The following is a 144179-nucleotide window of genomic DNA, read 5'->3' on the forward strand; positions in this document are numbered from 1 at the left end:
GCAATGCAGAAGCAAGCACCAGGTGGCTGGAATGGTAAACAGGATGTGGATGTTATTGGATTGTACCGTGGGAACCAGGGACAGTCTATTCACTGCTCTGAGCGCCGGATGTTAGCTCAGAGTGACACATGACCCTGTACTGGAAGTACATGGGTGGAGTTTATTCTCTCTCTGCAGTTGGGAATCAGAGTGTGCAGACATGTTTCTCTGTACTGCTGAAAGACAGAAATAAAGACATGTAGATACATTTCTGTCTGTCTCTTTCCCCCTCCCTGGGAGAGGAGTGGGAGGAGTGGTGTGTTCTTCTTCACGTTGAGGAGAATCGCCGATTGGAGACCTCCCTTGATCTTGCCGGGAGACGCAGACAGGAGGTCATAAGGATTCAAGCCGGGCACCTGGAGGGTGGCCAAATTCCTCTGGACTAAGAGCTAAGCTGGAGGCTCTGCTCGCTTGAATTTCGACAGGTTCCTCATCCCTGTGTTACAGTTCAAGACAGACAGAGACACCAGCTGACTGCCCCAAAGTGGAACAGGATCAATACCTGCTGGATGTCATCAGCCCAATGAGCACTTCCTAGTCAATAATTGTTAGTACCTTCTTACCAAACAGGGTGTAATACAGGCATGATTCTGGGCCTTTAAGGCCATGTCCCCACCCAGTCTCTGCATTGTCTTTGCTTCCTCAAGCTGCTCAACTAACCAGAAAAGGAGCTGACAGGACTGAGGTATATAAAGCCATGCTGCTTGAGGCCAAATTTGTGGAAGAAAGGATTACTGCTAGCAAGGCTAGGTATTTACAGGATCCCTCCTGGGGAGTCTTGGAAATATATCCATGTCAGTACATTATGGAGCAAAGTTTGAAGATTGCCTGCTGGGCCTGTTTTTCTAGAGTGAAATATATAAATCGTATTCCACTCTAAGCAGAAATTTAGATCTTGCCACTACTCTCCCCTTTTGACCTCACCTCAGCATTCTGGCTCATTGTAACACAATGATGAACCATGTAATATTGCTTTTAGTGATGTATTGCAGGATGGGGTGTTAGAATCATTGATTCCAGCTTCTACATGTTTTATTGTGAACATCCATATATACACTAGGGCTGCAAATGCATGCAATCTATCCATTGTCAGTGAAAACTGACACAGTTAAGTGTCTAATGAAGCCTCAGTCCGAACCCTAATTACCTGGGAGCAAGCACTGTTGAACCCAATAGGAATGGTTAGGATTGTGCTGTAAGATTTCTTTGACAGCTCTAATGCACAGCACTGCAAACTGAAAATCACTTCCCCAAATATATACAGAGAGAGAGAGAGAGGTTGAGCTTGCTACTTTCTGATTTAGGAGACCCTCTGCTCAATCCCAGATTACCATGGGTTGGTTGGCTGCATTGGTTTAGCTGCAATTATTGGACTTCTCTACCCTCTGTGTTGTGGTGTTGAAGGATTAACCGTCAGGAATTTAGGGTGGTGCTGTCATTGTTATTCATTTAATTTTATGTTTATCTCTATTTGCTTAAGCTAGGGAACTTTTTCAGTTTGATGGCTGCATCCCCAAATAGGCAACTTCCAGGTGGAGAGAGAAACAGCACATACAATTGGTGGGCGAGGCTAGATGCACAAAGAAGGTGGAGCTACAGAGATGTCCCTTAACTTTGTGCAGTAGGCTACATTCCAGTCACACACAAATTAGTGGTTTCTACACACACTGGCGTGCTCTGGTCCATGGGGTCACAAAGAGTCGGACATGACTAAATGACTAAACAACTAAACAACAACACACACATACCTTCATCCAGGCAAGCAAGAGTCATAAATCACATCCTCCTTGTGCATTTGAAGCACAATGAAAGCACATGGCTTCCCATGCAAAAAAAAGTCTGGGTACACAGTGGTTCAACCAGACAGACACTTCCGAGTACCATTTCCCTTCTTCTTCCCTTCTTTTCCAGAGAAGCCATGCACTTTAAATATGTGCTACCAGTGCTTTAAATGTATGGTATATGGATATTACCTGAATCAGAGATCAAGAACACATTCCATCCAGGCAAAAGCAGAGCTAATATGAGATGTGTGGCCTGGAAAGAAAGGAAGTAGCTTGAAAAGAACCATAAGGGCTGGACAGGGAGGCCTGGAGACTTCGATTTGGCCCTAATGCCTGAGGCTCCCTTCACGGCACACACAGAGGACCCTGGTTATGGAGCAAAGTACAATGAATTAATGACATGCTCAGGTGGACCATTGCCTTCGTTATTATTCCACATGTTCCAGGATGAAGGCTAAACACATATTTCAGGGCTGAACCTTGGTTCATTCTTGCTCTGATGGTCACAGAAGATCTACAGAGCAAGGGAAATGAGAGCATAAGAAAAGCTGTTGGATCAGGCCAATGCAGGTGGAAGAGGGCAATCCAGGCTACCACTTGAGTTTTGTAATCAGCTTTAAATATAGCTAAGCTAACAAAGCACGGAAAAACCCCATTAGATTCTATTGGATGTTAATGATTAGAACAAGGGGACATCAGTCTGATGCCTTTAATTTCAAAGCTTTACTTGTGTGGCTCTTTGTTGACTTCTCACCAGTTGAATGCCTTGAGTCTGCCCAATATAGAGCTGACCAAAAACACCAGGACTTGCTTACGGGAAGTCACTTAGAGCTCCCAAGCACCACAAACAGGAAAGTAAAGCAGAAACAGAAATTTAGGAACATTTCCATATATAATTTCAATTCTCCCCCCGCCTCTGTTGACATTCTTTTTAGCATCACTCTGTCCCTGGCTTTGGACTGAGTGGACAATCAGTCTGCTTTCTATGTTTCTAACCAATGTTCTTTGAACAAATCTGGATGCAATTATGCCTGGCAAAATTCAGGCAGTCTGTAGGGAGAATGTGCATAGGTACGTTCATGATACTCCCATGCCCATCACTCTCCATGTCTTCAATGAAGAGCACCAAAAAAGTAAAGACTCATGTGTGTTTCGGAACCTTGATTTCCCAGAACTGCAAATTGGGACGTGGGGGAAATCCAACAGAAATGGAAATAGGAGTGGAGATTGCCAACGTTTGCTAATTTGCCCATGTCGGGAACAGGAATTAATCCAGCAAATATGACTGGTATTCTATGTTGTTGTTTTTTCAGTTCACAAACAATACACAATTAATGGCCCACCCACCCCAATGCACATTTTATTTCCTTTACAATGATATGAATCATGGTAAAGGTGAAATAATGCTAATGGTAGAATAATGGTAATCATAATATAATTACATACTTTCTACCACAAGGGACAGCAAAATTAATCATATGGTTTTTTGTTGGAAACCAAACATTAATGGAATGGAAACAGGACTGCATGTGATGAACATGGGTCAGAATGGAAATCATTGACTTCCTACATCCCTAGTTGCAAAACACACAAATTGTTTTTCTGTGTTTCTCCATCCTAAAGCTTCCCCCTCACTTTAGCCAAATCCATATTCTTGATATTGACCATATCCTATCTAAGTTCCTCCCCAGCTATTATCCCTGCTGTTTTTGCATTTCCCCTTAAGGTCTGATGATTATTCTGTCTCTCTTGCAGGTGCCCAAGCATAAATGCTACATTGCAGATGGTTGGCCACCGTCTTTGCCAGGTGGTTTTCAACATGCATCATGAGTCTCAGGTACTCAGAATTTCATTAACAAACAAAATCAAAATGTAATTTATCTTTATCTGTGGTGCATCTTGTCAAGAAAGGAGGAGAAGCCATACCTCTGCAGCTGTGAAATTTGGGATTTGTTTAATCCTGAAATCCTAGCTTTCCAGAAAGGTGCTAGAACCAATTACAGTGGTACCTCAGGTTACAGACGCTTCAGGTTACATACGCTTCAGGTTACAGACTCCGCTAACCCAGAAATAGTACCTTGGGTTAAGAACTTTGCTTCAGGATGAGAACAGAAATTGTGTGGTGGCGGCACGGCAGCAGCAGGAGGCCCCATTAGCTAAAGTGGTACCTCAGGTTAAGAACAGTTTCAGGTTAAGAACGGACCTCCAGAACGAATTAAGTTCTTAGCCCGAGGTACCACTGTAGTTGCTTTTTTATTTTGTAAAATGCCAAATACAGAAGAGTTTGTGAATTACACAGCCGCTAAAATTCTTTCTTCTACACAACTATTACAGGTTCTAGAGCCTGGTCCTCCATTCTATTTGGGTCACCATACAATTATGGGTTGGGTTACAGTGGTGTCTATTTATTGCTTTTGTTCTTTTGAGTAACATTCTCAGTACAGTATTTCACAGGTGGGAATATGGATGCTGAAGCACAGCATCTTAGGCTAAGAATCATTTCCTGCACTTCTTCCTTTTCCCAGTTTCAGATGACTAGACGCTCTTCTATGCTGGCTTTATTGTGTTTCCATTTACGTTGCAACACCCTAGAATGTACTAATTAAGCCCCTGTTTCCAAGACATATGTGGGAATATGAATGCACAGACTGGCTAGAGCAGCAAAAAAAAAACCCTGTTTGCTGAACCCCTCTCTCTTCCACCCAGGATGGCAAGCTGGAGAAAAAACATGGGGCTTCTGTACCTCTAACAGCTGTGCAGAAGAGGAGATCTCAGCAGATGACAAACTGCTGAAATTCCCTCCTTTCTACAGCTATTAAATGTGCTGGGGCCCTGTCTTCTGTTGTATCTGGCCACCCTATGTTCCCTAAGCTGCAGACAATGTCTCCATTTGTATCATTTGTGTAGATGTGAGCCCCACGTGAACAGGAACTCTTAAAATGGCCCCGTTCTTGCCTCTTTCCACCTGGCTTAGGGTGGGGCTGTTGGGGTCAATGACGTCCAGGGGTCCGGCACACTTCTCTTGCGCAGCTCTGGTCTTCCCCCCTGGGACCTTTGACTCAGCAGAGCTTGTAAAACACAGCGGAACAGAAGCTTGAACGTTCTTCGTGTGAAGGCAATAACTCAGGCTGACACGCAGCAGTCTCCTTATCTTAAAGTCTTTATTCCTTAGCAAAACACAACATCTATAAATCTCCTGGCGACAGAGCGGACATGTCGCTTGCTCTCTCAGCGGAGCTAACACGCACACTGTGTGTGTCTTTCTCTCTCTCTCTCAGAGATACTGACCACTCCCACTTCCGTGTTCTAAACACACCTCTCGGAATGTGAAGCGTCATCACTCAGAACTCCTTAACCCTGTAAGTTCTGACTCTCTCAACACCCCCTCTCGTATCACATTCTGAGAGGGCTTGTGAGCACACCTTTACAGACCTCTGTGTGTCCCACACCTTCCCACCTGCCTGTTGAGTCTCCTCACAAATCTCTGGTTCGCACTGTGCGAAACCAATCCACGCATTTGTGACCTGAAACCTCTCAGGTGGAATTCCCTTTGTAGCCCGCGAAGACCGCCTGGGCACAGACTGGGGTGCTCCTTTTGACCCACTGGGGCCAGCATGTGCGTCTTCCTCATCAGAAGACTCCCCCTCTGACTTGACATGTCTGTGAGCTTTCTCCATTATGCGCACAGGAGATGAGGGCTCACTCTTGGACACTCCCTTAACAACCTGTGGAGACGCCCTACTCTGTTCAGGGACCTGGTCTCCACCAGCAGGTTCAGGCTCTGGCTCTCCTTCCTCCTCAGAGTCAGACAGACAATCTGAGTGAACGTCAGAGCGCACTTTGCGCTTTGCCCAACCATCCTGCTCAAAGAACTCAGCCTGTTTACTGACCAGAAGCTTGGTCTGATCACCTTCTGGGTATGCGAATCTCCACCCTTTTGTCGCAGGCTCATATCCACAGAAGATCATTTCCTGGTACCTTGGACCACCCTCCTGCTGCAGAAACTTTGGTACAGGCACCATGGCTCTGCTACCAAAAGTGCGAAAGAAATGCACAAGCGGCTTCTGCCGATGAAGCAGGAAATACGGGGTGTCACCTACCACTGCATTGTAGCACCTGTTCATCGTGAAATTGGCCGTTTTTACTGCCTCCCCCCCAAAACTGTGAGGCAAACCAGAGTCATCCAGTAGAATTTCGGATGCTCGAACCAGAGCTTTACTCCTAAGCTCTGCCACGCCACTCTCCTGAGGAGAAGTCACCTTGTGACGTATCCCCCTCTGGCGAAAGAAACGCTTTAGAGCAGACCCAGTGACCTCTGAACCACGGTCAAACTGGAAACCTTGCACCTTGGTGGAGAACCTCAGTTCCACCTCAGCAACCCAAGCTTTGATCAGTTGCGCTGCTTCCTCCTGCGTTGTCAGAGAAAAAGCCCAGGAGTTCCTAGTAAAATCATCGATCAAAATCAGCAGATGCCTGGCTTTGCCCAGACTTGGCTGAGGCATAGGCCCAAACAGGTCTGCGTGCACAAGCTCAAAAGGCTTTGTGGTTACCCTCTCCACTCTGGGATGACTTCATCCCTTGCTCTTGGCTTTACTACAAGCCCTGCAATTTAGGGTTGCACCACATTCTCTTACCTTGCACCCTTTGGTGCATTCTGATAACATCTGCAAGTCTTCACAAGACCCATGTGCAATCCTCTTGTGCCACACGCATGCACATGAAACATGAGTGTTCCCCACTCCCTTTTCCTCCAGTGGAGTTTCCAGAACAAAGAGGTTGTTCTGATTTTTCTCAACACGTACCAGTTGCTTCCCCCCTCTGGAAATTGTACAGACATTGTTTTCAAAACTCACAGAATATCCCTCCTGTAAAAGACACGGTACAGATAGCAGGCAATGTTTTATCTCAGGGAGAACATAAACCTTCAATTCAGCCTGTAAGAAAGAGACAAACATGTTAGAAACATGGGTTACACGTCCCTGTGAACCTGTAGCAAATTTAACTGTTTTCTCAGTTGAAACAGCCTTGCAGTTCCACATTTGTCCATCAGGTGGCGCTGTTACCAGATGGGCATTCGCAGCCGAGTGAACAACCCAACGTAGGACTCTCCCCCCTCCGGAGTTGTCCTTCTTTGTTGCCTTAGCAACCGACTTCCTGCTGCCCCCGACCTTGGGGCTCTCGCTGCAGGTGTTCTCCAAAACAGCCATCGACGCAGTCAGCTGATAAGCGTTCCCACGCCTGCTCCCTCTGTTGCCATGGAAACCCGGCTGGTTCCCATGGGAAGCGACCTTGGAAACATCCTGCCCTGGCTCCCTTGCTCTCTGTGGGCAGTTGCGACGCAGGTGTTCAGCCGAGGCACAAACAAAACATCTCCTAGTGGAAAACTTTGCAAACTTGCCTTTGGTCTTCTCTGCCCCCCCAACCTTTCCAGCAGCACTCCTCCTTGAGGCTTTCCTGCCGTTGGGAAAATGGCCTTTGGCTTCTGCTGTGGTTTCTCTGCAAACCCCCTCCAGCTCCTGCCAAACAGCCTGGGCACTCTCAAGACCCTTGGAATGGCCTGCAACCCCATTCTCTGGTGCAAAGCTCTTCTCTTCTCTCAGCTGTTCTCCAGCACGCAGCTCACGTATTGGGGCATTCCGGCAGCCCTCCAACACAGTTCCAGCCCCCTCTGGGCTTGGTGCCTCCTCAGAGCAATTCTCAGCCCCCTCTGGCCTGGCTCCCACTGTCTTCTTCAGTGCCTGCCTTCTCCCGGCCCAGGGCTTGCTCCCGTCCACCTTATCAAAAGGAATTGACGTCTTCTGGCTGTCTGCCATCTCTCCCCCGGGGCCCGGCCTACTTACGATACAGTAGCACCTCCCGGTCCGGCAGATCAGATCCTCCCAGCGAACTCCTGGCTGGCACCAGCTACTCCTTAGCTGGCCTTTGGCTGCTGGCCTCTCACACGCACGAACGTTGCTTATCTTTATTGCTGACCTCCATAACCTGTTGGGGTCAATGACGTCCAGGGGTCCGACACACTTCTCTTGCGCAGCTCTGGTCTTCCCCCCTGGGACCTTTGACTCAGCAGAGCTTGTAAAACACAGCGGAACAGAAGCTTGAACGTTCTTCGTGTGAAGGCAATAACTCAGGCTGACACGCAGCAGTCTCCTTATCTTAAAGTCTTTATTCCTTAGCAAAACACAACATCTATAAATCTCCTAGCGACAGAGCGGACATGTCGCTTGCTCTCTCAGCGGAGCTAACACGCACACTGTGTGTGTCTTTCTCTCTCTCTCTCAGAGATACTGACCACTCCCACTTCCGTGTTCTAAACACACCTCTCGGAATGTGAAGCGTCATCACTCAGAACTCCTTAACCCTGTAAGTTCTGACTCTCTCAACAGGGGCCTGACAGGCTTCATAAGAACTGCTGCTGCTGCCCAGCAAGGACTGGGGTTTGGGGCATAGCTGTCAACGTTTCCCTTTTTAAAAGGGAAATTGCCTTATTCTGAATAGGATTCCTCGCAAGAAAAGGGAAAAGTTGACAGCTATGGTTGGGGGGGGGTACTCTTTTCATATTGCAAGCCACCTTGAGCATTGTTTTAACTGTGGAAAGGCAGCATACAAATAACAGGAGGAGGAGGAGGAGGAGGAGTTGCGTATACAGTATCTGTTCCCAGCTTTGGGCGATCATAAAGATAGGGAGGAGATGGACCTAGAGGACAGTCATTCTTCACTCCTTCCCCATCTATATGTTCATATACCCACTCAGTCAGGGGGGGGGCTGTCCCTGTGGGGAAAACCCTACATGTGTAGAAATGGCCTCCTTCACGTTGATGCCCATCACACATCAGCTGGAGATCATGGCCAGAGTGCCCATCAGTGTTGAGGAGCTATATACATTCCAGCTGGCAGTACAGGATGTGTGCAGTATCCGTGGGTGCAAAAGCCTGACTTGCATCCCACACAAAAGAATTTAAGACTGAGCATGCTCATTTTCTCACATAATCTGCACTCTGTTACAGCTCTCAAAACTTACTGAGATATTCACGTACTGGATGAAGTTCAAGGAAGAAACTTGACTCTTGTTATAGCGCTTGAGAGTGATCTGTGTATTAGCAATACCCCAAGTCTGTACATTCAATTCTCCTAGCACTAGTATCCATAGCAACACAAATGAAGTGCTTGACTACCTGACCAATTAGTTGTGTCTGCCATGGCATCCTCACCAAGATGCCAGGTTTTAAGAACAAAAATAATTAGTTCTCACATAGCATATGTATGAAACTGTGCTACCTTGCCTCCTTCAGAGATGGTTGCTGTTAGCCATGAACAGCAAGGCAAAGCCATGTAAAGTCTGTGCTATTTTCAGTACATTCTCCTTTCTTTATTGATGTCTTGCCTGTTTTACACAATGAGGTGTTTGGAAGGGATTGTCTTCATTTCTCGTTTAATTTGCACTTCTGCCATGGCAACCCCTCAGCAGAGGGTGAAGTAGGGATGGGGAACTTCAGGCCCATCAGAGCAAAAGTCGCCCAGTTGAAATGTGTTTGTGAGCTCTGATAATGCTTCTGGATGAAGGATAGAGAGGATGTGTGTCTATGAAGAAACAAGCTTACTGTAAGAAGGTAAAATTCCCATTTCATGCTCTGCCTGATTTTGTTTCTTGTGCCACTCATCATTGCCATGTAGCCATATGCTGGTTAAATTCAACATCCAAGCAGTCAAACTCTCTGTTTCACAGAGGCCAGCCAGAAAATCTTCCTGTTTCTGGTACAAAGATACCACATTGCAAGCATCCCAGTATTCTTGTTCTGGTATGAAGAATTTGAGCCAGGCTTATAGGACTTACCAAGGTTGATAATTTGTTATTCTATTTACAGGATATAATTACCTTAACATTCACCCTAGCTCTTTCTCACGCAAAAAGATACCTAAAATAACATGATGTAATTAGAGATGTGTCTTTGATGGGAGCTTTTATACTGCTATTGAACATTTTATTGTTAAGAGCTTCAATTATGGCACACTTATTAAAACTTGTAGATGGACTTTTTATTGATTAAGAAGGCCTTTGCATGAAATACGACAATAATAGGGATGAGAAAAATCATTTTAGATAAAGGAAACATTGATCTGAGTCTTTGCCTGAAGCTTGAAGCACATACCAAATGAAATGCTGGCATGTTCAAGTGATCCCCTTTTCACATTAATCTCTGGTTTTGCTTTATTAGTTGACCAGAATCAATCTCTTGAAGTATGTGGCAAATTCATATTGATTGCAGTAGGTTCAGTTTGCACCTTATCACAATACTTCTCTTCTTATAATTTCCAAAGGCTTAGATGTGTTAGTCTCTTGCAGACAAAACAACATGAGGGTCTTGTAGTGCCTTAAAGACTAATACATTTGTTACTGCATAAACTTTTGTGGATTACAATCCACTTCATCAGATGCATGATGCTGTATCCTTAGTTACAAGTTTATATATGGTTGGCCTGAAGCAAAACTGTAAACAGTGGTTTTTCAATTCCTCCCGACCTCAATGTTCACAATCCTGAAAACCCCAAACCAAGTGTATATATTACTGTAACTGAGGAAAACACTTCATGCATCTAATGAAGCAGACTATAGTCCACAAAAGCTTGTGCCACAATAAATTTACTAGTCTTTAAGGTGTCACTTTAAGGTGTTGTTTTCTTGTAGTGTGTCATTCTTGTTGAGGGAAATCATATGCACCATTACATAGGAAACAAGTGTAATCTGCCACAAGAATGTATATTGGAGAAATACTCAATGCAGCTATTTCCCCAAGAATATTTAGGACAATACACATGTTAATATATTTGTCATACATACATTATTCGCTTAGGCTTCTTTTAAAATTTATATTCCACTTTCCTTACACAGGCAATCCATGGCAGCTAACAATAACTAATAAGAGGAGTAGTAAGGGGGGGGGGGACCAAAGAAGATTTTAATTAAAATCTTTTAATTAAAGTCTTTGTTTCCTAATAGCAGACAAAATTAAGAGGATGAGAGAAGCAGGAGCAGCAGGACATGTTGAGAAGCCCACAGCCAACCATCAGACTACACAGGACATTTCCAGACTGTCACTATTTTCAGGTGGGGTTCAATTATATTCTGGTAAGTTCGGGTTGCATAATTATGCTTGATTGAGAGGTCCTGTGAAACAAACCCACTTCCCCAAAAGAGCCTCCCCCCCCCTTTTTTGCAATAATGAAAGCTACATGAAAATGAAAGCGATAATGCACTGGGAAATGGGGGGTAACATATGCTTTGATCTAACCTTCCTGCAAACAAATCAGAAAAATGTTCTTTAAATAGCCAATGTCATATAATCTAGATCTTCTTTGTAAGGGCATTCTAAATGGGCAAGGAGAATCATAAGGAAGGAGGTGGTCCGTTATTTTAATGCGCCTGCCAAACTGCACATAGCCAACCAGCTGCCAGCAAACACAGGATATATATTTAGGTCCCAGTGGCCCACCAGAGTAGTGAAATATGTTTGACTTATTAGCTCACAAAACTATACACACTTCATATGAACAGTTCACATCTGTAGTAGTGGGGTTTGAAAACCTGACCCCACCTAGCAATGCTATTGCTAGAAACTCACATAAGTTCTTTGTTTATTAAAATGTTTTTAATTCGCTCCATTAATATAAAGGTTATTTGTCATCACTAACCCCATCTTACTGCAGCTAACATGTTAAGGTAGAGAAAATCAGTGTTCCAATCCCCTGGATGAACATGGGCCTCATCAAATGGGGAAATGTTCTATCCACCAATCTCTCATATTATAAGGTTACCAGACTTTTTTCAATGAATCTGGGGACACTTTTCAACTTCAATGGATTTTGTATGGGGGCTGATTCATAAATCTGGGGACTGTCCCCAGGAAACGAGGACATCTGGTAACCTTATCATATTACGTATTCTCATTACACATGGAATTACACATGGTCAAAAATATTTTTTAAAATTCCATATCAGGTGCTGACATCTGGTGGCTGAAATGACCCCAGCAACAAGAGGGCCACACTCTCATTAGGTGTAAATCATCAGGCATCTTCTGAATCAAACAGCATTTTTCACTTTAATTGTGTATTATCAGCAGTGCAGATCTGTAGATCTGTGGGAGCCACAGTCAACCTAAAACATGATGATGGGTTCTTGGTTCAGCTGGTGTCCATTATTTCTGGTCTGGTCTTACAGAAAAGGCAGGTCCTACACTGCTGCAGGCAAGAAAGAATGCTGGAGGAAATACCAATAAGTTATTTAAACCATAACTTTTGGTACATTTCACTTATCTTCATCAGGGAAATTTGTCCAAAAGAGGAACACTGCCTCCAAACATCAGAAAAAATACCATTACCTGTATCTTATCAGATGGAGATGCAATATGCATCTCATGACTGTGGTGCAAATTCTCATGAACATCAGCAAAACACATTGGGGATATTTATCAAATAACTTCTGCACTTTATTGGCTTCACCTGACCCCATTAATTGATTTCTACCAGAAATTAATCTGAAGTTGCGGTATCAGCAGCAGGCAAGGCAGACTCAGATGCACCTCTTGGGCTCATTACTAAAATAAGCTAAGAAGTCCTTCAAAGTTCATTGTAAAAGTAACTGATGCAATTAATAAAAATGCCAAGTTAATTGGTACATAACTCTACTTAATATCAACACTGTAGACATTCTGGTAATTGTAGGATTTTTAGACAGGACTTCTCCCTTCCCCCCCACCATGTCAAATTTCACCAAGAATGTTATTTGTACTGTAATCTTATAGTGTAGCGCTGTTACCCTTATGCTGTAAGTCACTCTGGGTACAATATTAGAAGATAACAAATCAATAAGTAAACTTGAAGGATCACCTTACGCCATATGTGCCCACTTGGCCGCTTCGGTCTACGGAACTGGCACTCCTGCAAGTGCCACAGAATGCGCATTTTGCATTTGCGAGGAATCAATCCTTCTGTGTGGCAGCACTTAGTCTTTCGAATTCCCTGCCCATTAATATTAAGCAGGAAACTTCATTGTATTGCTTGTAGCACCTGCTAAATAGGCAAACCCTGTCTGGAGATGTAATTTCTACAAGCAATTTGACACGTAATGTTATTTGTTACCTTTATTTCAAAGCTGCTGCTTTTAAAAAATATTTTGATAATACCAATTGTTGTACAAAGCCCATTAAGTTGCAGCAAAAGAGTTGTGCGAATGATCGTGGCTTTGGCTTTGCTGTTGAATGGGAGAAGGGTTTTGTCAATATGGAACAACTGCCCAAAATGGCAGGTTTGAATATGATGCATGGGGAGTGTTGTTAATAGAGGGCTTCTCAGTGTCAAAGAGCAATTTACGCAGTAGACATGCTTACTGCATGTACAAGAGCCTGCAAAGGATGCCCTAAAGTTTGATTGGAAAATACATCTTGGCAAATGAAATGTTGTCCCATACCAGGGAAGCATGGGCAGTTTCTACTGCTCACCATGTGCCAAATGATTTATCAAAATGCATTTTCCTTTCACCATTACAAGGCATACAGCAGGGGTGGCCAACATGGTGCTCTCTGGATGTCATTGGACGGCAGTTTTCAGCAGACCCCAACCAACATGGTAAATGATGTGGAAGGATGGGAGTTGCAGTCAAACAATGTGTGGAGACTGTTGGAATAAGCAACACTCCATGATCCATACCCATTGTACAGAGAAGAAAAATCCACTAGGAAAAGAAAGTGAGTTGTGAGCTTGGTTTCTCGTTCATGTTTGTTCCCTTGCTTTTGCTCTAACCAGCAATGGCTGAGGTTGTTAAATGAAAGATCCAATTTAAACTTTTCAGGTGTGTCTGTTTTCCTTGTGGTGAGACAAAAAACCTACTCTGCAACTGAGTATATCTCACTGATTACTACTGGCACAGAGAGTGAGATACAGCATACAGTGGAGATATAGCCTCTGCCCATGAAGTTCTCAAGATTGGCCCTCAGAAGGTATGAACTCTGAAGTTACACGTTTTGAAATCCACTGGTCTAAAGTATGAAGGTCTAAAGTATGTAAGGAGCAGAACTATTTTCAGTTTATGTGTGGGTTTTTCAAGCCTATCAAAAGTTGTTTTGGTTTGTTTTGTTTTGTTTAATGACCCATGTGACCTTGTTCCACCTTGTAACTATTTCAGTGGGAAAACAAGAATTGTTAAAGCAGAGAGAAGCTGAAATGACAGTGCCCTGAGAACCAAATGCAAAAGAAAGAGAAAAAATTCTTGCAGTTTCACTGAGACAAGAAGGGATTAATGTTCTGAAAAATTCAAAAGGAGAAATAATGGTCTCCCGCTGGATACATTGCACCGTGGCTATGGAATGCATTCTGCTCCATACCTGATCATTTATTCTCCTGATTTATGCATTCATTCATAAAAGGGAGGTCATTTGCCCTTTATATTTTCTTTCTGTCACTTCCCACTTAAACACTGGCAGATGAACTTAGACTTTTTTATTTAAATAAACTAGCTGTGGTGGAGTTTGAGTGTTTTTCATTGCTACATATTTCCAGTATGCAAACTGATTTTGTTGAAGATAAAAGTGGTGTAAAGTATCAGAATTCAAACATGTCATGAACTCATTTAATTTTTTTCATTAAAAAACAACAACTTTATATCTGACTTCCATGCCAGTCTTGAGCAAGTCTTTGATTGTTGCCCTCTCCCACTCTTTTTAGTTGCACCTACTTTGTTTTTCTTATTTGAAATGTATTGCATTATCTCTTCCATATCCCCCCCCCCCTTTTAGAGCTCTTCTGGCCCATTGAGATTGGTCTCGGTTTTACGAGCATCGTTCAACATGTCTTGATCTTCCAAGCCAAACACAGCACGGATCATCCTTTGATTACAAAATGTATCATGTTTTGAAATTTGAGACTATGTGGCATCTTTTTCTAATCTGTTAGATTATTAGCTGTGCATTATGAAATCAGTTAAGTATTTTCCAATGGGGAATGGATTCAGTGCCTCTTGGCACTGAAATGTATCGCCTTCTCATGTTCTTCTTGAGAGGTTAGGGGGACATAGAGGACTGCAGTTAGGATGAATTAGGTCAATTAGGTCAAAATGGAGTGCCTTGCCTTGCCTTGCCTTGCGCTATTCCCATCCCCCTTTAAAATTTAATTTTAGCACTTGCAGGAGCATGCACATAATTCGACTGAAGCCTATCTCCTTTTGTGCATTACTGGTATAAATAGACATCATTAAAGAAGCTATGGGTTTAAAGGGGCTATGGGAATATGCCTGTCCCTGAAAATGTATGGCTTCTCCACACCCTCATTAGTATGGATGTCTAAGGTGGGGAAGTCTATTTGTGTAAAGCTATTGCAGAGTTGTAGTTCAGAGTGTTGATCTGGGAGACCAGGTTTGAATTCTCTCTCACTCATGAAGCTCACTGGAAGACCAGTCCCTGACTCTCATGGGATTGTTATGAGAACAGAGAACTGTATATGCTGCCATGAGTACCTTGGAGGAAAAGTGGGACAGAAATGTAATAATCACAATAAATAAAACTTGTTGCAAGAAAAAAAATGCACAGCATGCTAGCCATGCATGCTCACCAGCTTGACAAACCACATGATTTGGTACCAATCCTGATGCTCTAACCACTATACCACATTGCTGGCCAAATATCTCAAGCTGTGCAGCTCTAATGTACAAAGTTTGTTTTCTATTCGATTCTGTGAAGTCTGCTTTGAACTATATTCAACATTACTGAGGGAGGAATTTTAACAATTCGCTCAATTGTTTCCCTGAATAATTTCATTGCATGCCTGCTCTGTATAGACTTTGCCTCCAGCTGAAGTGATTAGCAGAGAGTTAGAATGAAACTTATAATCTTCTGAAGGGGTATTATACCAGGTGGAATTCTTTTTAACCATGGACAGTTGACACCTAAACTTATTTCATGTCCTTTGGTTGAATCCCTCCCCACAATTCCTCTAACAACTCTCTAAAAATAAAACAAATCCCAACAGAGGGATAAATGACACTTTGGCTCCACAGAATATTTGATATTTCTGCTTACCCTTCGGGACCACATCATACAGCATTATAGAAAAAGGAGATTGAGATCCAACATATTTTCATATGCGTTAGCAATGTGAGAAATCAACTGCAATGCTACGTTTCTAAACCAAAATCTGACCAGTTATCTATGTAAAGCAGCCATAACTTGGGAACTTCATCTTAAAAAGCAACTGCTTCAAGTCCCACATGTCCCAAAAGGAGCCAACTCCATGTTCTTCCCTTTACAAAGCAAACTAGTTCAGTTCATGTTCAGTTTACATGTTAGTTCTCTGGCAATTTCCCCCCAACATTCAGAATGGTACAAGCTGCTGTGCTGAGGTACAAAACATACTTAAGGGAGGGGTGTGTGTGTGTTAAAACATATAAACAGTGGAATGTGGGTTGTTTATTTATCCCAACAATTAGAATATTTAAGTTTAAAAGCCCCAAGAGATTTAATAATAATAAAAGCATAAGAGAATGAACTTGAACTTGAACTAGAATTTATTCTAAGGTCTCTCAAAATGAACTTAATTCACATTCAGTGATGGTACATACATCCAGGTATAGATTTTTGAACAAATTCGGGGAACTTTGTTAACCTGAATTAATTCATTCTAAGCCCTGAAAATGGTCCAGTAAATAAAACAACATTAAAGTATGTTTCTTTAAAACCTAGTGTGACATCCCTTGCTGTACTAGTTTTTTTCCTAAAAGGAAAGCAAGAGCTGAAGGTTGAGTCCTTATTTTGGAAAATTGATTCTTTTGATTTTGAATGTCAGCAAAATGGAGGCAATTATAAAATGACGCTTGCACAATCCAGGTGGTCCTGCTAAGTGTGCAATCCTTGAGAATTGTAAATAACACTGTGTGGGAGACAGTAAATTTCTACCACGTCAGAGGCAATCTTCAATAAAAAGGAAAAATAAATGATTTCTAGCCCTAGAGTGTATTGAGTAAGTAATCATACAGCAGGCAGAAGAAAATAGGTTGATGAGTCACGCTGGCTTGGTGTGTCATCGCTCAGTGACTCGCACCTGAGCATGTGAGTTTTGTCCATTTTTAAATTACTGTGTTTGAGGTGCTGGCAAGTGAAATAAAAGCTCCGTCTGGGATGCTTGATTTTTTTGTTTAACCAGATTATCACTCAGTGCTTTAGTGTTATCACCTCTCATCCTGACAGGAACTTCAGTATCTCTTTAACATCGCCCTGAGAAATTTCACAGAGGTGGACTTCCTTAGCCAGAAATGAGAAAGAAGTGGCATCTCTTGGGGTTTTTTTCAGCATGGTGTGGCTGTTAATGTCAGGGACTGGCTGGATGACAAGGAGTGGTGGGAGGCACCAACCGGCAAACCCCCTGGGGAAGCCTCAGAGGAGGAAGGTTCAGAGCCCGATGACTCTGATAGTCAGATAGTTGTTTATTTCTTTGACATCTGATGGGAGGGCATTCCACAGGGTGGGCGCCACTACCGAGAAGGCCCTCTGTCTGGTTCCCTGTAACTTCGCTTCTCGCAGTGAGGGAACGACCAGAAAGCCCTCGGAGCTGGATCCTCAGTGAATTATGGGGGTGGAGATGCTCCTTCAGATATACTGGGCCGAGGCCGTTTAGGGCTTTAAAGGTCAGCACCAACACTTTGAATTGTGCTTGGAAATGTACTGGGAGCCCATGTAGGTCTTTCAGGATCAGTGTTATATGATCTCGGTGACCACTCCCAGTCACCAGTCTTGCTACCGCATTCTCGATTAGTTGTAGTTTCCTGGTCACCTTCAAAGGTAGCCCCACGTAGGGTGAATTGCAGTAGTTCAATTAAACTTCCTGCTGGTCTCTGTATTTGAGTGCTGACCTTTTCTGAACTATCTCTGACAGTTAAGGGCACAAACATCTGTACAGGGAACAGAGGTGGCAGTACATCACATTAAGTGATGGGTAGCCAACATGGTAAGGGACGCGGGTGGCGCTGTGGGTAAAACCTCAGTGCCTAGGACTTGCCGATCGTATGGTCGGCGGTTCGAATCCCCGCAGCAGGGTGAGCTCCCGTCGTTCGGTCCCAGCTCCTGCCCACCTAGCAGTTCGAAAGCACCCCTAAGTGCAAGTAGATAAATAGGTACCGCTTTATAGTGGGAAGGTAAACGGCGTTTCCGTGTGCTGCACTGGTGCTGGCTCGCCAGAGCAGCTTCGTCACGCTGGCCACGTGACCCGGAAGTGTCTGCGGACAGCGCTGGCTCCCGGCCTCTTAAGCGAGATGAGCACGCAACCCCAGAGTCGGTCACGACTGGCCCGTACGGGCAGGGGTACCTTTACCTTTACCTTTACCTTTAGCCAACATGGTACTCTCCAAATGTTGCAGACTACAACTTCCAGCATGGCCAATAGCCAGGAGTGATGGGGGTTGTACCCAAAGCATGCCTGCATTGTTATTGATGCACATAAGCTCATTCTAAGGAACCAGGTTTTGCCAAAAATCCCAGTACTGGTGTTTTTGGTTTAAATATGCAACATTGTTATACTGTACAACTCTCTGGAACTGTACTTACACGACAAATGTAATCTGTAAGGTTCTCCTCAGATACAACCATCGTCACCTAGAAGTGGTTCCCATGATCATGGCAGCTGAAACATTTAATGCCACAATCATGGAAATCTCTGTTTAAAAAGTATGTCTTTCTCTGCAGATGTTTCAGTTCACAGACTGCATTACCCACATAGTTGCTCCTGAAGAAAACCAGGGCTCATCACATGAAGGTTTTTGCCAAGCTCTCTACAACAATCTTTGTATGGAGTTCCAGAGAGTGTAGCAGAGAAAGTTAATTTGTATTCAGGGCCCCAACTCTAATGAAGTGAGTCAATATGAATAGGGAACAAAAACTCTTAAAATGTAAAAGAATTATCATATCTTCATACTGAATTGGATTCTGGAGAGCAGATTTTTTATTATTAGAGGAAAAGATAACATAAGTCTCAGGCAAATGTCTCTGTCAGGAATGTGTAAGAATGACTGCAATGGTTTTTTTCCAGATCAATAAGAATGCATTTTATCAAACTTTTATTATACTTGTGGACACATCTGTTTCAGCTTAGATAATAACACTGTTGTCTGAAACAAGATCTTATCTACAGACAGTTGTTTAGACTTCCTGGTTGTGCAAATCAGTAATCCTCAGGATACCCTGTGGACAATTCCCTGCCCCCTGTTATGTTCACCTAAAATAACAAACATGAAAGGTCCTTTGCTGTCATCCTTCACCTGGCCTGCCAGAGGGATCTTTAGATAACATGAAATACTTAGGTTGAATCAATCAATAACGTCATCTGTTTAGAAACTATATTCTTCCTGTCCACCCTAAAGTTCCCAATTGCCTGTCTGAATAATATATGTTGGCAAGCAAATACAATGATGAGCTTTATATAACAGACTGTACTGAAACAGTATGTGCTATCATTACTGTTGTTTCTCTCATACTGCAGTGTACTGGAAGAGAGCTTCTTCACAACTTGTGTGTTGTATTTGGCCAAATGACTCTTCAACATAATACCTAGGACAGCTAAGGTCTTGCAGATAATTCTGACGATTGGAAACATGATAGCGATCTGTGCATAAATGATTGATCTTTTGGGGAAACTTAAGACCAGGCTAAAGCAACAAAGAGTCTTGTGGTATCTGAAAGATTTAACACTTTCTTATAGCATAAGCTTTCATGAACTAGAGTCTACTTTATCAGACGCGTGAAGTGTTTTCCTTAGTTGGCAAGCACACACCCATGGGTAGAGGAAAAAATGGGCAATGAACTGTAAGACATACACGTAACTATTCACAACAGAGATTGCTATATTAATTAACACTTTGTCTTGATTCAAGCTTAAATCGATAGAATCAAACTGCTTGATTAGTTTTCATGCAGCAATGTCATTCTGGATCTTCTCAGGCTAACCTTTATTTTTGTGTTTTCTAAAACAGACTCTTACTGCAATTTCAAAAAGGGTGGGTCACAGATTATCCTGCCTATTTAGAATGCTCCAGCTGGTGACAATGTACATACCTGCTCAGAATAAATTACAGGCCACAATGTCTGGAAACTTTCATTTAGAGCAGGACTAGGAGACCTGTGGCTCCTACAAATGTTGCTGGACTATAACTCCCACCATGCCTGACCAATGACCATGCTGTACACCCACAATAACTGGAGGACCACAGGTTCCCCACTTCTGATCTAGAGGCAAAGCCATCTAAGCTGTATAACCCTGCTAGCTGTTCCTATATAAATTGGTGACAAAGTTTGAACTTAGTCATTAACAACAGCCATGTCTTGATAGGAACTTATAAGTGCTATGAAGAACTTATGTGTTGTTTGTGTGTCAGAGAGAGAGAGAGAGAGAGAGAGAGAGGGAGGGAGGGAGGGAGGGAGAAATCTTACTTCAAATATCAGGGTCCTCTTCCATGTTGGTTGTGTATTTTAATAGAGTGAGTGATTATTGGGCTAGTGCGTGGATATGGATGAATGAAATGATGTTTAGCTTACTTTTAACGGTTGTTTTCTTAATATTTTTTATTGATTGATTTATCGTGTTTTTAATATTCTCTTGGGAGCTGCCCAGAGTGGCTGGGGAAACCCAGTCAGATGGGTGGGGTATAAAAATATATTATTATTATTATTATTATTATTATTATTATTATTATTATTATTAACAACTGTTCTATTTTTTATTTAATTGTAATTGTGATGTAACTGTGACTTTCTGGTATGTTGCTGTTGTTGTTTTGAAGCTACTTTGGAATGCATAGGAATGCAATCTATTAATCAATCAGATACCCCCCGTTTTATTAAACTTATTATGTGCTATTTTTCACTGACAGTCTTCTGTGTTTGCCAACAGCAGCTATCTCAAGTGTCAATCTGAAACGCTTTTGCTTAGAAAGGATTATCTGAGATGGTCTTTAAAATACATCTGCTGAAAACACATTTATTCACCCAGGTGTTTGGACATTACTGATACATGTCTTCGAGAATTGTTATGGTTACTGAATTTATTATTATATTTTAATTTGTGTTTATTGTAATGTGTTCCTATTGGTTTTACATTTTGTGTACTGATATTCTTTTAAGGTTGTAAGCTACTTTGGTATTGGGTCTGGTCTGTATAAGAAAATAAAATAAAATAAAATAAAATAAAATAAAATAAAATAAAATAAAATAAAATAAAATAAAATATAATATAATATAATATAATATAATATAATATAATATAATATAATATAATATAATATAATAATATGACAAGAGCTTGGCTAACTGACAGTGATCACTAGTCTGGCACTGACAGTGATCACTAGTCTGGCACTAGTGATAAGTTGGCGGGATCCTTCCATGCTATTATGTTTTGATATTTGCTGTGCTGTGCTGTGGTTTTAGACGCTATGGATTACTAGTTCCCTCTCACAGAGAATACTGTTAGGAAAACTTGGGAGCATGTCTGCCTCAATATTTTCATTATTTTTCATCATATACATCCTGGAGCCACTGGGCTGAGCATTAAACTATGGGACTTTGAATTTTTAAGATGGCGATCATTCTCAAAGGGTGAACAAAGGCCTCCCATTGTACACTGCTGAGTATTCAAAATGATGTGACACAGTACAATAAGATTGGGAATGTCTCCTGAGTCAGAACATAGAACTGGTAGCTGGTAGATCACATTCAGTTTGATTACTCCCTAAAAAAATTAGGCGTGTGATGCCAATCAACTGGGTCTTTAAAACTGAAATGAAAGGTCACCTTATACATATTTGACCTGGCGTACTTTGCATAAGTGAAACTAAATAAATATTTCAAGAAGGGAATGTGGAGTTTTTTTACTGTCATGTGTGACCCATGTCTACCATTCCGATTTCTCTGAGTTTGCATTAGAGCTGTGCTATGGAAGAGCAATTTTTAATCTCACCTTGCTTTCGCAGAATTGGCTAAATGCCAAATTTACATAGCTTTGCTTTTCGTGTGAAACTGATCAAGCAGCTCTAATTAAAATCAGCTGAAGCTTTCAGCATTATTTAAAAGAGTTGCTCTTGTGAATACTCTTTTCTTTCTCCCCCGCCTTCCCTCAGCCCTTCTGAGGCATATTTGAAGAAGGAATTATCTTATCTGTTTATTAAAACTGAAGTTTCTGGGTTAACAAAATGGAAGCATAAGCAAAGTAACGTGCATATAGTGCAACAAATGCCCATTCAATGTATCCCTTAGTACTAATACCTCAACAACCTGCCTCTGGAAATATTTATGTTTTTCATATTTCTTTTGAAATCAGATGGACTATCCCAATAAGTATTTGGGGTTGAGGAACCTGAATTGAAATTCAAAGACTGGCATTCAAAGTCCTTTTCGATTTTATTTTATTTTTAATCCTGTTGACATCAGAGATAGATAGATGATAGATAGATATAGATAGATGATAGATGATAGATAGATGATGATAGATAGATAGATAGATAGATAGATAGATAGATGATAGGTAGGTAGACAGATGATAGATAGATAGATAGATAGATACATAGATAGATAGATAGATAGATAGATAGATGATAGATAGATAGATAGATAGATAGATGATAGATAGAATAATGTTTCTTGAAATCAATATCTAATTATATTTGTTCATGTATAACACATGTAATACACATTCACCCAGTGCTTTTCCCCCCTTAAAATGTTTAGGGGTACTCTCATTTTCCTACTCATATTGAAATACTGCCCCTCAATGAGGCCAAACTTAGATTCACAAAACGTTCAGGGGTATGCGTACCCCTGTGTCTCCCCAGAACAAAGCACTGCTAAGAACAAACCACAATTGCCCAAGTTTGAAGCTCTGATTAAATCTAAACTGAAAGTGAAAGCTTTCAATCTTTTCTTCATATGTACAAAGAACGACAGGAGGAGAGGAGAAGCACATTAGCTTGAGGCTTATGTAGTCTTGTTTCCACAGCACTAAATCAGGCCACAGACAATTGGAAGCAGAAACACGACTTACCTTCTTGAAGTTTCATGCATATTTCTTGATATAAGGCACAGGAGTCAATCTTACTAGTGGCATAGAATTATCTCATGCTATTTCTTCAATATTCTGTTCATGATAGATGAGCCTGAAAAGAATCAAGGTCATTCTAATACATTGTTGTTGATGATGTTGCAGTTTAGCAGCAGCAAAGCATAAGACACATTTATTTATTTATTTCACTGAAGCCAGATCTGGTACAAATGGAGGTGTATGGTTTTATAGTTCCACTGGGAGTAAAATAAAGAACAAAATCATTTGTCATTTTATATCACAAGCTGTGCCTACAGAGAGCATCATTCATGCCATAATATGATATCCTAAGTTTGAGGATTAAAATTGTTAGCAATAGAACATTCTAGAAATAAAATATTTCAGAGTCACCCACACACTGCAGCAGTGAGTTTATAGTGGAGTCTCTAAAACAGTTGGAAGGTGCTTTGTACTCCTCCTTCTGGCGACTCCTGCAGCCAAGCTGGTGCCAAATGTATCGCTCTGCTTTCCTTTGGACCACATCAGCGAGGGGGGTCCTGTCATCTGAACAGCCGAGGACCTTCATACACACTGCCCAGGCTTGCAGTGGGAAGCCACTGTGGTGTTACAAACACAATAGTACACTCCCAGAGACACACTCCATTGTCTCTTAGGACAGATGGTGCCAGCAACAAGACAACCATTAAACAAGGGCCTGCAGCCAGTAGCAGCCATTGAGGCAGCATGAGTGGGGCTCTGTTGCTCTCCTGACTTCCCAGCACAGTAGGTCGCTGCCACTGATCAAGAGGGGGAGGGTGGAGGTGCAGGAAATATGGTACATGGCAGTGGGGCCAATGAGATGTTCCTGTTGCCCCATACTCTCTGTCCCTCCCCCTCTCAGCAAGCAGCGGTGACCCACTATGTTGGGAAGCCGGGACAGCAACAGAGCCCCACCTGCCCCTCCCACCAACTGCTACTTCCTGTGGGTTTCTTACCAGAATCTTCCAGATTTTTAGACTGGTTTCCCCACCTGGTTCTGCACCATGTCATGCTCCACCAGAAGCATCCATTCCATTCCTACAGATGTTCCTGTCATCATCAGCAGCAGCAGCTGTTCATCCACCCAAGTCCCACATTCTGCCCTAGTATTGGTGCTATTTAAAACAAAATGTCCTCTTTTGGAAAATACTGCCACATGTATCTGCTACTGCTTGTTTCCCTAACAAGCTGTTTTCCTGGAACGGATTAATCCATTTTGCATTACTTTCCATGGGAAAGCATGTCTTGGTTTTGGAATGCTTTGGTTTTGGAACGGACTTCCGGAACGGATTAAGTTTGAGAACCAAGGTACCACTATACAAAAATAAAGAAACAAAGGCAAACTCTTTTTAAATCAGAGGTGAGAATTTCAAATGGATACACCTTTGCACAGACATCATGCAATGAGGTGGGATCACACTTGCCTATCATTCACCTTGTGACTGCAACATGTGAAACAGTTACTGCAGATGAAAACACAACAGGAAGAGTTTTCACACTATTTCCCCCCTATTTAGGGTAGTTCATATATTCAGCTATGACCCACTGCTGGAAAGGAGATCAGGAAATGCATCTGTCCACCAAGTGTAAAACAGTTGGGTAACCCACATATTATGCACATCATTCTGTATGACAATTCCCACCCCCATGTAGCATTTGCTGGGAGAGGAGAATTAAGACTTCTGGCTCGCAGCTCCTTTTGTCAGCATTAGATAAAGCAGTAGAAAAATATTTATGGCAATGATATTTTTTTAATGCTGGATATTTGTCACTAAGCACTGTCAGGTCATTCCCCGGGCATGAGAAAATATGAGATTATGAACCTTTGGAATTAATAGCAGTGAACAAGGTAGGTAGGATTACTTAGATGTCTTGCCATTAATAGCCAACCTTCAGGAGGAGAAATGCCCAGTTTCATTATAGGAACTGGCAACAGGAACAGGCATTCAGAGGTTTCTCGAGTATGTGCTTGAAGCTGCTTGCATGCCCAGTGTTGTCCTCATGGCACATCTGTCAAACAGCTTCAATTCCACACGTTTTCGCAATAAGTTTTTAAAAATGTGACTCCGAAACTACTTCACTTTACAGAATAGACAATTGCCTTCCCCTCCCCTGAGGATGGATCAAGCATCCATGTTTTTCTGGCCTCTTTCTATGCCCCTTTCTCCCCTTAACACTAGTTCTGTTCTGGCAGTAGTGGTCCCTGCTTTACTGTATTGATTTCTCCCACAACCATCTTCCTGTTTTGGAACTGGAAATCTCTGTCATTTCAGAATTTAACATAAAGTGTGCACGTGCAAGCTTGTCTTGCATTTCAAATTCTCAGGTGTGTGATATTGTGCAATTCTTAAGGGAGCGAGGAAGGTATTTTTTAAGGGTGCATGCACTGCTCAGCTAATTCCTGTACATATGGCCTGTTTGTGCAAAATGAACGCATTCAAATCGACAACTTGGAGGCAGAGACAAAGAGAAAAGAAAATGTCTGTTTGTTGTGGATGAGAAAAATCAGATTTAATTTTCAAGTTCGATGCAAAGGCAAGTGTGTGTGTGTGTGTGCGTGTGTGTGTGTGGACTGATGAGGCTGCCATACGTCTGGATTTACCTGGACCTTACCAGGACTTTGAAGGCAGAATTGATGTCAGAAGGAGAGGTGGCTTTAGGGTATGTCTAAAAAAAGCTCAAAACCTTTTGTGGTGTCCATGACTTTAGGGTTCTAAATGAGGTAAATTTGAAAAGAGAAAATATGGATTCCAAGCAAGATTCTTCTATTATTGCTTTGATGTTCCACAGGGCTTCCTTGGCCGTGCCTATAGTTGCTGCCTGGTGGTCAGTCTTTGTTGTTTGTTGGGGGCATGGCACAAACATCCCTGGCGTGTGTGGCTTCCTCTATGCTGGCGTAGGTGCTGCTGATGGGATGGTCTCACTGGTGGGTTGTAGTGATTTCCAAGCACACAGGGCAGGATATATCTGCCATTTTTACAGAAGTGGCTCACTTGATGGGGTGCAGCAACAATACTAGCTTTTCAGGTGTCTTTGCCACCTAGAGGGACAGGGACAGGTGAGAAGGCAGGGGAGTTGAAATCATTTTTCTTCATCAGTGTGCCCACACAGCCTCCACATCCCCTCTGCCTCACCCTTCCTTTCCCCTCCCCCCAACTGTTGGGAAGCTAGTGTTACTGCACCTTTATGCCATTTTTATGTTTTCTATTTCCACGTCTTTCCCCTTTTCAGCCACTGGAACAGTATCCATTCTGCCAGCATAATGCTAGAGTATTACAGGCACCAGCACAATGCAAATACATTCCTCTGCCCATCTCTAATGGAATTACATCTACTCCACACACAAGAAACTGGATGCATGCAGGTGGGAGCAGATATATTTGTATTAAAAAATCCCTCTGTCCCAACACAATCCTTTAAACCTCAATCCCTAGGTTCTTTGTTAGCCTTTCTGCTGTTTATATTAGAGCTTACCACTTTGAGGAGTTCCTCTCCAAACAATGAGCTCTGAGCATTTCTGATTACTTAGAGATAATAAAATAATTATTTCATTTTAATATTTGTTTTACACCTTCCTCTGTTCTCTTTTTTGCAGTTCCTTATCCTCTGAATACTCTCTAGTAAACTCCTCATTGTTACTCAATATTATTTACACATCATTCTGGCACCAAGCCAGATCAGAATACATATTTCAAGCAGGCCAGAAGATCACACTTCTTTGCTCAATTTCATATACAACATAGCAATGCTGTAGGGTTAAAGAAAGGCAACATCTCTGTTGGCTTGCTTGTCTGCCCAGCAGAGATTCTACCTTAATTCTCACCAACCAATACTTGACTGATAAAAGTTCAAAACTTTCTTACTTTCTTCATCTTCTCAGGAGTAGAATTAGGAGGCAACAGTACCTGAAGTGAATCAGTTTTCATTTGGTGTGTCAGTAATAAGACACATCAAATATGTAGCCATAGGTTATATACCATATTAATTATGCTGTGCTCAGAGTAGACCCACTGAGATGAATAGATATGACTTACTTGGGTCCATTCATTTCAATGGTTTTATTCCGAGTATAACTTAGTTGGCTACAAACCCATTTATTTTACTTACACTAAGCCATCGTAAGAGTTATCCTGTCCATGTTAATTAACAGAAATTACACCAATAAGGCAGAGGTTTTCCTAATGCGAATCAACAACCTTCCTGATAGAAAGATACTGTCACCTTCAGACAACAATACAGACCATCATGCACAGCATCAATAGGTGTAGAGGCAAAGACCGTCCAGAGAAAAGTCACACCGAGAACTACCATGTATGTTTTATGTTCAAAGCACGCATGTATATTCATTATTTATTTATTTTTCCAGCATTTAACCTGCTGCCTTTCACAGCTAAGTCTCCTAAGGCAGCTCACGCAACATATTAAAAACTCAAAAACTCATTAAAACACAAATTACCTTCTATCTGCCTCTTTGACACTGCTATGCAGCCCTAAAGATCTTCAGAACAAACAGGAAACATTTCATCAGTTAGCTCAATACAAGAATATTGTTACATGCCACCGCCATCTCTCAGCAGTGCAACATTCCAGGGGCACCAGGTATACTTGCCAGGGGCTGTGTTCCCTTTTGGACTATTAGCCACCGTGGAGTCTGTGGTGTCTTTAAATCAGGTTGGATGAGACACAGGTGCTATTCCCAACAACAACAGTTAGCCGATCCCTAACTTAAACCTCTACAGATTTGCTCATCCCACCTCATCATTTTACCAAGCTTTCCCCCTAGATTCATATAGCTTCAAAATTTTCCTATAAGGCAAGCAGTTTGACTGTGTTTCTCTACTCCTAAACATAAGTGAAATGGGCTCAGGTCTAAATCCAAAATGGTGAAAAGTATTACGAGGTTACCTGTACACAGACAACTCCCACAGAGCATGATTAACAATTGCGAAGATGCCTCTGATGATGACGATGATGGTGATAAATGATATTGAAAAATTGATCAGCTTTGTTTAGATAATCAATGCAGTGTTCTGCCTTGTGCTGACTAATTGGAGTTAGTGTGATGTAGCAGTTGGCATGTCAGATTAGGACTGGGGTCAATTCCCTACTTGGCCATGATGGTTTCTGAATAACTTTAGCTTTATCAACCTCACAGGGCTGTCATGAGGATTAAATGCTGTGGGAAATCACATACCACACCTGCTGCTTCTTGGAGAAAAGGTGGTATATAAATGTAATAAATAAACATGTGATATAACCTACAGCCCTTGAAAGTAAGTCTCATTGAACTTGGGGTAACTTCCTTTCATGTAAACAGGTGTAGGATTTGGCTGCAAGAATGAAAGCTCCTAACTTTATGTACCATATTTTTTGCTCTATAAGACTCACTTTTTCCCTCCTAAAAAGTAAGGGGAAATGTGTGTGCGTCTTATGGAGTGAATGCAGGCTGCGCAGCCACCATAGAAACCAGAACAGCAAGAGGGATTGCTGCTTTCACTGCGCAGCGATCCCTCTTGCTGTTCTGGCTTCTGATATTCAAAAAAAAATTTTTTTTTGTTTTCCTCCTCCAAAAACTAGGTGCGTCTTGTGGTCTGGTGCATCTTATAGAGCGAAAAATACGGTATTTGAAGTTCCCATGCCTACTCCTTGTGTTTTAATCCTTGTGTTTTTCTGATGGTGTTTCCTGCTTGGCAGGGGGTTGGACTCGATGGCCCTTGTGGTCTATTCCAACTCTATGATTCTATGATTAATCACTTCTTAAAATGCAGTACTGGAGTGGCTGGGATGCAGGTGGTGCGGTGGGTTAAACCACTGAGCCTAGGGCATGCCGATCAGAAGGTCGGCAGTGAGCTCCCGTTGTTCAGTCCCTGCTCCTGCCCACCTAGCAGTTCGAAAGCATGCAGTACAAGTAGATGAATAGGTACTGCTCTGGCGGGAAAGTAAACAGCGTTTCCGTGCACTGCTCTGGTTTTCCAGAAGCGGCTTGGTCATGCTGGCCACATGACCTGGAAACTGTACACCGGCTCCCTCGGCCAGTAAAAGTGAGATGAGTGCCTCAACCCCAGAGTCGTCCGTGACTGGACCTAATGGTCAGGGGTCCCTTTACCTTTACTGGAATTGCTATCCCCTCCCCTGCCTTATTTCCTCGCATACAATTCTCTATCCATTCATTTCAGTAAGTTTTATTCACAAACATTTAAGAAAGAAAGAAAGAAAGAAAGAAAGAAAGAAAGAAAGAAGCATGCTCGGCATTCGTTCCATCTCCTTTTCTAATTCTTTCATTGCAGAAATAAATATGCTTTCAACAACTGCGTGGTGGGGTTTTGAGCCTGCCCTTATGAGGCAACAGCCAGGTCAATTCGCTTATGGCTAACCAACCCGAGCTGGGAGCAATTAAAGGAGAAAGGTTGGCAGTTCCAGAGGCAGCCAGCATGTATAAGTCAGGTGATCAGTCAGTGATGGCTCATTAGGCATTTCGGCTGCCTCTTCTGGCCCAGTCAGAGAGTAGTTCATAGGGAAATTAGAGTTTAGAAACTGGGAGGAGAGGAAAAGCCTTCCCTGAGTGTCAGTGTTTTCAGGGCCACGAGGAAAGGTATAATGATGATGGATCAACATCTGAAGGGCCTGGAGAGCTAGCTCCAAAAGTTAGGCTTTTGTGCTAATGAAAGGGATAATCTGAAAGGAGCCATTATATGTTTTCAGCCACACTTCTGCACACACTTTCTTGTAAGGACCCTTGAATACAGGACTTAACTTGCTGGGGGTGGGGGATAGGATTTTGGCTGCTTCTCTGTTTTAGTTAGGTGAAGGGGGTGATCAAACTATCTCCAAGGAGTGTGTCTGAAATGATAAACTTTACTGAATGTGTAAGAAAAGCGGCACACACACATATACAAAACACGGGTTGTATTCATTGTTAGCTCTTCCTCATGTGCCTCCTCCTCAAGAGGTCTGGAGGGTGGCAAGATGACAGACCTTCTCTGCAGTGGCTCCCCATCTGTGGAATGCTCTCCCTGGGGAAGTTTGCCTAGCACCTTCATTATACACCTTTAGGCACCAGGAAAAAACATTCCTTTTTACCCAGGCCTTTGGTTGATTTGATTGACAGCCTATGGCCTTTTAAAATGTGGGGTTTTTTTGAGGGGGTGGCTATTGGGTTGTTGTTTTTATTTTATGTATTTTGTGGTTTTATATTTTGATTTTATTCTGTGAACCATATGATCTTTGGGTATAGGGCAGAATAAAATAATAATGATGATGATGATGATGATGATGATGCATTCTCATTGAAATCAATCAACATGACTAAGTTAAGTCCATTTAGTTTAAAGAGTCTCCTTCAGTTTTCTTCTATTAATGTAACTGTTTCTTGTTTAACAGCCATGGGCGGAAAACACAGACTTGAGAATTGGGCATGTGCAACCTAATTTTAAAAATATCTCAGTTATTGGTCTGATTTGGGTCACAGACAGTGTTAAGTTTAAATCTCTTCTCCAAATACTCAAATCTTACTTCCCTTTTTCTGTCTTATTTTCAAGATGATTTATAATGTATTTAGAACAGATTTGGAGAACTACAATTCCTATCACCTCTGGCCATGGGCTGTGCTGCTTGGGGCTGATGGGAGATGGAGTCCAAAAATATCTGGAAGGCCAAAGGTCCCCCCTCCAACCATTTTAGAGTTTTGGTGTCTGCAGCCTTTTCAGCTTACCTGAATGTTTTAATGTTGTATTTTAATCTTGCTTTTAAGTTGTATTCATTCAACTTGTTTTTATTATTGCTTGTTAGCCGCCCTGAGCCCGGCCTTGGCTGGGGAGGGAGGGGTATAAATAAAAATTATTATTATTATTATTACCTTACTGTTGTGAATTGGCCAAGGGCTTTAATTTACATGTGGGCACCCAGGAAGGCTACAGATTGTAGATCAGGTGCCTGAAAAGAGCTTGAAGAGTTTGGAGCAGATCTTTGAAAGCAGCCCCTAAAGATTTCTATACAGAATTTCCTTTCTAGCAGTCATCAGTAAGAATAAAACCCAGGCCTGAATAGCCCCACAGTATTCAGTTCCCATATCTCATGCCAGAAAGAGACAGGACTTTTATTTGTGCCTAACTTTCTCAATTTTCTAACTGGTGCTGCTCAACAGTAATTGGTTGCTTCTACACTACAGTGCTTTAGCAATGCTGAGACATTACTTTTCCACAATTAGCTGGCACCAGAATTGGATATATATTTTCTGGCATGGAGACGCAGGGGCAGGGAAAACATCCATTTATTTGTCTGCCACTTAGCTGATAAAGTCTAGCTTTGTGTTTCAATTTACTCTATTTATGGGCTTAAAGAATGGAATAATCCAAACACTGCAGTGTCCTGCATGCATCCCAGCTGTGAATCCCCTACCCTACTCCCACCTCTAACTCCATCTGCTGTTGCGTTCCTTCTTCTATGAGTCTCCAGATGGAATCCAATTTTGGGCTCTTCCAATCATTCCATCTGTGCAAGCATTGCAGATTGGCAGGTGGAAGGACCACCCCCTCGCTTCCCAACCCTCCCAGGGTCAATTTCAGAAGAGGGATGGGGGACAGAGGGGGAAAGCCCCATCACACAAGCGTAGGTCCTTGTGCAGGGCTTTCACCAACAGAGCTGGTTAATTGAATTGGACCCTCTGTTTTCTGCCCTAAATTGGCTCACTGTCAGGTCCTCGGGTCATGCTCCCACACACCTTTTGCTGCTTCTTCTTCTTCTTCTTCTTCTTCTTCTTCTTCTTCTTCTTCTTCTTCTTCTTCTTCTTCTTTACTTACCTTCTTCCTACAGGTACGGTCATTTGGAAAACATACATTGGTTTTAAAATGGTATAGGCTCCTGCAAATTGATCGTGATAAGAAGCCAAAGGGCAAATGAGCCAAGTGCTAGCTAGCCTGAAAATCGTGCAAAGTGTTTTATCCTCCCTCCTGCAAAAAATAAAAATAAAACCAATTCAATTGTAAGGCATTTTTCATTATGCAGAAGAATTACACTTAAGGTGTACCGAACAAGTTAAAGCTGGAAGAGCATGCTTAATATCAGAAATCCCAATCCCACAGATGTTTTCAGGAATAATCCAATGGGGCCTGAATTAACCTAAATGCATATAATGGCACTCCTGGAAAAAATGTGCCTCCTCTGTTCAGCTATAAATAGAAGTTAACACAAGTTGTTTTTCCCCTTCAGATTATTGCAACTTCAAGGCATTACCTGCATGTGTGAAAGTACACACAATGGATAGATGCTAATCTTTCCCTTTAAGCTCTGTCTTTGATAGAAGTGGGTTCAGTCAACAATAGCAGGTGATATTGCCATGCAGTCACAAGCTTCACTTACTGATTTCTATATATCAATATACTCTTAAATGCTCAGGAGTAGGAATAGCCTTTTTACTGATCAGCTGGCAACCTTAAAAACCAAGACAAAGCTTTCATGTCACTTCAAATAACCAAAGCTTTCCAACTAAAGCACTTATTATGTTTTACCACCGGTCATCAATTTTTAAGTGATGACTTACCAATCTATATCTATATCAGTATCATCTATATTTCTATATGTATATGACTAAGAGGACAGCAGAAGAAAACATCCTGCTAAATGCATGGAAGACTAAGTGCTTGTAGATATTCCATTTAAAATTTAATAGCAGAATTCAACAAAATGTCAATATTGAGTGAGAAGTTACGGGCTGCAAAGGCTTACTCGTTTTACTCAACGTTTCATCAGAATCAGTGGTCTGATGTTAAAATTTTGTTTTCCGGGGGGGATATCAAAACTGGAAGTTTATAGTTAACAGTCCTTCTGAAACTGATGAATGAGAGGAACCAATTTAAAACTTCACTCACTTCGATTGTTCCCTGAACATTGCTTTTGTTTTGAAAGCATGAAACAGAAAGACAAGCTAGAGATTACTTGCCTGTAACATTTGGTTAAGGAATGATTAAGGGGGAAATGAAATACCTTCTTGCAACAGACAGACATCTCTGGCTACTACCCTAGCTTTCCATTTCAACCCTCTCTTACCCTTGTTCGTAAAGCATTTCTTAATTTTGCCATAATGTGCTCTCAGATACCTTGCTTTCTTATTCCTTAAAGTTTGCCCTCTAGTAGTTATCATATAACATTTTCACCTCAGCTGCCATGTGTGCTATAAAACTGACATTTTAGATGCTCTGTATATGTTAAGAAACAAAGAGGGGAGGGAGCGTATCTCCTCAGTTTAATTTTAGATTGGTAATGTTACTGGGTAAAAGCATAATTTATATTTTCCAGTAACAATGATGCCACAACGATTAATGGCTGTAATACACATTTTTAAACAGTGTGCCAATTAATCAGATCTGGCCATCTGGACTCTCCTACAGTCACCTCTAGGAACCTGGCCAGATCTCCTCCTATTTTTTTCCAGTCCCTTAAAGACTGTGCTTAACCAAGTGCAGTACCTGCCTGAGATTGTTTATACAACATGACATGCATCTATGGCAAGCAAAGGGAAGGCAGGGGAGAGGGTAGCCAGATACAAAGGAGAACAGGGCTCTTGTACCTTTACATGGGGGCTCTAAACTGTGGCTCTCTCTTGGAGTGAATTAGGTTGGTTGAGTGAAGTTCACTAAACTAGTTCAAGTATCTCTGAATCGCACCTGGAAATAGTTCCAATAATTGCTGGGTGCACTAAAGGTGATATCACATGGCCCAGCCCCCTTCAATCACAGGGGCAAAGCGGTGCACATGCCCAGGGCAGGTGACAATAATTATACAACTATAACAAACCACAAAAATCAGTTAAAATAATAAGAACAAACAAATTCATTCCAACCATATCAAAACTGTGTACATTTAGCAGAAGGGATGGGCCCCGTAAAACAAAATATCCTCATTGTCAAAGACAAGGGTAAAGAGGTATTTCTTCAGCTACACATATAATACAAAGTAGCTGCTAGGCATCCCTCTGTCTTGATTGCTGAAGATGTAGCAAAGAGGGGCAAGTGGTTCATTAAGAGCATACTCTACATTCCATTACATATATGTGAATGTGCAATGAAATAGGCTAGCACTATAAGTCGCTGTCAGCAATCATGTAATGTATTATCAAAGGGATACCCCACTTCAGAGATACAAGGAATGAAGGGGGGGGAGCATTATATATCATCTCCTAGTACATGTTAAGTGCCTATGAGATGTGGTTTATTACTCTTTAAATCCGCCACAGCTGTTGTCATTGTCTCCCCACAACATTCCACATGTTCCGAGAAGGCTGGGTTCCCCACTTTTTTATTTATCGCAGCTTGTTTTATGATTCCAGAGACAACACTAGTATTCTGTTGGTGTTCTTTTCAGTGGTACTCTGGGCATCAGTCTGTGGAGGTCCCCCCCCCTCCCCGTTTCTCACAATTAGTATGCTGCTGCCTCTGCCTCACTCAAACATATCCTTTTGTTCTTCCCTAGCAAATTCCTTGTCTAACACTAATCTCCACTGCCCTTCCTTTGCTAGCTACTAGTCTCAGTAAATTAAAAAGTCATGTTTTTTCTGTATCCATTTGCTTCTAATTATTTATGGAACACCAAGTTTAGCTTCCTCTTACATAAAAAATAAAAAAGCCAGATTTTAAGCAGGAGCTTGGAGGATATACACTGAGGTGATTTGAAAAAGATGAACCTCTTCTCATAAGCACATGTTTTGGTTGAAAGGATTGGAGTCCTGACACATACATAAAGTGCAAACTCAGCAGCAGTTGCAATTCAGAGTCTATATACTTCATACTACATTTGCCTAGCCGTGAGAATGCTCCTTACTATATCTCTGCTGGAAATCTTTAAAAACCGACTGACAAATTCTGCACATGTGCCACGTTCAAATGACAATGTTACAGAAGTATTTTATTTCACAATAATGGTATTTACTGAGTTTGTAAGGATAACAGAAATACAAACCATCAGTTCTGAACCTGGAAAGCTCCCCATACCTCTGGAAGTGTGTCAGCATCTGAGCTTGAGTATCATTTTAAAGTAGCATCAAAATTAAAGTGCAGTATCCATTACTGGCTTTGTGCTTGAAGAAAGTTGGACGCTTTATGATTATCCCATAAAGATCCAGAAGGTTGCCTAACCTGCAGGAGCAGTTTTTCAGCAGATTCACAAAAATCAGATGTCCCAACTTTCACAAGCAGAAGTGCTTTGCATATTGAATACAAACCACAACCATACTTTTTAAGCTGACAGTGACAGCCCTATCATGCATGCACGCAGCAAACCACTGTGCTACTTTTGAATGCTAGTGGGATATGTGAATGCACCATGAAGTCAAAAACTCTCATTGTGTTGAAAGCAAGCAGCTTGTGCTACCCCTCCATGTGGAGGTGATGCTCCACTTGTGCTGAGGCAAACCTCTCACCAGGCATGCAACAGTGTGCCAAGGAGCATTGCGCCCACGCTCCCTGACCTTTTGCCTTCTTCGCTAGAAAACAGGGTTTTGCCTCTGACCGTTTGTCCTCTCACAGTTTTGGTTACTAGACATAACTCTTGGCTGGAGCATGATCGGGGACACAGATGTATTCAAGTATTAGGGAACATTTTAGGGAAACACCTGCTAACACGTGCATTTGCTAAATGTGCTTAGATGGAAATACGTCATGTTCAGAGTGGTTTCACTACTGTTTCCAATTGTTGACTTCTGCCAATAAAAAGAGGCTCCACAAAGCTTCTTTTTCATCTTGCTCCTGCACAGCTCACTTGCATCCAACCTCCTGTCATCCTTGTTATTCCTACATCTCCACATGCCTGGTTGTTTAAAACTATGCGTCGTACAAACAGGCATTTTCTCACTTGCGTATCAAAGTGTGTAGTCAAAGAAGGGCTGTGCCACTTGCTTCCTATGGATATTTGAAGGGTTAAGCCCTTAATTGCCAGTATTAAGCTGGTGCTATAGAACTGGAAGGGGAAAGGTATTAGGGTATTTCCTTTTATTTTGCTAAATGTGTGGTAAGTCAACTCACCGCAAATGCTCAGGATAAGCTGGGCAATTAAAGCTGATTTGGAGTTGTTGCGCAACTAGCCTGCTTCCCCAAAAGACTGGGCTTTTCGTGACAGTAAAATGTGGCAGTAAAATGGAAAGTGTGGGATGACGCTTGCTTTGACACAGCATCATCTAATCTCCCTATAAACAAATCTTTGAATGCTTATAAAATATTCAGCATTCCCTAATCTCTCTGCAACCAAATCAGGGTGAAAGCACAATAAGCAGGTCATCTGGAAGTATCCTGTCCCACTCTCACATCCGAAGCATGGAACACCTAATCTAAAGTTTTGTGTGCAATCTGAGACACATCAGCATCTACAATGGAAGGTTTCACCTTTCATCTCAATGGAAGGAGCAACTCCATGCTCACATTTGATTTTATGCATAGAACTGCCCCATTCAACAGAAGTGAACACACTGATATTCCTGGGCCCAGGAGGAATATCTGAATCAGGTCAAAAACATAGAATCCAAGTGAGTTAAATGAGACTTATTTTGAGATAAACATGCTTAGGATCTGAATTGTTAACTTCATTTCCCGCAGGGCTCTTGTGTTTTTAATGGCATGGTGGCAAGCAAAAAATCCATCATCACTCACATCTCCATAGCAGGAAGACATCTGCATATCTCCTGCTGCAAAGAACAGTCCAGAGAATTGTCTAGAGGCGCATGAATAAACTAAGATAGAAGGCACAAGAACCAGTTTAAGCACTTTGGAAATTTGTGGTTTGATGCTACCTGGTTGTGATACATTGTTGCTGTTCATTTCTCTATTATAACATTCCTTCTTTAAGTAATCCAGTCTAATTAAAATATCATTACTAGGTAAGAAAAGTGATGGAGCGTGTAGGGTTGAAAATTGGATGATTTAAAAGCAACGTGATAAGCTATTTGCATCTCTCAATGCAAGGCTGGCTGCAAATACTTAATTTAGTTTCCAATCCTTTGCCCATATATTTGGGAGTAAAACACAGCCCATAAGTGTGATTTGCTGCCTTCTGCAGATGCATTTTTTAAGCAGTGTACACACCCTGTGCCTTCATATTGCTGGTATACTGTTCCTTTGGTATTTTGTGGGTGCTTTTTGCTGGAACAGTTATAAGGTGCCTGACATTTTGCAGCGCATCTTGAACCAGCTCTGGACTCGTGCGGAAACTGAGGGTGCCTTCTCTAAGAACCTCCTTTGTGGAAGGGTCCTATCACATTATTTGGCTACACCTCTGTAGCCACTCCACACACACATCTGTGGAGGTTAACCTGAGCCATTTGATGTTCTGGACTACCTCAAAGATAATCAGGTTGTTTTTTCGTACTAATTTTCCACTATATAAGTATAGTGATATTTTAATATTTGAAGGGTGTCATAGGTTTCACTAATGTTTTGCTCTTGAAAAAGGTGGCCAGAAACAGCCTCCATTAAGTTTTTGCCCTCTTTAAAAGGACAGGTGAAAATAGTCCCATTTAACTCTTTCTCCTCTGTCTGTGAACACACTTGGAAATTTTGGCTGCCATAGCACTTTTTAAATTTTTATTTTAAGCAACCCCTCCAGTTTATTGACATCCTGAAGCTTGCTTATTTATTTATTTATTTATTTATTTATTTTATTTTATTTTAAATCCTGAAACTTTGACCAACTTAGCTTTGCAATCACAATGCACTTCTTCCCTCTAAGAACCACACCATCTGACTGCTTATATGGTGACAGTTTGACAGACTGGAGGCACTTTGCTAGCTGTTTATGTCGCCCTTTAAAAAACCACAATGTCTCCAGTGGAATTAACTGGCATTACAGGGAGAAGATAGATTGGAAGTCTGAAGTGCCTCCCTTATCTTTTGTGCTCCTCATTCAATAAGTCAAACAGTGGACTGTTGCCTGCATGCCTAGTGCAAGGAGACTCTGAGCATATAATACCACAAGCATGTTGCAATAAAAGGTGTGCTGCAATCAGTAATTAGCTGTGCCAGAACAGGCAACACCTGAGCATACTCAGAGTGCCCTGCCAAAAGAAAAGATGTCTCTAGTCACTAAGTTGCCTGCAGGGTACACGGGAAGGAAACCCCTGGATACAACACAGAGGGTTGTACCTAATATTAGTCATGCTCAGAGTAAAGCCACTGAAATTAATAGATGTGGCAAACTCAGGACCACATTAATTACAGTGGATCTACTCTGAATAGATGTTAGTTGGCCACAACCCAGAGTGATTCCTTCTCCCAGTGTAAACAAAATTGGGAGGTTGAAGCATGGACACAGCCTATGCCTCACTTTTTTCTGAGTAAATACGCAGAGGGTCACACTGTCACCCTTCCTTTGCAGTATCCTTGAGGCCCATGCAACATTAGTGGCTTAAAGTACAATGAGGTCATTCACTCCAGCTGCTTTTCAAGTCACATTTACACACCAGAGAAGGGGTAGGGATATCTTCAGCCAATGCACATTACCTATTTGGTTTCCCTGCACCTAAACTCATAGTCATGAAGCTGCTATCTGTGCATGTGCTGTCATCCACACATCCACACTGACTGTCTCAAGTGTATCTGGCTTATGTTTTCCTTTCAGCTGGAAGCTGGTTTGGGAGGAAACCACACAGCAGCATTTCTCAAGAAACAACAGCATAGATATGGACTGTGGCTAGCGTCATGTGCACACAGCTTTGGACTCCAGCAGTGGGGTTGCACCAGAGCCAGAATAAACAGTAATGCGTACACAGCCTTAGCCTTTCGTCTTATGTTTTCTGCATCAATGTCAGAGCGCTTTATATGTCCACCATTTCATGTGCAGGAAGAGTTCAAATGAGTTCGCCAACTCCTCTTTTCATTTGTTAAACAGGAGGGCTGCTGCTTCAAATGTATCATTTTTCTAAAAATAAATTTTGCCCTCAGCTAACTCCACTATGAGCAGCATTAGCTGTGTGTGTTTGGATAGCGGAGAGGGCACTCATAATAATAGTGAGGGATCTTTCAGCTCGTGACATGGATGTCATGACTGGACCAGGGCAGCACCTTAAGTGATAATTGTAAATGGCAGTGACTACAGAAAAAAGGAAATAAAAGGAAATGACCTTGGTGGCGTTCTTGCTTTTGTTTTGCTTTGTTTTCTTCCAGCAAGAGTGATAATGCAGCATGCCTCACTTCTTCTTTAAATGGAGCGTCGTAGCCTAAAATACATTCTCTGTCATATGAATATGCAATGTAAATGTTTTAAGCAGTTGTTGAGTATTGGAACAGAGCTGGTCACTGGGAAAAGACCAGCTTGAAGTGAAGGGGGTTGGAAAACATGACAAGTGCATCAGGAATTATACAACAGGAGGGGAAAGTGTCCACTGATTTTGTTTGGGGTCCTGGGAGCATCATAAATGAGCACACTTTCCTTTCCTTCAGCCATGCCATTTAGAGGAACAACTACTTTGGCTTTGAGTTCATGACCCTCCCGAACCAACAAACAGACTGATGAACAGATGGCTATGCTAAAAGGCACCCTACTTTCTGCATGGGCTGAGCTCACCGCTGGGATAACTCAGGCAGATTGGGGAGAAGGCTCAAAAGGCTGTTCTGCAGATGCTTCCAAGGGCTGCGCCTTTCCCTGTTCTTTCAGTATGCAAAGTGGCTTTTGTAAAGCTCTCTCTCTTTCTCTCTCACTTCCCATAATTCAGTTCCAGAGCTGTCCCTGCTGTTAGGCAGAGTGAGACCGCTGTCCCAGGTGCTGGCAGGGTGGGGGCAGGACCAACTGCTGTTCCTCATGAGTTGTTTCCTGTCTGTTTCCCTCTGCTGGAGAACAGATTTGTGTGTGGTCATGCAGCCTACCCAGTCCACCTTTAAAAAGCCTGGAGCCCTCAAATGTTGAAAATAATAGTCCGATCAAATTTTGGGATCACCTAGCTTTAGGCAAAAACAAACTAAGGGAAAGGTTATCTGAAGTAAAAAATGGGGCTGATGTGAGGCAGTTGTGACCATTTAAAATATCTCAGCAGGATATTTTTTTTCAAAGGGCCATCAAAAAATCTAGGTATCTGGAAGGAAATTTGACAACTTGAGGAAAATTTGACATTCTTTCCCTTTCATAGTGTTTTTCTCAAACTGCATTTACAGATCATAATTCATGCCATGTTGGATGGCATATGCAGACAGGCTGCTGTCACCCAACAGATTTGTGTCTGCAATTTGAATTGGAAGGGAAATGTCATTATGTACTGAAATGTCTGCTATACGATGCGCCAAGAGAAAAAAATGCTTGAGAAAGATTTTGTCTAGGTTAACAACTTATTCTGATAGAGAAATCCTCTGTTTTTTATCAGAAGATTTTCATCCTTTTGTAGCCGATGAAATAGTACTGTATGCTTCAGTTACAAGGAAACTCCACGTGAACAAAATGGAAAGAACCAGGGCATATAGGGGACTCCTTAGCAGATAACAGATCTTTTTAATTTGGTTTAAATGGAGATTATATTGGGCTGGTTAAAATAACAATAGTTATATTTTTATTTTTATTTGCTCTATAGTCATTTATGTAATGTAAATTTTATCTTGATTTTTTTATCTGGAAGTTGTCAAGGCCAAGGGCTACTGCAGCAAAGTTGAGTGCAGACAACAGCTGGTTTTGCAAGTGGAAAAGATAGGCACTTTTCTATGTCTGGGGCAACGAAATGTTGGACTGCTAGGTGTTTAGCTGAATGAAGTGGTAGAATCCTGAAGTGGTAGAATGAATCATATCACTTCAGGAAGATCAGGCTGCAGGTGCCATTCTGTCAAAAGTAAAGTAAGTTTAATGGCTGCCATTGGGGTGTGGCATAACACAAAATGGCTGCCATGAAGGCATGCCAGAAAGGCTGAGCCAGTGTAAACAGAAGTTGAGCAAGAAAACCAAACAGTCTCTCATGAATTGTGGTTTTTGGAGGGGATATTTGGTGAGTCCTTTTGCAGGTGCCATAGGAGGCACTAGACGCAGCGGTTCTCAACTTGTGGGTCCCCAGATGTTGTTGAACTACAACTCCCATCATCCCTGAGCTCTGGCCTTTCTAGCTAGGGGTGATGGGAGTTGTAGTTCAATAACATCTGGGGACCCACAGGTTGAGAAAGGCTGCACTAGAGGAAACAAGAGCACCCATGGGCACTGTGTTGACAACCCATGAAGACATTTTACAAACATATATGCATACATATATTCACCTGAGACTTTTATTTTCATCTGCAGCTTCAGACTGCAATATCCTTTTTGATAGAAAGATTTGTTTTTAACAGCTGTGTGACATAAATCAAATAGGTGCAGATTTTTCTGGCATGAAAATGTCATGATGGGAAATCTGCACTGTTGCTATGCATTTCATGAAACTGTTGAAGGTGTTGTGTGTCAATCAGGAAATAAATACACCCATGATACATCTGGTGTAAGAAATCTGATGGAACAGAAGTGTACTAAACAGCAGTGTTAAAACTTAGAATAAAAACAGTGGCAATCAACACAACCACAGTTGTTGGCACAAAGGAGTGAAAAAAAGATGTTACTGAGAGTTGCTCCTTAGCTCGGCAACTCCCTTTTTAGGGGTCCATCAAAATTTATATGCAGATCCTTAAAATGAATCACAATGCTAACTTTTCAGCAGGCATTAATGGCTAGAAATAGGAATGTGGTCTTAATGTAAGTAGTTTTAGTGTATATTGCCTGTCCTGAGCCTTAAAAAAGGGATCTTCTGGTACAGAAATCAGTGGTTGGCTTACTTTTTGAGTTTCATTGAGGTAGAGATCACAAGGCTTAGAGACATGTATTATTTGTAGACCATTTGAGCTAGGCATGAACTCACCTGAACCTTACTGCATTTCCTAAAATGGAACGCCACATTCAAAATCTACATGTTTGCTAAGAGCAGAATCTCTATTAATTTGCTCATTTGGCAAAGCTGTAAGTATAGGACCACAGGAACAGCTGACACATAATCTTCCTGAAAATATGCAAATGCATACTTTGTATCAAGCGGGGAAGCAAGCTGAAAGCCTGAAGCCTAGGTTAAACCACATTCTGGTTCTCCATGAACCCTTTTCAGGTGTCGGCCTAAAGATGTGTCAATGGAGGAGTAGGACTGTACATCCTAGCCCTGCCTCCAGTATCTCTTCCCCTGCCAGGTGTAGCCTCAGAACTTTGCCCATTGGGTAGAAGCACTGCACTTTCTTTGCATGTTCTACTGAATGCATTTAGAAGACTCTCCGTGACTGGGAATGCCAACCAGACTTAGATTCCTCCATATTTTCATACTCAATTGCAGAGAGCTTGGGAGTGGAACTGGTAGGGCTGGTGGATAGTGTGGGGTATGTGAGTGTGTATAAACTAGCCTCTTTACAAAGGTAAATATTTGCATTGGTTGTTCCACCCACTTTTGCTTCTGGCCCCACCCACCACTGTCAGGTGGTTCATTAAGGAATGTGGTCTTAAGGCTGAAGAGGGTACTCCACCCCTGTTCTACAGAATATTGTAACATTGATGATTGAGCACAAATGCTTATTATAAAATAAACATCAAAATTAGTTGTTATTATCTGTGAGAAATAATAGGCACATCCCTCTGAATCATTCCTGGATCATAAAATCCCTTTTAAATTGATGGGACTTTAAAACAGACAACTGTGTCTGATTGCAAACAAAGTAGCAGGTCCCTACAAGGACCAAATTCATTCGTACCAGGAATATTGTGTAAGGAACATTTTAATAGATTCATGTGCTCCCATTCCTAGATAATTATCTTCCAAAGTGAGTGACACAAAGAATGATTACTTTCTTTTCACCCTAAACCATAATGACCATGTATGCCAGCCCATGCCCAAAGCACCAGATAATTGGGAAATTAAATACAATTAGCAAACATACTTGAAAGAAAGAAATGCAGTGTGGAAATTGAAATGAACTTGAGGCTAGGATTAAAGGTGACCTAGAGAAATCTATTGCTCTTGTACAATTTCTCTTCCCCCCCCCTATGATTTATTCTCACTGTTGGCCCATTATCCCAGCTAAAGTATTTTGGCAGGGCTCCATCCAAGCCAAACAAACAAAATGGCAGCAAAGGATTTTCTTTTCTGTGTCTATAATATTAGGTAAAGGTAAAGGTACCCCTGCCCGTACGGGCCAGTCTTGACAGACTCTAGGGTTGTGCACCCATCTCACTCAAGAGGCCGGGGGCCAGCGCTGTCCGGAGACACTTCCGGGTCACGTGGCCAGCGTGACATTGCTGCTCTGGCGGGCCAGAGCCGCACACAGAAACGCCGTTTACCTTCCTGCTAGTAAGCGGTCCCTATTTATCTACTTGCACCCGAGAGTGCTTTCAAACTGCTAGGTTGGCAGGCGCTGGGACCGAACAACAGGAGCGCACCCCGCCGCGGGGATTCAAACCGCCGACCTTTCGATCGGCAAGCCCTAGGCGCTGAGGCTTTTACCCACAGCGCCACCCGCGTCCTAGTGTGTCTCTAATGTCACCATAACTTTTTACTAGCAAAGCACATCATAACTTTAAAAGTAAGAGACTAGATTCACTATTTTTAAAGTTCTGAAGTATGTAGCTTGCATACAACCTGCATTCTCACATGCAACTCTGATATTCCCTTTAGGATCTTTTTCACACTGAGGCTTGAATGCACTCCAAAATATGGCACCCCTAGGGTTAACAATGACAAGAAAGATAGGGTGTTTTTCTGTATATAAAAAGAAGTATTAGTTTATTAATTAAAGATGCTGAAACAAAGACAACTGGCACACCAACATGTGACTTCAGAGATTCTCATAAATAAGCCTAGTCACTTATTACCCAAAGATGTACAGTGGTACCTCGGGTTAAGAACTTAATTCGTTCTGGAGGTCCGTTCTTAACCTGAAACTGTTCTTAACCAGCTAATGGGGCCTCCCACTGCTGCCACGCCACCACCACACAATTTCTGTTCTTATCCTGAAGCAAAGTTCTTAACCCGAGGTACTATTTCTGGGTTAGCAGCGTCTGTAACCTGAAGCATCTGTAACCTGAAGCATCTGTAACCCGAGGTACCACTGTAGCCAGAACAAACACATGACATAATCAGAAATCCTGCATTTCAAAAGTATTTTGTAGGCTGCACCCTTCCTTGCCAGATGTCAAATGCAATGGGTATATAGGGGGTGGAGAGCAGATGGAATTAGTGCAACGTATTGCTGGCCTATATATTGGGTGCTAAGTTGGCCATTCTAATGTAAAAAGGAGCAGTGAAAGAAAATGTTGGCACACAAAATAGACTTGGAGGAATCACTGCAATGGCACTCAGTTAAATAGTAACAGTAATGGAAGAGATCATATTAAGGCAATGGTATTAATATGATGGCATTTCCTTGTAGGTGGCAGTGAAGGTAGCAGACATCTAGCCCTCCACAGGTCATCCTTCCCCAAAATTTATAATACTGATAACACCACAGGTTGGGCAGATTGTCTCCTTCATCTTAAACAGTGACTCTTTTTAGAATGAGGTATGGAGAACAGCATGCAGCACTTGTAAAAATCAGTCACCTCATTCAATGATTCTTGGGAATATCTCCACTACTGGTAGCATCCCTAATGCAATGCATTGTGCATTGTGTCCTAGTGTAAGGGAGTGGCAAAGAGATTACTCAAATTATTTAATCTTCTTTCCAGTTCTCTGGTGTGGTTCTGTTTCTTTCAGGCTTTAGAGTCTTGGGGAAAATATATTACCTTTCCCTAAGATAGCCTCTGATGAAAAGTGCCCACAGGGTAATTATATAGTTTAGCCTCTTGGTGACATGGGGCTTAGCTTTATTCTGAATACAGTAAAGTCTATGCAGTCAATTGTTACATTCCTAAGAGGGACAACGGCGTTCTCATGTGGTTTCCTTATAGGTGTGCCCGCTAAGCCTATAGGTGTGCCCGCTAAGCCTATGAAACAACATATATCTCTTTCTCCACACTCTCAAAGCTCTGAAGTTTCTCTTCTTGTCCAGCTGCATGGACTTCCTGAGTTAAGTCCTTATCAAATTCAATGAGTTTATTTACTGTTAAATCCAGAGTTGCAACATTTGTAGCCAAAACATCAATTTGGCCTTGTAACTTTCCAAAGAGAACAAAAACTCTGTCCAATTTAGCTTGTATTTTCCCTCCTTCAGCCATTCTTGTAATGTCCCAAAACCCCCTCTAGAGGGATTTTGGTTACTTAATATTCCTTCCAGTTCAAATCCAAAAGTCAAGTTAGTTTGTATCAGTTCTTCCTTGTTTTCAACAAATTATAACCAAATTGTAACAAATATAACCAGCAGAGACAACAGAAACAAAGTTCTCTTTTTCAGTCTTGACAGCTAATTTGACAGCTGTCAAACTCTTCAATACCTCTTCAACAGGCTCTCTCGCGGATCACTCCTGGGTCCGGGGGGGGGTGGCACTTCAGCTCCCAAAATTAGCTCTTATCCTCCAGTAAGATTTCTTATACTGCCAAATCGTGAAATTAATGTCTTTTACCCAATAAAAAAGAAAAGATTCTCTCGACCTTAGTTAGCAGGTCCTTGCTTTAGATTATTTACAAGACGGGGAGACAGACTTCCTGTTTGCGCCTTCCCCGATTGTGCCTAATTTTTTTAAAAAAATTCTTTGCAAATCCAATTTCCGTACTACTCACGGGTTGTTGCTTTAAAATCCAATTACTCACAAGAAGAAGTCAGCGCTCTCCGGCCATGGCAATGCGGCTTCACTCTGCAGGAGAAGCAGTCGACTCTCAGCACCGCGCCGCTCACCCCGTCCCCAGTTCCGAAGCCTTTAAAAAGGCTCCTTCGCAGGTCGGGGGCGCAAATGGTGCCCGCCGAGTCACCAGGTTCACAGGCTTCACCGCCTGTGATTTTTAAGGGTCCTCGCATCGCCGCAGCGGGAAGACCCAAATCCTGCGGAGCCAATTCCCTCCGGAGCTCGGAGGGAACCCGCCATTCGCCGATGGCGCTAACCCGGAAGTCCCTGCACTATAGCACTGCTGGAAAGCACAGAATCTGTGCTTGTTTGGGTTTAGCCAATGGAGACAGGTGTGGTCTGTCATTTGATAGTGATGGTGGTAATGAAAAAGCTATGCACTTTGAAGCGGATCTGCTTTATCGGTTCTATCTTATGCTTATGTACTTTATCTTTTTCTCTCTTTGGTACTCTCTCCCTCTCTCCCCCTTGCTTCTCCCCTTTGGTCACCTCATTTCCTTCTCCCTAAGGCTCCTAGATTGCAGTCACTCCATCTCCTGCTCTGACTCTTGAATAGCACAAAAAATTCTTAACTGCATCAATTATTTCTAAATTAACTTTGCATCTGTGCATAGAAGTTAGCATATGCATATACTGTGGTTGTCTTTGCCCTCTTTTGTCACCTGTTCTGTTTAATAATTTCTTCTTCCCTGGTGAGGCACAAGTGTCCTCTTACCTTGAGGGCTCCACTATGGGAGACCTTGGAAGACCTGAGCCTTCCTGGTTTCATTGCAGTCACAGATAACTAGAGAAGGGCAGGCCCCTTTAAGGGGAGCATCATCTTGCAGCACATATGGTGCTGATAGTTAGGGTGTGCCTGGTGCTTCTGCTATGAAAGGGTTCTATCTCAGCTTCTTCCTTGCTGGAACAACTTCACAGCTCTGTATTTCCTCAAAGCCTTGACCTGTATCTAGCCTGCCTTCTCTTGTGCCCAGGCTGAACTTCACCTTGATGTATACCCTGGCTGAGCATTAACACACCACAAAGCAGGAAAATGAACCTCCTTCAGAATGGATCGTCACACAAATAGGGTTTTTAACCATTCATCTTTTCAGGCATATTGTAAACAAATATTGAAAGAATGCAGTGATTTAGAATGCAATAGAGTAGTCTGTGATTTATCCTCTTCTGTATTATTAAAAGGGTGGCAATTATTATTGCTGATGAATGAAACAAGGGAAATAAAGCATCAGAGTATACAGAAATCCAGGAACTGAAGAAGAGACCTTTTGCCGAAGGTTCACACAGACCATCCCAGATGACCTTGTTCCTTGTTTCTTCCTCTATTTTAATATAGCATTTTACTTTGAAATAAAGCCAAAACTACATGTAAGGGGGAGACTTTTGCATAACTGTACTACAAGATTGCTAAGTGAAAGAAAAATGGAAAAATCAGACTGTTGCATGTTGCGTGCCGCTCAATTTCTGATCAGCGAAAGACTTCATGGGTTCCAGCACTTACCTTGGGTTTCGTTTCCTTGTGATGAAGACCATGGGAGACGGTGGCATCTTTATGATACAATGTTTTATTTACACCTCTGAGCATAAGATGGAAGGGCCAGCAGCATTAACACTCCAACAGATCTTGCTTCCCCATTAGATTCCCAGGGGAATCCTCAAAGCCATAGTTTTGGATACAGCACACAGAGCAAGCCATGCCTCTCAGTCTCCTGTAAGGATAAGATGGAGTTAGTTTGTTGTCACGATCTAGATCTTGCCATTCCTTTCCTTACATCTGATATCCATAACAATTAAAACTGGTCATCACATACCTATGAAATTATTACTATTCCGGTGCTTCAGAGAACCCCTTTGAGTAGGTGTCATCCAAAAATATTTTGCCCAATGGATGTCAATGTTAATTTAAACACTGCAGATGTTAACCTAGTGATGCTAGTGATACAGGGGTTATTTAGAAAACCCTAAAATTTCTACTTGAATCTTTTCACCATTTCCCATGTCGTAATGAGCAACATTCCAGTTATGTATTGTCAGCAGACCGCATCTGACTTCAACATTTATCCTAAAAAAAGGTTCCCTAATTAGTCACCGGGGTTTTTTTTGCTTCAGGACAGGTAAGTAATTGCAACACAATAATTTCTATCTTCCCGTTTTAATAATAAATGAAGAAACTTGGGTGAAAATTATAATTACATTAGCATTCCCATAAGTGATATCGCTCCACCTCAAACATTGAAAATGATTAAGGACTAGATCATATTGTCTGGCTTCTCTTCTCAGTTACATTATTAGCATCCTGTCCTTAGCAGTAGTTTTGTTTCAGCCACAATCTACTCTTTGGGTTAGCATGGACACATTACAATCTATCTTAAGTGAAAAGCAAAGCATATCTATATCTTTCTATTTGTAAATCTGCATACATGAAGTAAGTATATCAAATTAAAATGAGGGCAAAAATCATCATTACAGTTTACCTGTTATATACAAAGCATATCATAACCTCATTAACACCTCTTGGCTACTTTGGAAGAGCAATGAATGACCAAATTCAAGTACAGAGAATTCTTCCAACAAAGAAAGCTTTGCTAAGGTTGCTGACATTTCCCCATACTTTACATAAATAAATGACTTTCAAGTCTAATATTTCCTAAATCTGCATTGCAGCAATTCACAAAAATTGTCCACCTCTCAACAAATGTTGTGTTGTAAAGCACACCATTCCTCTTTAAGTTGTCTTGCTTTAAAGGACAAGCGGGCGCTGTTTCTTAAGTCCTATGGACCACACAGCCATGCTGCAGGGATAGCACCAGGAGGGAGGCCACATAATGAGGGGGTATCCATCTTCATGCCTTTTAAGAGTGTCTAGCGATCCTGCAAAAAGGGCAGAGCACAGGAGAGTTGGACTGGAAACAGATGCCCAAAAGAACACAGTCCCCCTTCAGGCCTAACTAAGAGCTACCTGTGGCACTGAACCACGAGCCTTCACTGCTGCCTTGTGGGCTCCATGTTGGGTCCAAGGCAGCCCAGTTCCCCATTCCTCCCCACTTTGAGAAAATGCCTCCTCTCATCCATGCCAGCTCAGGACAAGATGAATAGACAGCTTTGCGTCTTATTACAGAAGAAAGCTTCTAATGCCGTTTCCATCTCACTGCCTAAATGTAGCACTCTAATCAGCTAATGGGGACAGGCGCGCAATCATTTAATTATCATTAAGAATTAATATCTGCTCATAGATGTAGACTGTCAGTTCCCATGGCTTTGTATAAATCTGTGGTGCAACAGCATCTGAAATATTCTGGACACCTCTGGTCGGCCCATTTCAAAAAGTATGTTGAAGAGTTGTGCAGAAAAGAGCAAAGGAAATCTTGCCCATGAGTATAGCTTAGAGTGCTCTGGCTTTGTGAGTTTAGAAAAATAAGGATTTACAGGGTGGGAGAGTAAAGGGGTTTGCACAATTATGCATGATGTATGAAGAAAGGAGAGGAAGAGCCTTTTTCTTTGGCTCTCATCTCATAATACTAAAGCCAATGAAATTGATGATCACTAGCTTTGGGACAAACTACAGAAAGTGCATCTGTACACAATCTATAGATAACTTGTGGAATTCACTGCCACAAGATATACTGATGGCCAGTACACAGCTTTAAAGGATGGGTTTAAAAAGGGATTAGACAAATTATTGGAGGGGTTTGTCTGTCATCTGCTCTTAGCCATAATATACAGTGGTACCTCGGGTTACAAACACTTCGGATTACAGACTCCGCTAACCCAGAGGTAGTACCTTGGGCTAAGAACTTTGCCCCAGGATGAGAACAGAAATCGTGCAGTGGCAGCACGGCAGCAGCGGGAGGCCCCACTAGCCAAAGTGGCACCTCAGGTTAAAAACAGTTTCAGGTTAAGAACAAATTAAATTTTAACCAGAGGTACCACTGTACAGTGGTATCTGTACAGTGGTACCTCGGGTTAAGTACTTAATTCGTTCTGGAGGTCCGTTCTTAACCTGAAACTGTTCTTAACCTGAAGCACCACTTTAGCTAATGGGGCCTCCTGCTGCTGCCGCGTCACCGGAGCATGATTTCTGTTCTCATCCTGAAGCAAAGTTCTTAACCTGAGGTACTATTTCTGGGTTAGCGGAGTCAAATTGCCTTTCCCATGGAGTGAGTTTCACCAGCAATTCTTCCAGGGCTGGCAATCCCTTCTTCCTTTTGGCATGGATACACCCTGCCCCACCCCTGCCTCCTCATCCTCTGGTGAACCCTGTGGCTGATGTGGGTACACACACCCCACTGCTGCCGGGGGGGCAGGTACCCACAGGGCGGGAAAGCTTGTCCACAGTGCAGGCATGGCAAGGGTGTAGCATGTCTGAGTAGGAGATGTGGTGGAGAGCAATGCACTCCTTGGGCCCAGATCTGCTGCCTGAAGCGACCTCCTCATCTCGCCTCATGGGCAGGCCAGCCTTGGACTGTCTTAACTGTTTGGATAGTCTGTTGGAGCCCCCACCTTCAAAATTTTACAAAGTAAGCTAGTGGATAACATCAAATAACAGAAGCAGAAAGAGTGGCCAAAAACCAAGCATCCATTCCCTCCCCCACAATTACTATATTCTCATGTTTGGTATATTGCACACTTGCAGAACTTGTGAACTATATAGCAAGTGTAGCCCACAGGTCATGCATGCCTATCCACCAGGGCCACAATGAAGACCCTGTTTTGTTAGCTGCAAAATGCCCGTGCACGAAAGGTCGGTGGTTCGAATCCCCGTGGCGGGGTGCGCTCCCGTTGTTCGGTCCCAGCGCCTGCCAACCTAGCAGTTTGAAAGCACTCCCGGGTGCAAGTAGATAAATAGGGACCGCTTACTAGCGGGAAGGTAAACGGCGTTTCCGTGTGCGGCTCTGGCTCGCCAGAGCAGCGATGTCACGCTGGCCACGTGACCCAGAAGTGTCTCTGGACAGCGCTGGCCCCCGGCCTCTTGAGTGAGATGGGCGCACAACCCTAGAGTCTGTCAAGACTGGCCCATACGGGCAGGGGTACCTTTACCTTTACCTTTAAGCTATTTTTGGATTGGGGAGTCACACACTGTTATAATGCTTTTCCACTGATTTAGTATATTTTCTTTGTGGAATTTAATTTTGTTAGCTATCTTGAGAATGCTAATGCAAAGGCAGGATTTTGAAAACATGAATAAATCAGATGGCTTGCTCTGTTCCTATATAATTCTACACCATCAAACAAGCGTTCTACATCTGCGAAGAAATGAGTGATGCTATTTGCCAAATTGGTAATAGTTTACCCAAAACACCCTGAAACCATTACTGGTTCTAATGTAGAAGTGTAGGGACACTGGTCTCCTGTTTGATTTAATGACCAAACTCAGTTAATTTTTTCAAAGAATAACTTTTGGAAAACCTCTAAGCAAACACTTCATAATATATAAGGAAGGCTGACACCACTCCTCATCTCAGAAAGATGGATACTGGCAGATGATGCAGAGAAGGCTAAATAACTTGGTGCTTCTTTGGCACTATTATTTACAAGATAATATTTCAAATGCAGAAACTGCATTTGAAAATTCATGATACTGGAATGTTTCCAGGAAAATGGATAATAGTAAATATGGTGTTGTAGCAGAAATGGAGTGTGTATGTATAACTACAACCCAGTCCATTTCTCTGACAAGAGTCAAACCTAATAAAAAGTGCTTGTTGTTTATTTAAAAGTTTGTTTACAAGGTTTAAAAGTTTGTTTTACAAAAGACTCCTCCCATAATTTGGAGGCTGATAGTTAACATGCAACTTTAAACCTCCTTTCTCCATGAGTCTTCCCCCCATCCTCACTTTCCACTCAATGACATGCTAAATTCTGCATCTTGCATATTAAATCATTTTAGGACAGTTTGATGTTGTTTGGTTTTCTGTGCTTTAGGAGTCCACCTCACTCTCAACTCACAGCACATCAGAAGGGGAAAAATACTGGGACATCCAAGGAAATACTAGATCACAGGATCCTGATGCAATATGACCCGTGTTTCTCAGCCAGATCCCTCTACTATTACCTACAGTAGGAAGTGAAAGCTGCCTCTCCCAGGGATCACACAACTTGCTGATCTTTAGTACCGCCTCCCCCCCAAAAGCATACTTCTATGGCATGAACCTTACAGGTGATTTCAGAGAAGAGGCCAGGCCAAAATGGTTGCTGAATAGTGGAACAGCTTCATTGCACAAAGAACAGTCTAAACCGCAGCATGACTCACACAGTGCCACCTATAGCTGAAGTAGCAGCATAATGGTTAACTCTACATCATGGAACCCAAGCAACCTACTGGCATGAGAGAGATTACAGGAACCCTTGAGATTGGCAAGTGCACACACTCTTGACCCCCAGCAGCCAAGTTTTATGAAATTTTATTAAGAAGGAAGGTAAGAAGGCAAGGGCACAAAGCAGGTTTAAAATAACAGGAGTGCTGTAGATCTATCTATGCTGGCCTCAAAAGTTAAAAACAGGTTCTCAGTCGACTGATGAGTAACAGAATGTAGATGGTTAGCTCTTGAGGGATGATGAACCAAGATGGCAGGGTGGTGGTGGCACAGACCACTTTTAAGGATTCTATTCCCTGTATTGGATTGACAACTGCTGTTTAGTGACCAACTGGAACCCACACCTGGCTGGGACTTGGGAAAGATGTTAGATACCATCTGGGGTAGAGGAAAGTGCTGGTGAAAATTGTCACCCAGATCTTTCCATCTCCCTGCTAATCTATAACTTGTGGACTTGGAGACATTGCAGATATTACATCATTGGCTTGCTCAGTCTTAATGGAGGGAAGGACTTGCCTTGCTTAGGATTAACGGAGAGCAGAAGACCAGTGCTTTTTCATCCGATGATACCCATTAACTTTATAAAGGTCCATATAGCAGCAGTTTGAGCATCATACAGTTATGCTTGCCCCACTTCTCTGAGACGTGAGAAGTTCCAGGAACTCTGCTTTTACCTAGCCAAATGTTCAAAGGCCACCAGAAATTGTTGATATTTCCCATATTTGGCTTTATTTTCAAATATGCAGATTGAGCATACGGAAAGGCACAGCTTAAATGTCCACTGCTCCCACATCAATATCCTGGGAAAGACAGCAAGCACCCCAAAATTCTGTTCATTCTCTGACTCAAACTGCAGTCTTTCCGGGCAGACAGGCTCAGGTTATAAAAGCCCCAGCTGAGCGAATTGAAGAGAAAGGCATGTCCTCTTTCAGGTATGTCCTAACAATTAGTTCCTATGGAGATGCATCTCCTGCAATTTGTGTAAAAAGCATACTACTAGGCCATTTTACCAGGTTTCCAGCAGTAGTATTTCTGAGTGGATCCATTAGCCAAGTCCAGTACAAACCTGCAGTACACAAGAGCCTCATTAGAACAGTGTATGGACAGTGATTATAAAGCAAAGGGAGGTCAAATTGGCAAGAGGCAAGAGGCTCAGGTATGCAATAATTCTTTAAATGTGTGTACACAGAATATCTGAAGCTTCTTAACCTCCACACTGAATATCAAGGGAAATCAACAAATGGCAGCAATCTTTCTGCTGTTTAACCAAATTGAATGAAATATGCAGGCACATACAGTAGATTGAAACCTATCAAGTTTCAGACAAATAGATGCAGAGGTTTTTAATGTAAGCAAGCTTTACATTTTGAGGTGTTTTGTTTTTTTAAGGCTTGCCTATAATCTTTTGAATTTTTCAGCAGAATTCAAAGAAATTTGGAATGGGGGTGGAAGAAGGGGTTAGATATTTGTTCCTGCTCAGTTGATGCTAGCCAACCATTTCCTTCTACATTGCATTACTGAAAGCAGAGGGGAAAAGGAGTGTCCAGGTAAAATGATCCCTTGGTTGGAAGCAGAGCTGTCAACCATAAAATTATACCTTTCTCCCTCCTACTCTTTGGTGCTTTCCTTACATAGAGAGCCTGCAGAAAAATCTATCAATTTTCACACATTTGCTGCCTGTGTCTCTGTGCCCTTCCAAATCTCTGAATTGGTCTCAAATGGGTTTCTGAACAGCCCAATTTGGCTTGGATGACTCCTGAATCTCCTGAATCTTTCTGAGGCAGCTTGCTTCAGTTCTTGGATTCACCTAGACTGAATGCTCACCTCTGGCACATATCACACGCAGAGGCCATTGAAAAGAGGCATTATACTATTGGCTCATGTTCAGGTAATTCCTATATCCTCTTTCACCTTCTACTTCTGTGCCAGCATTTAGCCATTTAGTGATGGCATTTATACCATGCTCTGCAAAGTTCAGCTGCAGAGCAGAGCGGATGAGCTGCTCCCTGCAGTCTATGTCCATATGTTCTTCTTGTCTCCTCAATCTCCCCCCACGTTTTTGCATTTGACCCCTTCTTGTTGTAACACTGTAGAATCTAAGAGGAGCTATGGTAGGCCAGTCCAGATGTTCATCTGGTCTAGTAAGTTGTTTTTTATATTGTTTTTAGTATTGTGTTAATGTGTAACACATCCTGGGACCTGAGGGAGAGGAGCAGCAATCAATCATCATCATCATCATAGTATTCAGTTTCCAGCTGAATACTGGTAGGGTAAGAAAATAGCAATGCTATCCACATTCATGTCTAAGCATATGGTATTTTGAAATATACCTTATACTGTATTCAAATGTATTCTGCCTTTATTTTGTTGTTATTAGCCAATATATCAATTTTATTTTTTTGTGTCATTTCGATTTAGATTTGTTTTAAAAATCTGTGCTCCAAAGCACTTTGCAGTGCCACTCAATTCTGTCTCATTGCTGTTGTGTGTCTTACCTAGTCCTTAATTAGGATGAGGCAGAACACCAGAACCTGAGCGGAGCAGAGAGTTCAAGAAGTGCCACAGAGGAAACAAAGCAGATACTTTCCTCCCAGATATCATTCACTCTGTGCATCATAGGTGGTTCTTTTCAGCCAATTAGAGCAGCGAGAAACCAGTGTGGATTACAGCTTCCTATATGTATGAGCTGTAGGCATTCAGTGTTCAGAATTACACTTGATTGAAAAAGTATGGCTTAGGTAGCTGCTGACAGTCCAGTATCTGTTGTCGGCACCCGCTTGCCTAATTTCCATATATTTCCGTCCCCCCTTGGGCCTTGCACGTCAAAATACGTTTTGATAGGCTTAAACGTAAATTTACTTGATGGCACTATTTGTTAGTTTTAACAAATCCCTTGAGATGTCCTGTGCATTCCTGCAAAGCTCTGCATCGCAAACTTCTTCCTGATCCCAGTGTAAGGCTGTTTCTATTTTCAGAAGGTCTCCTTCTTGCGTCTGTTTGGCTGGCTAGAATTATAAGTGCTCAGAACAGAGCATCCTTTCTGTATCCCGAACTCCTTTCTTCCTTCCCAGCTAGACAAGAAAACAAATACTGAGAGCAGCACGTGCGCAAGCGTCGGGTGCTCCTGCTGGATCTGCCTTTACGCTCGGCTGCCCAGCTCGGACGTGCGCCCCCCGCCGTGTTTGGATGATACCTTTATTTGCAAAGGCGAAGAGGCAGATCCAGCCTTCCCACCCCACCCCCCTCTCCGATCTGAAACGGACATGTCTTTAGCCATCCGCTTTCCTCGCCTCCTCATTGTTGCACGCGCGTTACGTCGTTGCCAACAAAGGCGATGTGGCAAAACCACACACAAGGGAGATAAATGATCATAGCAGTGAGGAAGGAAAAGCCCGTCTTGCGATGTGTCACACATCCATGAGGGATGCTTCTGCCTGGCTTTTGCATAACCCTTTTGCATAGCCTCCTTTTTTAAAGGAGGAAGCGCTGGAGAACCGGGGGGCGCCGAGCGGGAAGGGAAGAAGACGCATAGCCGAGAGCGAGCGAGGGAGGGGGCGGCCGGGGGCTCTCGCTGCCCTTCTCCCACAGAACGACCTTCCCAGCGGAAGGAGCTGCTGTGGGTGCGCGGTGCCAAGAAGGGGCCGTGAGAAACCGAGGGGGTGGAGGCCCCTCACAAAAGGAGACCCCTCTGCCTGCGCGCTCCGTCAGCCTCGGCTCTCCTTCTCGCCCACCCCAGCCCTGCCGAGCGGCTCCGACTTCCTCGGCGAGCGGGTCGAAACCGCGAGGCTTCGCTGCAGGGGGGTGGGGGGGTGGGAGGCGAAGCGGGAAGACCGCGGCGACACCAGCCGGCGTCTTCCACAGCAGCAGCAGCAGCAGCAGCAGCAGCGACCCCGCGCGCGCCTCACATCGCCACCAGCAGCCCAGCCACCCTCTCCCCCCCCCGCTCGGTCGCGCGCCCGCCGGTCGCGCGCGTGCGCGAGCCCCAGGCTGAGTCCTTTCTCTCTCCGTGTCTCCCTCTCCTGCTTCTCTCTCTCTCTTTCTCCGAGCCTCCTCCATCCAGCACCGGCGCCGAGGATGGGCAGCGAGAGCGCGCGCAGGAGCAGCCCCGGCTCGGCCGCTCCCCCCTGCGCCCGCTCTTGCTCATGCTGCTCCTCTTGCCCCGCTGCCCCCAGGGCGGCGCCTCGGCTGCGCTCCCGCCTTTTCCCACCGAGGACGGGTGAGTGAAGGAGTGGCTCCTCCCTCGGAGCACCTGCTCTAGCCGGCGAAGGGGGTGGCGGCGGGGGGCGGGCGAGGGGTGCATTTTGGCGCGCTCTCGGTCTTCGGGGCAAGTGGCGGGCGGCTGCCTGAGGGGGACAAGTCAGTCAGTCAGCGGCATTCCTGCCCCGCAGAGAAAGGGAGCCGGCTCGCCTTTGGGCAGCCCCTCATAGCTGAGGAGACCGTCTGAGGGAAGGAGAGCGAGAAAGGGAGCCTGTTCTTGGGACGAGGATAGAAACAACAGCTTCCCAATCTCCTCGGCTCCAGCGCCCCAGAACCCTCCAGCGTGGTTTTCGAATAGCACGTGTCCCTCTTGGCCTCTGGGGTCACTGGGCACCCAGGAGGCATTTCCCTTCTTCCTCTCGCTCATCCTTTTTTTACCCCTTTTGAGTCCTCAGCGCAACCGAAGAGACCTTTCTCTGAGAGCTGCTCCTTTCAGAGCAGCTATTAACTTTTCCTGATTTTTGGGGTGGTTGTTTCGAAAGAGAGAAGTGGGTGAAGAGGAGCTGTGGAGGTTTCCCCCCCTCGACAGTCCCTTCATGCCCTTGCAGGCTTCTCTCCTTTCCCTCCTCCTCCTCCTCCTGCTCCTTGCCGTACAATGAAGTCTTTAAAAGAGATTCCTGCTTGCCCGCTAGCTGGCTGGGCTCGCGCCAGGAGTTCTCCACGGGAGCGCTGGACCATTCCTCGCGACTGAGCAAAGAATGCCATCTATGCAGAAGAAGAGGGCACCCTGCACACCTGGCTCCCCAGGGCTGCGGTGATGTGATTGGGGGTCATAGGTAAGCCGTTAGGATGCTCTCAGGGCGAAGGCAGGAAGGAGACGCCAAGAATGAATGGCCAAAGCACCCCACCCCTCTTCTTAGGTCTCCTTCCAGATGGGAGAATGGGGATGTTGCATTACTGAAATGCCTTTTTCCTCTTCCCCCTCCCTTTATATCGCTGTAGGCTGTGTAGTATTTTCAGACTATTTTCAGTATTTCAGTAGTGCTCTGTGGAAGGGTTGTTATGACAGCAGTTTCTCTCTCCACTCACCCCCCCAACACCCCATCATTACTTTATAGACAGCATCGCTGGCTACACTAGAAACATAGGTTTTTGAGCCTGTTGCTGAAGTAACTCTGCAATCTTGTAATCTTTGAAATATGAGCATACACACACACACCTGAGTCAGTGTTTATTGTAATAATGGTTCTGCTGAACTGAAGAAATTGGAGCATGTAGTAGTAATCCTACTATAATTCCTATTTGGGTTTTCGGTTTTCAGTGCATGTGTGTCTGTCCAATATGACAAAGGGACTTTTCTTCATTTATACTGCAGCAGCATAGATTTTGGATTATAGGACGGAATGCTTTAAAAGCACACACACACCACATTCACACACAGTAAGTTTCACAGGCACAGTGAAATGTCTTTTTGAATACTGGTATCTACCTAGAAACCAAGGTTGTAGCACTTGATTTGTGAACCTGTGCTTGATTTGTGAGCACTGACAGTAACTTTTGAGAGCTCCTGGATTGCTGAAAACTAGGTAGTAATTGCTAATAGTTGAAACGTTGTTGGTAGTTCAAAACTATCAGTTCCATGGGTTTTTATGGCAATGAGTCAGTCTGTCATTACTAGTAATGGTTATGTCATGGAGGGTTTGCTTTTCTATCACCATATTAAGCTGTAGCTCAAAAGCTATTGCTCTGATTTCTCTTCCCCAAAAAAATATTTTCAGAAAAAATATAGCATTTGTGGTTCATTGTTCTCTATTTTCACACGCGACACCATTGTATGCATATATATACAAATGCTACATTTGTGGTTCCTTGTTTCATCTTAACCTTCACCTTCCCCCGCCCTTTTAAGGTAAGCATTATTTCATTAGCCACATGTGAAGGGTTGTAACTTAAACATAGAATTCTACCTCCCCCTCGTTTTAAAGGCTTTTGCATTTGTACCACTTCAGCCTAGACCTATGAGAAGTTTACCTCCATATATTTAGAAACCTTTGTTCTATGGAGAATAGGAAAGGACTACAGTACAATAAAATAACTAGAGGAAGAAATAAAATGGAAAATGCAACACAGTGCCTTTGTTTGCAAAAATAAAATAAAATAAGTGTCTAATATGTTCACCATAATATAGGGAATGAAAAATTAAGTAGAATAATTGCTATGTACTAGTAATAAAGGGAATAAAATAAGAAATAATTGCATCTATAGACAAAGAAGAATTCTGCAGACTTGCCTTAGTACAAACACTGGTTAGATAAAGTAATTTATTAAGAAATTGGAATTAATTGGAACATTTGTTATTGGATTGTACATTACATTAAAGCAAATATCAGCTGGATCTTTTATCCCTTAAACTGAACCAACATCATGAACAGGCACCATGATCCATGTAGCAGCAGTTGCTTCAGATACCTTACAGTTTGACATAAGCCTGTTGCTGCTGGTTCAATAAAACTCTGATGACGGTGCTTAGTTAGGAAAACTCCAGGCACTGGACCCAATCTAGAGATCCTCTGTGTGTGACAGGTGGCTGCATGCCTGCATGCTGTTGTGCACGAGGGCTCTCCATTTGCACCCACCATACAGATAGTTAGCTCCATTGGAGACTAAGGCAGGACTAGGAGAAACAATTTTAATTCATTGATCCCACTTCTTCAAGCAAATGCCAGCCAACCTACTGTTAAGAGATTAACATACGCAGGCTTAATTCTGCAAAGATCACTGATATGACGAAACAGCCTTGGATGCTGAATAGAAAGGTTTAGCCCCCATCCACAAGCACATTTTAGGTATATGAGATGCACTCATTATGGTGACCTGCACCCAGATTGGTTTTGCCGAATCAGCATGAAATTCTAGTATGCCATCTATACCTGGGGAATATCTGCACCAGAATAATCACTGACGGGGTGAAGGTGAATTTTAGCATAGACTGAGTTTAGGATAATACTTCAACACAGGTATATGGAAGATGCTTGGGGCTTATTGACTTTTAAGAAGGATTGGGCTGGCAATTCATACTTCTGTGTGTGTTCTTTATTTATATACCTTGGATTTTGATTTATTAAAACAAAATGTCAAAGTTCAACAGTATATGCTTATCTCGCTTTGGCTTTGTAACATCTCTGTCAAGGTAAGAAGTTAAGTCGTCCAAGGCCAATGGCTGAGCATTATGGCTGAGTGGATGGCTGAAGTAGTGGGGTGGGTGCTCAATCATCTCACTGGTTTATAAATGTGTATGACTAAATTGGTTAATTTTACCTGCAAGGGGGTGGGGAGGAAGAAATATGCTGGATAAAAGAGATTTCCACTCCTAATGCTCTTAAATGATAGTTTCATATATCTGAAATATATGAATTATATTATTTCATGAAATAATATTTTAAGTACAGGGGGTTATATAGCAAAATGTATATTTAAAATAATACTATGAGAATTTACTGTGTTTTAAAAAAACTAGAATGCAGCTGAGTCCAGATGTTGATTTGGGGGGTGCGTTTTGGAAAATGCTACTGAATTCTCATCTGTGATTCTGTGTTAATCATATGCAATCAGTTGGTTGGAACAACTGAAGAAGATATTATATTGGAAACATTATTGAAAACATTAAAATGGTGTGATACAGGTAAAGATATAAACTTCTGTAATGAATTAGAGAACAGTGGCTGAAATTCTTCACTGAAAAAGAGGCAATGGAAAGAAAAAGTCCTTTCGAGGTTCCAAGGGCATGAAAAGTATTAATGTGATAACCAGAACAGACAACAATAAAGAATATAATGAAAATAACAATACTGTAATACTATATAATATTTGGAACTTTCAAGTGTTTAAGGGTCTTCTCAGGTTTTGTTTCAGCAACCCTTATCTCCAAAATGATTGCAGTTAGTACAAATTCTTGTTAAAGATTACATGAATTTTCACAAATTATTTGGCTGTGGGTTTTTTCTGCCTTTCTGTGTTTTTTCTCTCTGTACCCAGAGAGGATAACAACAAAGTTTTCTTTAAAACATGCATATATATTTTTTCTACTTAAATCATAAACCTTAAACATTTATATCACATTAATCATCTCTTTCAGAATAACCAATTTCAAATCACTTGGGATTTAATAGAATGGGTGACAGCCAACATTGTGCCCAATACAATTGGATTTTTCCTTCCTCTCTTGCTCCCTGCAGCCCCCCTGCACACTCCCCAAATCTGCTTGGGTGTGTTTGTGGGACCCCCTGAAACACATATGGGAGGGCACATGAGGGATTACAAGGAGGGGAAAGTGTAGGGGAAGTCATGTTGCACAAACAGAAATTAATTACACAATCAGGTGGACATCACTTACTTATAATGGAGCTAGTTTGGGGTTTTGTGGCCAATGATGTCCCTGTATATGCAAAGTGCATATATCCCCTGTTTGAGAGGCATTGATTCAACCTGTTAAATAAGGGAGACTTTGTAAGCTAAGACACTGAATCCCCCATGTTTCAGGACAGAATTTATGGGATATGGCAGTGGTGTCCAAACTTTTTTCAAAGAGGGCCACATTTGATGAAGTGAAGGTAGGATTGAAGTTGCTGAACTTTTTTAAGGATTTTATCCCAGGAAATAAACTACCACAGAGGCCGGATTAAACCGACCGGCAGGCCAGATTAAGCCCCCAAAACGGACTTTGGACATGCCTGGGATATGGAGACCCTCCATGGTCATGTGTTAAGAGTGCTTTGGAGTTCCATCTCTTTTCTTTGGGTGCTTAAGGAAGAAATGCAGATATAATGCTGTGGGGCATGGTCTCCCCTTCCCTGCTCAGTTCATTATCCCAAGCTTACAAATGTACCCTACATTTTCCATAAAGGTTGTTGTTGTTTAGTCGTGTCCGACTCTTCGTGACCCCATGGACCAGAGCACGCCAGGCCCTCCTGTCTTCCACTGCCTCCCGCAGTTTGGTCAGACTTATGTTTGTAGCTTCGAGAACACCGTCCACCTCCACCCTTCCTTTTCCCCTAAATATAAAACCGCAGAACAGTTGAGAAATCCTAAAACACTTGACAACACTTTTACAACTGTGCAATAAAAACTGCAACTAAAATAATAAAACTAAACAAATAAAGCAATGGAATAAAACTGGAAAATTCACCTATGATTCAGAAGAACAGATTCCTTCATATAACATAAGCCTGCAAATAGCTTGGAGCATGATGTCTGGTCCTTGCTTGGTAGCACTGACCATCGAGTGCTGGATTTGATGCAGCAGGAGTGGTGAGCAGGATGACATTGTCCCTTTCTATGAAGTTATCATCTTTGGGTCTTTCAGTGGTACTGAAACGTGGTTTGATGTGAGATACATTTCTTGTGACTTTGCAGATTCCTGTCCGTGCAGTTTCCATTGTGTTCATGTAGAGTAGCTTCTTTCACTAATGGCATTGGGCAGGCACCTTCAGTGTACTCCTTTCGACACTTGCTAAAAATGTTTTTGTTTTGGCAAGCCTATACAAACATATAGATTGTGGACATGTGTTTCAATCTGGTTTTTAGTTTATTGCTGATTGTAATTGTTTTTGAGTGTTTTACATAGTTCGATTTTTTTGCTACTAATTCTGTTATTTTATTCTATTTGTAAACTGTTTTGGGGTTTTACTACAATCACTTTGTATACAAAACTTGCTAAATAAATAAATAAATCCATAGCCAAGACCCACTTCCCAGGGTTCTAGACATGGTGTAGATCTGTGCTATCATAATTGAGCTGTTTTGCTTTGCTGGACTTATATACTCCTGGTATTTTGTCATGATTATTTGATTAGTTATTTGAAATCCTCTTTTCTCATGTAAACGAGAGCAAAGTGTTGAGAGCTGATGATGGAGACATTCACACTGGTTTCACCATTGGTTTCGGTGGGAGTGTTTTAATTTAGCCCAAATTTGCTGTTGGTTTGTCACATTACATTGTAATTGAGGAGAGTATAAGATCAAAAAGGTTTGGCATTTCCCTTGCCACTACTCCCCAACTCCAACCATTTTTGTTTCTTATTCTGGCAATGTACTATAAGCAATTACAGTGGCATTGCATAAAGCCTGCACAATGACAATGTTATGACAGTATTAATCGACTACATCATGCACAGACATAAGGGATCTAGTAGCAATATTATACATGTCCATTAGGAATTACTCATGAATACTATTGTCCTTGACTTATGCTTGATGATTTAATAATTCCATCCTGCAACACCTTCATTCTAAACAAACTTTTTTGAAAGTAAGTTGCCCTGAAATCACTGGGGATTATTTCAGCTGATTGTTAAATAAATGGATAATCTTACTACAGTGGGTAAATGAAGACACCATTGCAGCATTTTAAAATTATTATTATTGCATAGGCTAAGTAAGATGATGAGGCACATCATTAATTACATGAATTTGAAGAGGTCTTGGTGAAAATCACAAATTTGGTATGTACTCTTACCAAGGTCAGGGACGCAGGTGGCACTGTAGTCTAAACCACTGAGTCTCTTGGGCTTGCTGATCAGAAGGCCGGTGGTTTGAATCCCTGTGATGGGGTGAGCTCCTGTTGCTCGGTCCCAGCTCCTGCCCACCTAGCAGTTTGAAAGCATGCCAAAAAGTGCAAGTAGATAAATTGGCACTGCTCTGGTGGGAAGGTAAACGGTGTTTCTGTGCACCGCTCTGGTCTCGGTGTTCCATTGCTCCAGAAGCGACTTAGTCATGCTGGCCATATGACCCGGAAAAACTGTCTGTGGACAAACGCCAGCTCCCTTGGCCTGTAAAGTGAGATGAGCACCGCAACCCCAGAGTCATCTGTGACTGGACTTAACTATCAGGGGTCCTTTACTTTTACCTTACCAAGGTCAATATACTTTTGCTGTTTCCATTGCTTCTCCTTTTTTCCTCTTTGTATTTTTCATTTTGAATGTACTTTTACATAACCAGTTTTCACAGAGAATGATGAAATAAAAAATCAGTTCTTTGAAGCATGCATTGATAAGTTAAATAATTCAAAACCTGCATTTCGAGAGTTCTAAAATAGAATGTAACAAGTGGCACCTACAACAAAAACTTACACTGTGTGAATTCTTGTGCAAGGTTATGTGCAAGTGTGGCAGAACAACACTAGTGTTTCTTCCCTTATTTTCCCTAAAGACTACCACCCAAGTTGCAAGTGAGGTCTACTTCACACACTGCCGAGCAGCCTTAGAGAAATTCATGTGGATGTCATGAAAGCATTGATGCCTCCCTTAAGACAGCTTCTGTGTCTATACCTTCTGCATGGCAGACAGAAATTCAACAAGTGTACTGATGGGGACATGATCATCTGTGAATTCTGCCTGTTCAGCTGTTAAAGTCATGGGGAATAAAATATGGCAGCCCTGCAGACTGATGTAATGTTATGAGAATAAATGTACCAGTTATGCAGTGACAGTTTTATTATATAGGCATTAATTGGCTGTGTTCAGATATTCATTTCGATTTCATCTGCAGCCTGTGAACTAGTGCCATGGCTCCACACTCCTCCCTCCCCTCCTCTACTAGTACATCAGCTTCAGGATAGAGATCATTGCTTACATTAACCCCAAATTCTTCATTGCATCCAAACTTAGGAACTCTAGCTTAATGTTGATTAACAAACCCATGTAATAAACTAGGATCTGATCAGGGCTTATTATTCTGCCATGTTACCCAACATTAAAACAGGCTTCTTACGGAATTGTAATGGAAAGTTAGGAACAACTTTTGCAAACTGAGTTTTCTAATGTTTACAGATTCATTTCCAGTCCTTTCTAGTAACTTTCCCCAGAATTAGAATAAGTAAAAGTGCCACTTGCTTTAATAATGAACTCAGGTAGTGAGTGCCAACAGGATTGTAACCCAAATGGGGAAACAAGGGGAAGGTACCAGCTCGACCAGTGCAACCAATTTGTCCAAATTCCAAAGCAAATGAGCACTATTTTGCCCAGAACTTTAAGAGACCTTTGAAGACCCTAAAGTGCTTTGAATGGAGGTTCTGTAGGCTACCTGATACCACTGTGAGATCAGTGGGTGGGTGACTCCAGCCACCTGTCAGTCTTGGACTTCGAGGGGTGGGGAAGATAATAATGTGACCTACTGGCCCAGCCCAGTTCCTTACTCCAGTCATATAGTATCCTGGATGAATTCATGGTTGGCTAGCAGAAATCCTGAACAGGAGCATTCTTATTATGAGGGGGAAACTACTACAACATGTAGTTTCAAGACCCACCTATGCTAGATCTGGAATCTCCAAGGATTAAACCCTCATCCCATATGGTCCTGGCCACCAGAAGCCAGTTCTAATGAATATGTCTTGAACTGCTTCTGGAGGATGGCCAGGCAGCTCTGGCAAGATGCCTACTTAGATGTGTTAAGGATTTTCTACTGTCTCAGAAAATGTAGTTGCACCTAGGTTAGAATACACAGATAAAAGCAATTAAATTAAAATTTCAACAAGACAAGACAAGAAAATAATCAAATAAAAAAATACATCAAAAGAACGTGCCAATATAGTACAATCACAAAAGAAGAAGCAGCAAACTCCTCCCTCCCCTAATTTAAAACACTCACAGAAATAGTCGGGTAGAAAAGGTTTTCACTTGCTGTTGACTAGTACTACATAAGGATGCCAAGGTTCAACTAAGGAAGGACAAATCTGTGAATTTTGGTTTCTCTCACATTGTTGTATTTCCAATTTTAAGTCCGCTTTTCCACATTCCCACATCATTGTGATGTTTAAAAAAAGAAGTTCTCATTAAAATTCACCAGCATTTTAATGCAAATTTCTCCTGATACACATTTTTTTAACATTGCTTGTTCAAAGAGAAGCGTGATTTTCAAAGCATAGCTGCATTTCAGTTTGTGTGTTGTTGTTTTTCATATTAATTAAAGGGTTTTGCACTAAAATGTGAAGCAGACCAAATTTCTTCCTTATGCTGGTTCAACCCAAAAAGATTAAAGATTTGTCAGTGCAATTCAAGTTCATGGAGCAACCACCTTCTGTCCCTTTTCCCTGTCCCCATGGACCCAGAAACTTACTGGTGATAGTGTTGGAGGCAGCAGCAAATACTGACAGAGCATATTCTCATGCCAGGGATGGGACTGAGACCATCCTATTGGCATAATTTCTGCCAGAAAGAATGCCATCTGAAAAAAGCAGCATCCCCACCCACCCCAGATTTATGAGATTAGTGGCTCCAGTCCATCCCCAGTTGGAGATGACACCCCTAAGACCACCTTCTGTCTTTCCTGTTGCCATTGGTAAATTGGTATGCCTTAGGGGAATAAGAATGGTAGTTTGGAGGCAAGTAGAATTTTGGGTACCATTCTCAGCTTGGTATGACTCACAAGGCTGTGAATACTCACAGTATTCCTAATATGAGAGACGTCTAGCTACGTGTCCCTTGGGCACAAGGTGAGTATTATCCAAAAGCAGAGTTATATCATATGTTCTTTACTTGAAACATGATATGTTGTTGTTTAGTCGTTTAATCGTGTCCGACTCTTCGTGACCCCATGGACCAGAGCACGCCAGGCACTCCTGTCTTCCACTGCCTCCTGCAGTTTGGTCAAACTCATGCTGGTAGCATCGAGAACACTGTCCAACCAACTCGTCCTCTGTCGTCCCCTTCTCCTTGTGCCCTCCATCTTTCCCAACATCAGGGTCTTTTCCAGGGAGTCTTCTCTTCTCATGAGGTGGCCAAAGTATTGGAGCCTCAGCTTCACAATCTGTCCTTCCAGGGAGCACTCAGGGCTGATTTCCTTAAGAATGGATAGGTTTGATCTTCTTGCAGTCCGTGGGACTCTCAAGAGTCTCCTCCAGCACTATAATTCAAAAGCATCAATTCTTCGGCGATCAGCCTTCTTTATGGTCCAGCTCTCACTTCCATACATCACTAGAAACATGATATACATACTAGCATTGTCCAGCAGGAGGAGGAGACACAAATCAGAGGGTACAAGTTTTGCTTTTTCTCCCCTACAGCACAATAAAGAGAATTTTGGTGGGCATTGTATGTACTTTCCAGCTTTCTAGAGCATTCCTTCCCTCATTAGTGTTTTTAAGTGCTGTTGAAAGCATGCGAGTGAAGCTAGAGTTTTGCCTTCATCACCTTGAGCTTCAGGAGTTGAGACAGTTAAGGATAAGATAATTGGAGTAACTTTTTGCTCAGTTACAATTTTTGAACACATATCTATATACTTTGTTTCTTTAAAATGCTATTAAATGTTTTCAGTAGAGACATTAGCAACACAAATATAATAGTGTGATCTTCAATATTTGAATCAGGGAATTGCAATCTCTTAAATACTTATTAACATATTCATAGAAATTAGCAGTTGTTGGTTTTGTGTGTGTGTGTGTGTGTGTGTGTGTGTTGCATTACTTGTTACAGGAAGCCATACAAAATGCAAAACAGGAATTTATACTGATGAAATTGTTGTGATTTATGTTATAGTGAACGCTCAAAATGTTATGAATGTTGGCAGGCACATGTAAATACTGACAATACTGGTTGAATTTTGTGAATATCAAAATTTAGACATTGACTGCAGCATATGCATATTCAGATAAGAATGAACAGATTTCCCTATTTATATGCCTCTTTCTTTCTTTCTTTCTTTCTTGTTTTGGGGGTTTGTTCTGCTCTTATCTAATTTAATGTAGAAAATTCTTAAAATTAATTCCAAAATTGGCACGTGGACTATTGGCCACAGTTTAGTTCACATCATTTTTGGTATTGCACTGTTTAACATTATTCTATACAATAAGAGTATTTGGGGGGGTGGTAACTGTTATATTTTAAGAGCATTATTATTAATCAGTATAACATATCCATTGCTTGTCATGGACTAGTTGGATGCAGAGAGGTGGTGGAAGGAAAGATGGCTTAGAGTCCAAGTTGTCTTGGTGGGACAATGATGAGTGGGCAGAGGGAGAAGAGGGAGAAGAATTGGAAGAGGAGGTTTTGGAAGCTGAAGGGGTTACAGGGCTTAGTGAGCTGGGAATGTCTGTGGCAGAGAAGTCCAGAATCAGAGGGAAAAGCTGAAACAGGGTAGGAGGGAAGCCAAGTGGCAAAGATGAGTCAGACTGGTGAAGAGTCACAGGTGTGACTCAGGGGGTAAAAAACTTCTATGCACTCACCTCCTGCCTTGCCCAAAGCAAAATTGCCTGGCAGCAGATATGGCAATTTCTATGTTAGATTATCTGCCACCACCCATTCCACGCCATACATGCATGGTAGAATTGCCTTGCTAGTGTACTATTCTTCACATGTTTACTAAGTACTATTTGAGAGCCACAACAGCAGCAGCAAGTTTGAAAAATATTTTGCTAAGATCCTGCTTCTCCATCTGCACTACTAGATGCTATCAAGGTAGGAATCCTCGCCAAAGGAATTTATTATTGTTAATGTTCAAACATAATGCTATATCCAACTAAGTCCCTTTAAAATCAATGGCCTTGTTAATCACAACTAACTTGAGTCCATTGATTTCAATGCGTCTACTCTGAGTATGGCTTAGTTGGACACAACCCACAGAGAGTAAGTTACACATTTTACTCTTTTAAACATTGTAACAGTACCCAAAGCCTCAACCCTCTTGTCACTATGTTTGCTAGAGGCTTTGTTCCTCCATAACAGCAAGGAACAGAAACATCACCTGAGGTGTGCATAAATCCAAAAGAAAATGGTTTCACTGAGTTGATCCAGATGAAATATCTGGATCAAAATGAAATATCTTCTCAGGTTTACAAAATGAAATATCTTCTCAGGTTTACTCCTCATAAGGTTTCTTTTGCTTTAATAACTATCTTAGAGACCTGAGGTTGAGTATTGAGCCTTTGCTTGGGCAGTCTTGCCCACACTGACTATTGCCTCAAGGCACTTAATTATTAGGAGGAGAGCTGATCTCTTGCTCTTCACTTTGAGATACTGTAGGTCTGGATTCTATGTGCTCAGACTAAAGTATTAAAATACAGGTGGTGGTGGCACTACCATCTGTAAATTACACCAGGGGCATTTCAGCAGTCCTTAATCCATCTGAAACTGAAGCTCTTTAATTGGCATACGTGCTTCCCTTCAGTATATCTTTCTGTGGCATGCCTGGCATTTGACCTTTTCCCTCAAACTACTTCATAAACTGTTTAGGATGGTTGTCATTTTATTTGGTCTGGTGTAGACTTCTTTATAGCAGAAACATTTGAAATGAATAAAATTATTTTCAAAATAATGTTGATTATTATATGTAGTTAGAAATGTGATTAAAATCCCACAGTAGGGGTAAAATCTATTTATTTTAAAAGTAAATAAATTTATAAGAAGTTCTCTGAACAGTGAAGAATATGCTGCAGATAATTGTTAACACAAAGAAGCATTTAAATCAGTGATAACATGCAGTTTTAATCTCTGTTGAAATCAGAAATTTTCTTGTATAACAAGAAAAGGTTAGCCCGTTAGAAATAGATTCTGTATAGCAAATGAAATATAAATTATGTATTTATTATCATGGGCTCTATATTTCACTCTAAGACTAGCAAGTCACCTATAGACATTAGGCTTCATATAACAGTCCACAAATAGTGTCTGAATTTGGACAGTTTCAGAGAAGCTTTTAATGCAGATATATTATTTTGAGGGGACGCAGGTGGCACTGTGGGTTAAACAAGAGCCTAGGACTTGCCAATCAGAAGGTTGGCAGTTCAAATCCCCGCAACGGGGTGAGCTCCCGTTGCATGGTCCCTGCTTCTGCCAACCTAGCAGTTCGAAAGCACATCAAAATGCAAGTAGATAAATAGATACCTCTCTGGCGGGAAGGCAAACGGTGTTTCCGTGCGCTGCTCTGGTTTGCCAGAAGCGACTTAGTCATGTTGGCCACATGACCCGGAAGCTGTACACTGGCTCCCTTGCCCAATAAAGCGAGATTAGCGCCGCAACCCCAGAGTGGGTCACGACTGAACCTAATGGTCAGGAGTCCCTTTACCTTTATTATTTTGAGAGCATATATACAGGATCCAGGTGAACATGAGACTAATATCCCTTTGCTCCTTTGACTGTTTTGTTTTTTAATAGGGCTATCATGGCTTCTTATGTAGCAATGTGAAGTAGACCCACTTTTGACAGCACTTTCTAGAAGGGATGTCATCTACTTGGCCACCTCAACCAACATTTCTACATTGCATTATAATAAAAGGTTCATGATTGAACTAGAAGATGCAATTTTGACTTTTTTGCTTTTAATTTGAAAATGTCACAGTGATATAATTTTCTTTTGCTTTCCTTGAGTGTTTATTGCACTCAGCAGTTATGATTTTTCGCCTTGCTGTGCAGCTTTGTAAAATATTTATTTTCCCCTCATAATAATTAATTATACAATTAATGTTTTCCTTGCCCTCTAGAATATGCTGTGCCCATATTATTATTTGCAAACTGTGAGGTAGAGCTTTAAGGGAGCCATGGTCAGAGTATTTGTTGTGGAAGGCATTCCATTAATTCCATCCATACCATGTATCATCTTGTCATTGTTTTCCTTATTTTGGTAATATTTGGATACCAAAAGTACATGGAGGGACACAGGAAAAGATGTGTATTGTTTGACATGGCTTGCTGTTCTAACTGGGCAGGGCTTTTCCCTCTTTTTACATAGGAGTACTCATTTTCAGCATGTTCTTGTGCAATCACATCTAGTTTGTTGCTAAGCCACTGGCAAAGGTTGGAGGAATGACTGAAATATTCTGTGGTGGCTGGTAAGCATTTAAGCATCCCAATTTAAAATAAATAATTGCAGGGCTCCTTCTCTTTTCTTTTCCAAAATTATTTGACATTGCAAACCTGCAATACTTAGCGTTTGCCCTGTGTTTTATGTGACAGGTGGGGAAATGCAACCAGCCAGAAATTACCAGCTTTTCACGGATCACCTTGGCATACGGAAAGGGCCACCCACCTGTCAATCACAAAGTATCATATAACACCAGTAGATTGTAAATTTTATCTGTGACTTGTATTCAAGTTGGAGCTATAAAGGAAGTATCAGGGCAACAGAAAAATGTGCAGAAACTCCAGAAGCACTGGATTTTGCATGCAAAAGAAGAATCATGAGTGCACATTGCAGGACCTGCAGTTTGAACTTTCCCATACCTGGCGTCATCAGGCACTGTAAAGGTGGGTGTGGCTCACTAGCAATAGCTTGGCAGGCCAATCTTTGAGGTTTGGTGTGGCTATTAGAAGAAGAGTTTGGATTTGATATCCCTCTTTATCACTACCTGAAGGAGTCTCAGAGCGGCTAACATTGTCCTTTCCCTTCCTCCCCCACAACAAACACTCTGTGAGGTGAGTGGGGCTGAGAGACTTCAGAGAAGTGTGACTTGTGGTTCAAGGGCCCGACCCCCGCTTAGTGGAATGAAGACACCGGACACGTAAGATAAGGTTAATGGGCAAGAAAAGGCCACAACTTTATTGATTACAGCAAGTGAAAAGGTATTGGCTTAGGCATTGGCTTAGGCATTAGCAATTGACTCCATCCATTTGGAGAAGGGTGAGTGTAAAACAGGGGGGTTTATTCACCAGTAGGTGGAGCCTGTAGATGCTAATTCAACTATAAGCTCTCCCCTGATGTCACCGAGGGTTGTGCCATGGCCCCCCGCCACACAGGCATTGGACAGTATCCATGACCGCCGGATTCCTTTAACGGAATACCCAAAAATTGAAGGCGTAGGCGATGGCCACACCTAGCCCTTCCACACACCACAAACACATTCCAATGCCTAACCTACCCACCAATACCACAAAAGTTGTGACGGTTGCTACAAGGTAGGCGAAAAAACCACAAAGCCTAATGCCAAATGGAAAAATTCCTACCAGGCCCCCCGGACAACCAGGGCGACCAACCTAAGGTCCATAGCAAGGCCAAGAGAGAAACTGGAACCCTGAGCTCTAAGGGAGTGGAGGGTGGATGACTCGCAACGGGCAGGTAGACAATGAGGCCGCATGGCTGGCGCAGCAGCAAGTTAAGCTGCCAACCACGCCCCCTCCGAGCTGCCCGGTTGGGCGCTCACCTGTGGGCGTGGTGTGCCAGCCAGGTGAGTGGGTGGCAGGGGGCTTAACGCCAGCTGCGTGAGGCGGGCTTCGGGTTCCGCCCACAACCACTCCCCTCTTGCCAGGAGGAGAGTCTTTGTGGTTCGAGGGCCTGACCCCTGCTTAGTGGAATGAAGACACCAGACACGTAAGATAAGGTTAATGGGCAAGAAAAGGCCACAACTTTATTGATTACAGCAAGTGAAAAGGTATTGGCTTAGGCATTGGATCACAGCAATTGACTCCACCCACTCAGAGAGGGGTGAGCCTAAAAAGGAGGGTTTATTCACCAGTAGGTGGAGCCTATTGATGCTAATTAAACTATAAGCTATGTAGCCTGCAGCATATTCACTTGCAGGTTCTAGAATGTGGAAGGTTTTATTTAGACTATACAGAACAGGATGATTAAACCTAAGTGTAGCAAACGACAGAAACCCCTCTGTATGCAATTTCATTAAATCACAAGTAGATGCCTTCTGTCTACACAACAATAATAAAAGATGCAATATTAAACTGAATTATTCCATAAATAAGTAGATTTGTTGTAAATAACATGCAACTGTGTCTGGCTGAAAGCAGATCCTTAATTCTAATTATATCAAGTTGAATTATTATCGTTGAAGACAGCTAAACCACTGAATTAAAGTTAGGCTTTCATTTAAAAAAACAACACTTTTATGGGCTTGAATCTTGGCATATGAATGCAGCAGAAAAAATATATTAGAAAATTGTTATTAGATTAATGCAGCCTAACATATATTTTAGCAGCGATAATTTAAAAATTGTACTCCTTTGGGTGGCTCTTGCTGCAATACAGCAAAAAACAGTTCTTTCCTAATTTTGCTCTCTAACATTCTGATGGGAGTCCCAGTAACTGGAACTGGGTATGTCTGTAGCCTCAATACCTTGCAAATCTTTAGCATCAACAATCTTATAAAAACCTCAATGACTTTTTGCACATCTCTTTTCAAATTTTTGGCTATGAAGTGATTAAGAAATCCTCCTTTGTGTAATATCTTCTAAACTATTATTAGAAGATAAGGAAATGTCAGATCTCCATTGTGAAGTTCTTACTTCCCATTTGTCTAATATTTAAACTTTCTTTTCAATAGCTTTAAAGGGTCAGTGGTAGTGGAGAATGTAACTGATCACCCTTGATTTCACCTTTGGAAATCTGAGGCACATTTAGTTGCATTCAGTTTTGTTCCATTTTGCTTCTCCCGTTTGTCAATAGGTAAAACTTTTCAAGTTCCCAGGAAAACAGTACCTCCTTATGAACAGATGCCCTAGACAAGCTTTCTTTTGTGTGAATATGTTTCATTCAGTAAAAAGGGTGGTATAATGAACATGTCAGCTTAATTTTCAGTAAAAATGCTGGATTTCCTTTTGCTGAAATGAGAGCAATCACAGGAGTTATGAAAGGAGAACTCTGTTCATGAGCACTGGAAGTTTGATAACATGAAGTGCAATAGTGGGAAATGGTCAGGCTTTGAAGCAAAGGACAAAACTACTTTGAGTAAAGCAACTGAGCACTATGGAAGTTCCACTGAACAAGGAACAAACATATAGACATTAAATTCCGTACAATGGAGCACAACGCTTTGTCCAAAACATTGGTGGCTGAATTAATACATCTTCTCTAGCTCTGCAGCAATACCAAAATGACATCACCACAAACTCCATATAATACAAGGGAGGCACATTTTTTTTAAAAAAACCCTAAATGTAATGGTATGATCTAATATTTTGTTGGTTTTGTGGGATGAATAAATATAATGATGAGGAATAATATACATTGCAGAACATTTTCCTATGATGTGCAAAGTTTCAGGGACTTTCCTACATTAAACTAAAAGAGAAAGTAAAACAATATCACTGTCATAAGGAGGGGGAAATAATTTGTGCTAAGGACTCATTAGCACCCTAAAGCTATAGTATAATTTATTTAGAAATAAAGGTGTACATGATTGGGATTTAAGTCCCTGTCACCCAGTAGCTCTGTGTTCTCTGAGTCACCACTTAGTGCTGAACCATATAGAGACTGCAGATTAAAGCAGAAGTCACCACCCACCCTTTTTGTTCTCAGGTACCCATATATGTTTATTTTAGGGAAAGTTAAGTTATTTGAGCTCATCTTTTAGTAGAAAAATGGCAAAAATTGAAAGGATTAAGTATATTTCCCCCATGTAGTGGCCTTTACAGTCAAATGCAATGTGTGGGGCAGTTGTGTCTCATTTTTGTATAAGTTTGCCTTATTAATGTAGTATAAAACAAGGATGAGGGTCTAGTTGCTACACAATCAAAGGCGTTCACAAGGAAAGAAACAAAATCCAGCCTTCCTCCATCTTGCCTAGCTAAGTTGTGCTCTTTTAAGTCATATTTTCCCCAGCCTACCTTTAGTACTGGAAGTGAGCCAGGCAGGGAGAAAATGCCATAAATCTACACAGCACAGCAAGGTGTGGTGAAAGAAGGAGCAAATTTAACTCTGTTTTCTCACATGCTCATTTTGCAGTATAGAGTAGACCCCTATCCCTGCTTTATAAATTAACAATACAAGTACGCGTTTTAAGATTTATCTTAATTTGCTCTGCACATCTAGTTTGCAGAGTCTGAAGATCCATTTTGCAACACAGAAACCTTCATGTGTTTAATGACTGCCCACACAGTGGCCTGTAATTCATACCACACCTACAGCTGACATGAACAGAACATTTGCAAAAGGCTTATGCTTCTAGTTACCTTCAGTTAATTTGGCTGGAGTGTCATTTTCCTGAGATCAAAAAATTGTGCAAGATGCCTTTTGCATTTCATCAAATTAGGACATGTAGTTTCCCACAGTGGTATTTTGAATCCATTTTTGTTCGTACCTTGCTTTTGTTAAATCAGTAGCCACTAAGACTTGCTTTTATTACGCATCTAAGTCCATCAGAAAATGACTGCTAATTATTTCCCTATGTCCTAGACAGGTTGAAACTGTCACTTCTGTTTAGAACATGCAAATGCTCCTTATTCACCTAACTATAATGGAACTGTCAAATTATGGTTATGTCAGACCAGAGCCAGGACACACCAATTCAGAAGATAGAGTCAGAAGAATCTGTTTATTCTTATTTGTATCTACTGAACTCAGTGCTTGCTTTGTATATTGCTATTTCATTAGAAGTTATGGTTTTAATTATACTTGTAAACCACGCTGAATGAAGTGCATGCATTAGAATAGTGGGGTAGAAGTTTGCATTTAAATAAAATAAATGAACTTATTGGAGGATGGGAGTAAAACTTAGGAGGAAAGGCTTGGTAGGCCAAGATAGAAATGAGATACTAAACAGAGTTCAAGAGGCAAAAACCAAGGCATTCAACATCATGCTATTACAAAAGTTCTGTCTTCTGCAGCATATCAGCTTGTCAAGCAGAACAACCCCCGTCCTGCCATGTGCTGTTCTAGGAGTTCTCACTACCCCCCCAGCCAATTTTAGGAATCACATGGGCATATTTTGTTTTATTATATTTCTATGCCACTTTTCATTCAAATGAATCCCAAAGCAGCTTACAAAGACTCTCCTCCCTGGAAGAGAGGGGAGTGGTTGTGGGTGGGAGCCCGAGCTCCGCCCCTGGCCGGGGGCCTTAGCCCCCGTCCCTCCTCACCTGGCTGGCGCCCACGCCCACCGGAGGCAGCCAACCAGGTGTCTCCGGGGGGCGTGTTTAGCAGCTTAATGCTGCGGCTCCAGCTCCGCCTCCTCCTCAGTCGTCATCGTCCCACAGCGAGTCATCAGCTAGGAGAGTCATCACAGAGAAGAGCCATGAGGTTTGGAGTCGGGGGGGGGGTCTGGTTCCTTGCATGCCTTTTAACTTTAAGAGGCTTGCGTGCGCTCATTGCTTTACTGCTTTTAAAAACCCAGGCATCCAGGTTTGCCTTGCTGTGTCCTCTTTTCCGTGTAAAAACCTACATTTAACCTTCTATTTCCCCCCACTCCTGGTGCTTGATTTGCTTGTGCCCAGCACGTGCCCCCAGCGAGGTCTGAGTGTGAGTGTGTCTCCATCTTTCTTTCTTCCTCGTCTCCTCGCTTTCCTTCCCCTGCCTCTGCCTTGGTGGCTGTGCGTTTTATTTTAATTTTTGGCCAGGATGCTTGTATGTTTTCCCCTCTATTGCCCTTGCCTGTCCAATTGCATGGCTGGTCTGGGTGACTGAGTGGGTTTGCCTTACATTTAATTTGTTGGCCAGGGTGCTTATGTGTTTCCCCCCTCCATTGTCCTTGAGAGCCTGTATGGGACAGCTAAATATTTCTGCATTGCTGGGGTTGGACCCGATGATCCTCAGGGCTCCTCTCCAATTTTAAGTCGTGTGTGTGTGTGTGTGTGTGTGTGTGTGTGTGCTTGCAGCGTGTGTTTGTGCCTGCCGTTTATTGATTATTACTCTTCTAGCGTGGGTTTAATTTACCCTGCCATCCCTTCCATTAGTACCACTTAAATCGGGAGCCCACTGTAAAATTTAAAGGCTGCTGGGGCTTGGAATACATTGTGCACTTAAACCTCACCCCTCTTGGTTTCTCTAAGCCACCCCCCCCCTTCGCTTGATGTTTGGGGGAAGAAATAAGGCAGGGCTTGGGGTGGACAATTCAGGGTTTATGATCAGGGAACCATTCCTCAGCACTGCACGTTTATACGTTTAGAATCTTTGAAGGTGTGCCTTTGCCTGGTTCTTGTCATTGGCTGCATTTGCCAGTACAGGCTCCCTAAAGAAAACTGCTTTTAAACAACAACAACAAAAAAGGTTTCGGCTTATAGTACCTTACTAAAAAGTCCAGGTTAACTCACGGTTTATATTTCCACTTCATTTTGGCTCACTATAAAGGACAGCTATTTTCCTTTTCTTCAAACTTTTTCCTTGCCCCGCATCTTCATTTTACTCCCTCCACCCCTCCTCCCTCCAAACTCCCCCCCCCACGCTTTCCTTCTCCTCCCTACACCCCTCCTCCCTCCCTACACCCCCCACCCTTTCAGGAAAGAGATACATCACATTAACCTTAAAAAAAAAAAGGCGTCTTTGGATTTCCCTTTGCTTCTTGCCTGAGTCATCACAGTTACCAGACAGGTTTTTCAACTGTTGGGCAGGCTTGATTGCTCTTTGAGTGACCGGCAGATTGTGAGGCATTGTCTTTAAGCACCTGGCAGTTCAGCAGCTCTAGTTGCATTGTCAGTTTAACTAACCAGCAGTTTGACCAATTGCAGCCTTTTGTCTATTTAAGCACCTTTATTTCCATCAACTGGTCTTGAGCCACCTTGTGGGCAAAAATTTACTTTCTTTGTTTGGCAAAACAAAAATTTTTTTTCCTTCCAGTAGCACCTTAAAGACCAACTAACTTAGTTGGTCTTTAAGGTGCTACTGGAAGGAAAAAAATTTTTTGTTTTGACTATGGCAGACCAACACGGCTACCTTTTTGTTTGGCAAAGTTTCCTTTGTTTGGTGTAAGTTTCCCCAGATATTCCCCTTAAGAGCAACCTCACCCCTCCTTTTCAGAGGGCCACTGGTGTGGGCCTGGAATCTTATTGATTTCCTTTTCTCTTAATTTGGCTGCAGCTTCTGAGCATCTCCTTGTAAGCAGTTATTTTCAATTCTGTTTGATTACTTGGCAATGCTTTGCGCCTAGATTTGCCTATCATTTAAAAGGGGCAACTTTTTATTGTAGGCAATTATCTTCTAATTCTGTTTGACTGCAGTTGGGGTTGCTTTTTGTATGGGATTGTTCCTTGGAGCCAGGTGCTAATATGTAGCTGAGCGCTGCTGCTTGAACTCTTGCTGGGTTGTGATTTAATAAATATAAATAAATACAAGCGGTGCAGTTAAGTGACGTATAGCTTGTTCATTTTGTCAGCAGTTACGTGGAGCAATTGATAATAGTAATTTCTACTCATGGCTATAAATCCATTGGCTATTAATTGAGATACTATCGATTAATAATTAATTCATCAACCGTGCTCTGAACTTTATTGATGCACAATAATTGTATACTGACATTTAATTACAGTCAAGTTATTAATTGATTGGTGATATTAATACTAATTAAAAATAACAACAACAATAATAAAATAAAATAATAAAATAAAATAAATTTGAAAAATAAATAAATAATAATAAATAATAATAATAATAAATAATAATAATTATAAAAATAAAAAATTATAATAATAATTAATATTAAAAATATAGATAAATAAATAAATAAATAAATGAAAATTAAATTTAAAATAAAATAAAATAATTAGTGACAAAATAAATAGTAGGCACATTTTACTAGTGCACAGAGCAGCTCATGGTGCCCAAGAGGAAGCACACGGGTGCAGTACCAGCACACACTGCAGATGGCAACCGTCGTAATAATAAACCCAAACCCATTTCGCAGTTCCTCAATGCCTTCAGATCATTCATTGTTGACTATGAACAGCACTTTCTCCTAGCTGTTCTTTAGTTCTATTTGCCTTGTGTTTCTTACTTCCTTGTTTCGCAAACCAGTGGCCAGCCTTTAAACTACCCAGGTGCAGGCCCAAGCCCTCAGACAGGAATGGCGGCTGTGCAAACTAGGTCTCAGGCTTGCTCGGCGACTTTCAGAAACGCATCGGGGCGCCTGCGTGGAGGCTGCCGGCCCGTATCAATAGCCTGGTTGCTTCCAGTTCTTCTAGTTCTTTGCAGAGTAGGCAGCCCAGGGTCCAGCTTCCAGAATCAGGCACCTCATCAGCCGGTGATGATGAGTCAGAATGGCTTACGCCCTTTCTGGGGAGGCCGCCGCTCTTAGCATCTGGCAGTTAGCCCGTATGTCAGGAAGAAGCCATCAGAGGTGTATCACACTGGAAAGCTGGACCTTAGAAAGGATTTAAAACGTAAGGTGTGCTGGTAATTCAATAAAGGGCAATGCCAAAGGCAGTCTTGTAAGTACCCGCACAAGTGTGAGAGATATGCAGGGGATCACCCAGCCACGGCGTGTTACTAAGGGAAGCGGCCCTTTCAGGGAGGTCAGGGCTTCCACCACTCTAGTTCCAGATTAGCCCCCGCAGCAGGGAACCATCGTTAAAGTCCTTCTGGGTCTAGGATTTTCTCCAATTCAGCTTTCTCCTCTCCTCAACCTCTTGTCTATCCATCCGGACAGAAGTGCAGCATCCTATCTTTGGAAGAGTTTCTCAGAGGGTTTCAGAATCCCGGTAGTGGCTCCTTAACCGCGAAGGACTCTCCTAATCAGAAGTCAGTAAGGGAAAGGACGCTCGCCTCACCCCACGGGTAGCTAGCCCCACCCCTAGGTGCACACCACGTGTGCCACTCCGGGTGCCAGAGCAGCTAGCTCCGCCTCTGGAGTCACACTATGGCATACAGCTAATTGGGATGAACCCAACAGGGCCACCACTTAGCCCCTGCTTGGTCTCCAGGACAGAGGCACCCCTTCCCAGACCCACCCCCCTTTTGTGATAATTAGGCAACCAAATGTATCATTCCATAACACCTCATAAGGAATTATTTTTTCCTGGGGAACCTGCCTTTTCCGCCCAGATCAACTACAAGAGCAAGACCACAGCTTTAACAAAATGACAGCCCAAGCAGGAAGACACATGGGAGCAATGGTACTGCTTTGAAGTGTTCCAGATCCATTTCCTGTTCTCCCAATGAGCAGGGAATCCCAAAGCAGCTTACAAACAATAAATAAGAATAACATAATAGATTGTAATAGAATATCACAAATACAGCATAAAACATATAGAATAATTAACAAATCATCAGTGAGATTCCACAAGTCTCTAAGGACAGACCATCTATATCAGTTTCTCCACTGTGAAGGAGGGAAAATGTCACCAGTATCTCAAACCTCACCAGAAAGTCATCCATCAATTCAGAGCTGTTGCTTTAACCCCAAATCATCAATATTTGGGAAGTGCCTTGAAAGGAAAAGATCATGTCTATTAGAGTAATAATTGATGTTAGTCAGACATCTGAGAGGTTTTTTTATTTTATTTGGGAAGACCATAGCCATTTGCTTGGCTTACAAAATACTGCAGCAGTAAATGTGGAAAAACAAGTAGTAACTTGTATTTACTGATATCTGTATCTCTCCTTTTTAAAATATATTTTTAATGAATATTTCTGGAAGAACCTAAAGTAGGGTGCTATATTTTCAAATTATCCTCTGCCTATGCCAATCTGGCATATTGTTTTTCTTGTAAAGGTAGCATGCGTCTTAACCTGATGACTACTATCCCAGCAAACCTGCTAACTTATAGACATGTTTAGGGTGCAGTTCTGAGAGCATTGTATTCAGGCAACAAGTCAGTTGTTTTTCACAGAAATTGGTTCTTTCTCTACTATTTTCCATTGTGTACACAACTGTAATAGTCCACAACCAGGTGAGAATCCAATTCTACACATCTTTGTTCAGAAGTGAGTGATAATGAATGTAATAAATAAACCCTACTCAACAAGTAAATGTTCATGATTGGAGCCTTATAATGCCAGCCACGTCATTATCATTGGTGGTTGTCATTGCCTGCATTTAACACCCAGGTGTGCCAACAACTGTTTTAAGAATGTCCTACCTGCCTAATTCCTTTCTTAATTGGGAATTAAATATCATATTAAAAGGTCAGAGATGGAAATATTATGCTAATTTACAATGTTATATCCAATGGTCTTTTAAAGCAGGCACTGACATTCCACAATTGCTCACACAAACAACATCAAACGTTGTAGGTTGTATATAGTAACTGAGAAAGTTAATTCATCTGAAATAGATGTGAGTTACACAGTACTCATCTTCAGAGTGGACCTTTCATCTCATTCCAGGATAAATGATGCACAGTTCTATTCCACTGTAAAATTCTGGAACATTGTAATGAATGCCATTTGCTGTGGCTGCCAGTATTACGTAGTATCATCACACTATGCATTCATTTGGCAAAATTGTAGTCAATTGACATTTAAAATTCAGCGCTGTTCACTTTTGTGGTTCTGCTTCCAATGTGTTCAGTCCTCCAGTTGCATTTTTTTTTTGGCATCCCCTGCCTTCTGAAGAATCCTTGGTAGATTGCTCTCTGTAAGAATAGTAAGCAACAGCAGACGTAGTAAGCAATTGTTTGGCTGAGGGCCATGATGTCTGTCAGCTGCACTTTGATCAAATATGATGTGATTGAACTGCCTTTCATTTCTTTAGATAGAACACATCTCAAAACTTTACATATATACTGAACAGCAGCGGATACTATAATGGACAGACAAGAGATAAGTTCCAAAGAAAACAGTGAAATTTAATTTACTGAATAACACAATTTTCATGTTCCTTAGTTTGATTAAGGAGGCTGTAATGTAGACAGTGAGATATTCCTTAATTACATTTTTCTCTAATAGTGTTTGGGCTTTATAATTGGAAATAATAATTTACAGTGAATGTAAAAAAACTAAATATTTTAAATAGACACTATAATATTTTGTCTGCATTCACAGTGTTATACCCTTATTTTAAAACATTTCCACCATCTAATAATTTAAAATTTTATATCTTGCTTTTCTATTTAAATTAAATTCAAAGCAGCTTACAAAAAATAATATAATACATAAACCATAATACAATAAACACAACATATGCTTCAAATTACAATGACAGTCCATTTTGCAGTATTTGACAGAAATAGCTTTAGGTGATAGACACAAAACATTATTTTGGACTAAAGGTAACTCTGATATGTTACAAGTTCTGCAACAAGCAGTGAGCAAAACCAAAGAGCTAGCAGGCTAAAAGTGAAACCGTAATGTAGGACAGCCCTATTAATGGGCAAACCCATCTCTGATCCATGCATGTCATAACCTGCATGATGTAAAACAAGGCAAGGAGGCACTAGTTGGCTCCAACTGCACCAGAAGGTCTAAATAGCTAATCACTGCTGCCTACCTGATTGGCCAGTATGCCCCATGTGGCAGGGAATGAATGCTCTTATGTTCCATAGTCATGTGTCTCCAGCCTGACTTCAACCAGAACAGAATAAATCCATCTCCCTCTTGAGTACAGAGGGATGGCATTTTAAAACTTCATAGCATGCAACATCAGGATAATATTTTGCCTTTAACATGTGTGAAAAAAGTGACCTATAGAAATTATTTGAAATCTTAACTTCCTGCTCCACCAGAATGAAACCTCTGCTTCTGTTGCTAACATTGTTGTGGTTATCAGTGGCAAAAAGTTTTAAAAGAAAATAAATCAGAAAGGGGAAACCACTCAGGAGCTACTAGGAGTTATTCTGCGAGCAGAAAAATTTATGAAAAATTAACAAGAGAAGACCTGGTGAGACTGTTATCCTTAATGGAGGCCCTAAGCTCTTCTTATCAAGGTCTTAACCTTGAAGTAATATTGTTTGGCCATCTCATTGAATTAGTTATTCTACAGTCCCTAAGTTTAGTTTCTGTCTTATTCTCTCCCACCCCTTCATAGATCTGCAGAGTTCTGTGAATCACAGTCCAGGATACTTATTTCTTTTCTTTAGCTTTCCTGCTCCAGGGTGGTGAATCTTCCAGATGTTGGCCTCTGCAAGCTGTGGAGCTTCCAAAGTATAGGGCTGTTGCTTGCCTCTCCCTATTTGCCTTATCCTTTGTCTACTGATTAGGGTGGCACTGATGCACCCATTCCTGTCTTGTCACTATCCCAGCCAATTTCTAGACCGACTGTGTTTATACTTGACTGAAGACTGGAGCTTCATGTCAACAGTTTAGGATAGGCATTGCATTCATGGTGTCCAAGCCTTCAGTGTAGTATTTCATAATATATATACAAAAGGAGTCAACAACTGGCTGCCCTTGGGTTATACTTTCCCTGCGAGGTGCTGCTTGTCCACCAGTTGCTTCCACAAAAGTAGAGGAGGGAAGATATGAAGGGAGTGGCAGCTGTGGCAACTAGCCTTCCAAGAATCCCACTTGGCTAGTACGAAGTATGTATCATCCCCTTCCTCCTCTCAAAATGACTTTTCAGCAGAACTGGTTATTGAACAGGGTTATTCTCTGTAGAGTAATTTTATTCTCTGTTATTCTCTGTTATTCTCTGTTATTCTCTGACTTTTCAGCAGAACTGGTTATTGAACAGGGTTATTCAATGTAGCCATTGCATCTGGAGCAGAAATAAAATGTTTCAAGAAGCTAAGTTTTGAAAAAGAAAAAAAATCCAGTCCAGCAATGGTAACCTTGTGACAAACTGCCACTTTTATTTAAAGGTAAAAGGTAAAGGTACCCCTGCCCGTACGGGCCAGTCTTGACAGACTCTAGGGTTGTGCACCCATCTCACTCAAGAGGCCGGGGGCCAGCGCTGTCCGGAGACACTTCCGGGTCACATGGCCAGCGTGACAAGCTGCATCTGGTGAGCCAGCGCAGCACACGGAAACGCCGTTTACCTTCCCGCCGGTAAGCGGTCCCTATTTATCTACTTGCACCCGGGGGTGCTTTCGAACTGCTAGGTTGGCAGGTGCTGGGACCGAATGACGGGAGCGCACCCCGCCGCGGGGATTCGAACCGCCGACCTTTCGATCAGCAAGCCCTAGGCGCTGAGGCTTTTACCCACAGCGCCACCCGTGTCCCGCTCCACTTTTATTTACCCTTCCCAAATGGTGTGGAGTTCAATGAGCTGTAGAGTATGGTTACCATGTGTATGTTCATCATTCACTGCCTATTGCATAAAGTGATGACTTGCATGGGTGAATGAGCTATCAAAGATCAATCACCACAGACACGATTTCCATTATCAGCCAGTGTTTCCACCTCAAATAATTACGTCTTGAGTTGATATTTGACACATTCGACAGGGCGCTATCAAGGGTTCAGCAGTAATCAAGTGATCTTGATTTAACTTCTTAGGCACAATATTTGACTTCTACATTATGAAAGCATTGCTTTGGTATTTGCTTATATAAGATTAATTTTATGGCAGCATTCTGAGCAGGAAATTTGCAACAAAGCATGAGCATGTGAGCATATGGTACATAGCAGAAGATCAAAAGCTTGTTTTGTGGAGGTAAGCATGAGGGTTTTTGATATTAATGTTGGTAAATAAAATACTGAGCTCCTTCTAGCAAAATAAAAATAGACAGTTTATTTCTCATGACATGTCACTGAATGCTGAACCTCTTAATAGATTTTGCCAGCAAAGAATTCATTTAAATACTTTCAGAGCAGTCTGCTCAGAGGTACAGCTGTGACAATGTATAATTATTATATTTTTAAAGTTTAAAGAGAGAACAAGGGGAAATAAATTGTAACTCCTAAGGTAATTAACACTTTTATACATACACAGTAAAATAGAAATTTCCTAATATTTTTAAAATTATTTGGTTTCTGTTGTGTTATAAGATCAATTGTCTCTTTGCAAAAGGAACTAGAATTTAAGAGAAGCTGGCAGACTCATGTAAATGAAAGCACAAAGAAGACAAAAGTTCACATGTATGCAGAAGCAAATCTGTAGAGAGGTCAAATTTCCATTTAACAACAGTTTGTTTCTTATTAGCTCTATTGTTATGTATCATAGGGTACCTCAGTATATATATCCTAGTCCTTCAGTTTATCTGGGGACCTTACCCTTCTTGGACTACCTTGTTTGGCTTATAAAACCTTGCAATCTGTTGAGCATAATGGCCTTGTCTCTTTCTGAGAGTCTCCCTGAGATGTGGCCTTCTGAACTTTCCAGGAGACTAGTTATTTGATACTAGTCTTCTTCAATGATTACTTTTCCAGGTTAGATGAAAGACAAAAACAATGCTTTCAAACAGGAATAAAGCTCCAGCAATCCTGGCAACTGTAGCATTGCATAGCAGAGACCTGTCCTATGTTGCAGTTGCTGTTACAATTGACAAAACAAAGGCAGGAAGGCTGGAGGAAGAAGGTGAAAGAGCCTGCACAAAAAGCTGAAAGGACAGTTGGGGAGCTTTCCTGTTATTTGCCAAGGTGCCTGCTGAAAGAGAGAAAACTAACTGTGGTTCAAGGCCTAAGTTCTACTGAAGGGTTGAGCAAGAAGCATAGCTTCAAGGCTTGGGTAGAGCTGTAGCTTCTGGGGCACAGGCATATGAACACTAAACCACACCGCTTTGCTTTTGGAAAGTGCTCCTTGCTATCTAGGACAAGCACAAAGTTGGTGACATTTTCTATTTCTTTTTCTATTTTCTCATTTATTTCTTTTTTTTTAGAAGCTACCCAGATCCTTATTTAATATCCTTATGCCCAACTGCACAAAAAACTTATTTCACACTGCACTTTTTTTTTTCTTTTCTTTTTAACAGTGCACAAAAAGGCACTGCAGGTTAGAAAAGACCCTGATATGGGCAGAATGGGCAGATGGCTGGAAGGGCTGATTTAGCGAAAAGCAATTCTTCAATAGCACCTCAAAGGTTACCAAAAGTTTACATTTGACAATTCCATACAAATATTTACTTGTTTTTTCTGCCAATGTGAATTTTGTTGCTAGGTGGTCTGGAGAAGTTAGCAAATGTTTCACTTGCAGTGGCATGCTAGAAAGCAAATTCCATTTTCAGTCTTCAGAAGCGTGTTTGGTAATCAGACATAGAAATCTGACAACTTGCAGTTGCTTCTAGTGAGACAAAGAATGACTATAAATCGTTAACAGTCAGATTCATGACCTTTCGGTGTTCCATATGTTATTAAACACAAAATAAACCTTTATCTGAGATTTTTTTATTTTTTTATTTTCACTTTATGAAAGCAAAAGGATTCAAAATTATTATTCAGTCATTCTTATTCCATAAAACAAGAAAATGGACTTCATCACTTACCTTGCTGAAGAAGCATTCTGATAATTGTTTTCCTATTTCCATCCCTATACCCACATCTCAAATTGATTAGATTTTTATTTTTAAAAAACCATCAATTTGCACTGCACAATATAGTAATTTTTGATGCATCATTATGGCATACTGGCGTGTCCATTACCATTCATAAACACTGGATATTCATGGTCTTTAAAATTAGTCTGAAATTAAATATAAATTTAATTGTACATTAGTTTTATGTTATGCAAGCAGTTAAACATGGTTACTACTAAAAATATATCTCACAGCTGTTCACAGACTACTTAAACAGAAGCACAATGGCATTTCAATTGGGCCAATTTTGTTTAAATCAATAGGAGTGTTTTCAGAGACAAGTTCAAAAATTTCATGTGGTATTATCCTGTTCACAATTCACATATGCTGTTCCCCTGTCAAACTCTCTGGAAACTATACAGTACTAGGATCTGTCTGCCCCATGTGAAAGCTCTACACCTATGTACAGCTACTACATCAGGGATAATAGTCTTCTCATTGACACTATAGCTTTGCACAGATAGGGAGAATGGTGTGGTGGATGTTTTCAATTGAATGTCCTTCGCTGAATCTTTTGAAACAATGCAGTCCTATGCAAGACATCCTCAGGCATCTGTGAACATATGACTTTCCCCGTCATGAAATGAAAGTCTGCCTATTTAGATGTGCTCTGGACTGCAGTTTCTAGCTATCTATATTAATAAAAAAACCTTTTCAAAATAGGTTCAAAACTCAAAACAAGATAGCAAAAGCAGGTAACATCAGCTGTGCTGAGAGCTTTTTTCACTACACTGGAATAAAACATCAAAAACAGGTGGGAGAGAGCAGCCACATGGATAGAATGCATTAAATTACACCTAGGTTTAATTTTACAGGGTGATTGGTTTCTTTCTCTGCTGATTACCATTTGGGTGTTCCATTGATGTACTATTTGTTTATACATTGTTGAGCTGAAATTTTCTTAAGCTTGATGTAGGATAAAAAGTACAAGTCTCATTTGGGAACAAAAAATGGGATAAGCTACCCAAAGATCACAAAGTCTAGAGAACTGCTCAACATGTGCTGTTTATTTTATTTCATAAACTTATATACCACTGGAGGTGGGGAAACAACCTCAAAGCAGTTTACAAAAAGTTATATGATATCACTTTGGGGGTGCTGGAAATATGTATATTGCAGTAGAAGCCAAAATTAAATTGACCATTTGAACTTTTCTATGTAGTTTCAAGATTCATATTTTTAAATATCTACTTTGCATGCATTCCACAAATAAGAAGAATGAAAAGGTTGTTTCCTTATATGACATCCTTCCTGACTTCCATGCAAAATTGGGACATTCCGACTTCTTTAGGAGATTAGCTGTAGGCAGCAGGGATAATAATCGCATTTCCCCATCCCTTGCATGAGACCCAGAAATGGATGTGGGAAGAATCCAGCTTTCTGTCTCTTTTTATCTAGTGTAACATGGACATATGAAGTGGCTTGGATTTCAGAAATTATTTGCTTTTTGATGTTGCATGGTTCTAGAGCCATTCTGTGTCAAAACTTCTCAGATCTGAGTGAGCATCTACTCCAACCATGTTTACTGTAGCTACTAGGAAATAACTGTAACAATGTCTTTGATTTAATGCTAGAAATAAAACTTACCCTGATACTTGAAATTATAAGAGCTTACCAATACAGGAAAATGTTATCTTCAAAGAAAAACGTTCCCTGAATTTTATGACACTTCATAAGTGACATTTCCAAAAAAAAAAAAAAAATGACATTGCCGTACCCTGTTATAAATTGCTGAAATATTATGAATTCCAGAGTGATTAATTTGTCTTTATTATGTGTAGGGACACACACATACCCTGAGACTAAGATTTTGTGATGCTATTTCAAGTGCTGAACACTCATTTAATAATAAGTATCTAGAAATACAGCTAATTTAATAAAGTTCCTCATGTTATCATTAATTCCTTTGGCAGACCATTTCTTAAAAGCCAAAGTTATGGCAGCAATTACAAAACTACACAGCTCTTTAGAGCTTGGTCATAAGAGACTAAGTTCCATCCCTTTAAAATATGCAATTAATTTCAGTTTTAATAAATGCAGTATTTTGTTCCTTTTGCAACAGAAGTGACTGTTGCAGAGAGGAATTATGTTTCGGTGAAAATTGAAGTATGCTGATACCTGCAAGATTGGGTTTTGTTTTGTTTGTTTGCTGAATTTTATTCAAATGCAATAAAGGAGTTTTCTGCTGGAAACAACAATTCCATGAATCCATAACATGCATTATTTCTGTCTTATTGTCATTCAACGGACCCAATCCGGTAGCAGTTATTACATGATCGGGCCTAGATGCTGGGTACAGAGAGAGAGGTGGGGTGGCATGAGACTTTATCCTTTCATATGCATACATACATCTAATAGAATGAATGCAAGCAATTTCTCTTAGTGGACAGTATTTTTGTATGTTATTTTCACCAATGTATTCATTTCTATGCACAGTGTTACCTAATATATGCACTTTCATAAACATTGGTTGGGGAACTGCATTTCAAAATTTGCATAAATGCAAATTCTGAAGGATGGTTGTGTTTTAAGGTAAAGGTACCCCTGCCTGTACGGGCCAGTCGTGACCGACTCTGGGGTTGTGTGCTCATCTCGCTTAAGAGGCCGGGAGCCAGCGCTGTCCGGAGACACTTCCGGGTCACGTGGCCAGCGTGACAAAGCTGCTCTGGCGAGCCAGCACCAGTGCAGTGTACGGAAACACCGTTACCTTCCCGGTTGTGTTTTAGAAAGTGTTAATTATTTTGGAGGGTGCAAATTCAATTGATCCACCTTAAAAAGTTAATTGAATCAGATTTCTTTCCCATTCCCACTAGAGGTCACATTGTCTATCCAAGCCATCTGGTATTTCTTTACAGAGCAATGTAAGATTCAGCCTGGCAGAATGGTTCTTGTGTTGCTCCAGTGGCCCATGAATTGGTTCTGTAACATGGAGCAATGCTACTCTGGAAGATCTCATCTGTAATGAGGGCTCATATGGAATGTAATTCTATGTCTTAATAATACATCCCATTAGTAATCCCTTAAGCGACTATCATTTTATATTATAGACCTATTTTCTTTCGCTTGTATTCTTGCCATGTCTTTAATGAGCTTCTTCTTAATGAAGATTTGTAGGGAAAGCCACAATATTTCCCATCAAGCTTATTTTCTTTAAGCACACATAGTTAATACCTTAGACACACAGGCTTCTTTACTTGACCTACTCTGTCTTGACACTGCATCACCCCTCAGCCCATCTCCTGTGCTCTTTCAGATCCATTTTATCCTTAGCCAGGGGCAGACAGTGCAGTGCTTACTTGAATTTTTATCTCCAAGGCACTTTTCAAATTTTAACACATTTTCTTCCCACACACAGTGGTGCAAAGGGAAGATGCATCAACCTTGGTTTGAAGTAGAAAGGAGAAAAACAGTGACAGAAACAGAGGGAGTGGAAAGCCATCTAAATTTAGATTGTGTGTAAAAATAGACTGCAGAGGTCTGAAAAGATTTCCCCCCCCCTTTTAAAAGGAGGGATGGGCCATACACAACAGCATAAGATTCGGGAGAGGAGGAGAAGGAGTGGGAAGGGACCAGAAAAGCACAAACAGTAGAAAAGAACAGCCACTTAGCTGTCATATCTGTGGCCAATATGTGGTTATTGACAGAGATGAAAAGCAACTAGGTATTGCTACAAATGTTCTGGCTATTTTGAACTGGATTTTCAAACCAGACCTGTTCACCTTCACCTTTATCCAGAAGTCAGTCCCAGAATATACAGTGGGGCTTAACATCCAAGTAAGTATGCAAAGGATTTCATTTTTCCAAAGCATACATAGGTTTTCACAGATGTAAATCCCTTTTAGTTAGATGCCTCCTTCTACTGGCTTTCATTTCATTTTATTTTTATTAATCAGATTTGTGAGATGCCTCATAAAATACATTTTCTCATTGTCATGCAGAATAAAAGAATAAAATATAATAATAAAACCATATTATAATAAAACCACAATAAGCTTAATAGACAATCAACATAAAAACTCAAATACAAAATGAGCATAATAAAATACCATATTTAGCACATAACATTAAATATGTAAATTAAAACCACCCACCATAGCACAGGGATTTAAAACCAGAACTTTTAATTCTTAAACAGGAGCCAGGCAGGCTTCCTTAGGCATTCTATAGCTAGGGATTCACCACTGAAAAGGCCCGCTCTAAAATGGCTGCCCCCTGAGCTTCAGACTGAGGAACACAGGATACTAATCTTACCACTATGTTTTGTTGTCATTTGGACAAATGATTTTTGCAATAGTTTCATATCAGCCATTGTCCCCTTTCCTTCACCTTTTTGTTTTCTTGTACACTCTATATGTACACAGTTCATGACTCTTGATAAATCCAGAAAGATATTTCAAGGTCTCTGTCCTTCCTTCCTTCCTTCCTTCCTTCCTTCCTTCCTTCCTTCCTCAATGTTTTGCTTGTGGTTTGCTTGTTTTTAGACCACAGCAGGCATTTCTGCCTTTTTTAAATGCAAGCCCATCCAATGAACCAAGAGGGTGTGAGACGATGTACAGAGAATACACAATGAGTTGCAAGGGGCAGCCTGATTCACAAATGCATGTACGCAGCATAATTTCTCCTTTCTTGATTATGCAGTGCTTGATAATTCTCCGTTGAGTATGTGAACTGAATCCATTGACTAGCTGAATCTATGGAGATTGCATCTAAAAGGAAAAGGCTTTGAAAGTTCAGAATCTGCTATTTGTTCTGTGAGTCTAGTAAATTCTAGAGTCTAGTAAACTGGTCTAGTAAATTCTTTCACACATACAAGCTAACACATATGTTGCAATAATTCAATACTGAATATGCAACCATAAACTTACTATAAAAAACCAGAGAAACAAATAACTGCTGTGGAGAGTATATAGGCATACTGATTAAAGCTACCCAGAATGGCTGGGGCAACCCAGTCAGATGGGTGAAATATGAAGAATAAAAAGTAGTAGCAGTTGTTGTTACTATTACTACCTTTGAAATGAGCTGAACCAGGAAGATATGCTAACTGGTAGGACACTTAAACTCTTACACACACACACACCACATTGTATGCAGCAGCACAATGCTTCACTTTTCAAGTAAGTGAATTAGAAATACAATAAACCCCGAGGAAATGATGTTTGTCAATTCCTTTGTGTTATCAGCTGCTTTAGTGCAATTTACTTGCTTTCTCAAATGACTCAGTACGATAACAACATGTATTGCTCAAGTAAAAGCTACATGCAGATTAATGATAAGTAATAATTTGGTAGATGACCATCACATGTAATTTTAGTCTCTCAATAGCACCATCACTACATTACTTGAAATCAAAGCTGATGGATTTTAGTGCTGCTAAAATTAAATCTGTGTTCTGCCTTGTGTAGCCAAAATGGTATCACACCCACATGAGATACCATTATGCTTTGGGGAACCCAAAGGTTTGTGGAAGTACAAAAAAAAAACTTTTTTGCATGGGGGGGCAAGGGGGACTCATAGATGATAAAAAACATTCTGGCTAACTAACTGGAGCAGTGAACTGTAGCACTCCATACTGCAAAATTTTCTTGACAGTCCCACTTCCATTCTGTACATCACATTCTGAATACAGTGAGAGGGATTAATCATAGAAAGCATTATAATATGCTACAATTTGCATAACACATTGGCCAAGGGGACCAAATTCATTGACACTAATGCTCTCAGAAGAAGGGCAATACTTATCTATGCTCTTTCATAAAATTGCAGAGAAGATTATGTACTATTTATGCAAAGAGGCAGCCTTAGAAAAAGACCATCGTGTATTGAACCCTTCTTCGTAAATTGCTAAGATCAAAACTACAGATAATATGCATGTGTGAAACATATTTGATCCAAAATCACAGATTTGCCAAGTGCAAATTCAGATAACTCACTATGGTCATCAGTGGGGGACTTCCTTACAGTGTGACTTGAACCAGAGGTTCACTCCATGTCTTATTGGCTGCCATCTTGTGGAACACACCACCCACTGAGATTAGAAAGACGCCAAGATTGTGAATGCCAACCTGCACTCCACATTTATTTTTAGAGGTTTTCCTCAGAATGATGAGCCTATTAACTGATAGCATTTGCTATTTTTTCAAGTACTGTATTTTATTGGTTTTGTTTTATTGTTGCACTCAGCTGTAATATTATCTAAATGTTTAGCAGTTTATAATTATTTCTATTTTGGGGGGGGGAAGCTGCTCTACTTAGTTAAAATGAAATCACCAAGAACACCAAAATAGTATTAATAAATAGAGAGATGAAGAAAACTGAGTGGGTTTATAATGAAGGATGAGGCATTGGTGACTTGAAGAAAAGGTATAGTTCCATCACCAAAGCCAGGTAAACTTGCATGTTCCCATAAAGGGATAATTACCGGTAGTTGCAATTCAGATTGCATCTCTGTAAAAAGGGCAGTGAGCTATTTCTTTGATACTTTGATACTTTGATTTTAGTGGGACAGAAGCCACTATGTAGCAAATGTCCTCGTCACAGTTTCAAAACAACAGGTTAGATAAGTTTGGAGCCCATAACTGTCAACACAGCAAACATTGGGGGGGAAATAGAGAATTCAGATGGTGTAATTTCTATAATTGGATGTACATGAGATGCACTTCAAACCCTTCTTAAAACTGAAATATGCATTGGTGGCTGCTTCAAAGGACTGCAATACAAGGCTCCACCTTAAGATTTGGAAAGAAATGCTGATATCAGGGAACTGCTTCATCAGAACATAGCTCAGTGCCCAATTTGCTCACCAGTGTGCTCACCAACTGGTACAAGCAGGAGATTGGCGTCAACAACTGGGGACACTGAGCTAGGGAGAGGGAGGACGCGGCTTGCCTGCCTGCCGGGGTGAGAAGATCAGAGGACGTTTGAGTTTGTAAAGGGCTAGGGGAAAACGTGTGTGTGTGTGTGTGTGTGCTGAGTGCGAGAGAAGCAAATGGTTTATGTGGCTTTGAAATTGGAGCAGAGAAGGAGCATATCGCGCTGTGGGTAAAAGCCTCAGCGCCTAAGGCTTGCCGATCGAAAGGTCGGCGGTTCGAATCCCCGCGGCGGGGTGCGCTCCCATCGCTTGGTCCCAGCGCCTGCCAACCTAGCAGTTCGAAAGCACCCCCGGGTGCAAGTAGATAAATAGGGACCGCTTATTGGCGGGAAGGTAAACGGCATTTCCGTGTGCTGCGCTGGCTCACCAGATGCAGCTTGTCACACTGGCCACGTGACCTGGAAGTGTCTGCGGACAGCGCTGGCCTTCGGCCTCTTAAGTGAGATGGGCGCACAACCCTAGAGTCTGTCAAGACTGGCCCGTATGGCCAGGGGTACCTTTACCTTTTAGGAGAGAATAATGTGAGGGTGGAAGGGACTGGCTTTCTTGCTTGGCATATCCTAGAGGGAGTTTACTGTTGGCAACGCAGAATATCCATGGAGGCAGGGTGATGAATCTTCGTGGTGTAGAAGGCATAACCAGGTAGTCGAGTATAGTATTTCCAGATTCTGAGGACTCGGAATGATGTACAGTGGCCCAGGCCAGTTACTGAAAGAGTGTGTTCGTAACCACTGGAAACTGCACACACATGTGTGGCGACAGCAATAGTAGTGGTGATTGTATCACTTCTTTCCTGTTTTTCACTACTTTTGTATATAAAGTCTTAAGAATTCCCTTTGCATGCTCCTAGATCTGCAGGTGTCTTATTTTTTTACCAACACACAAGGTTGTACATTCATTAAACCTTTTTTTTTTTACCAGCGAGGTGAACAGTTATTGCTCTCCTTTAAGGAAAGATACTTGCCTTTCCATATTACGTTGAACTGGTCTACATGAGGCTGCAATTGTGCCACTTAAGAACTATTTATACTCAGTTGCAGAGGATGGAACCAGTTAATGTACATCCTTATTTCAATGGAAAGATAAAAGGGTCTCATTGTTGTACATGCATTGAAGATTATTTTTAAAAAATTTTAAATTCAGATGTAGAGTATATTCTAAAACAAATAAGCAAATATAATGATCAAAAAAACTGTAGCTTAGTGCTGTGTGCCCAGCTATGTGCTGTGGGCTCTGGGTGAATGAAATACAGAATATTTTCAAGATTTAAAAAGTGGGGCTGATCATATCAGAACATGATACAGCACTAGGTGTCTAGGCATGTGCTGTGTGAAATATGACCTTGGAACGTAATACTACATGGCTGGGATTGAAAGGCTGTACCTCATCATCCATGAGTGCGTTGAGAATTTTCATACTCCACCTTCAGCACCAGAACCCAACAGCCATGTTGAGAAGCCTCTGGAGCAGCATTCAAATAGGCTCAGGGGGCTGCAGCAAAAAGGGAAATAATGGCAGCTCCTCTTCCTTTGGAAAAGGAAACTGTGTGGTTATATTCAAAAGCATATTCGCCTTGTTTTTAACATAATGCACTATCAAAATGTTTTGCATTTTATAATGACTTTTGCCAGAAAGCATAATATTATGGAAATAAAAATGTAGTTGTAAATGGGAATAGAAAAAATGTAGACATCAAACATAAAAAATGTGTCCCTGTGTTTTTTACAATAGTTATTAAAATTAGTGAAAAGAACCCCCTGTTCCAAGGGAGTAGGGAAACAGCCCTCATTCTCATAAAGGCTTGTCTGTAGACAAAGGACCTGGCACTGATAAAATCCTTTGAGGGATAGAATCTTTCTGAAGATCAAATTAAAGGAAACTCTTGATGGGACAATGAGTGCAGGTTCAAGTGTATACACAAGAGATGAAGGAAAGCATTTGATCTTTTAAGAACCAATATAGAAAGTTGTAAAAGGAAATACTTTTTTAATTGAATACAGGCTTTTACAAAGAAGGGGGATTGAGATCTCTTCAGCCATGAAAGTGGAATGAATATGATACTGAAGAGATAAGCAAATTGGATATTCAAAGTATACCAACATTTCAAATTATATCACAAGTGTATCTGCAGCATTTTCTTTCCATTTACAGTGAAGTTGACATTGTCCTTTAACAATCTAATCCTTTAAGCACCATGGTTTACATTTTTAAAACCACATGTAATTCTAGAACAGAACAGAATTTGAATGTTGCATGAATTGAAATTGAGTCAAGTTTTCGAAACATGAGACTGTGGTTTTTAGAAGTTTTATTTCTGAGATTTGTATACAAAGTTCTAAACCTCTGCATAAACGTATGTCAGTTATTAGAAGATACTTTTTTTTTCAAGTGTGTTTTCCTGAAGTTTGACCTACTTGGAAATAAAATATTTAGCAGCTGCCATTTTGTGTGTGTGTTGTAATTTTACTTTCATGTGTTTTGGAGTCTTCTAAGCTTCCTTGTAAAGGCAGAATCTGGGCTCAAAATTGGATTAAAAAAATAAAATAAAGAACTTAAAAAACTCACAATAAGAAAAAATAAAACACAGAAATATCAAAGATACACAATACCCAAACTGCAGCAACCTGAACACAACATTAAAATAGATGAATCCAAAGTCAAAAATTTCATAGTCCATATGTTTCAAAATAGAGTTCACATATAAACTCCAGATCTACTTAAATATTTGTTTTCTATCAAAATTTACTTCCGCGCTTATACTTTCTGTGTCACATGCCTAACCCCAATCAGTCATGCCACAGTTTTGCCCTGGCACTTCCAAGCAACCAAAGGCAAAAGTGAAACCTGCACACCTAAATTAGATTTGCGGGGAAATGGTTTGTGTACATTTTATGCAATCACTGTTATTTCACATTGATTTTATCACAAGCAGCCGTTTGTTTCTAGAGCTGCTTGTGAAACAATGCAACCCGACCAGTGCACAGATTGAGATTACCCTATTCCTCAGATCACTCATAAATGGAAAGCTTTTTGATCAAGTGGTCTATAAATATCATAAATAAACGAATAAAATAGCAGGTGAACCACTGCCAGGATAGTCTCTTTGCAGATCATTTTGGCCCTGATTGCTTCAATGGCTTGATTTCATCTGCTGTATGTTGAGCAGATTGCAACGTAGCTTTCTATGCTGATTATTTAACAAGCATTGTTCCAGTTAATATCAAGAATACAGTGGCATTTTATTGAAAGTTGGACCTTTTCTTGGCTGGCTTTAAGAATGATTGAGACTCTTTAATCGAGTTGTGTGAAATACGCCTGCAGCCTCAACATTTATATCCCCGACAATAGCCATTTGTTTCTGCTTCACTGACTCCCAAAAATGGCAGCTTGAAAGAGAACATCTAATCCTAAAGCAGCCATAACTGCCTCAACTCTAATCCTAAACACTTTGTTAGGAGTAACTTCTACTGAATTTAACACTACAAATTATATGATCCAGTTGCCATTTCTATAGTTGAAATTTTCCAGGCAATTAAAAAAACCAGGCACTTCATGATGTATTCTATTTTTTTTCTGAAGGATAATATACACCGACCACTTTTACATAAAATTTTTGAGTTGGTCTAGCAAAACTTAATGAAAAGGAGGATATAAATTGCTTTTATTGTTTGGGGGCGATTTAAAACTAGACAGGAACATAGTGTATAATTATGAACTGTTTTTCCGTAAACCAAAGAAGAGCAACAGATACTTGGCATATTTATTGGGACTGGCTTTTATCAGAAACATAGCTAGGTGAAAACAGTACTGTTTTCCTGAAGGAAACTGCAAAATCATCTAATGAAGGGTAGCTGTTTGGAGCAGGCAGAATATTTTTCTAGATATCTATTGATCTTCAGATTGTAGTTGCTGCTGTGATTTATTTGTATGACAGTGTTTCAAATACTTTTTAAAATAGCCTTAGGCTTCCAATACACTTGACATATTTTTAGAATTGTAGTCATATCAATATAAAATGCACATCTTTTCTTTTCTGGGAGTTGATAATGCTATACCTACTTTTCTAAAATACATAGGCATTTTAATTTACTACATCTCTCATACACGTTCCTATTGCTCAGGGCTTTTCTTTCCTGCAGGAACTCAACAGAACTCAGTTCTGGTACCTCTCAGGTGGGTGTCATTGCTATTATGAGAAAACAAGGGATGTGTTCATGGTGAGTTCTGGCAGATCTTTTTCTAGAAAAATAGCACTGCTATTGCTGCTTGTGGCGGCCACCCTATCCAAGCTGTCATACAACCATTTTTCTTTACTCCCATAGTCTTTCAGGGGGAAACATCTTACAATCCTTATTTATTATGTCTCATTCTGAAAATTTCTGTATTAAAAATGCAATAGTGCTGTTTTGGAGAAAGCTGCTACAGAAGATTCCTATTTACAATATAGATCTCCTATTGAACAGGGGTATTCAACATGGTTCCTACATATGCTGTTCCTCTATGTCATCTTCCTTGACTTATAGGAAGCAAGTGGCGCTGTGGTCTAAACCACTGAGCTTCTTGGTCTTGCCGATCGAAGGTCAGTGGTTAGAATCCATGTGATGGGGTGAGCTCCTATTGCTCTTTTCCAGCTTCTGCCAACCTAGCAGTTCGAACGCATACCAATGTGAGTAGATAAATAGGTACTGCAGCGGGGGGAAGTTAAACGGCATTTCTGTGCACTCTAGCACTTGTCACGGTGTCCCGTTTCACCAGAAGTGGTTTAGTCATGCTGGCCACATGATCCAGAAAAGTTGTCTGTGGACAAACGCTGGCTCCGTCGTCCTGAAACAATATAAGTGCCGCACCCCATAGTCACCTTTGACTGGACTTAACCATCCAAGGGTCCTTTACCTTTTACTTTTTACCATCCCTGACCATTGACCATGCTATCTATGGATGATGGGAGTCGTAGTCCACAATATCAGGAAAGCACCACATTAGCTGCCCAAGCTGTGGAACTCAGGTAGCTGTGGAATCTAGTAAAAGCTGTTTGCTATTAAACAAGTTGGCAAGTTGAATTCGACACATTTTTCTGTTGCTGAAGTTCTCAAATTTTGTCCTGTTGAGCCTTGTCAAGTCAGGTGAGGAAGAAAATTTGAGTAAAATTGATAAAAATAAAAGATAATAAAGCAATGTGCTAGCTGACATATATAGTGCTGTCAAGCTTTCTGTATACTGCTGTCCCAAGACATTCTGCTGCCTCAAGCAGAGATGCAAGTGCCCTCTCCATCTAACCAATGCTTTAAAAGTCTTATTTGCACCCTGCAGAAACCAGCTTAAGCTTTTATCTACTCTCCTCTGCTTGCCCCCAACTTCAAAATGTCACTTCACCGTGCTGCATGTCAGGACCAGACCTGATTATGAAAAAAAGAGACTATAAACATAATTGTTTGCCCTAAACCCTTAGGAAGGGCTTTTCTAACTGCCTACACAATGTTTTCTGGATGGAATTGAGTCATAGATAAATTCTACACAAGTTTGGGTCTTGAATAAGCTTTGACAAATGCAAGTCTTGCAGCTGAAACTTTTTTGTTATGATCCTTTGTGTGAAGTAGATCTCATTACAAGGCAATGGGGAGGGGAACAACTTCATGCTGAAAAGAAGAAGAAGAAGAAAAATCATTTGAGTCCATCCTAAGATTTAAATGTGTGTTTTATTATGATGTGCAGATTTTTAGATGTTGATAGCTTCCCCATGGATTTACATTAAAATTCAAATCTCTGTCTAAAATTCAGTGGCTTCGTAATACACTGCACAACAGTTCTATAAGCAGCTTTTAAAAATTAATTTTATGTATGATTTTGTGCTGCAAGAAGTATAAAGCAAGCACTTGCTGACCTTTAATATTTAATCTTCTGGTTGCACATCATCATATTTTCTTCTTAGTACTTTTCTTTTTTTAGCTCCAGTACCAGAGGGATTCGGAAGGAAAATGAAAATTACCCCTTTACTGAAATTCATCAAAGATGCCTCCTCCATATTGTCATTCTAAAAAAGGACATTAAACAATATGATGAATCCACTGAGAGTATGTTTCCTTAGCTTTACAATGGAAGATTTCTAAATTGCTATAGAAGAAAACAATGTACAGTGGTAATGGGCTACCTACATGCCTGATCAGTGATGCAGCACACATAACACAGTAGCAGAATAGGATTGATTTGGAAATGTCAGTCTTTTGTGAGAGACGGGTCTTATAGAAAGGGAGAAAGAAATCAAGAAAATATTGAATGCCTCATCCTAAAATTGTATTAATTAGGATTGATGCAGGATATTATGAAATGGTTCTTAATGGCAAGACATAACAAGGAAGATTTTCCAAAAAAGCAAGGAAGATTTTCATTTGAGCTGGCTCCTACATTGCTTATGGGCCTCACTAATTCCTCACCACACCCACCCTAGTACAGTTGTGTACCACCTGCAAAAGACCGGAAAATCCAACCTGCCATTGTTTTGTGATTTTATTCATTGCATTTAAATTATTTACAACTTGCCCTTCACAAGATAGCTTCAATATGGCTTGCAATAAGGAGGCTGAAAATGTCATAAGATTTACAAAACAATAAAAACAGAATAAATATCTATATAATGATGAACACATATAAATATGAATACATATAAAAGCCAGTGGGCATGACAAGGAAAACATGAACATAAGTAAAATTTGGAGATGGCAATTAAATAGAACCATTCCCATGATAAATAGAAGATCACAAGAACCTACTGGAATAGTCCAGTGGCTCATGTATTCTAGCATACTGTTTTCACAGTAGCCAACCAGATGTCTATAGAGAGTCTGAAAGTAGGACCTGGAAGAGCTATCCCCTCCTGTGGTTTCCAGCAAGTGGTATTCAGAAACTATGAAAAAATGGAAACTATGACTGATAGTCAAGTTCCCAAAGCAATTGAACTGGTGATCTAAACTATATGGCCAAGTGTGAACTCTATCCACTGACCTTCGTAGATCTCATGTGTCAAAATCACAAGATTTCTTTTGGCATAAGGTACATTCTGAGGAAACAACCCTTATTGCTGGTGGTCACACCTAAATAAACCATTGCTGATCCCTTTTTATTGGCTTCGATGCCGATGAAATGTGAGACAAAAGTACAAATATGAAGAAAACTGAGGCTGTAAAACTGATATGTGAAACATATTATCAAATTCTCTACAGGGATACAGCACTGATACACTATATCAAATACAGCCTGCAGGCTGTCCCTTCCCTTTTTACCAAAACTTCAGTTTATCCAAACTGTGGTTAGTTTTAACTACAATTTACTCAAGCGTGCCAACTTCAAACCTTTGTTTATGATGTAGGCTTGCTTCAATCAACAATGGTTAATCAGAACTTTGTGCTAAAAATAACTGCCATGGAAATGTGTTGATTATTCTTAGAATTTGTAGAAATGACATTACAAAATACAGTTTATGACAGATTTGCCTTGGCAGCATGCCTTCCAAGAAAAGCCCTCTATTTTAGCTAAGGAAGGAACAGTGTGTAATCCTGGTGGAATAAAAGGAGAAATGGCTAGAGTGGTAAAACAACATCAGTTTCCCAATTACATATTCATGACTTTCACAAAACTCAAATTTAAAGTACCTTTCCAACTGACTTATGGGAGACTGATCATATTTAGTCTGGTTTTGAAATTGTATTAGAACTTTTCTACAGAAGCACGTTCAGTTTGCAAGGCTGGTATCAGAACAGTTGGAATTTATTCCATTTCATTTAACTTTATCAGCTAAGGATTATCCATCCAAAAAACGTATTTGGATGATAAAGCATTTTGTTCTATTTGTTATCTGAAATAATGTAGAATTCCAGTCAGGTATTACTATCTTTGGAACACTGGAAGTATAGAAGCTCTGCTGAGCCATCTGTTTTGCTCTTTAAAATGTTTAGGGGAGAGTTTCCCCCCAAAACTTTTTTCCTTTAGGAAACATTCCCACATTACCCTGTCTGCTATAGAATCCCTAAGCCTCTTTTCCAGAACCACGGTGGATAGCTGTCTGCAATCATTAAAGGACCCATAGTTAATTCTGTAGTTACATTGAAGCTACATCCCTTGCTGAGGCTCCAATACTTTGGCCACCTCATGAGAAGAGAAGACTCCCTGGAAAAGACCCTGATGTTGGGAAAGATGGACGGCACAAGGAGAAGGGGACGACAGAGGACGAGATGGTTGGATAGTGTTCTCAAAGCTACCAGCATGAGTTTGACTCAACTGCAGGAGGCAGTGGAAGACAGGAGTGCCTGGCGTGCTCTGGTCCATGGGGTCACGAAGAGTCGGACACGACTAAACGACTAAACAACAACAACAACACATCCCTTGAGTCTGAAGGTGAAGGGAAAGCCATATCCCCAGGCTGGGTTGGAGGGAGGGTTAGGTAAGAGTAGAAGGGAGTGCTCTGCAGGTAGCACTGGGCCATGGATGCTGAGAACATGAAAAGCTTTTCTCATGCTTCTTTCCTCCTGCGACCCTCTTCCCAACTTCTCTCGCCACATGTGTGTTTCCTGTCCCTGTATCTACCACCAACCATTTAGTTTGGCTCCAGCTTCCATTGAAATCTTACCTTGGACTTGATTATTCCACACATATTTACAGTCAGTGCAACATTCATTGATGTTATTTGCAAGATCTACATTCTCAAGCAAATCAAAAGCAATTGTCTGTTATACACTCATAACATAAATGTATTGTTTGTTTTTCAAGAGCTGCAATAAAAATAGCTGTATTACTGAGCAGTAAATAATTTGATGTGGAAAATTTTAGTTAGCTTCCTTACAGATGATGGTGGCTTGTAACTTAAACCTTATGTATTAAACAATGATGTAGAACAAATTTTCATAGTATTTTTTAAGGGGGAGGGGAAGATTTTACATATTATAGTTTTCAATAGAAATGTTTGTAAAGACATTTAATATTATATGTTCTAGTTTTCTGGTTTCTGCGGTACCTTTTCATTATATTTGTTTGCTTTGATCTGTTGGGGTACTTAGCTTTATGTACAGTTGTTGGACATAATCTACCATTATTGGGTGCAATCAGACACCATTAAATTCAATGAGAGCTATGCTATTGACTTCAATCAAATGTTTGATTTCTCTCACTGTAATCACTAGTGAATGATCTGACTTGTGTGACTCATTCTCATAACAGAGCATTATTGATTTTTCTCTGTGGGACTTTTCTCTCCTGAATGTAAAGACACATTTTTCTTTCTCTTTCTTCTTCTGGATTGCCTTTTCTCCAGCAATCAATACACTTTACTAAATTTATAGAGTGTCTTGTTAAAAATAATTAGTCAGAACAAAATGAAGTCCTGCCTTTTTTACTCAGATTGTATTATCTTTTTGGGAAAACATAAATATTCAATAACTTAACTAGCATATCTTATATGATTCACACTGTATAAGAAACACAAATGTTTATGTTCTTAGGATGAATGAGAGAAGACAGAAACTCTTCGTGGAGGAATTTGGCATTTTTTTCATTCATTGAGATTCATTCTTAGCAAGAGGATTACAACCATGAGAACTTGTGTTGGCCTGCATCAATGGTAGAAATTGTCACAGTTTAACATGATGGTGGGTGTGCAAAGTTAGCATTCACTGGGGCTCCCAGTTTGCAGCAATCAAAATTTGTTTGGGACATTAAGGGTGGTAGTAAGGTATAGAAACCAGGAGCAAAGTTTTGCACAAAGCAACAAGTATCTCTTTCCAACAGCAGCCAACCGGACTTGTCTCTCGTATTCTGAATTAAAGACTCCATGTACCTATCATAGCTAAGAGCTATTGATAGAAATCCCCATAAATTGAACTAAACCTTTCTGTAGAATTTATTAATTAATTAAATTGATCTTCTGTATCAAAAGAACATACAAAATGCACCAAACATAAGCAATAAGATTTTAATAAAAATCCCAATCACTGTGATTTGAGTATCCTGGGAAAATAATTTACTGTGACTAAAATTTACTGTGTCTTTAAACTGCCACAAAGACTATTGTTTTTGCTGAAATAAATAAATAAAAGAAAAAAGAATATTAGACTGTTTATTTGCTATCAGGTCATTTTACTCTCCTTCAAATCTTTCCATAAAATATTATATTAAACTTATTATTACTATTATATTTAATACATGTAAAAATGTAACAGCATGCACTTCCCTTACAAAGTTTGTTTATGGTGGGGAGGGGAGAGACAACATACTGAAAACTGTTGGCACACTAGCCTTTCATGATATGCTATGGTTGTCCACCCATCTACCGTATTTTTCGCCCCATAGGACGCACCTAGGTTTGGGGGGGGGGGGAATAAAGAAAAAAAATTAGTTCCCCCCCAGGCGCGGGGGAAGCCCGAGCTTCCCCTGACCCCAGCCCCCAGAACAGGCTGCGGACATCTGCCTGAAGCACGGGGCGTGCTCCGCAGCGCGCCCCGTGCTTCGGGCTGCAAGCTGCCGCCCGCAAGCCTTGCGCTCCTGGTGGGACCTCCTGCCGGGCGTGCGAGGCTTGCGGATAGCTTCCTGAAGCCTGGAGAGCGAGAGGGGTCGGTGCGCACCGACGCCTCTCGCTCTCCAGGCTTCAGCGAAAGGCTGCATTCGCCCCATAAGATGCACACACATTTCCCCTTCATTTTTGGAGGGGGAAAAGTGCGTCCTATGGGGCGAAAAATACGGTACTTTAGCAGAGTTTAATTCATTTCTGCTAAGGCAGCTGCTTGCAGGAATATTGAGGGGTTGTGGAGATAATGTTTGATAAAGGATTTCCTTGCATATCACTCCATCCATCTGACATATTCTCTATCCAAGGGGGAATATGGGAAGAAGTAACAGTAACTTAGATGAGATGTAAATTAGATTCCAATGTCCCTTGAAGTATTGATTTACGCTTATGGAAAGAGATGTGCCAATTGCAAGTATAGCTCAAGCAAATGTTTCACCTGCTTTTTCCTGATATTTTAAAAATTTTGCCAACAAAAAACCCCAACTCATTAGGAAATATTGGTGACTGAACTTGGAAAATCCTGCATGCAGAACAACTGCTCTACCCACTGGTATTTATTTACTTATAGGGTTCCTGAAGCAGATTTTTCTCAAATGGTGTTGTTCCACCACTTAGTGGAACAATAATGTATAATGTATGACATTGTTACCATGGGGTAACATTACAATAATTTAACGCTTGATGATGACTTCCTATTTCCATCTTCCTTTCACAGATCAAATTATGACATCATCACCCAAAGGAATTTTCCGGCCATTTCTATTTATCTTCATTGTGCTGGGATGCTTCATGGCATGTCTGCTTATTTATATCAAACCGACAAACAGCTGGATATCTGGTCCTATTGAATCAGCCAGCTCTGTTCTAAAAATGAAGAACTTCTTCTCCACCAAAAATGATTATATCAATGAGACAACTATTCTGATATGGGTATGGCCGTTTGGCCAGACATTTGATCTGAAATTCTGCCCAACATTTAACATCCACGGGTGCCATCTGACTACAGACCGCACACTATATAACCAGTCTCATGCCGTTCTTATTCACCACAGAGATATCAGTTGGGATCTGACTAATTTACCTCAGCAACCTAGGCCGCCATTTCAAAAATGGATCTGGATGAACTTGGAATCACCAACACACACTCCACAAAAGAGTGGGATTGAGCATCTATTCAATTTGACCCTCACTTATCGTCGAGATTCAGACATTCAAGTGCCTTATGGCTTTATGGTAGTTAGCACAAGCTCCTTTCCATTTGAAATGCCGAATAAAGAAAGACTGGTGTGTTGGGTGGTGAGTAACTGGAACCCAGAGCATGCTAGGGTCAAATATTATAATGAACTAAGTAAATACCTTGAGATCCATACCTATGGGCAAGCATTTGGAGACTATGTGAGTGATAAAAATTTGATCCCAACCATCTCCGCTTGTAAGTTTTACCTTTCCTTTGAGAATTCTATCCACAGAGACTATATCACAGAGAAACTTTACAATGCTTTTCTTGCTGGATCTGTGCCAGTCGTTCTAGGTCCTCCTAGAGAAAACTATGAGAATTACATCCCTGCTAGTTCTTTCATTCACGTGGAGGATTTTCTCTCTCCAAGGGACCTCTCAGAGTATCTTCTTTTGCTCGACAAAAATGATAAACTGTATGTTAGCTACTTCGACTGGAGGAAGGATTTTTCAGTGCACCTTCCTCGGTTTTGGGAATCACATGCATGCCTTGCCTGTGACCATGTAAAAAGACACCAGGAATACAGGTCAGTTGGCAATTTAGAAAAATGGTTTTGGAATTAAACTCCTATCCCTTACTTGCACTTTACATATATATTTTTAAAAGCTAACAAAACCATTATTCCAAGTGAAGATGGTGGGGGGAATCCCTCCAGAATATGTGACATCTTTGTTTCCTGGATACAGCATATTCCATTTACACTATCTCTGGATCATTCATCCAAAACTCTCCTTACTTTCCACAGAAAGGCATCTGATTAAAAAAGACTAATGATGTCACAGACATTGGCCATTTTCTGTGTTGTTGACTTATTTGGAGAGTTGATCATTTTATTTTATATAGATGTGACTTTGAAAAGGAATTAAGAGCTGGCAGCCTGAACAGAAGTTTAACTATTTTGTTAAAGCAATCAGCGCTATGGTGATTTCTTGTTATATTTTCATCAAATGCAAACACAAATATCATTTTTTGCAATGTGTACTGAGAAAAACTGAGAAGTAACTTATGTGGACACTTATTAGAGATCTGTATGTGAAACTGGTGCACCATGGTTGCACAAATTATTCCTCCTGAGCCACTGGCATGCTATCTTATTTATATTTTGTTGGAAATCCTGCTATGTATATAGCTGGTTATGTGCACTGAATAGTAATTTATTGTTTACCATTTCTTTTTAAAACTCCCCCCCATTTTTTTATTTGTTTGTAATACAGCAGTCACTGGCCAATACATAGAGTAATGGTGTTTACACTGGCTCAGATAGTTTCTTTCTGGGAGAAAACAGGCTTAGGAAAAAAAAATTAAAATTTCTAGCTAAGATTCAGTATAGGATTCAAAGAAAAAATATTTGTGAGTTCAACTCTTTAGTGAAATACACATGTGACCTTCTATGCCATTTTATATACTGCGTACAAGGTACAGTTCCAAAAGCAGTTTTCTATGAAGCATGGAAGGCTTCTACTGAGTAAAAATAAGTCTAAAGACCCATTCAGCTCATGGAACTAGTTTCCTAATTATTTGAAATCTGGCCTTGGTAAACAAATACATTTTTTAAAAAATGTGCATTTTCCTCCATCTACTCTAGAATGCTAGTTGATTGACAAAGTGAACATTTTCTATCCTTGGCGAAGTATTAAGTGGCATGCTTTGAAACCACACAGTCAGAATTAAATACGAACTGAGTGCTTTGTTGAAATGAAGATTCAGAAGGCAGCAAATGAAAGTCTGTTTCCATTTGGGGACAAAGGAAGCAGCTTTATACCAGGTAAGACTATGTGTCCATCTAGCAGAGGCTGTTCATCATTTCAGGATGCAGAAATATTTCCACATCAACTGCTACCTGATGCTTTTAACTGGAGATCCCACCAGTTCAGCCTGAAGCCTTCTGCATAACAAAGCTCATGCTCCACTTCTGAGCTTGGTCCCTCCCATAAGCAATAAGCAATCTTTTTTGTTGTTGTTTATCTGATAGGACCACTGTTTCAACAGTAGGTAGATATTTTGTCTAATGCCTTGAAAAGAGTAAAAGATTTATCAGTTAGGTGACAATCTTATACCTGGGAGTAATCACCACTGAACTAAGTGGGATTTCTGAGTAGCTGGGTGCATAGAATTCTATTGTTAGCCTTGTATTTCTGACAGTTGCAAATTATCTACTTCTCAGATGTAACCATCTGACAATGATTCAGCCATTAGCAGGCTGCTATGATAGGAATATTCAGTCTCAGAAGTGATCCCTGAGCTGTGTGCACAATTAAGACAGTACTGGGACACTTACTGGTGGGAAATGTTTGAAAATTGCTAGATCAGGCTACAGCTGTTTTGGGCTTGAATTTAAGCCCATAGAATAGAGTTTCTCAGTGGTGATATTAATGCACCTCCCCTATGTCATTATGTTGTGATGATACTGCAGCCTTTTATTGGGGCACAAATATTTTAAGGTCAGAGATCTAAGCAAACATTTCAGTTCATATTTCTTTCTAAGTTGATGAATACAAATGCTTTTGATTACTTCATGTTTTAACAATAAACATAAAAGCATGATTATCAAGACCACAGTATAACAGAAGGCTGCAGAATGAATCATGAAGGCTGACAGAACCTTTCATCTGTTGGGAAAGTGAAAGAAGAGAAAGCAGGACAGCGACTAGAAGGTTGTCGATGTCTTCAGAGTTGTCAGTGTTCATTATCTTCCGAAGGGGTTGTGCATACAGTTTGGGAGTTGATGACAGATGTGGTGCTCCATGTTCTCCACACTTTCAGAAGGAATGAGCAGTAGCAGCCAGTGAGGTGAGGCAGCTTACCTGAATAGCTCTGGGGCAGGGCAGTGGGAAGATAGGGGCTGGCAGAGCCAATCCAGCACTTCCACCAGCATACCTGCACAGCCCTAACCTTGCTCCGTCCCTGCCCCAGCACTAGCCAAGTAACCTGTAGCAACACTGGTGTTTGGATGCAAATCTGTGGCACTGCCCCACCACATTGGCCACTATTGTCAGTGAGCAGAAACCTGATTAAAATGGTGGTTTATTTTGATGGGCAATGGCAATAGAACATTTTGATTTAGTTGGATCACATTTATAAATGCCCCACATTGTGTGGACTGTTGGCACCTAGAATATTGAATATTAGGTGATGGCTTTCTACTTGCAGAATACTATTGCTCCTAAGATACATTGATCTACCTATATATAGCAAGTCCAATCCATGTGTTTCTTAATGTGTTTGGGGAGAAGCACCCATCCTTCTGTTTCAAAGGGTTTTACATTGTCTCAGTACTTTGTGGCTAAAATCTATTCCTGTCCTTTTATGAATGTATGAATCGAGGGTTTCGTTAACACTAAATCAATGCAATAAAAAAGAACAGCCTTTTAGGCACTGAAAGTAGACACTTCCCCTGAGAGAAGGACTAAGCTGTTTGCTTAAATGTATTTTATTAAAAAGGTAAAATTGTAGGTATTAGAACTGGGGTCCCTCGTGTGGTGCCCTCAGACACACACACTCTTGGTGCTCAGCAGGGCCCCCTGCCCATCCTATTGTACAAAGAGGTTTTTTGCTTTGGGGGAGGTTGGGTTGGGGCTCCTGTTCCTGTAAATTCCATCTACTTTGGGAGAAAGGAGAAAATGTTATAGCTGTTCTTAAACTCCCCATGATAGTGAATGGGGCACACAAAGCTCAATTTTATATAAAGTTGCTCAGAAATCAGATTGAAAAGGTACACAGAACAACTCAGAAACAAATCATTTTTTTAAATGCACAACTACAAGATGATACAAAGCAGTTGAATTTGAACCTGCACCCATCTACGAAACTAATATGTCTTTGTGCACAAAAGTTGTGCTTGGAACTCTAAGGCTCACATTTCAGTATGTGATACGTTTACTAGTCAGTAGAATTCAAAATGAAGCATTACCTTTCTCATATTTCTCAGCAAAAAAAAAAAAGAGTTTTGGGGGCAAACATTTGGAATTATTTTCTGTCAAGCCCTATTTGATGTCTGCCCATCAACAAAATTAGCAATCATATGAGAGGGAGAGCTAGCTTCAAATCCTCCTATCGTGTCCTTGCCCTTTACCATGCATGCATGTGAGAGCATGTCTGCAGAGGACACACCCTCTACACACATGGATTCTCCCCATGATGAGGGGAGATCTGGGTTCCACATTGCAGGAGAATCCTACATACTGTACGTAGAACAGGCACCTTTCTACAGTGTATCAGGGCATAGCCAGCAAGGGCAGGATCAGCAGACATAGCCCCATTCTTTTTAAACAAGTATTGGGAGCACCCAAATAGGGCTACAGTGTTTGTACAACTATGCATTGTGATAACTCTATCTGTGATTCAAAATTCTTTTCCCCTGTATTTGTTTTATTTTCATCCATACCCAGTCTAGCAACTTATGTAAATATGTCCTTAGTGCTTTATTCTTATGTGACCTCTGGGCAATAAGGATAATGAATAATGGATAATCTTTAAGTGATAGATATTGTACAAATGAACCTTTGTTATCTGAAATATAACGTGGGGTTGCAATGAAACTCTGTGTCCGTTAATCGTATGTAAATTGAGCTCATTTTTGTATGAACTTTGGACTTTCAAAATGATTTGCATGTTCCCCAGAGCATTTAGGCAAATGGTTCTATAATGCATCGATTTTTTCCATTTTCTTTGTTTGAGAAGATGGTAATTGTTTACCTAATATCTAAGTGATAAGACATGGCTGCAACAGCTTCCCCATTTATTTCAATGGAGGAAACAGATCTCGGTGTTCTTTTCTGAATGAGGAAGCATTCTGTTCATTAGAGCTCTGTTTGTATGCTACAGCAGTAGTTCCAAAACTTGTTTTCCCACAGAAGACTTAAAAGTTGCAGACTACTTAATGATTTTTCTATCTGTTGTAGCCATTGTGCCATGCTGTGCTAGGTGCTCTTTGATTTTTAATTGCATTTTATTGCTTCTATTGTATTTTATTTTATTACAGTTTGCATTCCATACAATAAAAATAAAAGAAGCAACAAAAATACAATTAAAAATCAGTATGAATATTCGATGTGGGCATGCTACAGACCACCCAAGTGAAGGTCGCAGACCACTAGGAGTCTACGGACCACAGTTTGGGAATTCCTGCACTACAGGAAGCATGGAACTCTTTATCAGGGCAGTATCTTCAAAGGTTTGGGAAATGTGACATTTAAGAACAAAAAGGTATTAAATTAGAGGGGGAAGCTGACACCTTTATTTCCAAGTGAAACTTTGATACTTCCCCTATGCACACACACATTTGTATCATCTGTGTAGGTATTACCACTGTTTCAAAAAAAAGCTCTATTGCGGGAAACTGTGAATCTCCGCTGTTCACCAGCATTAACATTGTTACACTACAAGAGAAAACTGATAATGTGCATGAATGTGATAGAATGAAATCTTAACCTTTGTTATCTAAAAGGGAAATCCTGGCTTGGATTCAGAGGTAGCTACTGTGAGCTGAATGGCATTTCTGCTCACATAAGGGAGACCCATGATTTATGTAGATTCCCTGCTCCATGCACTGTGTCCTGTGCCATATTCCACAGCATTCACAAACCTCAAAATTGGCTTTCAGTGGTGCTGGAAGCTGGAGTGAGGAGGTTGGAGTTGAAAAGCCCTGTCCTGTGAGTGAAACATTGTTCTCAGTCCTTAGGGCAAATTTTCTTTGAATGTGTATGTGTGTAATCAAATATATGGGCAATGTTTGTATGTTTTATGTGTTTTGTTTTGCTTTTTGGAAAGCAATATGCTGCAAAGCAAACTGAAGGTTGTATTATCAAATCTGTGTTATTTTGTGTTGGGGAAATGAATCCAAAAGAGCATACCATGTCGAAGTAATTTAGAACCTGAGCTCTCTTCTTTTGAGTCATATTGGCATTGTATTGTTTTCAATGGCAACTGATTCTGTCTTGTACTGAAGAACATATATTTGAATTGATAAACTAGATGGATTCCTTTTGCTTGTTCAAAATGTTAAAGTAGGTTTGAAGTTGTATAATTGCCTACAGGCTCTACCTTTCTGGTGCACAGCATAAAATCAAAACAAATAGCAAAAACCTAAGAGCAGATATTACAGGTTGAACAAATCCCCCTCTCCCTGCAAGCCCATGCATGCCCCCTAAATCTGCTACAGAGGGTTAGGGGAACTCTCCAGAGCAGATTTGTGGGGTGCAAGGGTGATGAGAGGAATGGAAGTCCTGCTTGTGATGTCACTCTAGTTCTCTGAAGACCAGCAAAAACAGGCCCAGAAAAAACTTCAGTTGTAAGTTATGATGGACAAGGTCACACATGTTACAATTATGCTAATTTCAACACTCTGTTGATTGCTGGAATGCGTGAAACTACAGCAGACCAATCTCAACTCTGAAGGATGCAATTTTTCAAGTGTGTTGATAATTTCCTGACACAGCTTCTACCCTTTCTTCCTTATCTAGATCCAGTGCCTGCTGTGACATAATTTCACTGTGTAATTAGAAGCATGGCTGGCCCCAAATACTTTATCAGAACTGGAAATGTCCTCCCCACCCATAGGTGCATAGTACCCATCTTGGCAGTTGATGTGAAAACAACAATCCCACAGAGCACCTCTCCTAGGGAGCAAATAACACTATAATTATTATTATTATCATATGCAGGAGGAATTCAATTGCATGCTCTTTTGATCATTCTTGTCAGTGTAAACATTTTGGCTTGCCAGTTGAAACAATCCACCTCTTCACTCAGCATGCTCTTCTAGGAACTCACAGGTGTTTTAACAATGACATATGAGCAAGAGGGGGAAGAGATGTACAGTTGTGGTAGCTGCAGATCTTCTGAAAAATCTAGTTCAGTCCCAAGGAAACTGTTCTAAAGAGATTTGTTTTTAAGGTTTGGGGGTTCTTCATTAGGGGTTCTTCATTTACATGGTAGGGCTAATCCTGTTCCATATGTGAGGCTCCTGCTTCACTTCCATCTACCTTTTTCATCTGCCAGTTGCATTTTACTGGAATATTTTCTATCACCTTTTTCCTTTCCTTTCATCTATTCAAGTTTTCATCCAAGAAATAAACCACAAATCCATAAACTACAATTGTAAAATGATATGTTATGGTGATATAGAGCACCATGTATTTAATTCAATCAAAACCCTATTCTGAGGTAGGATCTGTTGTATTATGAGCAGCTAAAACAAGCTGGGATGAAACCATGCTTTTATACCTAGGTTGTTATATCTGAACCAGGTATTCACTGGGGTACCACAGTATGCCATCATCTTAACTCGATTACACATTTTTAAATCATTATTTTTCCTGTTTTGGAAAAAACCAACGTATATCATCTCAACATTTCGAATATATTAAATTCTACCTTCACTGTATTGCAATGCATATATGAGTTTTAAACAACTTAATAATAACCAGCATTTTTCTTCTACTGCTTTATTGATGGAAACCTCCTTTCCCACCAACATTGGGTTATTAAAACACTGCTATCCATTAGGAGATGTTAAACCAGTTGTCCTAAGCACAACTTTTCGAACTACACTTTCTACTATACAACCACAGTGCCAACAGGTAGCAGATATATTTGAATACATTTATTTTAGCCTCTATGGAGTCAGATGCCATGGAGTTAAATGCCATAATATAAACACTTCTTCAGTTAGGCTTAATGCAGTGTGACATTTTCATTCCTTTTGTCCATAAATACCACAAAATGTTATCCATTATATTCCTATTCTTGTTCCATCCTGAGCAATTCTTCTTTTAAACTTTTACTTTCTATCAGTATCTGATATACTGTAGATAACATGCCTTTATTTATACTCATCATTAATATTCTTAAATTCTGTTTCTTTCCTCAAGCACTTCTCCATTAATTTATCTAGTGTGTCAATCAAAATAAGAGAATCACTCCTTTTTTTATTTTCCTAACAAAATCTTCATACGACTTAATTTTTCCTTCTATTATGGGCTTTGAATTTGTGCTTTCAAGAGGACTACTTTCCCCATACAACCTTTAAACCTGTAATCCTAAATTGCCTTTGAGTGGTGCAACTGGTACTGAATGCTCACATGCAAACTAGGACAATTTTAAAGCATGACTTTACACAATATGTGTTCCTATAGAAATAATTCCTCAGGAAAACAGCCTCCTTCAAGCTATCATACGTTCTTTTCATTATGTTATATGAAATTCATTGGGAGCTTGTGTCCCTTTATTCTTTTTTTACAGCTAACTCAAAGTACCATTTGCATGTAGTCATGGAGAGGCCGTCAGCATAGTGATGTGACAAAGCTATACAAAGCCTTTTGTTTTTTGGCTGATAATCCAATTGAAACCAAAATGGTTTTGATAGCTGTTTAATGTGAATTATAAATATATCACTTCAGTCTTTAGTGGCTAAAGATCTGATTGCAAACTGTTCATTCACTGAGGGCAATCAGAAGGGCCATACACTTGTTTTGGATGCACAGATATAAGTGAGCAGATCAGAATTAACACTATAGTGTTAATTGAAGCATATCAGAATCACTATTGCACATGCTAAAAAATGTATTTAAATGGGGGATATATATTATACACACTGAGCATGTGTTCCAAAAATGGAGAATGTGTACTATAACATACTGTTGGCAGCTTTCCTACTTTCAACCAAGTATTCCATTTTTGGAAGACTATAAACTAGGGTCTGAAAAGCTACCCATGGTCTTCTGCTCATGGAGATTTTTCACTTCCCCTTTACACCACGTTTTGTCTCTCACTTAACCTAAAACGTCTCAAGTCCATGCACATTGGTCTTTTTATATCACAGCCATAATTTTTTCATCCTGGAGTAACACAGTGTAGTAAGAATGAATTGCGAAAACATGAGCTTTCCTAAGGATGTTATTAGCAGCACTGGCAATTTTTAAAGTGCAGAGGTTTAAGTAGTTTTAGTCAGTGAAATCATTCACTATGTATTAGATGTACGCAAAGGATTTTGACAGTGACTGGCAAATATTAGTACTGGCATAATTCTACTACTGAAATGAGAGAGACTTAAAAGTTCTTAATTTCTGGTTGATCATGCTTCTTGTGATTAATTCTACAAGTTAAACCTCCTACTTACTTTTCTAGACAATAAAAGAAAAAAATGATCAATTTTTAATCCAAGGGAGGCAAACGAATGCAAATGTCAGGAGCACTTACAAATGGGTGAAGGCAACACCTTTAGTAAACCCAATGGAAAATCCATCAAGCCTTCAATAGCAAATGGGGGGGGGGACTTCCTTTGTTCTTCTCTGACATGGATTGCAGAAGGAATTGCTGGGCCATTCCAACGTTTCTGTATTATGTCAACATGCAACCAGAAAGTCAATATTGAAATGTTACATCCTTTCACACATTTTAAATATTTCAAGGGCCTATTAATGGATGTTCTCTGTGACAACTGCTGTAAACTTATGCATATTTACTTAGAACTTACTGAACTCGGCAGGATTCACTTTTCCGTAAACATGCATAGGTTTGTGCTGTTAGTCTTAATGTGCAAACTTGTTTCCAGTGAATGAGCACAAAGGTTAAAAATGGGGAAAATATTTGTTATATAGGACTTCTTATATCTTGTATTAATGCACTGTAATTTTGCACTACTTTGTAAAAAACTTTAAAAATCTAAAACATGCCAAATGTACAGTATGTAAAATATTTTGCTGACTTTATCTAATTATCTTGTTTTTCTGAGTGTTAATGTGATGTATAATTAACTATTTTGACTCAAGCAACAATGACCACACCCAACACACCAATGGATTGTTTTAATTTTTATATTGACTACTTTCATAAATCACTTTTTCTACTTATTTTTGTATTTTTCCATGTCTGTGAAATATATAACCCTTAGCTAACATTGATGTAGAATAGCAGGTTGCTAGAGAATATCTTAAGATACAGATTAGCATTTGAAACTGTGAGCCAAGATGCTTTTGAATTACGCAATTACTAGCTTGCCAAATTACTTGAAATGTCTTACAAAATGAAAAAGGGTGCTATTAGTCTTGCTGTTCTTTCATTCTGATAGTGAATAATGTTGACATTTAATAAATATGTGTTGGTTAAATTATCAATAACTGATTATCCGGTGGAAGCTGGAACAGAGCTAAAAACAATAGTGAGCAGTCTTGTTTGCTGCACCATAACTCTTTAAATTGCATACTATCAAAAGCAATGATTGAACTCCACATGGTTTTGTCAAGAGGGAAAAGGCCGCTGTAGCATGTGCAAACTGAAGAATTAACCCAGTCATGACAATGTAATATCCTGCTTGCTGGGAAATGAAAGAGGGTATGGCTTATTCACCCACAGAGAGCGAAGCAGCTCCCACATCACATGGGTATGAGTTTGTAAAACAGGATTTTGGGTAAAGCATGTACTTTCAGTATTAACAACCAAATTCATAGGGAGTTCAGAAGCATGGTTCAGTTTTCTGGTTGGGTGAACTACTCTAGCCTTGCAGAAAGGGGTTGTTCCCTTTTTTTATTTCCTCCCACACCCAGCAATTCAGAAGCCAAGTTTTCATTTACTTGCATAATAATATTAAAGCAGGACTGCTTTATTATTCCAGACACTTGCACCATTGTGTTTATCATATCATTTATTGTACATAAATATAGGGAAATATCCAACAGTGATATAAATTGCAGTGGGAAATTATAGCTCACTTCTAAAATATACATTTTAAGAAGCCATGAAAGGACAAACGGCCTTGTAAAAAATATGTGTATACTTTTATATTAATTACAAGTTGAAGGTTTCCTCTTTGTGCTCCCAAGTGTAACCTCAAATAAAGCCAGGTTTCCTGTTGTTTGGATTACTATTTTGCCACCTTAATATGTGGAAGTATAAATATGTGGTTGCATTTTCCCCTCCTCCTTTATGTTGTGAATTTCTGTGTGTCTGATTATCTGTGGTTCTGTTTATGAAAACATATTACATGTGACAGTCTGCAAAACTCCCTTTTGTGGAATGCCAGGGAACTGGAACTGTAATAAAGACTTCAATGATGTGTGGAATTTTATTTTCTGCAAGTTTTCAAGCACTTCATTGATTTTTTAAAAGATTAGCACAGAAATTCTCCCCAGAAGATGATAAACACTGGATATGTAAATAGCTATCAATATGTGTATAAAGTTGTTGTAATAGGTATATTTAAAATAAAAGACACAATTTAAAAGTACTTTTTCCTTTGTGTTTGATTTAGAGATCTCTGCCTGTGATTCTGATCCAAATCTCACTTGATTTGAAATAAAGATTGCTTTTTGTGTCCAATGTTTTCAGTGGAAATGTTCTATATGTGATCTGAATAGAGCTATAATTTATCTCTTTCATTGTAGCAGCCATTTTGATTCCCCCAAATTCACCTTTTTAAAAAGTTGTTAGCTTTATACTGTCAGAGCTCTGATTGTCCAGTCTACCAAAGTGATTTTGCATCTCTTGAAAGAAGAAGCATTCAAACAGAAAACAGCAGTGTGGGTGAAACATTTTTTAATTCCTCTGTGCTTTTTTGGGCCAGCCCTATCCAGAACCCTAGGGTCATTTAAAGGATAGCACAACTATATATCTGATAAAGACAGGCTTAGAGCAAATCACCTAGGTCCTCTATTTCAGCCTAATTCACTTTCTCCCCAATAGACAAGTCCCAAAAGCAACTTATATACCCCTCAACTGTCCCAATTTTAGTGATACATCCCATTTTGGGAAGTCATCTTCTCACATGAGTCACCTGGCTCCCACAAAATCATAGCCCCGAAAGACATACATTTTTGGGTGCTATGCTCTTATGTGAGTCACCTAGTTCCTGTGGGGTCACGGCCCCAAAAGACATGGGTCCCAATTTTCCTCTGGGGCATGTTGGAGAGTATGAACTTAAGCTGTGCTCTCCTTCTCCCATTCCCTCCTGGATTCTACTGAGGCAGAAAGCCTTTGTCTTGAGAGTCAGTACCTGAAGCCAGTCTGTCATGCCAGCCAGACCTTGAGATCTGGAATGAGGTGGGAACTCAAACATAAATTAATTTGGTCAGAGTGCATCATTCTTTCAACCTCTTCTTCCTAAATGACTGTAAGCTAAAAATTCAGGCCGTCATCAAAAGTCAGCCTCCTGTGCCAAATTATCTTTTGCGCTGCATGTAAGGAGATGTTCTTATCTGCTATTTGTTTGATACAAAAAGGCATCCTCTTACCCATGTGCTTTGAAAGCAATATCACTTAACATTATTACTCAGAGCCTCTTAGAAAAATGGTAAAAACAACCTTAATCTTTGAGGAGATATTCTATTCCCACTGCAGCTTTGCAGGCTATAAAGATGAAAAGAGTCTTCATAAGAACATGTGATCTAGACACAGACAAACCAGTGGAGGGTTATTCCTAAAGTCCAAATAGGCTAGGAAACCTCAGGAGCACTGGACAAATGCAGCATTCCAGCCCTCAGGACACTCCCCAGACCAGCCTTTGCCACATCATCCATAGTCAGCACAGTGTGCTGATGGGAGTTGTAGCCCAAACAGATGGAGGACACCAGTTGACAAAGGATGCCCTAGGTGTTATGTATGCCAGGGGCACTGAGTTTCAAGGTAATACTTTTTGGACCTCTTAAGTGCCTCTGGTTTGCATGCTGCAGAGCTCCGGAGTTAGTTTCTTTTTCCATTCTTGTTTTATAGTAGCAAAGGAGTGTTGTGTTTGAGAGACCTGCTTTCCTCCTGATGTGTTACCCCAACACAACACTAGGCCATACCATAGCTGTCAACCTTCCCTTTTTTTGCAGGAAATTCCCTTATTCCAGCACCGTTTCCCACTGCTTCCCACTGCTATCCTGGATTGTTAGATATCCTGTAGACTGTCCCCGGGACAGGTGAGGCTGCTGAGCCCTTATTTTCGAGGCTGCTGATCCCTTATTTTCAAATCTGAAAGTTGACAGCTATGGGACATACCTTCCCATACCATATTCCTCCATCAGCCCTGCTCTACACCCCCTCAAGTACTTTCACCTGGCTCGGATGCATCTTTGAATTGTGATAGTGTCTCTTGTTTACCTGGATTGAGAGATGTGTGTGAGGTTATTTGTAGAAGCTAAGGCTGTGCATTGGATTCATAAAGTTGGCTTGAGTTCTGATTCAGCTTTAAAGAGCAGGTTTTCATGGGGGAAGAGTACTTGGACATGGATCTTTAAAGGGTGGCTGGAAACCACAGAGGAAAGGTAAGTGTGGATAATCCCTTACTCAAAGTAGGCCCACTGAAATCAATGGACCTAAATTGGCCTTGTTCATTAATTTCAAATAATTTCTTAGTATGACCAACACTGAATAAAACCCTTAGTTTGTAAGCTTCGTCCAATGGCCTTTGTAGAAACAAGAGAGAAGATCAGAACTGTAGAAAGACATGAACAAGTAAGCCCCAAGAATCAAGGCTTTCTTTGTTAGCACATAAGAAACATGACACTGTTGAAAAACCTTGTGTAAGGCAGAAGGCCTTTTCAGGAATGGTGCCCATGCTATGCAATGCTCTCCCCAGACAGGTTCGCTAGAGGCTTATGCCCTGATATCTTTGATGTTAAGTGAAGATCATTTTTCTGATTTTCTCAGGATTTTTCATCTTTTTGAATTTTGAATTCATTGTTCCTTGTGTTTTAAGACCTCAGAAATGTTTCGGTGCTGCTGTGAGCTTTATTACATTGTTCCATCCTCTGCTGCTAGTTTTAAGTTGCATTTAGGTTTTATGGCTTTAATTTTGTATGTAACTGTCAAACTTTTATTGTAAACCGCCCAGAGAACTTTTATAAATTAATAAATAAGGCAATAATAAATCACACCGCTTTCTTCAGCATATCTTATTAACACGGTAATTAAAATTCTCCAAGACGTACAATGATTTCAGCACAAAGGCATTCTTGATTACATTGTTCCTATATTGCTGTGCTCGCTAACATACATCACATTACACTGTTCCCAAACAGAATTTCAATAATACTTTTTAAATAATTTGTGTTAATCTTTTGTGCAGCTAATTATGTTTATTGATCTGACAGTGCATCCTATTTTCTAATGTGTTTCCCAAAGAGAACTCCCTACCTAATCCACCATAGCCATAAAATATTGTATACCTCTCTCATGGTATATTAAAACCAACTCATTATAATTACACCCGACTGAACCTCTGATTGTTGAATCCGTCATTGTTTCTCTCCTTATAATAGGCATCATTTTCCTGCCAGCTGCACCTGTTCTACAAAGGAGCCACTTCATGCTATGCTCATTCTGTGCCTTCTCTTCACACATACCACTAGTGATGCTTCCCTGTGGTACGTGTGTAACTGCTGTATGTAACTAAAACTATATGGGCAGACCCCATGATACGGGTCACCCAGTCATAAACTCATTCCACACTGGGCAATAACCAGCTGGGAAAGATGTCGCTATTGAAGTAGTCACACATGGGCCACAGGTTAGTGGGACCAATGCTACAGTTGCATACAAATGGGAACCCAGGCTGGGATAATAATGGACATAGGGCAGTGGTGTGGGACTGAGTCCAGCCCCCTATTCTCACTCCCAGCAAGACATCTTTGACAGGTGGATATTATCACCCACCTGCCAATCACCTGATGTCACAATGAGAGCAAGTGATTCGCACCTGTCCAGTTAAAAAGGTGGTCACTCTTAACTGCCAATTAGCTGAGTGGCACAGGGAATGCACCTTCAAAGAGGCATCAAGGTTACAGAAAGCCCCTCTGAAGTCTCTGTAGAGGGGAGAATGCTCCCCAGACCAGAGCATTTTTCCTTCTGCAGAGAAATCAGTTTGTATTCAAAGCACTGGAGGATGTGCTTTGAATATAAACTGTGTCCCTGGAAAGCAAACAATGCTCCATTTTTTTAATATAGAGTGATTGCACACTACTCAGAAGGGAAGAATCCTGACTGAAAAATAACCCTTGCCCCTTTTTGCATCTTCATAAGGAGCCTGCATTCACCTGTTCTGCCTTTTCTCTCCCCTTTGCCTATAATCAAGTCAAATGCAGAAGCTGTGCTGTCATCACTTAAATATCCGCCTTTGAATCCTGGATCAAATAGACTCACAGCAACATGAATTTGATAGCCACAAAATTATGTTGCTCTGTATTTTCTCCCAATCCTTTGAGTCCTAGTCAAGAGGACAGAAATAGATCCACCGACTGTGTCAATAAGAGAAAGGCTTTATTCCTTTTGCCAGTGGCAGTGCCCTCCAAGAGGCAGAAATGAACCTTGTTCTTGCTTTTGAGAATACAGGAATTGGTAACAGTCTTACATAAAAGTTTTTTTCTGTTACACAGTTTTAGAAATCATTTTGTGGGAGTAAATATGTGAACACTTTGTCTAAACCTTTTTTCCACCAGTATTAAAGAAAATATTTCATAGCCCATCCCCCATTTTGCAAATTTTTGGGGTGGGAGATGACAAAAAGGCTTCATAAAAAAATGGGGGAATCTCAATCCCCCCCACCCGATTTGTGGGGCTTGGATTTCCAGGCCTACATTTAGATATGATCAATCCAAGTAAATATATTTTCCCTGATTTCTTTAAGCAGAAGCATGTTGAACTCAAATTAAAGGGCAATTTTGTGGGCAATTTTACGTTGGCCAGGCCATACTTATTAAGTATATTGAAATAAGGGGCATTTAGAGCACAAACCTAATGATGTCTAACCAGAAGTACTATTGATTTAGGTGGGACTTACTCCCAGGTAAGTGCGGTTAGGATTGTAGGCACAGGCTGCAAAACATGCTTAGGATCAGAATATAAAGCTAACAACTTTAAATGAGTGTATTCCTCTATATGTCTACTCAGAAGTAAACACTTTTGAGTTCAGTGGAATTCAATATGAGGTAAGTGTGTCTAGAATTGCAGCCTTACTTATTCAGAAGTAAGTTTTACTGAAATTGATGGGACATTTTAAAAAAGTAACGTTATCATCATGGTACAGGCAAATATGAATGAAGGAGACAGATGCCTCTCTCTGTTCCACACAGAAATATCAATCTGTACTTGATGAGCATCTATTTTCAGGCAAATGCTTGTTTCAGAAGGAGGTAAAGAGTGCCGGGTTGCCATACAATAACTCTGTATCACCCACAAGTTCCATGGTCACTCTATACTGACACTGTGATAATATCTCTCAGGGGAGCTGTCAGTTGCTGATTTATTTTTAAAATCTTATGAAAGGTTTATACACTGCCTTTCAGCTTTACAAATAATCCCCAAGCAGTTTACAATAATAAAATGCTGATGCAATTAAAGCAACAGCAATCGGAGCAAAAAAAAAAAACACCAAAAAACCACACACAGAAAACAGATAAAACCTTGAACTGAAATATGTTAAAAGCCTGGTGGAACAAAAATAAAATCTATTAACCGCCTGCTGAATGGCAACAGAAAAGGGACCGATCTAACCTTCTTTGAGAGGGAGCCCCACAATTTGGATGTGCGACTGAAAAGATGCTATTATCTCTTCCCATTTGCAGGAAGAGGCAATCTTTCAAAGATCATGGTCCCAAGACATTTGAGGTTTTCATAAAACAAGCAACAAGATATGGTCAGAAAACCGAGTGCAATAAATTACTTTGGCTACAGCATTTTCCACATTCTGAAGTTTCAAGATCAGGCATCCCCAAACTCAGCCCTCCAGCTGTTTTGGGAGTACAATTCCCATCATCCCTGACCACTAGTCTGGTTAGCCAGGGATGATGGGAGTTGTAGTCCCAAAACAGCTGAAGGGCTGAGTTTGGGGGTGCCTATTCTAGATGCTTTCCAAGGGCAGCATATAGAGTGCTTCACAGTAATCTAACCTGGATGCAATCTCTGCTTTCAACAGGAAGGGACAGTTGGTGCATTAGTTGAAATGAGGCAAAGGCACTCCTAGCCACACAACCACCTGGCCGTTCAGAAGCGGTTCTGGGTCGAGGAGCATTGCCAAACTGCAAACTGTGTCTCACAAAAAAAAGTGCAACCCTGTCCAGAACAATTTGCATTCAGGAATCCCCCCCCCAAAAAAAAAACACCACCCAGAGAACATCCAATGTTAGAGACTGGTAGGATTGCAACCTAAGCCTATATGAAGTCATAACCCATATTATAATTCCTTTGTATGCTTTCATTTTAACTTTCTGAGAACTTGCAACAGAATTGCTTGTTATCACAGTCTTCCTCCTTAGTTCAGTAATATGAGAGCAAATTTTATCTTTTACATATAGGAAGTCTAGGAAATACCTTGAAAAGAACACATCATTGAATCGCCACCTGATCTTCACCACAAGTCTATTTAGGGATTGATTATTTTTTTTTGTTCTGCTCACAAAGACAGTCTCAATCAATATAATTAAAAAGGAATGGGATATTCAGATCACATTCCAAAGTGCAGACTGCAAACAACGGAACCTGATACAGGCTTCCTCTAATGAAATAAAGCTCATTTCTCCAGACCAAAGGTTTAAAGGTTTAGGGATAGGCCAACCCCCTCTTTTCATTCTCCATATCTCTTGCAACAGTCATAATGTGGAGAAATAGGAACCTGGGGATGTGGCACACAAGGTGAGTTCACCAACCCTGCATATCCATAAACCTTTCATTACCAGTAAAAGATCAATTCAGTATCTTTTAAAGTCCTGTGTAGGTTCCTTTACAGCAGGAATGGGGAACTCCTGACCATTGGGCTGTATTCCCTCAGGAAAAGGTGTTTAGGAGCCACATATCTGTATTTTATATATTTATTGGAATTTTACAAAAACATCAGTTTACAAAATACAAAAAAGAACATATGAAAAGAACAAAAGAAAAAAAGGGGAAAAAGAAAACCTAAAAAAAGTACATAAAAAAGAAGAAATACAAATAAAAATACAATATACAAAAAACGAATAGGTAAAAGAGAATTAAAAACAAATCCATTTTTTATAACTTTATGCTCATTAACTTGTTTCCTTGACCTCCTCACACCTCCCCTTTTTGTATTCCCATTTAGGTAATCAAATCAGCAAATCCTTGCCCTCTTTCATTTATCTTAACTCTATATCTTAACATATTATAACTCTATATTTTCATCCATTATCAATTCAGTTTTGCATATTCTTATTAACTTTGTTGCTAATACCCCCTATTCAACCCAATCATCATTTTAACATTCATTAATTTTACAATATTTCTGTAGATAGTCTTTAAATTTCTTCCAATCTTCTTCCACCAACTCTTCTCCCTGGTCTCGGATTCTGCCAGTCATTTCCGCCAGTTCCATATAGTCCATCACCTTCATCTGCCACTCTTCCAGGGTGGGTATATCTTGTGTCTTCCAATACTTTGCAATCAGTATTCTTGCTGCTGTTGTTGCATACATAAAGAAAGTTCTGTCCTTCTTTGGCACCAATTGACCGACTATGCCCAGGAGAAAGGCCTCTGGTTTCTTCAGGAAGGTATATTTAAATACCTTTTTCATTTCATTATAGATCATCTCCCAGAAAGCCTTAATCTTTGGGCACGTCCACCAAAGGTGAAAGAATGTACCTTCATTTTCTTTACATTTCCAACATTTGTTATCAGGCAAATGATATATTTTTGCAAGCTTGACTGGTGTCATGTACCACCTATATATCATTTTCATAATATTCTCTCTTAAGGCATTACATGCCGTAAATTTCATACCGGTGGTCCACAACTGTTCCCAGTCAGCAAACATAATGTTATGACCAATATCTTGTGCCCATTTAATCATTGCAGATTTAACCGTTTCATCCTGCGTATTCCATTTTAACAGCAAGTTATACATTCTTGAAAGTATCTTAGTTTTGGGATCTAACAGTTCTGTTTCCAATTTTGATTTTTCCACCTGGAAGCCAATTTTTTTGTCCAAATTATAGGCCTCTCTTATTTGATAATAATGAAGCCAGTCTCGCACTTTATCTTTTAATTTCTCAAAATTCTGCAATTTCAATTTCTCTCCTTCTTGTTCCAACATTTCCCAATATTTCGGCCATTTGGCCTCCATATTGAGCTTTTTCTGAGCCTTTGCTTCCATTGGTAACAACCACCTTGGGGTTTTATTTTCCAATAAGTCTTTGTATCTTATCCAGACATTGAACAATGCTTTCCTGACAATGTGGTTTTTAAATGCTTTATGTGCTTTAGCCTTGTCGTACCACAAATATGCATGCCACCCAAAAACGTTATTAAAACCTTCCAAATCCAAAATGTCTGTGTTCTCAAGAAGCAGCCAGTCTTTCAACCAGCAGAATGCTGCTGATTCATAGTAAAGTTTAAGGTCTGGCAGGGCAAATCCGCCTCTTTCCTTTGCATCAGTTAATATCTTAAATTTTATTCTGGGCTTCTTGCCCTGCCAGACAAATCTAGAAATGTCTCTCTGCCACTTCTTGAAACAGTCCATCTTGTCCAAAATTTGCAATGATTGAAACAGAAATAACATTTTTGGCAATACATTCATCTTTATAGCTGCAATTTGACCCAACAAGGAAAGCTTCAAATTTGACCATATTTCTAAGTCTTTTTTCACTTCTGTCCAACATTTCTCATAGTTATCTTTAAATAAATTTAAGTTCTTAGCAGTCATATTAACCCCCAGATATTTTACTTTCTTAACTAATGTTAAACCTGTCTCCTTCTGAAACCTCTCTTTCTCAATCGGTGTTAAATTTTTCTCAAGAACTTTAGTTTTTGACTTGTTCAGCTTAAATCCTGCCACATGACCAAATTCTTGAATCAGTTCTAATACTCTTTTCGTACTAGATTCTGGCTCCTGTAACGTCAAAACTAGGTCATCTGCAAAAGCTTTCAATTTGTATTGTTTGGCTCCGACCTGGATACCTTTAATCAGACGGTCCCTTCTAATCATATTTAGCAAAACCTCCAGGACCGAAATAAAAAGTAATGGGGAAATTGGGCAGCTTTGTCGTGTACCTTTCTCTATCTTAAATTTCTCTGTCATCACATTATTGACTATTAGCTTAGCCTTTTGTTCTGAGTAAATTGCACTTTTACCATTTTCAAACCCTTGACCCACCCCCACCCCCTGGAGATTTTTCTTCATAAAATTCCAAGAAATATTATCAAAGGCTTTCTCCACATCTATGAAAATTAAAACTGCTTTAGTATTAATATTCACTTGCAACTTCTCCAAAATGTTGATTATGTTCCTCGTGTTGTCAGACAAGTGCCTACCTGGGAGAAAGCCAGCTTGGTCCTTATGTATCTCTTCCACTAATACTTTTTTTAATCTATTAGTCAAAATATCAGCAAATATTTTGTAATCCACATTGAGCAGGGATATGGGGCGGTAGTTCTTAAGTTGTGTCTTTTCCGACTCAGTTTTCGGTATAAGTGTAATATAAGCTTCCTTCCACGACTCTGGCGCTCTTTTCCCCTCCAAAATTTCATTACAAAAGTCCTTTAGTGGCTGAATTAACCAATCCTTCAAAGATCTATAATATTTTGAGGTTAAACCATCCGGCCCTGGAGATTTACCCAACTGCATATTCTGAATGGCACCTTCTACCTCCTGTTCTGTAATTTTATGGTTCAGCATTATCTTGTTTTCCTGAGAGATTTTTTGTAATCCATTTGTTTTTAAAAATTGGTCTATATCAAACTCTTTCTGTGGCCCTTGTGTATATAACTGTTTAAAATACCTCTGGAAGCATTTTCTAATCTCCACTGGATTCTGAATGTTCTTTCCTTCCACTTCCAAATTAGTGATAGTATTGAGCTTTTGTCTTTTTTTCATTTGCCAAGCTAACAATTTTCCACATTTATTAGCCGATTCAAATGTCTTTTGTCTCATTTGTTTAATTTTCCATTCAATTTCCTGGTTCATCATCTTCATATATTGCACTTGATATAACTTTATGTCTCTCAGAATCTCTTGTGACTTTGGTTTCGCTCTTAGTTTCTTCTCACCCTCTTTTATTTTTTCCAAAATTTTATCTTTTTTTCCATTTTGGGCTCTCTTCTTTATTGTATTCTGTTGGATCAGAAACCCCCTCATAACTGCTTTACTTGCGTCCCAGATTATTCTTTTTTCAATAATAGTATTCAAATTTATCTCAAAATAGTCTCTCAAGGTTTTTTGGGCCTTCTTAACAACCTCTTGATCTCTAAATAAGGTGTCATTCATCCTCCATCTGAAGGAACCGATTGGTGTTAGTTTCATCTCCATTTTCACAGCATTATGGTCGGAGCAAGTTTTTGGGCAAATTTCCACTTTTCGAGTCTTAGGTGCCAGTCCTCTAGTTACCCATATTTGGTCAATTCTAGTCCATGTCATTTTGGCTTCAGAAAAGAATGTTCCCTCTCTTCCTAAGGGGTTCTTAATTCTCCAAATATCAATCAAGTCCATATTGTCAGTCAGTTCAAAAAAGGTTTTTGGTAGTCTGCCATCTTTAGTTACAATCTGTCTCTGCGACTTGTCCATATTTGTAGATACCACTCCATTCATATCTCCCATCATGATAATGTTGTAATCCATGTAGTCTAACAATGTCTCATGCAATTTCTTAAAAAATTCAGATATCCCCTCATTTGGTGCATAAACTCCTACTATTAAAAATTTTTCTCCTTGTGATTGAATTTTGATTGCCACAAATCTTCCTTGATCATCTTTAAAAACAAATTTTGGTGATAGGCTCTCTTTAGCATAAATTACAACTCCTCTCTTTTTGACCTTATCCGATGAAATAAACTCTTGACCCAATCTTTTATTAATCAATACTTTCCTGTGTAGCCTTATCACATGTGTTTCCTGTGAACAAATTAAGTCCAACTGTTCCTTTTTCAATAAATGAAAGACTTTCCTCCTCTTCTCCGGGGAGTTAAATCCATGAATGTTCCAACTTAGCAATTGCAGAGACATTGTGTAATTATTCTACTTTCCTCCAACTGCTCCCAGTAATTCCTCTTGTTCTGACGGTGGTATCACTTTTGCTGGTTTGTCCGATCCCAAAGATGGTGGTGCTATGTCTAATACTCCTGGTTTTAGGGCTCTAAAGCTTCTTTCTGCAGGTCTTCTTCGTGGTCTCTCAGAAATTTTTCCTTGTCACATATCTGCAGTGGTTAGAGCTGAAGTGCAGAATGAGTGAGGCCACAGCATGCAAGCAGGTACACATATACCTGCACCCAAATCACATGCATACATGCACACTTCCTCCATCCCACCACTTGGTTTTTGTGCTGTGCGCTGCTTCCCTCCCCTGTTCAGTTCAGGAACAAGAGGAAAGGAGGCTTAGGAGAGGGAGAAATTATGGAGCAGAGAGGCAGAAACTAAGCAGTTATCAGATCTCTGCAGGCCCCATCCAGCCCCCAGCTCCCCACTTCATTACTACCCAGTCTCTTTCCAATTATTGAGAATGGTTGATTGTAGTGTTACAATTATACTGCAGCGATAACATGTTTCATAGTCTGTGTTGAATTTTCAAGAAGGTTGCTTTTCACAGTCCTCAAAGATTTCATCAAAAGACCAGCTGGACTCCCTGTGCAAGAAATTGCTTCACATGGTGAACAACAGCTCCTGCTTGAGAGGTTATTTGTGACCAGACCCAGGAAGGTAGAGGCGAGACACAAGTGATGGTTTGAACTAGGACCGCATTTTATTTAAACTATATCTGCAGGGGAAATGAGACAAGCAGAAACCTAGCTTAACTTCAAACCCTGCCCATTCCAAGGGGCATAATGAGGCATTGCCCCAATGCATTATGGCAAGTAGGGAGGTCTTCCTGACTCACCACCTTCTGGGTCCCACAACTCTGGGAGGGTTTGGCAGGTGAGCTTCAAGGATGTTCCATATCCAAGGTATGGGCCTCACGACCTAAAGCAGCTGGTCTCTGGAAACACTCTGCACCTTCAAAGGTCCCTAAGGATGCTAAACTGTTCCCTTAGCTAACCTTAACCTTTCCTGCATCTCCCTGCCAACAATGTGACCAACTTAAGCATGAAAACAAATCAACCTGTTTAACAACAATGGACATTAAACACCAACACCACCTAAATTCAGGCAAAAAAACCCCAAAAATCTGCCCAATGTGCAGATAGGCAAAAAAAATTCCTACTCGGTCCTGAAGTGACTGGTGAACATATACTAGAACATAGGCTACTGGGTGCCAGGAATAGCTTATAAAGCCTGCACCCATGTCCCATGCATGCACAACACCAAGCACCCTCACACTTTCCAATTCTAGTCCAGACATAATGATGTTCCCAGATGCAGCATTACATGGCTAGCAGCAGCATACTTTTCTTGATACTGCAAATTCCATAGTGCTCCAGGATTTTTTGTGTTACTTTTCAGTGGAAACGAATGCCTTAATTTTCAGTTTCATAAACAAAGCATTACATTTTCCCTCTTAGGAGATCCACCAGGAGAGCCTGGCAGATGCTGTCCCCTGGTTTCAAACAATAACACACAGGATTCCAAGTTGATGAATGACTCTGCATTATGATTAACATCGCCATACACTAGCATGCAGTGTCCACGAACATTTCTGCCCACTTTCTAGAACCTCTCCAAAACCATCAAAAGGGAGATGCATTTTACAGGTACAGGGCTACCCTGTGACATTTTGGCACCTGAGGGTAGTCCCCAAAATAGCATCCCTATGCCAGGTAAGAAGGGGTGAGGGGATATCTACATTAGTGACAGGGGGAGAGAAGAAAGATTGGGATCTGCTGCCCTGGTGGATCTTGCCACCTGAAGTAGTTGCCTCACCTTGTCTCATGGGTGGGCTGGCCCTGTACAGGTGATACAACTGTTTTCAAAGGAACCCATACATATACTTCTTCCATGTCCCACTAAAAAAAACCAAACTGCTGAATCATTTGTATTTGCTCTTGTGAAGTTAATTTTGATCATAGGCTTTAAATGCCTGAGAATCCCTGTAACACCCTCTTCCTCTGATAACCATCTGCCAAACACCTTGCTTCTCGAAGTGCTAATTATGAAACTCTAACAAGGATTTTCTTAATTTGAAAAGGAAGGGAGAGGAAAGAGTGACAGGAACCATCTGCAGAAAAAGCTACATGGCATTGTTGAATTATGATGCTGGGAGAATCAATACCTTGCTGGCTTTGGGCACATTTCTGCTTCCTTCGTACATTAAGAACAGAACGAAGAAGGGCTGCATTGGACTTCAGCACAACCTTAGCCCACCAGCCATGCTGTGCTCATGCTAGACGTGCCACTATTGTCCCAGCACTCCTCAACGCAAGTGGGCCATTTATTTACTTATTTGTTTAATGCATTTATATCCACCTGTTTCTCCAGTAAGCTCAAGAGTTCTCCCTCCCCCCATTTAATCCTCAAAACAAATCTGTGAGGAAGGTTGGGCTGAAAGGGAGTGGCTGGCCCAAGGTTACCCAATGAGCTTCATGTCCAAGTGGGGACTTGAACTCTGGTCTCCCAGGTCCTAGTCCAACATTCTAACCACTACACCACACTGGTTCTCCATTCACTTTAAGTTGTGGTCCCTCCCTAGTCACTTATTCTTCCCCCAACACCCAGGCATGGTGCCACATGATATTTTTGACAGTGTCTTAAAACTGCAGGCAACTTGTACCCACCTGGCACAAATCACAGCTCTAATTCTGCCTGGTGTGGCCATTGCCAGGCCTCCTTCAAAGCACCTTGGCATGTGGACTTCCTTAAGCTTCCCACTACCTTGCCCCCCACAATTAGAGCATTGTTCTTGCTCATGGGACTGCAGCCACACCATGGTTGAAGGCAATGGATTTCAGATATATTTAAGAGGTGGGAGAAGAACTGAACTTCCTATTTTTCAGCAAGGTTTTTCATTATAAATCTTTTGCCTATGGGCGAGCATGCCTGTGTGGTCTCCAGAGGTTACAAATGATTTGCAAAGCGTATGACAATTTTTCATTCTGCCAGCTTTACTAAATTCATTTCTTCATAATTAATAAGTCCCATTCTAGCCTAACAAATGGTTCTAAGCATACTTTAGGATTTATTTACCTTTCAGGTGCTCACTAAAGAGCTGTTAGTCACAAGGATCTATTCTCTGCAGCTTTGTGTTTTCATGAAGAGATTTAGTTGCTAAATGAATCAGAGCGGCTAATTATCAGCATGGTTCAGCTGCGGTTTAAATCAGCAGGTCATCACACCTTGCCATTTTATGGAGAGTCATGTTGCAGAAGATAGTTTCTTTCTTGAGCCTGCAGTGCATTGTGCAAGAATCATTCTTCCTTGGTGCAGAAAGAGTTGGCAATACCTGGAACCACCATATGGCAGGTGGTGCTCCTGGGCTGCACCTAGCAACCTAAATGCCACTACCAACACACTCATTTGTAATCACATTTCAATAGAAAGAGCATGGGTGAGATAGTACAAGCCAGTTCAGGCATTGGGGCATGTGACTGCCTTGTCAAAGTAAGCAGTTGTCAGGCTCCAGACAAGAATGCAGCAAGCTGATGGTTTAATTGTAGTTTACACACTAGTCACATTGAGAACTCTTATGAAGCCCTACTCATCTGAGGAAGACATTGAAACGAATGAAGGGCGGACTTTTCCCCAGCAGGAAATCTAGCACCATTCGGCCCGCCTCTTGTTGGCCTGACGCCAAGCCTGGACTCTGCCCCTTTGGTGTGTTTTGGGAGACTAATTCCCTGTCTTCTTCTGAAACACTCTCCCTCCTCCCCAGTCAGGGCCGGGTTTAGGTTTGATGAGGCCCTAAGCTACTGAAGGTTATGGGGCCCTTTATATGTAGGCACCCTATATATGGAAATGAGCAAACCAGTGATTATTTTAGGAAGCAGGCTAGCAGGCGGGGCCCATTACTTACATCATAGGAGCCTACACAACACAAAACAAAACACGGTTGCTGTATGTAAGTTTTATTTTATTTGTTTTTTATCTTATATTTTTGAAATGTACATCCAGTTTTTTTTTCCTTTAATTTTTTTTGGAGGGCCCAAGAGAGTGGGGCCCTAAACTATAGTTTGTTTAGCTTATACGTAAATCTGGCACTGTCCCCAGTGCTAAGGCTGGAGGCTGCAAACTCACTGGCTTGTGTCAGCGTGATCTGCTCTGTCCTGATTATTTATAGACTCTTCTCCTCAGAGAGGGGGGCCCCTTGGGCTTCCACCTCCGTGGACATGGGAAGGAGGCAGTTCTCCTCCCCCTTCCCCCTCCTCTTCACCCTCGCTGTCATTCTGGAAAGGCATGTCTCTTACAGCAGTGGCCTGGCAAAGCTAGTCTCTGATCAGATTACGCAAGACCTTGCATTACACTGACTACTGAGACACCTATAAATCAGTGTACCATTTCTACCATGTGGCCAGTCTACAAGCAGTGCTCCACTACTTGGTAAATCTTCAGAAAGGTAGGTGCCAGCCCATAAGAAGCAAAGCCCCACCCCTTCTATGGCTGGAACTAGTTATTACGAAAGGCAAAAGGTTACTACTGAAAATAGCAACCCTAAATATTTTCCTCTTGCTTTGGGTTTATCCTTAAAAGTGGTAGCCCATGAAGTGGAGGAGGGGGTGTTTCAAGGGCAATAAAAACAAATGATGAATTTTAAACTACTTACAGGGGTGTCAGGGACTGGACTGAGGAGGAATGGTGGAGACCGCCCCCCTTCCCCGGCTCCTGAACCTTCTCAAGAAGAGAAGGACAATATAGATTTACAACAGTGGCTTGCAGAAGGGCATAGTTCAGAGGCTGCAGAGGGGAGAAGTTGGGAAATATTGGGAGAGGGGCAGGAGGAAGAAGCACCAGGGAAGAGGCAGCTGACAGACTCAGTGTCTTTAGAAAGCATTCCTGACCCGCCCGCCCCCCCAGGACTTGGCGGGCATTGAGAGTAGGAGAACAGAAAGGTCAGAGGCAGCAAACAGAAGTCAGCCGACTCAGTAGAATAGTAGAGACGGAGGGGATGGGACTTTACTTGGAGCAACACCATTATTGCAATGGAGAGGCTCTTTTCAAAGCCTCTCTCTGTGAATATTGAATAAAGAACTCGGTAAGAACTCCTCTTGTTATCTACTTCTTGGTTGCCCAGCATGGGAGAGATCAGATTCCCTGAAGCCTGACAAGGGCTGAGCAACATAGGAGCCAACTCCTAGGGGCCAAGATCCCTTCAACCCCCAATAAAATATTTGAGGGGGCCTCCCCACCACTTGATGGGCATTGCAGTTCAAATGGGGTGTGCCTGCCACATCTTGTAATTGATTATGTGGGGGTGGGGCTCAATATGTTATTCAAGTTGACACCCCTTGTGAGCAGTTATATCTCCCATCAGCTCTGACCATTACAGGCTGGGGCTGATGTGATTTGGGAGAGACACAGGTTGCCCACCTCTGCAGTGCTTGATATTATGAGGAAGAGAAGGAAAAGGACAGCTGGTTTTGACAGTGCTGTGGCAAAGCTTAGATCCAGTCTTCCTTAACTAGTTACCAAAGTGGCAACTTCAATTTACCCGATGGGTTGTAAAGGAGACTTGATGTTCTACGTTGTAGGATTAAGGAGAAAGCACTGACTGGGCCACTGATTCATTTATAATTAATGGACCAAAAAATTGCTTGCATCGAAGCCGAGCGTTACCAAGATGGTAGCATTTAAAGACCTATAAAAACCAACAAGCCAATTATTTATGCACGGATCTCGCAGCCCAGCGAACATATCTGAGGATGAAAGAAAAATGCCCTTGTCTGGGGCACTGAATGGTCAGAGCAATCTAAATCCTAAATTAAATTGACTGGCCGCATTTACGTTCAAATGATTTCTGTTTTAATCCTTGGCTTCCACAAAAATCTCCTTTTGTGGAAGAAAAACTGATTCAGTCTCTATTTCCTTGCCAGTCTTTCAATTCCACACATTTTACTTTTTATTTTTAAATAGAATGGAAAAAAGTCAATAGGAGGACATAAAGATCAGGTTATTTATAATAAAAAAAGTCACTGGGGAAGCTTGAAGCCACTGACCAAAATAAAAAGAATTTGTGGGGAAATAGCTCTTTGGTGAGACTGGTACAAAAAAAGACTGTGGAATGAAATGGTGTTTGTTGTCGCCACAGTTTTTAACACTGCATGGTGTTGGCAAGAGTTGTTAAATATATCTAATGCAGTTGTAAATGCCAAATGTGAATCACAGCACCAAAAAGTAGTTCTGTGAGGGACACAAACTTAATCCTAGTTAGCATTTAAAGGCTAACCAAAAGGTGAATGTAAGAATATAAGAAGGACTTTCCTGGATTAAACCAGTCACCTATCTAACCCAACACTCTGTTCTCACAGTGGCCAACCACATGACAAGGGAATCCCAGTAGCAGGATCTGAGTACAGCAGCACTTTCTCCTTCTGCTGTTTCCAGCAACTGGTATTTGAAAGCCTCCTGACTCTGACTGTGGAACTAGAATATGGGCATCAGGGTTAGTAGACACTGTATAACCTTACACTCCATAAGTTGGACGTTGATCTGAATGATCCACCGAGGATCCCTCTCCATACTCTGTGCCTCTGGTTATAAAAAGAGACCGCATGAGTGGTGAAAACAGCCAAACAAGTCTGGCTTCATTATTAAAGTAGTAGGCTTAGTAAAGGTGATTTGTTGCCACAGGAGCTAATGGTTGGAGATTCCTTCTGGAAACAGGCATGTTTTGCTTTTCCCAGGTCCCCACTCCCTAAAGGAAATGATGTCATCACAGTGCTTGCAAATAAGCCAAAGGTTTTGTAACTGCGGGCAATTCCAGACTGTCACTATATTGGGGTGGGATTCAATCACATCTCAGCAGATGCGGACTTGATCAAATCCTAATAATCAAGGGGGTGGCATGACTCCCCTAATGAGGAAAGGCTGCAGCATTTGGAACTTTTTAGTTTAGAGAAAGGATAAGGAGTGACATAACAGACAGAAGCTTATAACATTAAGCATAGCATGGAGAAAGCAGGTGGAGATTCCCACCCCCACCCCCATAACACTAGAATTTATGGACATCCAATGAACTTGAATCCTGGAAGATTCAAGATAGATAAAATAAATAAAGTGCTTTTTCATTCAACACAGCGATAAAGTATGGCACTTGCTTCCACAGGAGGCAGTGGAAGGATTTATAAGAGGATCAGACAATTTCATTGAGACAAGGCTGACAATAGGTACTAGCCATTATGACTATGCTCTGTAATAATACCAATAACTACCACTGACTAGAAACCACAGGAAAGTATTCTTGTGCTCAGATCCTGTTTGTGGGTTTCCCCCACACATCTGTTTGGCCACTGTGAAAACAGGATGCTGGACTATTGGTCTGATCCAGCAGGCTCTCCTTGTCTCAACCTATACCTGACCATTTTGATGAGTCTTTCCTTATCCTAGCTCAACAGGACCAAGCTCTCCAAGTCCTTTTGCCCAGCCAGCTTCAGATTCATAGGACTCATCAAGTCATTAATTACAAAGGACAAGTTGCACAGGTATCCATATGGTGTCAACAACTGCAGGCCACTGACCTTTGAGTCACAGGCACAAGCTGCTTCATCATTAGCAGTATTAAATATATCTTTCATAAGAGGTTAATCTTGCCAAACTACTGCAAATACATAGATTTCAGAAAAATTCCCATTAGGTTTCCTCTGGTTTATGTTCTCCATGGGCAAGTTGGGAACAGAAAAGAGGAAAAGATCTGTAAAAGGAGCAAACTTACTGGAGGAGTCACAATTTCAAATCACCCGAAGTAACAAATGGGACAAGGAGTAAGCAACACATTTGCCAAGAGATTATCCAACAGAGATCTGTGGGTAAGGAAGATATAGATCATGGACCATGTTCATAGAGAGGGGAGGTTCTGACTCTTCCCTTTGCTACATTGTCTTCCTAGATATCATCCGCAGTAGCTATTTGCTGCTGAAGGTACCATTATACATGGGCAGGGACAGGATAGTATAAGAGAAGAATAAGACACTCTTCTCTCCAATGCACCACAATCCTGGTCTAGAGGGGGGCGTGGTCAGAAGAAGAAGAAGAAGAAGAAGAAGAGGAGGAGGAGGAGGAGGAGGAGGAGGAGGAGGAGGAGGAGGAGGAGGAGATGGCAAGCATATTTATTCCAGGTCTGAACAACTATTTTTGTGGTGTACGTATGTGGTCAAGATACCTACCTGAAATAACAGTTAGACTAGAATGACACTTCATGGACTGGCACATGGCCAATGCTGAAATTGCTCTCCATAATGTTCAGCAATACAAACATGTGCATTGTTGCCACCATGCTACACATTTTACGACTCTCCACTCAACTTAATTGGCTGAATTTTGCAGGAGCAGTGAACTGGCAGCATAATGGTGTCGCATAATACAAGGTGAACCCCTGAATGTTCCTGGGGAAAAGGAAAGGAGAAGGCTTGAAGCTACAATTCAGCCATATTGCCTAGATACCTCCATTATTTTGACAAAGGTTTAGTAATGCAACCGCCAGTGGCCTGGATTTGCAAACATGAGCTCTTCAACCATATCGTATTATCATTCTCCTGTGTAAATTCTACCTAATAGATGCTAGATATTGAATTGGTTAATTCAGCAGGGATGCCCTTAATCTACAAAACGATAGTTCAGTTAACTCCAGTTTTCCCCACATGCATATATTTCAGAATTAATTAACTGGAGCTGCTATAATTATGCAGACAAATATCTGACTGTCAGTTTTAAAGCCCAGATCTCAACGCAAGGGAGATAAAGTGCTAGGATTCCAGCCAATTTAGTCCCATTGATTTCAGTCAAATTCAGCTGCTCCAAATATCATGTTTAGTACTTCATGAAATCAAACCAATCTTTCACAGTTGTTCAAAGTAACTAAGCAACATCCATTATCTCAACAGTTTTCTCTACCTCCTGTGTGATAAATTTCATTAGACAAAAGTTGTGCAAAAGACAAATGATTGTGCTTTATGTTTCTTGTACTCTGAACATCCATGTCAATAGCATGTTGGACAGGCAAGAAATCAACATTTGCTTTACAAAGGGAGCAAATATGTCAAACACGAGTGCCTCGCACAGTATTTGATTACACAGATAGTAATCCCACCATGTTGGAAAAAGTAAATAAAGGCAACCCCAAATCATCAAGGCAGCTTTAAAACAGGACACAACCACATTTCAGTAATACTTGCCCTATCTTTCAGCATGTGTCCCTTTAAATTTGATGGGGAAGGGGCACAGCAGAGATCTCCCCAGCAGCGCAGCCGAGTAGGGAGCTACCTCAATTGAATCCTAACCATGTCCAACAGTGCTGGTTAGAGGGTTAGAATTCCACAATGTAGAAGGACCCTGGGCCAGATTCAGCTAATACATTCTGGTAGCATAATGGGGCTTTTCACACACACCCCTTCTCCTCCTTGGTGTGCTCCCACACTTCCTCTAATTGAATCTGAGGGGTTGGGGAAGGAGGGGGAAGGAGAGAGGAGATAGTTTAGTCTTGCAGGCTAAAATGATTGCCCTGTTGGAACGGTCTCTTCAGCTCTACATTGAATTCTTCCGTTTGTTATTGTTTCTCAATAAAATGCTTGTTAATTCGTTTCAGTAGCATGCTTCTGGCTATAATAAGCTGACCCCAAATCATCCACTGAATGACTGAAAAAACATTTAAGCCCTGTTGACTACGGTTAAGCACTCCTGCTGGTTGAGTTGAACTCTTCATGAGCGAGGAAAGGATTCCACTGGAGTCCCATTTAGAATTCATGACAGGCTCACTTTTAAATCGCCAGATGTCCTATGGCAGTGCAGTCTTCTCCCAGGGACCCACTTCCCTTTCAAAAACAAAAGAAAGAGCACAATGCACCTACAGCTTAACAGGAAAAGCAAAATGTTTTCATCACACCAGAGGTGTGATATACTCACAAACTATGAGAAGTTTCACAAGGCTTTTTTCACAAGTTTATTTCTGTGCCTAGATTTAAACATATTACAGGGAATACAGTGCAAAGTGGTATTAATGTTTTATTGGGCAGAGGTTTCAGTAGGCAGAATTACTCATGAGTGCCAAACCCACATGCCTGTGATTCAGTTTCTCCTTGGGGAATTGGCATTAATAAAACATTGGTATTGTAGTTCACTCTTTTGTTGGGGTAGAGGGGAGAAAGATTTTAGGAGTTTTAAGAGAATTGTAAATGTATGTGTTGCTGCTGCTGCTATACCAGCCCCAACAGAAAGCACAGTCTAAACGCTTTAATACACAATCGACAGATAATTCTGATTCTTGAATGCTCTAGATATGGATTGGAATTTATTGAAAATAACCAATTTCCCTAGATCTAAATGTTATCTTTCCTCCTCATCCCCAAAGCTAGGAAAGATCATATTGTGGTGTGCTGTACTCGCATGATCTGCTCTGCCTGGATCCTGGTAGAAGAGAATATGTCATTTTGTATTATTAGTGTTAAGATATTAGACTCTCACCACAACTCTATTTGGTGTATTCTTTTATGTTGCTCTCATGTGCCTTCATCTCTACTGAAGATGGTGCGTACATCCATTCAAGGAGCAACAGGGGGAGGGGGGTGTTCAACTTGGCACATCTCCACACAAGACAAAAGTGTGGCATGTCCTTCTCTGACAGATGTTGTTTGCAAATGACACAGCCTTGACCAAACATTCCAAGTAAGCTCTACAGAGACTAATCAACCATTTTGCCAAAGCTTGAGGGAGTTTGGCCTTACCATCAGCCTCACAAAGACCAACATCCTGGATTAGGACATCGCCAGCACTCCACAAATCAACACTGGTGATCAGATACTTGATGTGGTGGACTAGTTTGTCTACCTGGGTTCCACCATAACCAGCAATCTCTCCATTGATGCTGAGCTGGACAAGTGTATTGGCATGGCAGTGACAGCAATGGCTTGCCTCTCCAAAAGGGTACGGGAGAATGTGATGGCAATGTCCAATACAAAGATGAAGGTCTACCAGGCTTAGGTGTTGAGCACGCTGCTCTATGGAAGTGAGTTGGGGGCAACTTACAACTGTCAGTAGTAGCATCTCAATGCCTTCCACATGCACTGTGTAAGGAGGATTTAGGGTATCACATGGCAGGACAGAGTTTCAAACAAAGATGTGCTCTCCCAAGCCCACATTCCCAACATGTTTCCACTTCTGTCTCAGTAACATTTACATTGGCTTGGTCATGTTCAAGGAAGATGCCAGGATCCCCAAGGATGTGCTCTGGGGAACTGGCTTCAGGCACCAGGCCCATTGGCAGACTAACTGTGTTGCAAAGATGTCTGCAAACATGACATGAAGGTTGGCAACACTCCACCATGTGGGAATCCCTTGCAGATGACTTTAGTGCATGAAGACAGACAATTAGGTTGTGTATCCATAGCAGTGACCAGAGGAGAAATGATTGCTGGGAGGAGTGCAGAGAGAAGAAATACCATGGTGCATCTGCAGCAGAACAACCAGATGCCTTCATCTGCCCCAGCTGCAACAAAACATGTCTCTCCTATATTGGTCTCTACAGCCACAGCAGGTACTGTAAAATTTCAACAGTTTGACTTCACCACAAAAGCACACTCCCCCATTGTCTCCCAAGACAGATGCATGCCAACAACCATTAAGCTCTCCTTTGGTCTTACTAGTACAGGTATTAAGATTTTAACCTCTTTGGTGGGGGGGATTATCTGAATACATTTTATATCAAAGGTAGGCCCACTTCAGAGGTCACTTGTGCATTGGCTAGCTCCAAATGTGCAAGGATCCAAGGGTCAAACGACACTTTGTGCTGAGTGTGTAGCTATAGTTGCATCCACTCCATATATTTAAAGTACATTCTCCCTACAAAAAACATTGGAGACTATAGTTTGTCAAGGATGCTGGGAGGTGTAGTTATGTGAGAGCAGATTACAATGTAATATGTTGGTGTGATACCATATCCAGTGTGCAATATATATCTAAGTATGCTTTTCCTTTGCATGTCAAATCATGATATTCTCCTGAGACTCTCTAGACTAGCCTTTCCCAACCTGATGCCCTCCAGATGTTTGGAGAAACAGCTCCCATCAGCTCCAGCCACAGATATTTTCTGTGTGCCAGGAGGATTTTGTTTTATGCAAGGCACAGCCAGGCACACAATTTCCTCACCTGCAGCCTGAATTGGAGCAGTGCAGTCACAGTTTCAGTTGCAATTAGCTAATGGTATGTGGGGGCTGTCTTAGAATGAGTGCGGCAAAAGGGTGGGCTGTGGATCTGCACCCTAAAAAGAACAGCTGTCATAGGTAAAGCGATGACAATTTCATCATAACAGTGAATTCCAAAAAGAGCTGTTTTATCATAAACGCTTGCTCACACCCCCGTCACAGACAGCTCACAGTCAGTATTACTTTCCCTTACAATATCACAGCAAGTCGCAGTGAAATGAGTGTGAAATCCTGTTAGCCATCTGAAGACCATCTGTATTTTCCTAATGAACACTGCACTCCTTCTCAAAGCATGGACTGTTCAATAAATTATTATGTCTAAAATGAATTGCTTACAATTTAGACTTCACACGCACTTGAAACATTCCTTTATCTTTGGGGATTGTCTGGTGAAAATATCCATGTGGTATTAAACATTTAGCAGCTGCTACAAATGAGACCTCTTTAGAATACTTGATTTCATGCTCACTAGCGGGGGGGGGGGGAGAATCACTTGAGCAAAACTATGGACATCCTAAGTTTATTTCCCTAAAAATAAAGCAGAAGATTTGTTCATTATTCTTTCACTGCTTACTTTTAGAATTTGACTTCTTTGAAACACACACGTTTCAATGGGAACTTATTTCAATGGGAAAAAGTCAGGTAACTGCATAATTCTCCCTTTGATAATACAGAGTCTTGCGGTTACCTTAAAGACTGACAGATTTATTGTGGCATAAGCTTTCACATAAGCTCTAATCAATGGGAGTTTATGCCAGAATAAATCTGTTCATCTTTGGTACCACAAGACTCCTTGTAGTTTTTGCTTCAAGAGATTAAAATGGCTACACTCTGGACGTTCACCCTTTGATAGTAAACCATGAAGAAAGGCTGGGGTTCAAAGAGATATTTTAAGCATGTTCAAATTTGATTTTTGTCTCTCTTTCTCCCTCCTCACTCTATTGAAGAGCAGACCACCATACCCTTATCACAAATGCTGTATGGTGTAGCAGCTAAGGCAGGATCTGGGAGACCAGAGTTCAAGTCCCCACTCAGCTCACCCCTCATGCAGTTCACTGGGTGATCTTCGGCCTCTCAGCCTCTCAGATGTTGTAAGGAAAAATTGGGAGGGTGAGATCCATACACACTACCTTGAGCTCCTTGGAGAAAAGACGGGATATGAATATAACATTCAAATACCCAGAGAATGAGTGTTCCAACTCTCCATAATTCCAAGGTGATGTTCCATGTGACATGTGTTCAAAAAACCTGTTCCAATACTTCCTTAGTTATGAGGAACTACGTAGTTGTGTGTGTCTTTGGGCGTTGTCCAAGCTGCAGTTGTATGCTGAAGATGCAAAGCAACATGCACATTCTACCAAGCAGGATTTACCCCCCATGGGATCCTTCGAGAAGTCTTCAAACAATATCAGATTTTAATACAGTGAGAGATTCAGCTGAATTCCACAAAGGGAGGCAGGTATTTCATAAGTGTCTCTGTAGACGATGAGAATGTCAAAGCTCATAAGCCATTAAGAATCCCTCCATTTAACTTCTGAATACAAAATCAGTGTTGCTTATATCATTAACATTGAGGATGCAACATATTGATGTTTCTCAAAGCCTTTCAGAAACTGATGATCCCATGAAATTCATTTAGGGAGTATAAAATTAAAAATGCTAACGAGAACAGAGGTGCACAGCTCTTGTCAATCATCATTCAGAAGGACCCAAAGGCATTGGGGAAATAGGAAGGAGAAAGCAGCTACCTTCTTTGGAAAATGAGGTTTGAGTTGAAATTGTTAAGATTTTCATTACAAACTGTTTGGTATGTGCGCCATCCCTAAATGAGAGATGTTTCTCAATTTGGATTCACTGTGTGTTTTTATGTGTTTGGATTAACCACATCATCAAAGACAGCAGCAGGACAGAGTCTTTCTCTGTGTAGATATTTATTGTTGTTGTTTAGTCATTTAGTCGTGTCCGACTCTTCATAACCCCATGGACCAGAGCACGCCAGGCACTCCTGTCTTTCACTGCCTCCCACAGTTTGGTCAAACTCATGCTGGTAGCTTCGAAGACACTATCCAACTATCTCATCCTCTATCGTCCCCTTCTCCTTGTGCCCTCCATCTTTCCCAACATCAGGGTCTTTTCCAGGGAGTCTTCTCTTCTCATGAGGTGGTCAAAGTATTGGAGCCTCATCTTCACTATCTGTCCTTCTAGTGAGCACTCAGGGCTGATTTCCTTAAGAATGGATAGGTTTGATCTTCTTCCAGTCCATGGGACTCTCATGAGTCTCCTCCAGCACCATAATTCAAAAGCATCAATTCTTCAGCGATCAGCCTTCTTTATGGTCTAGCTCTCACTTCCATACATCACTACTGGGAAAACCATAGCTTTAACTATACGGACCTTTGTTGGCAAGGTGATGTCTCTGCTTTTTAAGATGCTGCCTAGGTTTGTCATTGCTTTCCTCCCAAGAAGCATTTATAAGTAGATATTTATAGATATTCAAAAATGTATTTTAAAAATGGTGTGTAGATGAGAGCCACTGCAGCAACATAACACTGATGTTGTTGGTCATGTAAGGTCTGCTGGCCCTGGTAACCTGCAAGCAGATGCAGAATACCACCTGCAAGGTTACCTGCATGCATTTACCTCACACAGCAGGAATGTGCAAGTCTCCCATTCCCTTTACCCACTCCATTGTTGCCAGCTTTGACAGAGCCAGTCACAGAGTTACACAGGTCTGGGTGGAAAGGGGACTGAATCCAGGTCTCCCTGGTCACAGCCACCCAGCAGCAAACGTGCAGATGTCTCCACACAGCAGTTCTTAGCTAGCCAGTGCTATTCTAGCTTTCAGCCACAGATTTCCTAGAAGGGAAAACAAGTAGTAACAGCAGACAGAAAGGATTTCCTAATAAAGGCATGCTAATAGCGTGTGTGTTTTATTTTCTGAGATGAACAAAATAGTCAGTTTATGTCTGTCTATCCATCCATCGGTCCTTATGAAACTCTAAAACATCATGGCACTCACACAATGGCATCATCAACAAGAGCAAACCTTTGGTAACTGCAGAGAAAGATCATGGCTCTTGCATCACCCTTACTTTCAACTTAGCAACTTTCCCAACTCACTGATGTTTAGCCAGCCTCCATATTTAGTCAGTTTATTGCAGATGAAGAAACAAATCATTTTCTTAATGCTGAAGTCTCAGCCGGCTGATCTGCTGATTAATCTCAGTGGTGCTGAACACCGTTAGCATACTGGCACTTAAGATGAATGAGTAGCATACCTGTTTATTTTTCATGTTTTACAGTTCATTTTAATGACCTGTTTGCGATACCAATGGCAGCAGTGTCTTCTTTTCTCATTTTAAAACAGAAGATTTGCAATCTGGACCAAAAATGGAAGATGCACAATGGGGACACTAATGACAATTCCAGAGGAGGGAAGATAGGAAGGAGAACAGAAGGGTGTGCAATTTTTAATTGCAAGCTTTTTAACTTTTTAAAAGGGCATTCTAAATTAAACCTCAGGGTGCAGGGGGTGGGTAATAAAATAACAATAAAATAAAACCACTGAACTACCAATAGCCATTAGTCTCACTGTTCCCAAGAAAACTCCTTTCCACATTATCTGAAATGTCAGTATAGAATGAGTCTGCCACTGAACTATTGAATCATATGGAAGAACTAGCGCTAATTGTTCCAGTCCAACAAGGGTGGTGCACATGTTGAAGCAGATTTCTGTGAATAGGCTACCTTTCCAGGTATGGTTCATACTGTATATTATGAAACACAAATAGAAATTCTACATGAAACCTTCAAGGGGGGACTTCATGGTCATCCCTGTTCACTGCCAGCATCACCCCACTTTGAGATCCACCTTGATGATCAGCACAAAGTTTTTGTTGGTCATCAGCACTGAGGATCACAAGATTAAGATAATGTTTGCACTCACCATGCAGTCTTCCCCCCCCCCCATCTGGAATATCCAGCAAAGAACAGATGCAGAGTGGTTGTACCATAAGTGTTAGACTAAGTATGTATATCTGACACTGAAAAAGCAATCTTAACTATAGGAAGCCAGAGTAATTTGGGCCAGCATAAGTCACCGCTCTTCCAAACTCTGTTCAGGAAGCTCTGGGAGTGTTACTGCTTGCTGAGCCAACAGGTGAATGTGGGCTGAGGTTTGAGGTTTGGGCCCTAGGCCACATGACCAAGCTGCACAGGGTATGGAATACGTGCAAGTCTTTCCTTGCCCCATCCTGCCCCACCAGGTGCTTTGAATGCCCATTTTGGGGACTTATGACAGCATTAAATTATGTTTGCTGAGCTATGACTGAGCCAGCAGATCCCTGGTTGAGTTAGGGTGAGGGACTTAGGCTGACCTAGCCTCAGCTGGGAAATCCCAACACCTGCTGAACCCAAACTTTCTCATCTGGGTAGATTTTGGGTTTTGATCGGACTGATGGTGAATCACCACCAGTGATTCTGTATTCATCAGAAATCTGATTCCGAGAATTTCATTTTCTCCCGGCAAGCAATGGGTATTTACACAAGTTTGGCTTTCTTGCTTAGGACTGTAACTCCTTTCATGGCTTCAGCACAAAAACGAAGGCCTTGCCTATGTGCTTGAATAGATTTCTTCATGCACTGTTTAAAAGGGGACAATGGACAATGACATTTTGTGTGTGTGTGTGTGTGTGTGTGTGTGTGTGTGTGAGAGAGAGAGAGAGAGAGAGAGAGAGAGAGAGAGAATATCACAACACTAGGCAAAATGTTCCCAAGAAATAAGATGGGGAGAATCTGAGGAGGCACACAGCAGAGTAGTTACACAGTTTCAATGTAGAACTCACAATACAAATGGATTAAAAATAGATTATTATATGGAGTTTGAAGGCATGTATAATTTTGCATATTGCCCCAGATTACACAAGACCAGTCAGGTGTTGCAACCCCTGCTTTACAGACAAGGAATAAGAGCTAAAACTTGCTGAATGTGTTCACATGTACTTAACACATTCCAATCTCTATACTAGCTCAGCGTCAGAAAATATGACATAATGCTGGGGTCAGAGACCAACAAAATGGCAGAAAACTTTAGCACTGAAGTGTTAGATTCATAACCACAAGCTATACCTAGAAAACATGAGTCAGAGATGTTTTTTTCATTTGTCCTGCCACTTTTCCTGATAAAACGCACTGTTTACTCTTGTTTTTTTAAAAAAGATATTTATTAAGGTTTCCAATTTTTGTACAAACAAAAAGAAAAAAGACGCACTGTTTACTCTTGAATCAGAGCAAAAGTCAATTCATAAAAAACAGGTTTCACTGAGGGAAAGTGGAGGGATAAGTGGAAGTGTGGATGAGCCCTTACACAGATCATTTGCTTGCCTGATGAAATGGCCTTTATTTCTTGGCTGCATAGCTAGCTAATTGTTTTTCTCTTCTGTTTTCTCTGAGAGATGTCATGCAAGCATCAGCACAGGTAAGCCAAGCTGTTCACAAGGATCAAAGATCTTTTGCCATATCCCTTAAACTTTAGGCATCTTTATCTGAAATTAATGTCAGGGATTCTATTATATTAACTAGAGCATTCAATGCTTCCCTTTGGTTCTTGACAGTATTACTAGTGCTGCTTCTACTGCTGTTAGAAGAGGGGGTGGAATATGTTGAGAAACATTTGAGCCTTTGTCTTAAGTGTCTTCTCTTTTATATGTAAATTCTTATGAAATCAATGGGATTTATATTTGAGTGAATGTGTTTAGGACTGGAGTGCCAGTAATTTTAAATTATACTAACACTTCACATTAAAATAGGCCAGGTATCTTTCAGCAAGATGGTAAGTGATGATCACATAATAACATGGTCATTATTTGCCAGTCATTAAACTGATGACTATGGGAGGAATATATTATTTTTGGATACCTTTAAAGAAATACCGAAGCTTATTTGCAAAATTACTTTTCAACCTGATTAGCATAATTAAACAACAAAAGGCTTATATACGGCTTGCCATTAGTGTTTAATACTTAAACCAAAAGTGCTGCAGCCTTTCATATATCAGCACATTTCCGATAATTAGAATGTCCATTGTATAAAATGAATAGGGGAGGGGAGAGAAAACAAATAATGCTATTTTCTGGGGGTTT

General features: G+C 40.9%; 1 protein-coding gene across 3 annotated transcripts; it reads left to right on the forward strand.

Annotated features, from left to right (window-relative positions):
- The first annotated feature begins 55535 nt into the window (after nucleotides 1-55535).
- FUT9 (fucosyltransferase 9) lies at nucleotides 55536-108389 on the forward strand. Of its 3 annotated transcripts, XM_053381496.1 has the most exons (3): nucleotides 55536-56183; nucleotides 103330-104377; nucleotides 105437-108389. In XM_053381496.1, exons 1-3 carry the CDS (start codon nucleotides 56042-56044, stop codon nucleotides 105450-105452), a joined length of 1206 nt encoding a protein of 401 aa, XP_053237471.1. In that variant the 5' UTR covers nucleotides 55536-56041; the 3' UTR covers nucleotides 105453-108389. The 3 variants fall into 3 exon arrangements, with proteins under 3 accessions (XP_053237471.1, XP_053237470.1, XP_053237472.1); XM_053381495.1 differs by having other exon boundaries at nucleotides 103330-108389; XM_053381497.1 differs by lacking the exon at nucleotides 55536-56183 and adding an exon at nucleotides 56279-57000 and having other exon boundaries at nucleotides 103330-108389.
- The last annotated feature ends 35790 nt before the right edge of the window (nucleotides 108390-144179 follow it).

This window comes from Podarcis raffonei, chromosome 3 (genome assembly GCF_027172205.1).
Source record: "Podarcis raffonei isolate rPodRaf1 chromosome 3, rPodRaf1.pri, whole genome shotgun sequence".
Lineage (NCBI taxonomy): Eukaryota > Metazoa > Chordata > Lepidosauria > Squamata > Lacertidae > Podarcis > Podarcis raffonei.

Coding starts and splice junctions, on each gene's coding strand:
- FUT9 (XM_053381495.1), top strand. CDS start 56,042: ATGGGCAGCGAGAGCGCGCGCAGGAGCAGCCCCGGCTCGGCCGCTCCC. Junction 56,184..103,329: donor CCTTTTCCCACCGAGGACGG/GTGAGTGAAGGA, acceptor TTCCTTTCACAG/ATCAAATTATGACATCATCA.